The 144,179-nt window shown below is 37.9% G+C and overlaps 2 protein-coding genes across 5 annotated transcripts in view; both read right to left on the bottom strand.

Moving 5' to 3' along the window:
- Positions 1–28,791: 28,791 nt before the first annotated feature.
- On the bottom strand, positions 28,792–84,665 carry kctd8.L (potassium channel tetramerization domain containing 8 L homeolog). Its single transcript, XM_018268559.2, has 2 exons — positions 83,627–84,665; positions 28,792–29,653 (listed from the first exon to the last, which is right to left on the bottom strand). Exons 1-2 carry the CDS (start codon positions 84,423–84,425, stop codon positions 29,193–29,195), a joined length of 1,260 nt encoding a protein of 419 aa, XP_018124048.2. The 5' UTR covers positions 84,426–84,665; the 3' UTR covers positions 28,792–29,192.
- A 31,952-nt stretch (positions 84,666–116,617) lies between these two features.
- Positions 116,618–144,179, bottom strand: part of yipf7.L (Yip1 domain family member 7 L homeolog) — a 42,495-nt gene continuing 14,933 nt past the window's right edge. For all 4 annotated transcript variants that reach the window (XM_041588684.1, XM_018229542.2, XM_041588688.1 and 1 more), the window contains 4 exons: positions 137,762–137,913; positions 130,350–130,495; positions 123,417–123,598; positions 116,618–116,871 (listed from right to left, as the gene is read on the bottom strand). In XM_041588684.1, coding sequence (XP_041444618.1) covers positions 116,709–116,871; positions 123,417–123,598; positions 130,350–130,495; positions 137,762–137,913 — 643 coding nt within the window. In that variant the 3' untranslated portion in view covers positions 116,618–116,708. The remainder of the gene's footprint in view (positions 116,872–123,416; positions 123,599–130,349; positions 130,496–137,761; positions 137,914–144,179) is intronic.

A 144,179-nucleotide genomic window follows, 5' to 3' on the forward strand; every position in this document is an offset into this window, starting at 1 on the left:
TTAGAAAAGGGAGGCATTACTTCAGGTCTGAATCACCTGCAGTCAAACTGAATGAATTAAGGCGTAATGGGACTGCTGAATTAAAAAGAGGTTATTTAAGGTGAAGGCCACAGCAGGGGCATAGTAAAGCTGGGGAGAAAAGATGATGTGAATAAATAATAAACCTCCCTGTTCTCAATGTGTAAGCTAATACAGGATTCCACACGCACAAGCATGCACTGTAATATTATGGCTTTGCAAATACAGATAAGGTCCAAGGTTTCTTTAATGTGCAGTGTGCTTCATAGTTTAGGACCTCCATTCATGACATGTTAAGTCTAGCATGAATAGCATAATTCCATCAGTACAGCTATATAAAAGCTGACATGGTCACTTTTGAAGCTTATTTTTAAGAAATGGTTTTTAAAAAACCTCTTTCCTCAGCCAGTTATTGCATTGACCATGATATTGATGAAGGTCCAGCAGCCCTGGGTATTAATTCACTACATCGGAGGCCTCTCCAACCAGAAATCTTCGACATAGGTTACGCTACAAATAAAATGTGCACCCCTTCCCCAGTTACATTTGTAAAATATTTTATTTTTGATAAAACTACATTTTAAAAGCCTTTCAAATATGAGGATCGCTGCAGGGTAACGATTGGTGGTTAGCCCTCTACGTAGTAGGCATCTCCAATGAGACAAGTCCTGCATAGGTTGCTCACCATCTACTTCACTGTGCTCAAGGACACTATTCCAGCCCTTAAATCAAGGAAGGGATGGAGGGCAACCTATGCTTCTGACTGGAGATGCTTTCTGAATAGAGGACAACCACTGGTTATTGGTCCTGCAGCAATCCTCATATCAAAAAGGCATTAATTTTTTTCTTTAAAATATCACACATTAAAAAATTAAGTAATCTGTGGATGGAGTTCACCTTCTTTATATCTCATTTTTTAGAGCATTGAAATCCTCTTTATATACGGGGTGCAGTTTTCTATTTGAGGATTATTAGAAGCTGCTTTAGAGGAGTTGGCTTTGTGCTAGTATAGAAACATTTCACAAATATACCACCGCAACCACAAAAAATAAATGCAGTCATTGAGTGCATTGAGACTTTTCTTTAAAATTATTTACATCCATGAACTTCCCTAAAGTTGTGCTCAGCACCATCCTGTCTGCTGTTCTGAATTGTATGCAAGTGCACCTATTGACTCACTCAGGGGAACCCTGGTGCTACCACCACCATCAAGCTGGCAGTCATTCCAGGATTCCCACTGTGAGCTGTCTTAATAGGTACAAACTTGTGACTGAAGAGGCTGAAGAGTGCCAGAAATGACACCAGTAAATTGCATCTGATCTAGTTACATTTGTAAATAGAAAACTCATCGGTACACGAGGCTTGCTGCTGTATGGTGAACCCTTGCAACTTTTTAATGCAGAAGTGCATTTTGGGGCACTACTTCATTGTCAAGCATAGTGGATTGTGGTGGGTCAAGTGGGTTCAGCGGGCTACTGCAACAAATCTTCGAGTCGGCTTCGGGTTGAGTGCTCCTCAGCCCGCGACCTCACACTAATGGCTTCTGGCTATCAATTTATAGACTTTCACTTGCCCCGGCCCTTTCATGACTTCACCGCAGGGCGGGCGGTTGTGGGTCTATAAATAGAGGGGACAGAGAGGGCAGGCCAGGTTCTTGTTGGGAGGGGCAGGGGCGGGTCGAAGCAAAAAAAGACACTAGTGATAGGTGAATAAATTCGCCAGGAGTGAATTCGCATCTCATTGGCGGCGAATAAATTTGCAAAACTGCGGCAAAATTGGGACGCGTGCCGGAATAGTTTCTTGCATCAAAACTGTCAACGGATGCCCATTGACTTTGATGCGGGTGTCAGAATTGACGCGGGTGTCCAAATTTTTGCGAATTTCACGGGAAATTAGCAAATTCTTTGCCGAAGTGAAATAGGACAAATTCGCCCATCACTGAAAGCCACTTTTTTGCTTCATATTTATGGACTCTTGCACTTACTGGACTTCATTATGGACTTACTTCTGCAGTGTTTTAGAATATGAACTTTTTGTTCTTTTATAAGTATCTTATTTGTTTGCTCTATAAATGTATCTATGAACCACCATCCACTGTGCTTGACAAAGGGACGGTGCCCCGAAATGTGGCACTTCCACATGAAAAAGTTGCAAGGTTTCTCCCTGTAACAACAAGCCTAGTGTGCCGGTGAGTTTTCTTTTTACCTATGCAGTGAAAGTTGCCAAATCCTCTATGAATGAGCACCAACCTAAGCAAATGGTGTGAAATAAGGGTGTGTGAGTGCTACTCTATACTAGTCACAATTGTCAGACACAACTCTCCATTGTGGCTATGCTGCTGCAGTGATGCTAAAATCTAGACTTGCTCTGTCAAGTACTTTATCAGTCTTGGGCAGGTTAGATAACCTTTTAGTGACTATATTATAGATAATATTTAAAGGTAACGATAACAATTTTATTGTTTATGGTAGATAATTTCTCTTTTACAATGAATGTAAGTGGATATGTCTAAACCCAAATCGCACTTTGCTCAAGCCTCCAAGAGGACCATTATCAACTGGCAGCACATTATTGCTAATTTGCATGTAAATGAGCTAGGCACTGAAGATTTGCCTTTGCTAGGCTACACTTATACCTTGAAAGGAAGATATTCCCTCAATATTCTTTCAAGACTCTTTTTTCAAAGTAAAATGGCAATGGAAGGCTTAAAGCTTAGCAAGGCTTCAATGTGACAATTTATGTTGTTTAGTGAATTACTGTTTGTACTGTATCTGAAATTTCTTTAGCTTTGAAAAAATGCAAACGGTTAATACATCGATTAATTTTGACATACAGTAGTGTAGTTATTGCCACTTTTCTGCTTGCATGTTGTAAGGGCCTATCAAATGCTTGCTTTTAGGATGGGTCTTAAAGTCGTGAAGAAATGAAGCCCACAAGCAATTCAGCACAAGCTGAGACCCTGAGAGCAGCTAATGAGGCCAAGCTAAACAAAGTGCCAGTAGGAGAATATGGATTGTAGTCAAGAAGGTCTGAGGTCAGTGCAGACAGCATAGGTCAGGATGAAGGCAGAAGTCAGGTCAGGTAGCCTTCAGGTAGGTCACATCCAGGGTCACAACAGGCAGACAGTCAAAATTCAGCAAAATCAGAATCCTAGAGTCTCATAAAGGAGGTGGAGAAGAGCAGACTGGAAGACCACTAGGAAATACTGGTTTAAAAAGTGGTGTGTCAAAATAGGATGAAACACCATAAAAAAGGGAGCTCAAGCTCAACATAAACTAAACTAATTTGACAAAGGATTTGAAATGGATCCATGAACCAAGGAGCAAACATCCTGCCTGGGCAACTGAGTTTTCAATTAGCAATGGAAAGCCATACCTTTACTCCTACTTTGAATTCTAGATCTTTTCCTCATCTAAGATCAGCATTCACTTTGTTGTTCCCCTGACCTTTATGCATAGATTCTTGAAGAGTCTTTAAATTGTTTTCCAAAAACGTCAAACAATCCTGACCGTCAGGGGCAGACACTCCAGGAAAGTGAACAGAAAGAATGATGGGATCAAGACCATCATTTTCAAAGAATGGCCATTGCTATGTAGAAGAATGGAATGCATTATTATATGCAAATTCTAAAATGGCAATAGGTAAACTAATCCTGCAGGAAAACAAGCATTAGTTAATTAACAACCAATAATGCCTCTTTTTCTAGATAGAACTAAAGATCTATAGTTGGAAGGAAGATTAAATACATCCCCTCATGCAACTTTTCAAAGTGGGTATAAAAAATAGAAACTAAATATAAAGCAGTTTTTTTCTAACATCAAAAACATGAAACGGGATTTTCAGACGTCAATGAAATCTTTTCAGTGGATAGTGTCCTTTTTAAGACTGCAAAGTCAACTGCATCTGCAAACTTATATAATGTTACACCAGTCTCTTGCTGCTGTTCCCATTTGTATATGGCTGTGTGCAGAGCTTAAATGTAAAATAAAACTTACACACCCGCATCTAGTGCAAAGGGACAACACAACTTGAAAGTAGTCTTTTTATACATAGCTTTATGCCACAATTTAGTCCAAATGCAGTTTTACTGCTGTGCTCCAGGCTTTAACTTTCATTGTTTTTATTAATTAACATATGTAAAGCAGAGTCGGATTGGGGGGCCCAGGGCCCACCGGGACTGCTGTCCAGGGCCCCCTACCACTGACCCCCCGCCCCCCTACAGTGACGCACCGAGCGTGAAAGCATGGAGGCCGCGATTGGCACGCATACGTGAAGGCACCACACGCATGCGCAAATGGAGCTGCACGGTGCCTAAAAAATATATATTTTTTGTGAAGCGATCGGGAGAGGGGTCTGGGGCCCACCGTGTTTTTTCCCGGTGTCCCGCCGGGCCAGTCCGACCCAGATGTAAAGTGAATTTTCTGCCCAGAAAATAGTTACACCTTCTGCTTATTCTGTGGCATTAATGCTGGATTTACATACATATCTACCAGGGCAATACTATTCTAAAATCATATTCCAGGTATGAGACCTGTTATCCAGAATGCTCGGGACCTGGGGATCTTTCCATAATTTGAATCTTCATACCTAAAGTCTACTAGGAAATCATGTAAACATAAAAAAAAACCCCAATAGGCTGGTTTTGCTTCCAATAAGGATTAATTATATCTTAGTTGGGATCAAGTGCAAGGTATTATTTTTTTAAAAAGTTTTTTCATTACAGAGAAAAAGGAAATCGTTTTTAAAAATTTGGATTATTTGGATAGAATGGAGTCTATGGGAAACGGCCTTTCTGTTATTCAGAGCTTTTTGGATAACAGGTTTCCAGATAGCAGATCCCATACCTGTATTATAAAATTATAATTGTGACATTATGATGACATAGTAGGATTGATGGGTGATCAATATATAATAATGTCATAAAAATATCAATGTTTTATTCTAGAACAGAATTCTCATGTTATATTATTATTATTATCAACATGTATTTATATAGCGCCAACATTTTTTGCAACGCTGATTGTAATGATTGGGTGGTGACGACAAAATGCTATAGCTGTATGCCATTGCATGAATCAAATAAATATATCAGTACCACAACTAAACGGCTGACTCATTAGCTTTCCATATTTACTACAAAATAATAAATAATTGTATGAGATGGCAATTTTATAATATTGAGATAAGTGACAGTTGACAAGAAATAATATAATAATATTATTAGCCAAAATAGATTTTATGATCTATTTTGAAAAGTGTAAAAAAAAAACCTGGTGAATCAAATGAGATATAAAATGTAAAAAGAATAAGTATCTCATGATATATGCAAAGTAGGATGGGCAGAAATATATGTGTTATCCTCAATGAAGTTCTTGCCTATTATAAATCACAAAGAAATAACTGCCAGTCAATACACGTTCATACCTTGGTTACTAATTATTAGCAGACTTGAGAACTCTAATGACCACACGCTAGCATTTCATAAAATATTTACCAGGCCTTTATGTTATTTAGCCTAATTAATTGTACACATTTAGTGTTTATGACTTCAAGCTGCAATCTTTACAGCTATTCATGAACATAAATATTGACATTTTGTCTAACAAGAAGAGCTGCCCTTCAACTGGCCATGGGTTGTTAGAGCGTGCTGGGATTTGCACTTCAAGAATGGCTGCAGTTTGCCAAAATGTTTCTTTTTCTGTCACAAGCAGCAGGGGCACATTTACTTAGCTCGAGTGAAGGATTAGAATAAAAAAATACTTCGAATTTCGAAGTATTTTTTTGGCTACTTTGACCATCGAATTGGCTACTTCGACCTTCGACTACTACTTCGAATTGAACGATTCGAACTAAAAATCGTTCGACTATTCGACCATTCGATAGTTGAAATACTGTCTCTTTAAAAAAAACTTTGACCACCTACTTAGCCACCTAAAACCTACCGAGCACCAATGTTAGCCTATGGGGAAGGTCCCCTTAGTATTTTAGAATTTAAGTAATTTATAATTGTTAATTAACGGCACTAAGTACTTAACAGGGTAATCACTTTTTGGTGTTGAACACCATCGCGTAATAACGAATCACAAATAATAATTTTTTTTTATTCAATTCAAAATATTTATTTAATTTATTCACAATCATTGGAAGCTGAACAGTTGAATAATACAGATGTCGTCAATCAATGTGTTATTAATAATTGGTGGGTGACCAGATAGAAAGGGGTTTTAATCCTTTTCATTCTGAGTAAGTGCCCTGTGAGAATTGCCATAGTGCGTTTTCCATTAGTTTCAGTGGTAGTGCAGTTTATGCGTATTTACACCCGACTTAGCTTTTTTAAAAACGCAACGTAAAAACGCCACAACAGCCCTGTACTACATGATACATGCTGCAAATCATTTTGAGGCCTATATTAAAAACACAAATCACAAAGATTTAACTGCAGAGAAAATTATTTCTTTTTTTTTTCCTTTATGGATTTTCTTTCTCACCCCTTGTATATCCCTTTTATATATCACAGACTAGAGATTGGTAAAACGTAACAAAAATAAATAAGCTGATGTGATTTCTTTCTCAAGAGAACCTACAGATGAGAGCACGCAGATGTGCATATAACTGAACTAATTTAAGACACTAAAGCACTAGTGATGGGTGACTTTGGGGCATTTCGCCGAAAAATTTGTGAATTTCCTGCGAAATTCACGAAATGGTGGAAAATTCACGACACTGCGCCGGCGTCCATTTTTTTTGGACGCCGGCATCCGTTTTTGGCAAAATTGCGTCGGTGTCCAAAAAAACACACGCCCCCGTGAATTCAGGCCTGGCGAATAAATTCGCCCATCACAATAAAGCACTACAGTGGACTTCCAAGATATGTTATGGTCCCCATGTAACTTTGCTTTAACTCTTTTATTAAATAAACCCCAAATAATCTTATGAATTCTGGACTGAGCCTTACATCAAAGGGTGGTTCACCTTTAAGTTAACTTTTAGTATGTTATAGAATGGCCAATTCTAAGCAATATTTAATTGGTCTTCATTATTTATTTTGTATAGAATTTTTTAAATTATTTGTTTTCTTCTTCTTACTCTTTCCAGTTTCAAATGTGGGTCACTGACCCAATCTAAAAAACAAATGCTCTGTAAGGCTACAAATGTATTGTTATTGCTACTTTTTATTACTGATCTTTCTATTCAGTCCCTCTCCTATTCATATTCCAGTTGTTACTCTTGTTCAAATCAGTGCATGGTTGCTAGGGGAATTTGGATCCTAGCCACTAGATTGTTAAAAGGAGAGCTGCTGAATAAAAAGCTAAATAAATAAAAATCCACAAATAATAAAAAATGAAAACCAATTGCAAATGGTCTCAGAATATCACTTTCTACATCATACTAAAAATGAACTCAAAGATGAACAACCCCTTTAAACTCCCTTGTGTCCCTGTAAAAAAAAGTCCATTCTCTGCACAACTGTGTAGGATTATGTCTTTGCTATGTAACCTGTTATAATACACAAAAGCCATGAATATCCTGTAAATTATATCCTTATAAACGGTGAGTTCTGATGTCATCAGTTATAAACGGTGAGTTCTGATGTCATTTCTGTCACATGACTCATTGAAATTTGTGTATTATAATAAATAAAGTACCCCCAGTTGTAAAATATGAGGATATTAGAAGTTACCTCGGAGTTCCATGACCTGTATAAAAACACTCGGCCTTCGGCCTCGTGTTTTTATATGGTCATGAAACTCCTCGGTAACTTATAATATCCCTATATTTTACAAAAGGGGGTACTTTATTCACTATATCCTTAATAAAAACCTTATTTTAAAAAAAAAAGTCCATTCTCATAGTCAAATGTTTAGTCCTCTTATCAAATGGATGGTATGTACAGGTACATATGTGGATTCATTATATACGTACATTTCTCTGGCTGCTTGTTGCCCTAAATAATAATAATGCGATGGAGTGTTTGGCAGACTTTTTTTGTTGCCATGGCGATATATGAAGCTATAGCTCTTTGTTCTGTTTAAATAGCTCTCTAATTGTAGAGTTTGTATTAACAACTCATTTCATTGTATTTCTTTAAAAGATGTAAGTAAACAGCAAATATTGAAACCTGAAACCATGATATTTCAAACAAAACACACTTTTTGATTCACTTGATGCTGCTGCCGGCTATTTCTTGAGCTAATATTATCTGAACTGCAGCCATGTATTGGTGGGGCTCTGTAGAATCCCTTTAAACATCAGCCAAATTGTAGAATATTAGGACAGTTATTTGACTGGACTGGGGCTCGTTAATTATGATCAAAGACAGCTACGATGGTGTTGGGATTAATATTGAATATTGTTGACTCCGACGTAGAAGGATAGAGGATGTAATGGATTTGAAACCTGTTGACTCTGAGGTTAATGTTATTCCAAGCATTTTCTACTCTGGCACAGAAAATCTTAATGATGTCCAATACCTGGAATATGGCCCGGTATCTGGAATGGTATCAGCCTGTCAGTATGCACAGATGTAAATCTCAGTCTGAAAATGTATTTGTGTATTCTGCATTAAAGAGAAAACTCATGTCTGACATCCTTAAATATGAATCATTCTACTCTTGCATGTTCTAAAGGTTCTGTAGTCCACACATGCACTGATGAAAGTGAACAATAAAGAGTTCTGCAATGCATCAGGGACCTGCAGGGGGTCCTTGGATGGCAAGTAGAGAGTTACTGCTGGTAGAATGAGGACTGATTTTGCTCTTCTAGTCTAACTCCTGTGTATGATCGTATCTTCTTCCGCTGTTAATTATACACTTGTAGGTGACTGGTAAATAACTTCCCTTTTATTGTGCAGTCCCCTAAAGTTTGGTTATTAAAGGGTCCCTTAGATTATGAAGGAGTAATGCTCCTCACCCTGGGTCAAACCATGACCACTTCAGTTTCCAAGTTTAGCAACAAGGTGGCTGTTTAAGATATATATTGATAAGCCAAGTGGCTCTAAGGACTTTTTTGCCAGAGACTTCCCCAGGTGAAGGGATCAGGAGTTGAACCTAGAAAAGGTCAGGTCTAGTAAGTGGAAGGATACTCACTAGCTAGTCAGGGCTAGTTAGCCAAGCAGCACAGGCTCCACAGAGGAGTGTAAATGGGATTAGATTCCCGGTTGTATCATTACCCAGAAGTAGGGCCAGGGATTAGAGAGATAGGGTTCCAATTAGGATAACTAAAAGCTGCTGCATTCTCTCTCTTACCCTGTGGGGATATATACTGACCATTTGTGCTGTGAGTATATGCCTATCCATAAATATTCGATTTTTATGCCCATAATTGTGTACTAAACTGCAGTCGCACCACACCCTGCTTCCACTCCTTTGCAAGGGCTCAAATATGAGCATAAAATGTCACATCTGGAGCAAATATTGGTAAAGCTCATAGTTCTGAGTAAAGGTGCCACTCAAATTTACTATAGCCTTACACACTAATGAAATTACATCTTTGTTCCTGCAAGAACTCAAGCTTTGGGTTAAAGTTAGACTGTAGGTAAAATGGTTTTGGTACAAGTACAGTTGGTTTCATGTGTGGGTTGTAGGTAGCAGATGCGAATACACTAAAATCCGTTGAACCTAAACTATATATCACTAGAATTGGAAAATTTGTCCTAAAACTTGGGGGTGTTGAAAAGTATTTATTGGGAAATGCTTAAAATTATGAAATAATTTAAATAGTCTTAGATGATTACAAAGTGCCTTACTGCAAAGGCAGTATATGCTGCCTATAATTATTGCAGAGCAAGAATAATAAGTCACCTACTTCCAGCATATTGTTGAGAACTTTGTTTCCCATTAACCAAAAAATTTTGAAACACTAAATTTTGCTATTAACAATATTTTAAAATACTTTCATATCTTGGATATTATAGAATTCACCCCATGTTCATTTGTACTGTCTAGCTATGTAATACTCTATCCGTGTGCAGTAAATTGTGTAGGAAGGAATAAGTACATCTTTGTAACTTGCAAAATGCAAATTGAGAAGACAGGCATTTATATTATATTGACAGACCAGCAGTAACTCCCAGCAGAAGCAAATCTACTATAGAGCAGCTCTCCCTTCCAGCAATGACATGAATCGATAGCAGCAGGACTGACATTCAACATGGCTGTACTTGGAAAAGTCAAAGCCACAAATTATAAGCGAATAATTCCTTTGTTGAAATTTTAAATAAATCCTGAGCACAGTATAATGGGTGGCCTTCACTACTTCTGTCTGTGGCTACTGGCAATGGAAGTTGAATAGGTTCTATATTATTAGCACACATCCACATGGATATAACTTATTTAGCACTGGGCCTCTGGAAGAATACACCACATCCACTTCATGTATTTGACATCCCCATATCTACATTTCTTATATATACAAACTTCCTAGGCACGTGGGCTTCCTGCCATAGTAGTCTCAAAACAACAAACAGGTGCTGCAAGTGACCAATGTGGATAACTCAATGGAATTGAATCAGTGGACTCAATGGAATTGAATCAGTGGTTCAGTTGTTCCTGCCCCAGACCCTCAGCTTAGGGAGCGGAAAACCATTAATTCATGACCAAACATATGTAGGCCTTCTGGCACTTTATGAAATCCACAGGGCCACAGATATAAAATTAAAACAACTTTTTTTTTAAAGGGGAACTCCACAAAAAACATAACTTAAGCTTTTTAAAAAGTAAACATAATTTTAAGCAACTTTGCAATATACATCAATTAAAAAATATGCAGACTTTTCATGATTTTTAATGGTTTCTGACAGTTCTCTAAGCCTAGCCCCCTGCACTCCTGCTGAGTTGGCTGACTACTTTGCTGAGCTGACTGACTACTGTTACTTTGTTTCAATAGCCAGTTGTTCTTAGACTGCATCCTCCAAACCCCCCTGCACACGTGATTTCAATAAGGAACGGATCAGCACAGTGCAGTGCATTGTGGGTAATGTAGTTCCTGTATGCTGTCTGTAAGCTGTGGAGAAGTTGTTACAATTTGTAACCTCAGTGTTTAGTTCCTTCTTCCCTGCCAGGATTTCAAATAATGCAGACAGAGAAGAACTGTTAACCAGCTGGATTGCAGCATAGAAATGGCATTTATTCATACTTTTTGAAGAAACAGGTAACTGTGATGGGTATATTAGGGGCTTCTGTGTTATGTGGGCCTCTTTATCAAATTTTGGTTTGGAAGCCAGTGTTCCCCTTTAAATATAGACATATCCAGATGCTCTACACATTTTATGCTTAGCATAAAAAATTGTTTTTACATTTAAATCTGTGACCCTGTGAATTTCCTAGAGTGCCTACATTTGTTTCTTCCTGCCATAGTATCCAAGTGGACTCCCTCCAGTGGTTTCATGGGGGCTGTGCCCCATGGTTCTCATGATCTTCACTTGGCAGTACATGGAAGACATCATATTCACCTAGAACCTAAAGACTTTTCTATATCAGCCAACATATTGTAACAGCACTTTTGGAGTGACCCAGCTTTCGAACCCAATGACCACACCATATCTGGAACTAGAATCTAACCATGAACGACCATTAATATATGTTAGACTAAACTGGTTGACTGGGATTATCTTGCTATGACAGTGAACTAAACATTTCATTTTAGCAGTGTCTTTAAGGCCTTTGAAGGACCCTCCATTCCAAGGAAGTCCCATCACCAGTCATTTCATCTTCAATTAACTTTTTAATGAAGCATCACCAAATGTCATCATTTATATAAAAAAAAACAACTAACTATTCTCAATTTTTGGGCAGATGCACTGCCTTGTTCTCCTTGAGCTCACCATGTTTGTCAAAAAGTGTTAATACATTTCTGGCTCTAGAAAGTGGACATGGGATAGATAAGCAGGACTAAAAACTACATAACCAGAAATACACTGGAGAAGGATGCAGCTTGGTTTTATTTTAATCTTTAGTTACACAAACATTTGAAATCCACATCATAACAGTTTACAAACAATATACATATTAATTCTTAATTCTAACAACTTCTATTCTAGGGCTGGAGAGTGTGCAGTTCCTTCCCTGCTGCTGCTACCATGACGCTTGCCATGTCCAGAGTCTTCATTGACATCTCAAGACCTGTTCCCCTCTGGTGAGAATCTCCCCTGAACCTAACTTAATCTCTGTTAACCAATAATTGTCTCCCAAGTGTTTGACTTGCCTTTGCTACACATGAGCCCCCTGCAACCAACCAACAATCAGGTACTACCTTATGTAAAGGTGGGAAAAACAAAGAAGGACCTCATCCTTCCCTGTGTATCCTCTGCCTGCTACCATTTCATGTCTGTCAGGAGCCTAAATTATTACTCTTTTTAACAAAAGGCACAGTATGAACAGATCAAATTAAATATGTTTCTTTTGACTTGACTTATTTAAGTATTGGCGCTTCTATTCATCACTAACATATATAAACCTGGTTTTGGGAGGTCTGGGGTGGAAATTCGATATTTTCATTAAAACAAAAGTATTGATTCTGAAGGGAACAGATTATAGAATTTGTAGCTTTAATATAAACAAATGTGTAAGTATAAAGTAGTAGTAGGCCAGGACTGCCACAAATTTTTTGGTTGAATGTTAACTAAATGGAAACATTTATTTAACTTTCAAAATATTCATAAATCTATATTCAGCCATACATTGTGCCTCAAACCTTCAAATCCGATATATAATTCTCTCTGAGTAACACTTTTTTAGGTGCTTCCTATTACTATATATAATTAACCTCTCAGAGTGAAGCTTAGGAAATGAAATCTACTTTGTGGAATTAGCTCTATTTAATTATACATGATGAATATTTAAGTAGATACAGTATTGATGCACATGAGTGGTAACCAACTGTGAGCCTGACATTCTCTGACAAATAGACCAATTGCCTGCTATGCTGTGTTTCCTTTACCTTCAGTCATTAATGATACGAGGGACATTAAGCTATCCATCTTTTTTTCCCATAAACAGTTTCCATTTACACTATTGTGTTCTGCCAAGTTAAAATATATCCTCAAATAGGTTTTACCTTTGGAAATCTCAAGGCTTTGTTATGGTTGATTGCAAAACTTCTAATAATGTTTTTTTTTTGTATTTTCCCCTGTCAGAGAATGCATCCAATTACGAGATGCATGAAATATGATTGTCTTTTGCTTACGGCCAACCTTAAACAAGAAATATATAGCTCTTTGTTCTATTAAAACCTCAAAGCTTGCAATTTGCACTTGCTAATGGTGCAGTTAGAGTAAGACATTAACATCAAAATAATAAAGTTGAATCCAGAGATTCAAGGGCAGATAATACATAACATACTTCATGTCCTGTATCCTTCATTGAGAGTTCTGGCAGATGACTGACTTTTCTTACTCCACAGAACAGCAGCTGTAGTTCTGCACAAATGATTCTTTCCAAATCTGAGTGGACTAATTAAGGGTGGTGATATAGTTCTGATTGGAGAAGGCCTTGATTACACATAGGAAGTTGCCGATTGGAATTTACATAATATAAATAAAACACATTCTCTTATATACACAAAACTAATTGCATACCTGGTGATTACTGTAACACTGAATATTATATGTTTGTCCAATTAGACTTCAAAGCCCTCCATGAAAGAACAAGAAAAATGGTTAATTGCAGAAGGTGCCAATTTATTGCGAAGTGGACCCACTCTAGCGCTACTTCGCACCCTTACGCCAGGCGAAGTTGTTCTATGGCGAAGGGACGTAACTACGCTAATTCACTAACTTGCGCATTTTACTGAACGTTACCTCTTGCGCCAGACTTGCCTTCGCCACCTCAGACCAGGCGAAGTGCAATAGAGTAGATAGGGATCGCTTCAAAAAAAGTTGAATTTTTTTCTAAGTCCCAAAAAATGCTGGTGTCTTTTACTTTTTTAAGGCTGATAGGCTGAAAAAGATTGTAAATTTCCTACATTTCCTAACATATGGCACCTTAACTATACAGTGGGCTCATGTATAGGGCAAAATAACAACTCAATTTAATTCTATGAAGCTTTCCCAGGCTTGTGTAGTGTAATGTATTTGCTGCCACATATACGTCCATTGTATTGTAACTTGGCGCCGTATGCAAATTAGGCATCACTAGCGTAACTTCGCTTTTCTTGACGAATTAACGATAGCGCAACTTCGCTACCTTTCGCCTTCCTGAGCCCAAGTTTGGATTTTAGTGAATTAGCAGCCCCCATGGCTAAACTTCGCCTGGCGAAGTGCGGCGAAGGCGTCGCTAGCATATTTTCGGCGCTTAGTGAATTTGCCCCATAGTCTCTGATCTCAGACCCCTGGACACTGTTGCTTTTTTGCCGGAAAACCTTACTGCCCCAGAGTACCTAGTGATTGCTGTGCCACCATCTTTGTCTTTGTGCATCTTTTGCGGTTGGAAATGCAACATTGTGATTAAAAAAGTAGCAGATTGGCTCTAAATTTTGCACTTTTCACTTGCTTCATAAAAGAACCATATTGATTTTACTATGCACATGCATTGTTCATATTCTTATTAATAAATCAAGTTGGTTAAAAATATTATGAAGCAGTGTCCCTCTTCATCTAATATACGGCAATTAATCCATGATCTACGATATATATCCTGCTTTAATAGGAATCTTTTATACAAAGGTTTTCACCTAGACCTCATTCATAATCTTGTCATTGTCAAGACGCAAGTGTCTCTCATTTAAATGGAGGCAGCACAGTGGTCTTATGTGAGAGGGGTCTAAATAGATATTGACTGAACCCACAGAAGATAACAAGAAATACAATTGAAGGTAAGAAACAAAGGTATGGGAAGACAATTTCATGATTAGTCCTTACAGAATATTTGCTTCAAACACTAATGTTAATGTGTATCAGAGGTGTGTTGGGGGTGCCTTAATCTAGAGTCCAACACTGGGATGAACAATATAAGTTTACTGGGGGACTCTACAGGTATATCGTACAGGTATGGGATTCATTATCCAGAAACCTGTTATCCAGAAAGCTCTGAATTACGGAAAGGTCGTCTCCCATAGATGAAAAATAATTTATTTTAAAATTATTTCCTTTTTCTCTGCCATATTAAAAAAATACCTTGTATTTGATCCTTATTGGAAGCAAAACCAGCCTATTGGGTTTAAATAATGTTCACATTAGGTATGAAGCTCCAAATTACGGAAAGATACATTATCAGGAAAACCTCAGGTCCCAAGCATCTTCTATGGGCAGTTGTTTCTCCTAAACCAGCCTAACAGGATAGAGAACAGGAATGAGCTTCTATTGACTTCATGTCATGCAGGGAAGGATGGGTGAGATACTTGCTCAGCCTACTATATTTCATCAGTTCTTCAAGGTACATGCTGCTGTGATTGGATTGGTGGCAATTTCAGAACTCCCAAGTAATAAAAATCAGGAAGCAATCCTAGGTAGAAGGAGTCAGGACACTAATAACTTCATTGTCTTGGATTAATATATACTTTTACAGTTTTAGCCTCACTACGTACACAAAAAGTCTCAGCAAAGAACTGTGCCTATTAAAAAAGCTGCGTTATGTATTATGAAGTCTTAGTTGATATCAGTGAATATATTATTTATCAGATCCTCTTCCTGTGACTTATCCACCCATTGTCAAATATTTACTTGAAATATAACGGAAATGCATTGCAGTGAGTCATTTTACAAATATTTGCCATCTATTGACCTACCGATTATCAGTCCTTTGGTTACATTCCCATTATTTTTCCAGGCCTTCCAAGCTATGAGCCATTCTGAGAGCCTTTGTATTATGGTATTATCCCTTATGTGAGACAAGCTCAGATTTGTATAGTGCCTGTGTTTAAACTATAAAATTAAAGTTGAAATACGCAGTTAATTGTCAAAACAAAATGTACTTAGGCAAATATATTGCAGTTGCAGTGACTTTAGCCATTTTTATTATCAATGTACAGGAAACTGGTCCTAGAAATCAATGCTTTTATCTTCTAACTTAGATCCTCTCCTTTCCAATTCAATACTTGTTTTATCTGTGCTAATGACTATGTTGTAAGGACAGTGATCATTATAATAAAAATGTCTACTGGCATCATCCATTTGGTGACCTCCTAAGGGAAGGCAGCTTGTATTGTGCAAGGGTGCTGTATTTCACTCCAAGTACAAAGAACGATGTCCCACAGTTAAACAGGCAAAAGACAACTAGGCATCCGCAACCTACATAAACCATAGGGGTATCAGAAATTATAGTGATGTAGTGTAAATGACGATAAAGAGAGTTTTTTAAGATCAATGGTCTTCATGGAATTGTATATAGATATGCAACTGGCTATCCTAGTCTATGGCGTATACAGTAATTCAAGATAAACCAGAGACCCCAAATTAACGATCTAAGATAGAGAAACCAATTCTGCAATGATTACATACTGCTTATAGAACCATTTGCTGCAGAGCAGGTAGCAATCTTCTAACACTTGCAGTTTCAAACCGTGGAATAAAAAGCTCTGAGTTAAAGTCAGCATGCACATTAAAAACACATTTCATATGATGAATGCAAGCTGGAAATCAAGGAAAACAAGGAAAAGGTGACAGCAGAACCTCCCCTCCACCCGAAATAATCTTATATGTTGAAGTAACTTGGCGCCAGTGGTTCTTAAAAAAACACAGATACCTTTTACTGCACTCTTATCATACACGTAGATGTTACTTCAAGATGGTATATAGTATTCTAGTCCACTCTCCCTAGTACATGTTCCTCACATTTTGCTGACCTTGAGATCTGTGGTAGGTGGGTGATGCCTTGCGTCTAACCACATTTGCTCTCCTCAATGGAGCCTCTGGCTGCTCTACTAAATTCTCCAATGCTTTAGGGCTGATTTATTAATTGCAATCACAGTTGCACTAGCCCAATGTCAGGGAGCCGGTAGTCTGGATCAAGGAGGAAGTCCTCTTGAGGGAGCAAGGTTGCGGTATCCAAAGGGTTAAGCAGAATCAGTAGTAGTGGTCACAGGCAGGAGTTAACGAGGGCAGGCAGATCAGAAGCAAATATCAAGAGTTCAGGCAGGGGGTCAGAACCAAGGTAGGAGCTAGAAACAGACTGGGAGCAGGATTCAGGCTGGGAGCTGGAAACAGGCTGGAATAAGGCTGGAATCAGGAATCAGGAAACACAAACAGGAACCCAGGATTAATGGCAGCAAATCCTATTCTTGGGCGCCATCACAGTGTTTTGGGCGCCCTTTTATGATGAGATCCTGGCACCAGTGATGACATCATCATACAGCGATGCCGCAGCCATGTGTTCAGCATGGGCGCTGCCATCTTGGATCTTCACTGTGACCGCCGGGAATGTAAACAGCGCCGTCGGATACTTCTGGGTCGGGTACTTCTGGCAGTCCTGACACCCAACTCTTGACACTGCCATTGCATGGATCAGCACCATTCATTAAAGTTGTGTCTAAAGCCTCTCCTTGCACTGGCACGGCTAGTCTGTTTGGATGATGTGCATGTCGTCTTCCAACTGAAGTAGAAGAAACTTAGAGCTAGCACCACTCAAACAGAAGGAATTGTTGGGTAAAATAATGCAATTGTAGGTTAAAAACACAGCTACTTGCACCCACAATTGCACTTTTCATTCTACACGAATGCTCCTAAATGATCTCTGATGTTTTATGGAGTGCACAATTCAGTTCTCAGTTCTCCCTTTAAATGGGTCAGTCTCAAGGAAATGGTACCTCACTATTCTTTCCCATAGGTGTTTATTGTTACTAGTTCCCTGTATCAGTATAACATATTGGCTCTGTTACAGGGTTCCCCACAGCAGCCGGCATCAATTGACACATGCTTGTGCCTAAAGAATTAGACATCTAGCGTTGGAAATGACAACATTCTGATTTTTCTGCGTCCAGTTGTGCAACTGCAATATATTAACCATTGGCTGCAGTTGTGTCAGTCACCACTTCACGGCTGCTGTTAAAATTAAAATTGTGCTAAAATAAGGCATTCTGGGTAAAAAACATGACTACTTCTTGCACTCCAAATTGCACTTTGCACCCTACTCTAGAGCTCATATATGAGACCTAAGATGTTTTATGGAAGTGCACAATTTAATGCTCATTGTTTGACTTTGGAGTTTTTAAATTGGTCAGTCCCAGGGAAATGGTAACTCACAATTCTTTCCCAGAAAGAACAAGACAAGTGTATTGTCTATTTCCTCTAACTTCTGAATCAGTGTAACATATTTAATTATTTGTTTTAAATGGAGTCTATGCTAGATGGCCTTCCCGAAATTTGGATCTTTCTGGATAGTGGGTTTCAGAATAAGGGTTCCCATAACTGTATCTGAAATTTTTAAAAGTTTTAACCAAACTTTTTTTATGCTATTGAGTTTTTTTCTGTCAAATTTCTCTAAGTTAGAATCCTGCATTGGGTCAGGTTTCTGCAGAAAATAAGGGTATTGAGCAGATAGTGGGTAGGTAAATACAGACACGTGTTGGGTTTGTCGGGTAGGTTGGGTTTGGTAGAGCAATTTTATTCTGGTTTTATAAAACAGGCTACTCAGTCTTCCACCAGCCCATGGAGGACTTCTGTTCCAGGTTAATGATGCATTTCCACTCATTGGGACAGGAGGTCAGGTCCAACTGATCTCTCCACTCTTAAACATCTTGAAAATGTTATATGAAGAAAGAAGACTACATGAAAAACATTCGATGGTTCAAGTGCATGGATATATCAAGTCAATATATACAAGCATGTGTACTATAGAATCATTTCTTGACCCAATATATGCTGTTTACAATTGTAAACAAGTCTATGTTTTCAGGTTTCATTGGTCAACAGGCTCGTTGCACTTAACATTGTAACCTTTGTACTTAAACATGGTGCACCCTAAGTTATTTAGTTATTAATTAACATACATAAGGTTTAAGAAAGGAGTGTGTGCAAATTATATGGTACAAGGAAAAATACAGTATTACATAACTGGACTGTCCCTTTGGTTTACTGGCAATTGCTCTATGACTCATAAACTCACACTTTTTAACCCAATGCAGTTGGAGTGGGTTGTCATAAATGTATCCCTGTCTATTGTTTATAAAAATTAAAGAAAATTAGATTTTAAAGGGATACATTTTTTTCTATTTTCTTGTCACGATTTTGTGAAAAAAAACTTTTTTATTTTTTTCACAAAATCAATCAGATTAACCTATTGAAGACATTATTATGATGAGGAGAGAAGAATTAGGATACACAACTATAAAGAAACACCATTTTTTCTGTTTGTGCTAAACATTATATTTACATGCCTATAGAGTTCCTGAACTGTAAACATAGCCAATTCATTGTGACTCCTCCCCCTAAAAAAAATGGATTTAGCCGGCTCATCCACAAATGACCAAATTGATTTCTTAGACTGATAATACACTAGCGATGGCAAATTTGCATATGGCGTGCAGTTAAAGTACAATGGCCGTATATGCAGCAGCAAACACATTACACTACACAAGGCCAGGGAACCTTAATAAATGTGTTCTAATGCCCTAGACATGTGTCCACAGTAAAGTTTAGGTTCCATATGTTATCAAATGTAGGGGTGAAGGAGGGTACCCTTAAAAAAAACATTTCGATCTTTTTCAGCCTATCACCCTATAAAAAATAAAAGACACCAGCGTTTTTTTGGGACTTAGTAAAATTTCAACTTTTTCTGGACCAATCCCTATCTACTCTATTGCACTTCGCCTAGTCCGAGTTGGTAAAGTCTGCCGATAGAGGTAACGTTCACGAAAATCCGCAACTTAGCATAGTTACGTCCCTTCGCCAGAGCGGAACTTCCCCTGCCGTAAGGCTGCGAAGTAGCGCTAGATTAGGTCTACTTTGTTGGTGAATTTACGCCAGCACCCATTAGTAAATTGACGTCACGTTGTCAAATTTTCGCTAACGTTAACCACTTTAATAAATTTGCCACCAGGAGTCAAAGACCACCACTTTCCATGCACTACATTAAAGTGCGGCAGGAAGTGGTCATAAACTTCTTGGCCAATAACAAGGATATGTAAATTAAATAGTGAATAAAGTACCCCTCTTGTAAAATATAAGGATATTATAAGTTAACAAGGAGTTTCATGACCATATAAAAATACGAGGCCGAAGGGGTACTTTATTTATTATAATACACACATTTCAGTGAGTCATGTGACAGAAATGACATATATAACTGATGACATCAGAACTCACCGTTTATAAGGATATAATTTACAAGATATGCATAGCTTTTGTGTATTATAATTAGATACATGGCATCTGCCCAGCAACTAGAGGAACAAGGAAGTATAGGAATTTAACGCCATAGGGGCACATTAACCCTATGGGTCCCTACACATATGCGAACAGTAAGTACAAATAATGTGTTATATGTGTAATGTGTTAAGATATCATTAATCCTTATTGGAAGCAGAACCATCCTATTGGGTATATTTAATGTTTACATGATTTTCTAGTAGAGGTATGAAGATCCAAATTACAGAAAGATCAGTTATCCAGAAAGCCCCAGGTCCCATACCTGTATTCTATTTTTACTTCACATATGATTGGCAGTAGGAATCTCCATCTTCTCTTGTCTTTATTACGATGAAGAATTATGCAAAATTTGTATTATAGAGGATAACTTGACAATGACATTGGCAATGTTTGGAAAATTGATGGTCTATTCTTAATTATTGTCCTTCTCTGTGTTTTGTGTGTATTTCTGAGGCTGCCCATATCCACATATCGCTTTGCTTTACCGTATTGGACTTGAAAATCATCACAAACCTTCTTTCTATATTTTTTTTAGAGGAATGGCTATATATCAAACACCGACACTTGGCTATAAAAGTGATAAAGGATGAGTTAATGTGCTTTCATTATAATAATAAGCATTTTTGCAAAAGCCTTTTGATACACCTACATAATGATTAAAAGTACAAGAAGAACTAGCCGACCAAATATTAGCATGGGACTTGCTTATTTAATGGACCATTTTGATACATAATGGAGCTAGATAGCTATTTCAGGAAAGATGAGAAGAGATTTATCATAGTTTTCTGCACCAGTCAGTGAAATATAATCCAGAGTTTTTCCAGCATTATACAGTGGTGAAAATAACTTTTTCAGACTCAACAAATAAGTAACTGTAAAAATAACTGAATGAATACCTTTATAATGGGATTTCACAAATAAAAGAACAGAAGGGGACAGTGAATCATATTGTGCCAATTTCATAGCAGCAGTTTTAAAATCTTGTATTGGAGTATTTTAAATGGCAATTGTTTTTTTATTGAGTTTCTTTGTTTTCTATGTAACTTAGATGAAATAAAAAATCCTTATAATTTCCTATCACATGGCATTTCCCCGTAATGACTCAGTGAGGATGTTAAATAATGGACTATGGATCAGGAAATGTTTATTTGAGTTTATAGGTTACGTTATGCACAAAAATGCCAACCAACTGCTACTGGAAGAGTTCAATCCATGTGATGACTTTGTTTTTAGTTGTACAGCTATGGAACCTGTTATCCTGAATATTCAGGATCAGGGGTTTTCCAGATAAAGGATCTTTACGTAGTTCGGATCTTCATACCATAATAGGCTGATTTACTAAAATTCGATTTTTATATATTTTTCCTCTAAAATATTTTTTATTTCTCTAAAACGCAAAAAATTTGAGATTTATCAAGTGTAGAAACTAGAAAAAAATCTTATACAAAACTGTGCCAATTAAAAGTAGTTGAGGTCCCATAGAAGTCAATGGGAGCTGCGTTGATCCTATTGGATCTTTTTTTAACCATTTCGACTATTTTGGGATTTTTTTCATTAGCAATTGATCGAGATATTCATATTTTTAACTCGATCAGCATTTTTTCCGTTTGTACTTTTTATAATCAGATATTTTAATAACTTTCATAACATTCCTGCTTTAAGAGAAATAGAGTTTAATCATGGTTTCAAAATTTAATAAACAGGCCTCCATGTCTACTGAAAAAAATAATGTATGATAATGGGTTACCAGATAACAGATCCCGTACCTGTATCTTATATTGCAGTCATTCCCAGAATGCTTGTGTAAGCAAAGCCCAATTCTGAGTTACAGCCACTGATTGAATATCAAAGCAGTCGAGTTGAGCTTGTTACATGCTTTACAGAAACTAGAAGTTAGAACCAGTCCAAGTACAATATAATATATTATATATTAGACCTGTATATATTTCATTAGTATTCCCTAATGAAAACATAATAATATCAGGCAATCAGTATACAGTATATAGAAATTATAAATGCTGGAAAAAACATAAATTTTTTTTTTTCTGTCAAATTTTTAAAGAGGAAAACTTTTTTTACAGGGACAAAAAATCAAACATTTTTAGAGATTTATTATACCCCAAAGCTGCTAAACCTGAGAATACTCCATCTAAAACCTGTCGAGGTCGTGTCGAAGTCAATGGCAGATGTCCTTGAAGTTGTTTGTTGACATTGTGATCTGGGCTGGATAATCTGATAAAGTTGGGGTTTTCGGTAGGTATGCACCCAATCCACTATTTGGGAATCGGTCAAATCCCTGAATCCTTCGGCCAAATAGTGAACTGAATCGGAATACTAAATAGGAAGGGAAAAGGTGGAAAAAAAATTTTTTTTACTTCCTCGTTTTGTGACATTGAAGTTACATGATTTCCCTTCCTGCCCCTAATTTTCATATACAAATTAGGATTCAGATTCGGTTTGGCCATACACGAGGATTTGGCCAAATCAGATTCTTGTTGAAAAAGGCCAAATCCCGAACCGAATCCTGGATTCGGTGCATAGGTAGTTTATAGGCAACAAAAATTGATTTGGGCAATAATTCGTATGATTCTAATTGTCACGCGATTTTTCCCACAACAACTTTTTCAAGCTGATTTCTTGATACAGTTGTTCTTGAGGTCCATCTTTCTCCTCATGTATAAAACATTTCAGGCTCCATTAGGTCATGTATTGAATACCTGGATATTTATTTAACAAATCTGTGTCTTATTGGTTGAAGAGCATGTACTGTATAACCTTCAAGAATGGAATATTATACATGATCTGAAGTCCAACGCTTGAAAGAAGAAGAGAGATTGAGTGTTGTGAAGCATTAGTGTGTCATTGTTCAATTCAATATTGTTTCATTTTTTCTGTCCATTTTATCTTACCTGTGTCACATGACCATACATGTTAAAAATTTAAAAAAAAAATTTGTTTTCTTACATAAAAAAGTTTTCCTTTAAGAAGTAAATTATATCATTTCATTTTATTTTATCCACATTGTATTTCACTGGTGTGTTGCATTCTCAAATGACCATTACAATTCATGCTTTTGTCATTTCGTTTTAGTTGATTTTGACCTTGCTGCTATGGGAGGGAAGAGTAATAATGCTGATGAAATCAGAATATACTGTATACAGTATATAACAGCAGAAGCGGTAGCCTGTCTTTATGACAATAGTGTTGAATATAATTATAAAGTATAGCGATGTCTTTTCCCTGGGTTAATATTTTGGAGCAAATGTCACCTACTTAAAAGTATAGTATAGAAGTTGGGGATCTAAGGTGTGTTCCAGACCAATTTAAAGAGATTTCTCCTTAATGCCACATTGCCTCTATCAATTTTTACATGGGAGAAAATAAATGCAATTTTTGCTCACTTATGTACTTCACGTAAGTCTCTCCTAACAGTAAAAGTAATGCTGTAATTTGATTTCACTGTTAATAAATGGTGTGATAATGATGCAGGGCTAGTGGAAGTATCCGAATGGTCTGTAATTGGCTTTCTTTCATGTGCCCTGTAAATATAGGTGTCTTCTAGGTTGACATATGGGAATCACAGCCATTGAAATGGCACAAGGATATCCCCGTAAGTAAACCCCAGTAACTCTTGGGGGCAGATTTATCAAGGGTCGAATTTCGAAGTAAAAAATACTTTGAAATTCTACCATTGAATTGAAAGACTTCAACTTCGAATATCGAAGTCGAAGTATTTTTCATCAAATTTGGCCATCGAACGGTCGAAGTAAAATTGTTCGATCGAACGATTTTAGCGTACGATCAAAAGATTTTACTTCGATGTGTAAAGACTTAGAAAAATGGTCTAGAAGGTCCCCATAGGCTAACATAGCACTTCGGCAGGTTTAATTTGGCAAAGTATTGAAGTCGAAGTTTTTTTAAAGAGACAGTACTTCGATTATCGAATGGTCGAATATTCACACAATTTTTACTTTGAATCGAAGTCGAAGTTAATTCAAAATCGTAGTATCCTATTCGATGGTCGAAGTATCCAAAAAATTACTTAGAATTCACTTTGACCCTTGATAAATCTGCCCCTTGGTGTGTGTGTACCATAAAACATAAAGAAGTTTTACTAGAAAGGTCTAAGACCACTGATGCTGTAAAAAAAGAATATTGCTTTCCCCAATGTAAACTAAAAAACTAACATTAAAACATTGGGGAGGCCAAAGGAAAGAAGCTTCCTACTGTATTTCCTGGTTGGATTAATGCACAGGTTTTATTTGCTATGTAAGTTCAGAAGTCACCTCCTGCTTAAAGTATCTTTATGGTTCCAAGTAGGCAATCTCTGGTCAGGCATAAAGGTTTCTTGTGTTTGCATTTCATCATTTGCTGTTTAATACTGTAACGACTCAATTCTTCAGCATGCAATATGCATTACCTTCATTTTGCAGACAGCTCTTTCCTCAGTGCTTTGCGTTTTGCATTTTGGAATACTTACAGTTGATGCCTAATGATGAAAGGTTCTCAAAAGGTGCAAGCTATAATGATTTCCAATTTCATTTGGTTGCTCCCATGCATAGTGCAAGCTTTAGTTTTTATTACATACATTTCTGGCAGAAGTTGTCAAAATATGTCATGGCATAACAGAATGAATTAATATCTAATGAACGTACATCGCTAAAGGTTACTCCCCACAGAGACCTGCAGGTTGTTGATGGAATCTGAATTGACTTTATCGTTGGCTATGAAATGTTAAGCTTCCAAGTTTCTGTTCATTTGCTCCACTTGATTCATTACCATTATTTCACTCCGGCAGCTCGTTATAATTAGTGCTTTCATTTCTACACAGGAAGCTGCAAGTAAAATTGAATTATACATGTAATAGCAACAGGAACTATTAGCCAACCTGCACTAATCAAAATTAGGAAACCTGCCTAGTTTTGTGGAGAAATTTAACCCTATTAATTGTGATTTTGGGGCACCATAAGGGCTGTTACACACAGCTGTTTTTGCGTGCGCTCCCCTGCGCTGCGCTTTCTTCCATTCAGCCACAGGGGAGTGTAGGAGTCAATTATTTTGAAGGGGTTGTACTCACACAGATGCATGTATGTACCGAACGTAGGTGAAATGCAACATGCTGTGTCCCAACCTGCGTTTGGCGCTTACATGCGTCTACGTGAGTACAACCACTTTTCAAAATAATTGACTGTGCTCCCCTGTGGCTGAACAGAAGAAATCACAAACGCAGGGGAGCGCAGGCAAAAACGGCAGTGGGTAAAAGCCCTAATACATATAATAATACATATAATACAGAGCCAAGAATATCCTATCAATTATATCCTTAAGTGTGCTGAATTAATTGATGTTCACCAATTCTCTTCCCTTGTGTTGTAGTTCCAAAACTATGGGACTTAGGGTCTTGTCTGGGATGCCCAGCATAACGGCAAGTTATGGTAAGAATTAGCAGTAATACTATTTGTACCCTATATATTTCTTGAGGCTTGGGTGTATATATACATATTTGCTGCACTTGATAATTGGATGATAGTGTTATCACATATCAATGGCACAGCCAAATGTTGGACCTCAAAACATACTAGCATACTAGAAAAGTATGAACATGACTTCTCTTGTCTATCTCTCTAGGTGGTGATGCTACTTATAAGTATAACTAAGTTGGTGCAGGGTTTGTCACATTTGTCTGGTAGTCTTCCACGGTGTAGAATGAGGGTCCCCAACCTTTTTACCCGTGAGACACATTCAAATGTAAAAAGAGGCAGGGAGCAACACAAGCATTAAAATGGTTCCAGGGGGTGCAAAATAAGAGCTGTCATTGATGATTTGGAATCATCAATGCGGACTAGCATGCTACAGGAGGCTCTGTTTGGCACCAGGAATTCAGAAATAAGCACCTGCTTTGAGGCCACTAAGAGCAACATCCACGGGGTTGGGGAGCAACATGTTGTTTGTGAGTGTCTGGTTGAGGATCACTGTAATGTAGAAGATGCAGAAACTGGGAGAGAAATGTACCACAATGTCATGCTGTACCTGTACCATCAATTCATTATAAACAACAAACAGAAGCCAATGTTTTGTTATTAAACAAAGGGCAAACTCCAACATATCCATCAATCCCTGGAACAAATATACTGGTGGTACCTAGAAAGACCTACAGTATATCTCTTACCTTGCATCAAATTACAGTATGTAGTAATTCAGGGACATTGAATGTTTCCATCCTCTTCTGAACCTAACTCACAATGTGGGGTGAATAACAGTGGTGAGGTGAAACTGTACAGTAATTGCGCTAATTTGCTTTAGCATAAAACCATATTTAATGCCTATAAGTATTAGATAACTTTAAGCACAATGACTGCCATTTACAGTTCTCTGTATTCCTGCTTTGCCTTTCTCTTATGGTGCATAGGTCCTCACATTTTTTTTTTAATATAATTTTCAAACCTCTTGCAGGATAGCGGGTGGTTAGCACAATGGGTTATGTAATACAACAAAATGACTTCTATTATCTATTTTTATTCATCCCAATATCAGCATGCCAACAGACTGGATCGGAAGAGAAAGATGCATATTTGACACACTCAACCCTTCCTAATGGATTCTATTTCTGCTGCTGGATATTAACACAAGATCGTAAAGTCGCAGCTCAAGATCGTAAATTCCAAATAATTAACTGTAAAGTGCATCTCATCCTTGCAAATTATCACACTTCAGGTTTGCAGACGCTGTACATCAACAAAAACAATCTCATCCTTGAGGTCATAATAACGCACAGCTCACAGGGACCTATAAAAATACATAACTGACTGAAACCGACATAAAATTGATTTAGACAGCAGAGCGCCAGGAGTAACATAAAATGTTTTACAAGGTACAGTATCTGGATGTATAGCAATGCAGCCTGACTCCGCTACCCCCTCAGAATTATTCATCTAAATATAAAGCAACTGTACATTATTCCTAGCAAAAACACGGAGGGCGAGATGTATAAAAATGTATTATCGCATCCTCTGTCTGTATGAATAATGTTTCTGATATTGCTGTCAAAAGTGGGGCATAATATGAATAAAATATGTGCATTATGCTTTATTTAATGACATTTTCAGTCACACTTTTCATTATGGTGGAAGACATTGTGGTAAATATCTTATGCCTCGTGCTGTACCACAGTTTGGTTTTTTGCATGGTGCAGATATTTCTATATTTCTAGTTTTTATAAACTCCCATATACTCTAAATTCGACCTTTGATAAATATGCCCCTAAGTATTATGTAGATCAAACTCCCATCCACAATTTTATCTTATTTAACAATAAAACTAGTCAAAAAGTCGGGTCGGGGAAAAAACTTGCAAAAAATGAACGAAAAGCTATGTATGTAGTGGAAATAAGGTACAGGTATAGGACCTACTCAGATGGCTGCAATGAACTTTATTGGACTTCACTCATGTTGGTGTTACACCATAATTGAGGTCAGGCTGGAACACCCCCGCAGCAATGACCTCTTGGACACTGGAACCAATCACGGGGAATAAGGGTATGGTTTGTAAGCATAAATATGTGTATGGAATATCAATTGGTTATCACTTGGAAAAGAGATCAATGCTCAACATGTAGGGGCAAATTTACTTACCTTCAAAGTTGCACCTGCGTTGGCTTCGCCGCACTTCGCCAGGCGTAGATTCGACAGGGCTGCGCAAATTCATGCAGATCCAAAGTTGCGCACAAGTTAACAATCGTTTGCGAAGTTGCGCTAGCGATGTTACGATCAGCGGTTTGAAGTTACACTAGCGATAGGAAATTTGCATACGGCGTGCAGTTAAAGTACAATGGCCGTATATGCAGCTGAAAACACATTACACTACACAAGGTCAGGGAACCTTAATAAATCTTTTCTAATGCCCTACACATGTGCTCACAGTATAGCTTAGGTGCCATATGTTATCAAATGTAGGGGGGGAAGGAGGGTACCCTAAAAAAATTTGCTCTTTTTCAGCCTATCACCCTTATATAAAGTAAAAGACGCCAGCGTTTTTTGGCACTTAAAAAAAATGTCAACTCTTTTTGGAGCAATCTATATCTACTCTTTTGCACTTCGCCTGGTCTGAGGTGGCGAAGTAAAGTCTGGCGCAAGAGGTAACGTTCACGAAAATCTGCAACTTAGTGAATTAGCGTAGTTAGGTCCCTTCGCCATAGCGCAACTTCGCCTGGTGTAAGGGTGCGAAGTAGCGCTAGAGTAGGTCCACGCGCAAAATTACGTCACACTGGCGAATTTTCACTTCGCCCTTTAGTAAATTTAAATAATTTTGCAGCCGAGGTCTGAGTATACCTTTGCTCTACTATTGAAATCTGGAAAGCATTATAATGCAATCCTACAGTATGTTTAGTAGTGTACTTATTACATGTGTTATGTGTTATAATGAACACTGGGCTAAGGACAGAACATACATTTTAAATTAAACACTATTTCCATGCAAACTAGTCACTGTATTAGCTTTATTGCATTCACATTGACACTGGTTATATATTAATCATATCTACTGAATTTACACTTGCCATTTTTGTCATAAAGGTTTTCACAAAAAATTTCATATTAGCAGCTTCAAGTGAAAAGTTAGTTCAATAACCCCCCTACTTAATACAAAGGTGACAGTAAAAGTTATCAACTTGTAAAATTTAAGTCATGCAGAATACTTTCCCCGTAAAACTGCTTCCAGGCAACAACGTTATTAACTCTGAGTCTGACATCTCGAACTGTGGAACCCTAATATCCATATTGGAATCCATATTTTCTTGTACAGTTCCTTATGAAGAAAATACATTGGCTGCATCAAGATACATACAACACATACGGTATTAAGGATGCATTTGTAACTCTTCCTATAAATCATATTTTTTTAGTAATTCCATCTGCCATGGGCGTTTCTGCTCAGGAAAAAAATCTGGTATTTTAATTTTATGAAACTCTTGTATACATTTTTTCATTTCTTCTTCAATACTCGGTTTCTCACATACTTTCCTTTTATAAAGGTTTGTTTCCCGAGACCTACTAATTAAGGTTTGAAAGAGCTCACTATTCCTACGTTTTTCTGGTGGTTGCACCCACTGGACGTGGTTCTTCTTGGAAGGACGATCCAAAGTCAAGGTATTTGGTTTGTGAGTGGCAGATTGTGGAAGTGCGGGTGTATTCTCTTGGGGGGTGCTGGCTTCTGATTGGCTATCACAGCTAGATGAAGACAAATCATTACACGAAGTTCCACTTTCACTTCCTTTATCTTCTACTTTTTCTTGTTTTATTTCTTCGCAGTCCTGTTTTGTTGACACTGGTTTCTGTGGGGATCCTAAAAGAAAATCATTTTTTGTTATTAATTATTTGGAATAATTCTTGGAATTTAATAAACAGCTAAGAAGAAACATTTCTATTTCATAAACTAATATTCTTTATCAGACATTTTTCAAGACCTGCATAAAGGTGATATAATAACCTGAGTAACAGTGTTACCAAAATTCGAATTTACAATTTTTTTTTTAATAAGAATAAAACTCGAAAATATCAAACAAGTCCTTATTTTTTTTAAAAAAAACAAACAAAACTCAATCACTTAAAACAACAGGACCACAGCAAAATCACGTTCTAAACTTAATTTTAAACAAATCTGCCAGATTTAGAATCAATCTCAAAAACTCGAATTGGAGAATAGCTTATAAAATGGCTCCCATTGAAGTCTATATGAACTCACCAGCTTTTAGATGGCAAATTTTTCAGTTCTAGTTTTCAATTATTTTTGCAGTAAATAAATCTTTAAAAGAGTTTTGGAAGCTCAAACGCGAATTTCATAATTTTTTTGCAAAAAAACTCAAATTGCAGTAAAAAAAATAAAATTCAAATGTTGATAAATCAGTCCCTTTATCTTCGTTTTACAGTTAACAGCTTCCAAATAGGGGTCACTGACCCGACAGCCAAAGAACTATCGCTTTGTGAGGCTACAACGTTATTATTGTTACTTTTTAATTTCTTTCTATCCAGAGCCTCTCCTGTATATATTCCAGTTTCTTCTTTAAATGGTGAACTACCCATTAACCTATTTATATATTTTACTGATTTTGAAATGATTTTGATTATAGCATTCACATTTAAGATAGACAGTAAACAACTCTTTTTCCTACTTCCACACTAATGTACTGACTGGGTCGCAGGCAAAAATAGATATGCTTCAATGACATCAGTTAGAAACAAACAGAAACTGTCATGCGGCAACTGTGCTGCAGTTAAAAAAATGTATATTGTAAATTTGTCTAAAATGAAAGCAAAAACTAGCCCCAAACCCCTTGTATCTGCATCTACTGCTACTGAGTTTGTTGGTGGGAGTGTGAGGATTAATAAAACCTGCTATTTAGTGTTTAGGTACAGTATATTCCCCTGTCATTTATCCAATGCTGCCATTAGTTCAGAAGAATAAGTATCACTTACCCTTAGCTGAGCATTGAGACTGGATATTGGCTGTGCCCCTAACACGTGTTTAGAAATAATCCGAAACATTATTGGGATTAATACACAATCTGTGCTGTTGGCATGGCTCTTGTAGGCTTATTGTCCTTTATTCAATTAGATAACGTAAAATCAGTCTATTCCTCAGCCTCGGAAACTTGGGTTATTTAGTATTCTGTTTGTTTTCTGCTACTATTTTCCTCATCTGCTGCTGACAGTTACATCAGTGGGAGCAGGCTGTAAAATCTCCACATTCATAGGATTCTGGTGCAGAACTGATGTGAAATAGTGTGCGGATCTGCATGCCAGACTGCTAGATTGGGTCTAAATCTTTGCCTGACAATACTGAAAAGTAAATGTAGAAGTGAAAATAATAGACTTTCCTGTTAAATTATGAGCCTTATAAGGATGAAAAAATCTATAAAAATGTAGACAATTTAAACAAAAAGAAAAACAAAACTGTAAGACTATACTGATAATATATTTTATTATCAGTAAGGGCAAGTATAGATCTGATTGCTTTATTTTACTACTCATTTTAGAACTCATTTATGAGCACAAATATAGTGTGCAAAGTGCACAAACCGGCATATATTTTTTACCCACAATGCAGTTTATTTTCTACAGTGTTCAGGCACTTAGGCTGCTGATGCTTTATAGGGTGTACAATTGCATATCAATGTGGCTTGGTGGGCCCACCGTGTTCCAAACCTCTGGGGCTGCCCCCGCATGCATGCGCAAACTCTGGACCCCTGTGCGCATGTGCAAACGGCGGCGCACATGCGCAAATGCCGGTGCGCATGTGCAAATACAGCGTGTACCACCACAGTATGGTTTTTTGGGGGGCCCGGCAGATCAGGGGAGGGGGTCTGGGTCAGCAGGGCCCCATGAGGGCTTTTTCACGGTGTTATGCCAGCCCAGTCCTGTGTGCAATGCTAATGCATGGAATAAATGCACTATATATGAACAATGGACTGACTGGAGACTACAAGAAAGAGGGCCCTGCCTCAATCTATTGTTACTCAAATTATGCGTATCTATCCAAAATTTACTAAATTGTCACTATTAGGATAACTTAAAAATTATTTCAAAATACCTGTAGCTTATGTATTTAGAGCTTGTGAGGGCACAGTAGATTGTTGGGGGTTTTATTTAGATAAAATATTATTGAACACCCAACACAATCCAAGACAAAACAGGCCTTTTGCTTCAAATTCTAGGTATGTTAATAAAAATGAATATTTTTTATTGTCTGTTGTTACTGGTCCTTTAAATAACTTTTATAGTACCATAGCTGTATAGAGAGTTCAATGAAACGTTGGATGCCAACAACTGGGATGCACGTAAAAATGGCAGGGAATTTTAGCAGGCAACCAGCGTCTATGGTAAACTGCTATAATAAACATTTGGCAGAGATCTTGTATCATCTTTGAAAATGTTAGGGGCCCATTTACTTAGCTCGAGTGAAGGAATAGAGGAAAAAAACTTCGAATTTTGAATTTTTTTTGGCTACTTCGACCATCGAATGGGCTACTTTGACCTTCGACTTCGACCTTCGACTTAGATTTGAACGATTCGAACTAAAAATCGTTCAGCTATTCGACCATTCGCCACCTAAAACCTACCGAGGCCAATGTTAGCCTATGGGGAAGGTCCTCATAGGCTTCCTAACAATTTTCTGATCGAAGGATAATCCTTCGATCGATGGATTAAAATTCTTTGAATCGTTCGATCGAACTATTATTCCTTCGATCGTTTGAACGTAGGAATAGCACTAAATCCTTCGACTTCGATATTCGAAGTGAAAGGATTTCAATTCAGCAGTCAAAAATCGAGGGTTAATTAACTCTCGATATTCGACCCTAGGTAAATCTGCCCCTAAATGTTGCTTTGCATCTGAGCTCCCAATAGGGCAGAAAATGTTACTGCAATGAGACTGGACAAAATGAATGTTTTGGGCAAGCTGGTTTAGGGATGGGGTAGTAGATTTTGGGGAATGGGGAAGAAATACTATTAGTTGTTGTCTAATTGAAATACATAGAATAACCATTCATGTCAATGTATGTCGGAGAGATAGTGCTGGGAAGAGAGAGGCCCGTGTAAAAATAAAGTATGCATGTGAAAAAATGAATATCTTAGATGAATGTGCATGTTAAACGGTGTGTGAGGAAGAGGACATAAGAGTCTTGTATTGCTGAAGAAAGGTTTATAAATAGGGCACTCTACTGTCACTGTCACTATACTTCCTAAAACCAGAGATAACTGGATCTTATTTAATAAATAAGGAGAATAATGGAAGGGTCTCATCAATGATGTAACAGTGGCCTTTCATTTTCCTGTTCCAGTTTCTTAGAAGTGTGACATATCCAACATATACAGGTATGGGATCCATTACTTGGAAACCCTTTATATCCAGAAAGTTCCAAATTACGGAAGGCAATCTGCAGTGGCTCCATTTTATCCAAATAATTAAAATCTTTAAAAATGCTATGCTTTTCTCTTTAGTAATAATAATAAAACATCACCTTATACTTGATATAATAATCCTTATTGGAGGCAAAACCAGTCTATTGGATTTATTTAATGTTTACATGATTTTCTAGTAGACCAAAGATATAAACTTCAAAATTAAGGAAAGATCCCCTATACGGAAAACCCTAGGTCCCGAGCTTTCTGCATAACAGGTCCCATACCTGTACAGAAAAGATTGTTGCATTGTCATGCATTACAGTCTTTTCCTACACAAGCACTGCATACAACATCACATTACACCCAGTTTAAATCCAGAGCTAATTTCATTATATATTCTCATTTCATTATATATTTCAGAAGCTATAAAGATTCCTTAATTTATCTTTAAAAGGGACTACCTTTTTCCCCAAACACATAGGTCACAAAGGGTTTCCAAGCAAATACGATAAGAAGTATGACATTTGTGGGAGACACTTCATTCAAGTTATTGATAATTTTTTCACTTGAAGTCACCCCCGACCAGTTTCAGCAGAAGGCTGTAATAGAACCACATCCCAGTCTTAAAACTGCAGGAAAAATAAGTCATGCTAGAAAAGGATAACTTATAAAGGACGTGCCAGAAATGGAATGCTTCATATTTTAATCAGATGGAAAAAGAAATCTGCAACATTTAGGGGCAGATTTATCAAGGGTCGAATTTCCAGTAATGGGGTTTTTTATGAACTCCCATACCTTCGAAATTCAAATAAAAAAAGACCGAAAGATTGAAATTTATAAAAAAAAATTCAAAGTTTTTAACTTCGGGTGAATAGGCTGTATTTGAATTGTTCTAATTGAAGTTTAAGCGGAAAAACTTTAATTTTCAAATGACTACAAATAGCTTCTAGGAGGTCCCCCATAGGCTAAAATAGCAATTCGGCAAGTTTTTAGATGGTAAATGGTCGAAGTCGAAGTTTTGTATAGAGACATTTTGTTCAAATTCTAATCGAATTTTGGTCTATTCGAGAGTCGAAGTACACAAAAATTGCTTGAAATTCAAATTTTTTTCATTTCGAGCCCTTGATAAATCTGCCCCTTAGTTTTTCTATGTAAAAGATTGGATTTAGAATAAGAAAAGGGAGAAGCATCTGGGAGTTGTAAATTACTAAATCAAATGAAATACATAATGGGAATATTGAGTACATTTTATTAATAATGAAAAACAGATTGAAAATTCAGTAGAAGATAAGATTATGAAAATTTAGAGACAAACTCTCTGCCTTGGTTATATTTGTTATCTATTAAAATCATTATATGAATATAAATAAGGAAACGGTTCAGTTAACCTGCTCTTCCAACGAATTCAAATTAAATCACTGACTCTGAGTGACCTTGATTAAGTACCTGTGCCAACTCAATGCCACATTATCTCACTGTAGCACAGGCCAACCATTAGTAGTAGTAGTTACACAACATGTCTCCTATCTAAGCTGTGGGTTTGCAGTAATCAGCTAATTCAGCCATAAATAGAATCTCTTATCTTTAACCCCCTTTTAACAATAACCGCACACCTATAGCAATAAAAGAACATCAGTGGACTTGCTAATGCCTCCGTCTGTACATAGTAGTGGTTTCATATCTTGGTAGCAGTGGACTTCTTCCCTGTATCATTCACATTTATGAATTTAAGCTTCATGAACTGTTTGTTATCCACCATTTATTCCCTGTTTGTTATAACTAAGGTAAAGCACTGTGTATCTTGTTGGCGCTATGTAAATAAATGATATGATGATTTTATATGATAGATATTTAGCAAAATTCAGAACTGTATATCACATAGATGAGCAGTCATGAATATTGCATAGACTGCAAGACTGGTACACTTAGGCACTTGGAGTGATTTCATCTAAAATATATGGTACATTACACTTTAAATGTATTCATCTGCAGAAAATGTAGGTTGCTCATAATTAGAGTGCACATTTTTTAACACTGTTTCTTCTTAGTATAAAAAAGGCAAACGTTATAGAATCAAGTTCTAATTATCTTGTCATTACATAATAACAGTATTATATACAGCAGGGGTCCCCAACCTTTTTTACCTGTGAGCCACATTTAAATGTAAAAAGAGTTGGGGAGCAACACAAGCAATAAAAAGTCTATGAGGATGTCAAATAAGGGCTGTGATTGGCTGTTTGGTAGCTCCTAAATGGACTGCAAACCCATAGGAGGCTCTGTTTGTCAGTACACTTGTTTTCTATGCATTAAAACTTGCCTGGAAGCCTGGAATTCAAGAATAATCACCTGCTTTGAGGCCACTGGGAGCAACATCCAAGGGGTTGGGGAGCAACATGTTGCTCGCGAGCTACTGGTTGGGGATCACTGATATACAGTATATGGTATGGGTAACTTTGTAGTGGCGTGAAGGCAAAATAGCCAGTTCTAGTTATTATAATGGATGTTTCTAAACAAAATGGAGTTAATTGTCCCAAGCACCATGGCCCCTTGCTCCGACTTTGGTTCCAAAGCACATGAATGGATCCAGCTGTTATTAAAGGGGTTGTTCACCTTTGACCTAACTTTTAGTATGATGTAGAGAGTGATATTCTGAGACAATTTGAAATTGGTTTTAATTTTTAATTATTTGTGTTTTTTGAGTTATTTGGCTTTTTATTCAGCAGCTCTCCAGTTTGTATTTCAGCAATCTGGTTGCTAGGGTCCAAATTACCCTAGCAACCATGCAGTGATTTGAACAAGAGACTGGAATATGACTAGGAGAGGCCTGAATAGAAAGAGGAGTAATACAAAGTAGCAATAACAATAAATGTGTAACATTACAGAGCATTTGTTTTTTATAGGATGGGGTCAGTGACCCCCATTGGAAAGCTAGGAAGAGTCAGAAGAAGAAAGCAAATAATTAATAAACTATAACAAATAAATAATAAAGGTCATTTGAAAAGTTGCTTAGAATTGCCCATTCTATAACACGACTTGTGCTCTGATAAACCTGAGTCACACTTTAGTACTGCACTGCAAGTTGGAGTGATCTCACCCCCATTCCCCCCAGCAGCCCATCAGCAGAACAATTGGAAGGTAATCAGAAAACACCTGCATTGCCAAAACTGCTCCCATGCCCCACCTTGTGGTAGAAATAAGAACATCACTCAATAGTAAAAATCCAAGTCTGACTAACCCAAGACGTGACTCCTTCAGTTACAAATTCAGGAGAAGCAATAACTTATCTGAAAGAAGTGCCATTGTGAAGTGCTGGCTCTCTCTGAAAGCACATGACCTGAGATGGCTGTCTATGCACCAGTATTACAACACAGAAAATACATTGGTTCAAGAATAACATTTTAAATGGTAGAATTAATTATTTGCAATGTACACAGTGTAATTTTCTAATAAAAGCTACACCAAAAAAAGCATGACAGGATCATTTTAATGTTTATTTTTTGCAGAATTAAAGACAATTTAATGGGGTATGGGGATGGCATGGAGATTAGTTTTTTTTTTTTTTTTGCCACTAGCCACAAACTGGAAACATAATTCAAAGGAGTAGTATATCTGCTTAATGATATGTTATCATTTGTCGTAGTGTGTTTTTGCACTAAAATATCACTTGTTATAATGAAAATGTTCTGCGGCCTTTTCACCCAAAAAGCACAAGTGTTGTTTTTTTATTAAAGGGCTTGGAGGAAGGGGTCTGTTGGTTATTTGGTGAAGGCTGGGACAGGTACAGACGTTGCCTCTGTCATGTGATTTTATTTTCAAGAAAGAATATTGTATCCCTATGAGTTTAACAATACTAAAGCATGAAGTTGTAGTATCTTAAAGTAATCAGAAGCCCTTTGTAATCTCAATGGTTTATATTTATGCACTAAAATACTTATCTAAGTTTTAAGGTACAGACAGGTTCATTGTCTCTTCATGAAATTGTAAGCTTTGCTGGGAAAAGACCCAAGTGAAAAGCCTGAAAAGCCTTGATTAACATATTGACATTATGTAAAAAAAAAACATGATAAAATGAATTTGTGTTTTGTGTTATTTTACACTATATATACAGGTATATATATTTCTTTTCTTAAAATATATGACCTGTACATCAAATGTTAACAAATGAATAGCCAAGAAAAGAGAAAGGAGTCCCAATAGCTGTAATTCCAGACAGTGCAGCTGGTAACTTGGCTAAAGTAAATAAAGCCCTCCACCAACCACATCTGGTTAATCTATTATTCTGTAATATTCCAGAAAGTATAATCAACAGCAAATACGCATCCAGTGCACACATGCAAACTCAGTAACATTAAGTATAACTGTGACAAAATCTGTTTGCTTTGGGCACCTTAATGTTCCTTTAGGGGGGGCAGCTGTTGCGTGGAAAAGAAATAATTTATAAAAGGAACATTTATATAATTAAGACATGGTTTATTAAAAGCATTTATCTGTTCAAGTCATGGTTATAAACTACAGTGTTTTTATTTTACTGTACTTAGAGATGCTGGGTATATGGATACAGAGACAACATATTCTCTCATTAGTTAATGGTCTTAGGTCCACTAAATGTACAATACAGTTCTCTAATATACATAAAAATGCATGTTCTTTTATAAGCAAAGTGAATTGTTTATTAAAAAAAAGAGCATCAACTTGAGGGATGAAATCATAAATTTGCAGGGCAGTTTTGGGCTCCAGTCCTTAAAAAGGTTATAAATCAACTGGAAAGAGTGCAGAGACATGCAACTAAACTGGCTAATTATGAGGGTTGGAGGGTTATGAGGATGGAAGATTTTAATTATGAGGGTGGACTGTCAAGGTTGGGGTTTATTTCTCTGAAGAAAAGACATGGGGAGGGGATATGATTACTCTTTACAAGTACATTTGAGGGCATTATAGTCAGACAGATCTTTTTCTCCCATAGAAAAGAACAATTCCATATGATGTTGTGGTAGTGGGAGTTCATTATTGTATTTAAAGGGGAACTTTTGTGATAAGCTTCATCACATTGAAATAAGTTTAGCGTTTTAAATACAATCAATTAAATATTCTGCATTGTTTCTGAAATATTCAATGATCTCCACTATCCCTCTCTCAGCATATGTTTCTCTTTATTCTCTCTTCATACACAAATAACTGATTCCAGCACAAACAAAATCTAACAAAATAACTGCCTTTTGCACAAATTCTGCATGTAGAGAGACGTGGTGTCTGGTGATTTTAATAGAGTGAGCTCTAATACAAAATCTAGGCAAAAGGAGCCCCCCTATATGATATATTGGATCTAACTGTCAATGAATATCTGACACCCAATTAGCCATGTCATAAATAATTACATAATTACATTTAATTTACGTTTCCTCCCCCTCTCCTAACACAACCGTACCACCATAAACTCATACATTTCAACCATTTCAATATCATTCTAGATTTTAAGATGTCATGGGCTCTCAGAGGCTTTTTTTTTTACAACTTAGTAATAACCAGTCTATACAAAATTGAATAAAAGATGGGTGACTTACAAATTAACCATGAGAATACATTAATTAACATTACCAAAAGATATTTTTATTTTTATATTTTTTTTAGTTTTGCTTGTATATTGACTATGAAATGTCTTATTGTCTCTGTCAATAAGTTGAACTTTTTTCTCAGCGTTGTCATGGTAATATGCTAATGATAGATAAAGGAAAGTACAGTCCGCAAATGTCCTGTAATTTGATTTATTTTATTGTCTCAAAAACATTTGAATAGAAATGTAATACATGTTTCTAGTTGTTCATAAATAATGTAAACATTTTAGTAAGAAATATTATGGGGCAGATTTATCAAGGGTCGAAGTGAATTCGAGGGAATTTTCGAAGTTAAAAAATTCGAAATTCAAAGTAATTATTTGGATACTTTGACAATCGAATAGGATACTAGTACTTCAAATTTACTTTGAGTTCGATTCGAAGTAAAATAGTTCGAATATTCGAATATTTGATAATCAAAAGTACTGTCTCTTTAAAAAAACTTCGACTTCAATAGTTCGCCAAAGTTTTGAAGTCGAAATAAAAATCGTTCGATTGTAGGATAAAATCGTTCGAATTGTTCGATTCCAAGGATTTAATCGTTCGATCTTCGATTTTAATTTGATCGATCGATTGCCAAATTTGCTGAAAAAACTTTGAATTTGATTCTCGAATTCTAAGTATTTAAATTCTATGGTCGAATTTCGAAGTATTTTCAACTTCGAAATTCGACCCTTGATAAATCTGCCCCTATGTGTTTTAAATTTTTTTCCCACAATATATTAGTTACATATTTTGTAATTAACATTGATGCGTAGATTGAAGGTATTTTAAATAATGCTTGGGCCCCAAAAATGTTTCGTTTAGTTAAAAACCCTACCGACATAAACTCAATGTACAATGTTTATCTCAAGTCTGTAGCTGTGCTTTATAATATCTTTCTTACAGGCATTGTTTTATTTTTTAATTTATTTTAAACTCATTGGAAAGTGTAGGTGAATGATGATAAACAGATTTCAATTATGGGATGGTTTAATAATAATTAATAATCAGAACAAGCTAGATGAAATGAATTTTAAAAAGCAATGAGCACATTTCTCAGTAGAACTACATATTGCTTACCAAAAACTACAGTACTATCAAAGAGCAAGACAATGACTACGAAAAAGTCTGATTACTTACATCTTATTACTGTTGATCAATTTTGTTCTCTTTCTTACGATGAGATTCTAAGCTCTCAGAAAGCCAAAAATACATTGGGATGGAAATTTGGTCCTAAAAAGTAAAGCGTATGGGCTGTAAATATCAGGTAAAGAAATGGTTCAAATTTTGAAGAAACATATTTAGATTGTACTTTCAACAATGCCAATTTTAACCGCACAAAATGTACATGAACATCTACATTAATGCTCTTGCAACAAAAAGTCTCACTAACACTACTTAGATATAATTTTTTTAAATGTTTTGAATTTTTAGGGGGTATAGCATTATGGTTTTCATACATAAACCAATGTTTAGTTAAAGATCCCCAATTTGCAAAGTTGATCCACCAACACTGCCTTTAGTACAAAACCCTTACCTTCATTTGTGTTCATAGATGATAGTCTCACATCTCAACCAATTATATAGTGGATAATGTACCCCCTACTGTAATTTATAAAGATATTATGTTACCGAGGAGTTATGTGACCATATAAAAGCACGAGGCCGCAGGCCGAGTGCTTTTATACAGGTCACATAACTCCGAGGTGACTATTAATATCTTTATAAATTTTCAGTGGGGGGTACATTATTCATTATAATCTACAATTTCTTGGTTCAGTTTGTACTTTCTGATGAGTTCTTTGCTTTTTAAATTATGCCATACTTTAGTATATTTAGCTGGGTACCTTTATTTCTTCTTGCTATGGTCATGTCACATGTGTGCTGCAGCTAGGATGTAGTTCTTTCCTTTTTTTCTTCATAGGATTCCTCTCCATTTTTGCGCCCCCCCCCCTGCATTACCAAAGTCTCCTCCCCTTCGTATACACTACCTGGAGTATCTCTCACCCTCCCTTACATTATCTAAGTCTCGCTCCGCCTCCCATCCACTCTGAAGGCTAGCTCCCGCACTGTGTGACATTTTCTTTCACTGCATCACAGACGGGTGAAGGCAAGGGAAGGAGGCGGAGCGAGTCTTCAGAGAGTGGACGGGAGGTGGAGCGAGACTTTGGAAGGGTAAGGGAGGGGGGGCGAGACTTCAGATAGTTGATGCGAGGGGGAGTGAAAATGGAGAAGAGAAACGCTAGTGAGGCAGCTGCAGATAATGTTTTACTGAAGTGAGATCTGCTATGAAGGAAAGAGAAGCCGAAGGGAGAGGTGGAGCGCGTTGTGGGAGGTAAGCAAATGTAGAGCCGAAAGCTATAGTGGTGGGAAGGTCGGGTAGAGGCGATGGCAGCAGCTGCGAGTGCTGTCCCTTTAAGTTTATAAACGGCGCGTTCTGGCGTCAGAACGCGCTGTTTATAAGGATATAATTTACAGTCTGGTCCCATTGGGAAATGACCAGACTGTAGATTATAATGAAATACAGTAACTCTTTCACATACAATATAGGAGTCTTTATCCAGAAACCCTTCATTTAGAAAGCTCGAAATTACTAGAAGGCCATCTCCCATAGACTCCATTTTAACCAAATCATTCAAATTTGTAATTTTCCTATTTCTCTGTAGTAATAAAGCAGTACCTTGTACTTTATCCCAGCTAATACAGTATATAATAAATCCTTATCGAAGGCGAAACAATCCTACTGAGTTTATTTAATGTTTACATGATTCTTAGTTGACTTTAGGGGGCACATTTACTAAAGGTCGAATATCGTGGGTTAATTAATCCTCGATATTTGACCCTCAAAGTTAAATCATTCGAATATTGAAGTCGAAGGATTTAGTGCTATTCGTTCGATCGAATGATTAAATCCTTCGAATCAAACGATTGGAAGGATTTTAATCCATCGATCGAACGATTTTCCTTCGATCCCAAATTGGCTAGAAAGCATATGGGGACTTCCCCATAGGCTAACATTGGTGCTCGGTAGGTTTTAGGTGGCGAAGTAGGAGGTCGAAGTTTTTTTTAAAGAGACAGTACTTCGACAATCGAATGGTCGAATAGTTGAACGATTTTTAGTTTGAATCATTTGATTTGAAGTCGTAGTCGAAGGTCGAAATAGCCAATTCGATGGTCGACGTAGCCAAAAAAAACATTTGAAATTCGAAGTTTTTTTTATTCTAATCCTTCACTCGAACTTAGTAAATGTGCCCCTAGGTATGCTGAGCCAAATTACAGAAAGATCCCTTATCTGGAAAACCTCAGGTCCTGAGCATTCTGTATTATAGGTCCCATAACTGCACAAGGTTTGTAGAGAACTTTGCCTATATCAAGAATATAATGATATATAGTTTAATTAGGTATAATCATGAATGATATCTTTTCCAATTCTGCATGGCAGGTTTCACCCAAGGCTTATAAAGTAAAAAAAAACGAATAAAACTAATTTGGCACCAATGACAGGTATAAACAAAGAATGAGGTTGGCCATTCAAATAGCCAGAAGACACTTTCTGAATACAAGCAGCAGCCATAAACCAACTGGACATTTTCTACTGTGCCAAAAAAGCAAGGGCTTAACGAAACCTCTAAATGAATACAATGGATAATGTTCTTTCCTAGCAGATATACAGTCCCCAATCTCCATGTGACTTTCAGGGGCAGATTTATCAAAGGTCAAAGTTCGAAGTTAAAAAGACTTCGAATTTCGAATTCAAAACGACCAACCGAATGGTGGTCGAAGTTTTTTGAAGTCGAAGTCGGCCTACTTCAAATCGTACGATTCGAAGTAGCGCTACTTCTATTAAAAAAAAATATTTTTCGACCTTCGATCTCCCAAACTCCACCAATTGCCTCCATACAGGTTCTAGGAGGTCCCCCATAGGCTAAAACAGCACTTCGGCAGCTTTTAGGTGGCGAATGGTCCGAAGTCAAAGTTTTAAATAGACAGTAACTTAAAAAAATTTGAATTTCACAGTTTTTTCAACTTCTAATCGAAGTATGACTATTCCCTAGTCGTAGTACACAAAAAATAGCTCCAAATTCGAAGTTTTTCACTTCAAAACTTCACATTGATAAATCTGCCCCTTATTGTCTGATTGAAGCACAAAATGCATTAATAGATATTTTATTTTAACGGGGAAATTAGCAAATAAGTAGTGTAGAAATGCTAGACATTGGGGCTCATTTATCAACATTGGGTAAATTCGCCCCTTGGGCAGTAACCCATAGCACCCAATCTGTGATTGGCTTTCTTCAGCCAGCTGCAGGTAGAACAATAAATACAACGTTTGTTTTGGTTGCAATGGGTTACTGCCCACAGGGAAATTTGGTCAGTAATTTGGCCAGTGTTGATAAATGATTCCCGATTATGTTATGGGGTTATGTACCAGCTGAAGGAAACCATTGCCCTCCAACTTTGCCTCCAATTCCCCTCGTAGCTCCTAATCTTTTTTTGTTTGCTTCATTGCACATGATCTGTGCTGCTGTTGGTTATCTGAGTTTAGCAACTCAGAACTCATATACAGAATACAAATGTAACAATATAAGGCTGATTATAATTAATTCAGATTCTCATCGCATGGCAGCTCAGAAATCAGCGCAATCTGCATCAGAATTTAATAATCAGCCCTGTAGCATCAGTCCCTATGACCGCTGAACCTCATTGTCTGCTAGACAATTTGCGACTACCCCTAAGCTTAGCTGCCTAGCCCAGAATGAGCGTGTGCAGTGTCACTGACTCTTCTAACAAATCACGATGGTGAGATACTGTGACAATTTGATGGACTAGGATCATTGCTGTTATAAAGATGCTTAACCTGTAGGCTGGTGCAGTCGGCACAAAAATGTGACTTTTCTAGCCATATTTGTTTATAGGGTATAGTTCTCCTTGAACTGAAGTTATTTAAAAACATAATTGTTTTCGTTAACATCTGTGCAATTATGTGTACTAAATAGATTATGTATACACATAGGGGTCTATTTATAGTGATGGCTGAATTTGGGGCGTTTCGGTTCGCCGAAAAATTTGCTAATTTCCATGAAATTCGTGAAATGGCGAAAAGTTCGCGAAACTGCGCCAGCCTTTCCGTTTTTGATGCCGACGTCCGTTTTTTTCGAACGGACGCTGGCATCCAAAAAAACAGACGCTGGTGTCCAAAAAAATGGACGCCGGCGTCCATTTTTTTTTACGCCGGCGAATTTTCGCATCGGTTTTGTCCTACTATCCACTGAGACTTATAAAGAGAATACATGTCCTTTTTTCACAGATCTTTTGTTGCTTTTGTTCACATCTGTTGAAATCTAATTGCTGATTGGTTGTTCTGGGCAGCATCACTAGAAATGCTTCACTTCACTTTTTACACAGCATAATAAATAGACCCCATAGTGTGTGTGTGTATACAAAACATGTACATTACATATACACTTGTACAGTGAAATATATCCTTACTGTATATCTCATACTGAGACATATGTAAAGCTGTGCTTCTGTGTCCCTCAACACAAAAATCTCTGCTGATGAGAACTAAATGCATTTAAGACTGCAATAAGAGAGCTAAGCCAGACAAATCACATCATTATCAATATGTTAAATTATACATTTTCGTCTCTGTGCAGGAATTCTTAAAAAAATACGCTTGGCTCTTGTACTGTAATCACTTGTAAAGCTGATTTTTTTTTCCTCTAACACTCGTATAGGTGAGCATTTGGTAAATGGCTATCATGGATTTGTGGCAGAACAATTAATATAAAGGTGTTGCAGAAACCCTTGAATCCAGCGCTGCAAAAAAAAAAAATTGCCGTGCGTCAAAATTAGCGTTTCAAAATTATTCGGTCGCCCGTTGACTTTAATTGGACCAAATAGTCGCGCATATAAAAATTGTTGCTCGCGCCAAATTTCGCAAATTTTTCGCCGTTTCACGAATTTCACTGTAAATTTTTCTGTGAATCGAAATAGCACAGATTCGCCCATCACTAGTTAGCAGGGTAAAGGCATCTCTGCAGCATATGTTTCAGTTTGATTTCAACATACATGCTCCATTTCTTTGCAGCAATTTTTAATAAGGTTTTTTTTTTTTACCTAACTGAAAATTGCCTATGATTATGTGCATGAAAATCTAACCCCACACGGCTGAATTCATCTGCGTGTTATTTAAATACTTATCAACTTACACGAAAACAACACGACTTTTGTGTGACACTGAATATTACAGCTACTCGACTTGTGGCCTCCATAATCTGTTTCCGTGAACACAATTAGCTAATTGAAAGCCTTGCTAGCTTCATGTAAGGGAGGCAATATGGTACAAACTAGTCTAATAACCTGCTGAATTGTGTACACGTTGGGCCTCATTAAATAAAAGGGCAGGTTAGTGTAATAATCACTTATATTAATCATTCAAAGTTTGAGTTCCTTTATTCTCCATTTTAGTTTATACTGAATGTTAGAGAACTCTGATTATTGGGTTTAGAGGCCAGTTATTTCCATCTGAATACTAATAAACAGAGAAGGCCCTGTGCCGGTAGCTGTAGATTAATACATAAGCATGAGCTCCGTAATTAATACCCGCAGAACAGAAAATAATACCATCTTAATACCATTACAGAAGTATTTCAGTCTTGATAATGTTACTGAGAATATATGAGGATTAAGTGGTTCTGATTACAGTTTAAGTAGACTTGTCCAAGCCTCCATTAATGTCAGGTTGATTCACAGCCTGTACAAAATAATACCAAAATCCATATCAGCATACTTATTTCTTTGGAACTCAACAGAATATGTTTAGGGGTAATTTAAAGGTTTATAACCAAGCTTTAAATACAAACTTCCTATTGCAGAATTAGTATTTTCAACCTGGACCTTGTAGTGAATATGTAAATATGGCAGGAAATCTGACAAACCTATCACCACTTTTATTTTGTCTCAAGATCAATTCTACCCCCTCCCCCATTGTCTTCAAAGGGGAGCTATCTCAATAATGAGAATTTAAAATAAGCTTTGTTGTATTGAAATATAAAGCTTTCTAAATATAGAATTAAATAATCAAATCAAATAATCAAGTTTATCTTCACTATTACCGCCTCTGCATCTGTTTCACTTGGGTGTCAAATTTTGACTGACAGTTAGATCCAATGTATCTCACAGGAAGAACCTCCCTTTTTAAGCAGATGTATTAGTACTAACTCAAATAACTGACTCAAACACGATCTAACAAAACAAAATAACTGACTCCCGTACAAATCCTGCATGTAGAGAGTATTTCTGGAGAGCTCTAATACATTTTCTAGGCAAAAGAAGCCCCCCCCCACAAAGACTGTATTAAACCTGTCATTCAAAATCTGACACCCAACTCCTGCATGAACACAGAATGATAGAAACAGATGCTGAGAGGAGGATAGTAAAGAGTAACTTGATTATTTCAGAATCAGGTCAGAATTTTTAATTGATTATAATTAGAAAGCATTTTTATTTCAGTATGATGAAACTTATATTACATTTTTATTTGTGTGATACTTTACCCCTTTAAGTTTGTTGCTATTGCACAACTATTGTTTCATTTCTTGGAATACTTGGAATATTATGGGTTGTTTTTTTTGTGTACCTATCTATAGACAATTGCCCATACCATGGGGCAAATTTACTTACCTCCGAAGTTGCACCAGCGTTGGCTTCGCCGCACTTCGCCAGGGTGCCGCTAATTCACTAAAATCCGAAGTTACTCTCAGGGAGGCGAAAGGTAGCGCAGTTGCGCTAGCGTTAATTCGTCAAGCAAAGCGAAGTTACACTAGTGATGCCTAATTTGCATTTGCCAAGTTAAAGTACAATGGACGTATATGTAGCAGCAAATACATTACACTACACAAGCCTGGGAAAGCTTCATAAAATAAAATAGAGTTGTTATTTTGCCCTAAACGTGTGCCCACTGTATAATTTAAGTGCCATATGTTAGGAAATGTAGGTGGGAAGGAGGGTACCCCCAAAATAATTTGCGATCTTTTTCAGCCTATCGCTCTTAAAAAAGTAAAAGACGCCAGAGTTTTTTGGGACTTGATAAAATTTCATCTTTTTCTGAAGCAAGTCCTATCTACTCTATTGCACTTTGCCTGGTCTGAGGTGGCGAAGGCAAGTCTGGCGCAAGAGGTAACGTTCAGTAAAATGCGCAAGTTAGTGAATTAGCGGAGTTATGTCCTTTCGCCATAGAGCAACTTCGCCTGACGTAAGGGTGCAAAGTAGCGCTAGAGTAGGTCCACTTTACTAGCTAATTTACGCCAGCACCCGTTAGTAAATCTGCGAAGTAACGAAATGACGTCACGCTGGCGAATTTGCGCTAGCGTTAGCCGACTCGCGCTTTAGTGAATTTGCCCCCATGTCACTGCTGAAGATTTTCCAATATAAGCTGCAAGAACAATATCCAATGGTGTTAAAAATAGTCGCATGAGATTATAGCGGGTACTTCTTTTCTTCTTATATATTTCATATAGTAAATATATGTATTTACTAGATACTGTGGAATCTTGCAGTACAAAACTTTCTACTGCGGTGAATAAACAGTTTCCCTTTTTTTTTGCTTTTCCTAGGCATCATATATACGGCAATAAATGGAGCATGCATTAAGCATTAACATTTCCCATCGACTGAAATGGCCAAGTAATTGGATCTAAAATTGATTAAAGCATGTTTTGCAAGTTCTGTACAATTTTAGCCTGAGACAGTCGAGCCCAACACAGATCCTACAGATTTAGAGCTCAGTAATGTACAAGGAGACTCACACCATGCCAATCCAATTGTCTTGGTCCAGAATGACATTTAAGACAATAAAAGCAACAACACATATGAAGACAAGACAATAGAATTCCCATACAAAGAAAGGTTGCTGCCACTCAATAACAGCTGGAGAAAAGTAGGTCTCAATTGCCTCTAAATATATAGAAAAGGTTACATTCAAGGAGAAAAATGTATTTGGTAATTTAATTCCTGATTTCTCTATACAGGTATAAGACCTGTTATCAAGCTCGGGACTGGGTTTTTCTGGGTAATGGATCTTTCCCTAATTTTTTTTCCTCTTTGCTAAAGGGTTGAATTCTCATATAAGGATTAATTATATCTTATTTTGAAAAAAAAAAAGAAAATCTTTTTATAAATTTAGATTATTTGGATAAATGAAAGATGGTTGATTTCTAATGAGCTTTTCTCATTAAATTTAATTTAAACCATTGTCTTTAGACTGGATAATACATTGCCTCTTCCAGTTCCAAACTGTGTCTGGCCTGTTCCTTAAAGGACATTATGTTTTAGGCTTCCAGCCCAGCCCAAGGCAACCACAGCCCTTTAGCAGTAAAGATCTGTTTCTTCAAAGATGCTCCAGTAGCTCCCCATCTTCTTTTCTGCTGATTCACTGCACATGCTCTGTGCTGCGGTCACTTACTGAGCTTAGGGACCCACTCACAATATACTGTACACATAGGGGCAGATTTATCAAAGGTCGAGGTGAATTTTCAAATGAAAAAAATTTGAATTTCAAGCTATTTTTTGTGTACCTCGACTAGGGAATAATCCAAATTCGATTTGAATTAGAAAAAAAATTTGAAAATTCGAATTTCGAAAATTTATCATGTACTCCTCTTTAAAAATGCGATCTTGAAAATTCGCCATCTAAAACCTGTTTTAGCCTATGGGGGACCTCCTAGACCCTATTTGGAGTCAATTGGTGGACATTGAAAAAATTTAATTTTTTTGGAGAAAAATTTGAATCTAATTCGATCTAATGCGATAGTCATTCGATTCGAATTCGCCCTATTCGATCGAAAAAGGACCTATTCGACCAAAAAAAAAACGTAATTTTGGTTGGTCTTTTTGAATTGGAATTTCGAAGTTTTTTCAATTCTAAATCTGACCCTTGAGAAATATGCCCCATACATTACAAATGTCACAATATAAGGCTGATTAGTAATTAATACAGATAATTACTATATGGCAGCGCATAAACCATTGCAATAAGCATCATAATTTAATAATCAGCCTTGTAGCATCAGTTTATATTACTGGCCAACCTCATTTTCCATTTGATAATTTGCAACGACCCCTAAGCTTAGCTTCTCAACAGCTGCTCAGAGCCCACTGAGCATGTGAGTGTCACAGACACTTTCCAAGATGGTTACCCCCTGTGACAAGTTTGAAGCCCTGGATCATTGCTGCTATTGAGAAACTGAAACTTTAGGCTTCTGCAATAAGATCGGTTAATAAAATATGGCATTTTTAGCCACCTACATTTTTAGGGTTTAGTTGTCCTTTAATGCTGAATGGATCCAAAAAAACTATTCAAATGTTCTGGATAAGCAACTATTCTAATCCTATATGCAATAGTGTTGTATATACATTAGCATACAAGGATGCTAATATGTCTGTACTAGCAACTGATTTGTTTTGCTGGTGCTGGAGTGTCAATTTCATCTTCAAAGTAGTCCACCTACTTTTCATAGAAACTTTCATATTGCATAACAGAGATGAGGGGTTAGAAGGATCAGGCACAATAGTCCCTATAGAAGAAGACAAGAAATACGTTCAGGAATCTTGGAGAGGAAGAGGCCTGAAAATAAATAAAAGGGGGAGCAAAAACCAGAGAGGCAACATCTGAGTCATGTGACGTAACCTCCATAGGAGACCACTGCTGAAGATCTCAAGAAAATATTAGGCTAATTAAAGCTGCAGTAATGGCAAGTAGCTACTTACAGCAGGAGATGAGATGACTATACGCAGAAAAAAAATTAACGTTGTTCAACCAAAGAAATTGCTGAAAAATCTGTGAATACCTAGAAAAGCCAATTGATGGCTCCAGGCAACAGCTTATTTCTAAGAACACTTTCCATTCTTTGTACTTCTTACATGTTAATGGAGCACATAAAGAATAAATCACTTACGTTCAGATGTTTGCAGATTTGCTTTGCTATTTATGTTAGAACCAGCTGCACTAACAGAACTTCACCACAAAATGTAATCAGCAGAGCTCTCCTCCACAGTATGAATGTACAGTTTTTGTTCAGATATAAATATAATGCCGGTAATATCTTTCATATTACAAATGCACTAAAACATTCTTTTTTTTTTATTTTCAGTGAGAGTGGGTTTCTTGGAAATTGCACCTAACAAACATTTGTTTTCTTCTTTGGTTTTTTGAATTAGCGTAATTCATTTACCTACTTTTAAAGCATCACTAGAATAACGGGAACGCTAAAACAGGATGCAGGCATTTAATCTTACTCAGGGTACTCTGTGCAAAAAGGGGTATTTGTGATGCAGGAGCAAAGTGATGGGGGGCCCTTGTAGAAAGGTTGCTGGTTGGTCCAGATACCCCAGTTTAACAATAATACTGCTGCCAACACTTATTGAGTCCCATACAATTTAGTAAAAACGAGAACATATTTACACTAGGAAGCTACTTTCCAACATGATCATGAATGGAAAGGAAGAGGATATTGCCATAATTCAAGCGTAACTCTAAAGGTAGCAATAATGTAAAGATCTGCTTGTTTGTCGAGGTCAACAAATGAGCTGATATTCCCTCATATGCCCACCTCAAGGTGGCAGTCATCAGGCTGATCCAATGGTTTGGCCATTGTACCAATGATTGGATCATAATTGTGGGCAATGCAGGCCCATTGGGGAGAGGACAGCATCAACGGACTGATTGGACAGGCCTGTTGGCTGGCCCCATACATGACCAATAAGCTGCCTGCTTGATCTGGAAGAAAGCTTTTATTGGCCTGTGTATTGCCAGCTTAATTACAGAGAATAATTTTTTATGAACAACAGTTCAATGTATTTTCTGCTTTGTTAAACAGGATTCAGTGTCCTCAGAGAATAATCTGTCCTTTTAATAAAGGTGGCCATACACGGAAAGATCCGTTCGTTTGGCGATGTCTCTCCCCGATAAGCCCATCTTGAGGTGGGTGATATTGGGCTGATCTGATCGCGGGCCCTTGGGCCCAACGATCGATCATTTTGATGGGTAAACAGGCGGTCGGATCGCAGGACCGCATCAACTAACACATGCGGTCCGCGATCCAATGGGATTTTTAGTCCTGTCCAATTGACATATGCCCGACTTTCAGCCAGATATCAATCGGGGAAGCCCGTCGGAGGGCCCCATACACGGGCCAATAAGCTGCCAACTCGGTCCGTCTGCAGCTTTTATTGGCCTATGTATGGCCACCTTAAGGCATCCTGGTCACTACAGTTACCTGTGAAAATTGAGTTACCCTTTATTGGGTTTAATTTTGCAAACATTTGCAAATCAAAAATCAGCAAATTCATTCAGATATATATATATATATACATACAGGGCCGCCATTAGAAATCACGGGGCCCCGTACCACACTGACGACCAAGCTCCGCCCCATATCCCGCCCACATCGCAGTTAAAAGACCACACAGACATCAGCGCTAAAAAAGTAACCCCCCCCCCACACAGGTTGTAAAAAGCTATTGATGGTCAGGGCCCCCTTATAAAAAAAATTGGGGCCCCAAAAAAAAAAAAATTAAAATTTTTTTTTTAAAAAAACATTGGTGGCAGGGGCCCCCTGTTAAAAAAAACTTGGGGCCCCAACAAAAAAAAATGTAAAAAAAACTAAAAAATAAACAAACATTGGTGGCAGGGGCCCCCTTCTAAGTTAAAAACAAATTGGGGCCCCAAAAAAAAATTTGAAAAAAAATAAATTTTTTTTTGAAAAAAAAAAAAAACATTGGCGGCAGGGGCCCCCTTATAAGTTAAAAACAAATTGGGGCCCCAAAAAAAAAAAAACATTGGCGGCAGGGGCCCCCTTATAAGTTAAAAACAAATTGGGGCCCCAAAAAAAAAATTTGGAGAAAAAAAAAATTTTTTGAAAAAAAAAAAAAATGGTGGCAGGGGCCCCCTTACAAGTTAAAAACAAATTGGGGCCCCAAAAAAAATTTAAAAAAAAAATAATTTTTTTTTGAAAAAAAAAAAAACTGGTGGCAGGGGCCCCCTTACAAGTTAAAAAAATTTGGGGCCACCAAAAAGAAAATTAATTTTTTTTTTAAAAAAAAAAACCCAAAAAAAACAATGGTGGCAAGGGGCCCCTTACGAGTTAAAAAAAAATTGGGGCCCCAAAAACAAAAGTTTTAAAAAAAAGATTGGTGGCAGGGGCCTATAGAATATTAAAATAATACATTGGTGGCCAGGGGATTAAAAAAAAAAAAAACACAAACTGGTGTTCAGTAGAATTGAACTCATGGCTTCAGTACTTCAACTTCGCCTCCTTTCGTGACTTCGGGTCTTTTCACCGCTTCAGGACTTCGGCTTCGGCTGTTTTCGTGACTTCGGGTCTTTGCGCTGCTTCAGGACTTCGGCTTCGGCTGTTTTCGTGACTTCGGGTCTTTTCGGCGCTTCGTGACTTCGGCTTTTTCCGTGACTTCGGGTCTTTTCGTTGCATCGGCTTCGGCTTTTCGGCACTTCCGCATTCGGCACTGAAGAGGCAAGACGTACGGCTCGGGCGCTCGTAAGGGGGGCCCGGATCTTCAAAAAAATGCAGCGCTGCCGGGCCCCCCTTCATGCCCGGGCCCGGTACGCTTGTCCCCCCTGTCCCCCCCTGATGGGGCCCTGTATACATATATATATACATATATATATACAGTATTGACAAAGGTGAATATTTCCATAAGAGTTATCACATGACAACTGCACAAGGCATTTTGGGAATTTAAAAAATAATGGCAACATAAAAAAAAACCAAAACAATTGTAACCAATTAGGAGGCAGCAGATTAAAGCAAGCCATATTCCATAAAAAATGTTTCATACATTTCTTCAACTTTTTAAATATTCGAAAGAACAAGCCTGTAAATGGATTCCCTTATCAGTTTTCAATACTCTGATTCCATTAAACAAATGGTTTTAACCTACAATTGAAAAATTAAAACCCAAAAGCAAACCAAATCTTTTAAGCAGCCAAAACATTAAGGAATAATTCATCTAATACATACAGCAAGTTTCCATTATAGAGCAGCTGCAGAGCTATGATGTAGAGCTTAATGCATTTTTTATTTATTTGGGCAGAAGCTCTTTGGTAAGCAGATGTGTTGGGTCTTTTTATCATTATGTTGATTAGATGAATAATTAAAGGCCAACTAAAGATCAACAAAGAGTTAGTCTGCAAATGCTACACCTGAGGGCTGCAGTTGAGCTAAAATTGGACGGTTGTGAATATATATTCACATCCAAACATACTTGTTTTGATGCATTTGGTGTAACTGCATCAAACACAAGCTGATATTTTTGAACAAAATGCTGCAGTTTGGGTAAAAAACATTTGCACACTGCATTGCACATCTATGCCAACGTTATGTTGACCTCTCATGATCCCTAAACTGAGCTTCTCAACAGAAAAGAATTTAAAGGCAAGTTTGTGGTTGTCATTTCCTTAGCCTGGGGGCCACAAATGCAGGAGCGCACCTCTCAATGCTCACTTACATAGCACTTGTGCCCTTCAGGGTTGCTACTCTCTGCATGGGGCATTGTAAGTGAGGCCTTTTTTTGGAAGTTTACACATGGCAAGGGGCATTGTAAATCACTTTTCGTCTGGCAAAGTTGCGCAAAGTGTAGCGAAGCCTTCCCTGATGAATATTCGCCCTTCAGTGAATTTGCCCCTAGGCCTTGTATGTCTCCTTGTATGTTATCACTGAGCAAAGTCAGAAGTAATTTAATGTGTGTGTGTCACTGTCATTACAGAGTATTTGTTCTCTATATTACTACATGGTTCTTTTCTTATTATTTCCTCGTTCCATGTACAAATTTACAGCACGTCAAACTGATTTGCTTTTTTTATGTCAGCGCAATAATATGTGAATGCCAATGATGTCGAATTGATGCACGGCAAGAAAAAAAACCCATCAAGCTGATTTGCTATTTTGTAAAGTAAAAAACATCCAAATATAGATTTAAGCAGAATACAAAAATACAGTCACGCACAATGTTACATTCAGCATCCAATACACTTATGGGCATCTTTTTTTTTTCAGGCTGGAAAAAATGAAATTATTTGCCATGATTTAAATGAATTACAGAATGTAAAAATTAATGAATCTGTCCCTAATTCTAATGCCAGGTGTCGCGATTGTTGGCTTGTGAATAAACGCCACTCCTACGCTGAGTAAATAAAGTGTGAATCAGTCCCTTTCTTGCCTGAATCCAGAACCACTGCGATGGCCCAGGTACAGGCATGATTTTTCTTTTGAAACACCATAATGCATGTCTGCATAGACTTGCGCCAATACAGCAATTCTGGGTGCAGGCATGGAAAGGTTTGATTTGCAAGCTGACAATCTCCACATTTGGCATTAGCCTAAGTATTACTTTTCAAATTGTTCAGTTCATTAACATCTGTATATTTATAAACATACAATTGGTTTCTAACTTGAAACCTACAGATTTCAATGCGTTGGGCGCTTTGGAGACACAAGTACAATTGCAGGGCCCACAAAATTCCCTACAGTCAGTTGTGTAAAAAGCCCCATTCAAGAAAAGTACTTGTATCTACAAATGCTCTGTGCAGCACACGTGCCTTCCTCCTATTCCAAATTGAGTGCTGCTGCATCTATAGACGCAGGAAAATCATCGAAACCTGGTGGTAATTCCAGGGTTCCCACAGCACCCTTGGTCAATAAGTGCAGCGCAGATGTGCAATAAAATAAAATCACTTGATGATGCCAAAAGCTGGAAATGATGCCAAACAGATGTAAAGGGGTTGTTCACCTTTGAGTTAACTTTAAATATGATGTAGAGAATGCAATTGGTTTTCATTTTTTATTATTTGTGGTTTTTGAGTTATTTCGCTACCACTATGCTAATTCACTTAAATGCGACGTTGTGTCTTGGCAGCCGAAAACTCGCAAAGTTTCGCAAGCGTAAATTCATCAGCACAAGCATTTCATAGCAAACTTTGGCTAACATGTGTTTCTGCCTAGCGAAACCTCATTAGTGTATTTGTGCTTAGGTCAATTTGAATAGGATGGGTACATAAAGCTCTTATATACAGTATGTCTTTATTATAGAGATGTTGGTGCAAATGCTTGAAGTGAGATTTCTGGCGAATTTTCGATGGGCATTTCATAAATCTGCCCCTAGTGATTGACTTGCAGTGTGCAAACTTCCAAAAAAAGGCCTCACTTACAAAGCCCATACAGAGAGTAGCAACTGTGGAGGGCACAAGTGTTCTGTAAGTGAATCATTGAGAGGTGCGCTCCTGCACTTTAGTAAGTCAGTCCTTATGTGCAATGCTTTGTGGAAACTGTGGTGTTGCATGTGTACGTATATATGTGAAAGAGAGCTTTACTCATACCTGGTGCTTTTTAGAGTTCTTCCCTATTTATAGTAAAGGCTACAGTATTATCACAGTAGACTGATATGTCAGACGTGAGTTCCTGCAATATTACATATGTAAGTATATAATGCTATGTGGCTGCCAAAGAGGTACTTTATAATCAGACTATAGCATTGGCAGCATTGGCAGCCATGAAAGCAGCCATTGGTGTATCCCTCTCTCATTTACAGATTCCTGCTTCCAAGAAAAAAAAAAAAGAAAAGTCTTTGACATTATGATTCTCAGATTCTATACGATCCATTATCCGGAATCCTGTTATCCAGAAAGCACCAAATTACAGAAAAGCCATATCTCATAGACTCAATTTTTAATAAAACAGTACCTTGTACTTTATCCAAACTAATGAATCCTTATTGGAAGCAAAACCAGCCTATTAGGTTTATTTAATGTATACATACTTAAGGTAATAAGATCCAAATTACAGAAAGATCCATTATCCAGAAAATCCTGGGCCGAGCATTCTGAATAACATAACAATAAGTCCCATACCTGTACTAGCTTGCCACCTGTCCGGTTTTAACCCGGACAGCCCGGTATTTTGAAGGGCTGCCCAGGTCAAAACTTCCTGCTCGGTTTTCCAAATAAGGAAAACCAGGCAGGATTCCCCATGATTGACACACCGATTGGCCAATTGCCGATCGGCGCGTCATAGCCCCTCCCCTCTACGTCATGGCCTGCCCCTCCACCACGTCACGGCCCCGTCCCATGTCCAGTCTTTACTTGTGGAAAAGGTGGCAACCCTTGATGTAATACAGGTATGGGGTCTGTTATCCAGAATGCCAGGAACCGGATAAGGGATCTTTCTGTAATTTGGTTCTCCATACTTTAAAAGTCTACTAAAAAATCATTTAAATGTTAAATAAACACAATATGATTATTTTACTTCCATTAAGGATTTGTTATATATTTGTTAGGATCAATAACAAAGTATTGTTTTCTTATTACAGAGAAAAAGGAAATCATTTAAAAAAAATTAACTTATTTGATAAAAATGTAGTTTTCTGTAATTTGGAGCTTTCTGAATAACGGGTTTCTGGATAAGGGACCCCATACCTCAGTGAATATTTATATATAGCAGCAAGAATGAACAGTATACCTGTGGCACTTCAGATTAGTGTGAATTTGATTAAAACATGGTACAACAATTTGGTTATTAGTTAAGGACCTTTATTGTCCCGTTTAGTTGCAAATCTGCCTGATACTGTATATGTGAGTGACATTTTGACTCGAATATACAGTGATTCTGTACCACTGGGGTCATTAAATAAACATTACATAGTTCATACCATCATGTTCCTTTTCAATCAAAATGTATCTTCAGTGCATCCTGCTACCACTATAGTTTGCAGTATCAGCTAAAACAGCACCTATGGGTGGCCAGCCTTAGCGGGGAAATATATTTCAATTATTAACTGTGCCTGCCGTTTTTACATTAAAATCCCATTTACTGTATCACTGAAGGAGATTGCACAGGGATGTAAAACACCTAATCTTGATGAAATTAGGAAAACCTGCAATTTGTCATGGATTACGGCACTTCCAGCTGCACATGACTTTAGGGGACTTATTTATCAAAGGTTGAGTTGTTTTTTGGTCACAAAAAACGTTTTTTCGGGTAATAAAAAATTCCAAGTTTTCAAGTTTTTAAAAAAACTTTCAAGATTTAATATACCCTTCCCCTGGAACTACCTAGAATCCGAAAATGCACCATCTAAAACCTGTCAAGGTCATGTAGGAGTCAGTGACACGGGTCCCTTGAACCATTTGAAGATGTTTGTATCCTTCAAGATGTTCGAGTTTCTTTCGGTGGGTTTCGCTCTATCAATTTGAGCTATTCCAGTTTTTTTCTGCCAAAACCTTGATCAATTCAAGTTTTCGGATTTCTCAACTCTAATTCACTGACTCGAGTTTTATTACATCCAAGTTTTTTCTTAAGTTAGAAAACATTTGAGTTGTGAGTTGATTCGAGGTTTAAAAAAGCTCACATACATCTAAAACTCGACCATTGATAAATAACCCCAGATTTAGGGGCACATTTACTTAGCTTGAGTGAAGGAATAGAATAAAAAATACTTTGAATTTCGAAGTATTTTTTTGGCTACTTCAACCATTGAATTGGCTACTTCGATGTTCGACTACGACTTCGACTTCAAATCGAACTATTCGAACTAAAAATCGTTCGACTATTCGACCATTCGATAGTCGGAGTACTGGTACTTCGACCACCTACTTCGCCACCTAAAACCTACCGAACCTCAATGTTAGCCTATGGGGAAGGTCCCCATAGGCTTTCTAGCCAATTTCTGATCGAAGGAAAATCGTTCGATCGATGGATTAAAATCCTTCGAATCGTTCGATTCGAAGGATTTAATCGTTCGATCGAACGATTATTCCTTCGAACGTTAATTAACCCTCGATATTCGACCCTAAGTAAATGTGCACCTTAAAGTATGGAGATCCAAATTACAGAAAGTTTTCTTATCTAGAAAAAGCAAGGTTGCAAGCCTTTTGGATAATATACCCTATATCTGAATACACATTGTACAGGTATGGGATAAATTATCTGGTAACCCATTATAAACTCCATTTAAATAAAATAATTCTAATTTTAAATGATTACCTTTTTCTCCGTAATAATAAAACAGTACCTTGTACTTGATCACAGCTAAGATATAATTAATCTTTATTGGAGGCAAGACAATCGTATTTGGTTTAATTCATGTTCAAATGATTTTTTAGTAGAATAAATGGATGTATATCCATGTTATGGAAAGATCCCTTATCTGGTTTCAATCATTATTGATAACAGGTGCTATATCTGCATTTCTATGAAGATGGCTGTGCAACGGTTAGTGAATGAGATCTCCCGAGCAATGCCATTTTTATTAAACAAGTGAACCACTTAGGGAAAATATAGGGGTGACTAACATATTTGCATCACACAGAGTATTCCTTTTTCTTTGGATTTTACATTATGGTTTGGGTTTACATACTATAGATAAAATAAAATTGGAGCTTTACCTCCAATCATGCCACTGTCCATTGACTTTGCTGCCTACCCGGTGTTTTGTCCATTGAAACCCCCTGTATCAATATAATATTCCATGAAACAGGGTCATCACATTTTACAGGTAATGGGCATGTTATCCAGAATGCTCGGGACCTGGGGTTTTCTGGATAATTGATCTGTAATCTGGATCTTCATACCTTAAATCTACTAGAAGGTCATGCAAACATTAAATAAACCCAATAGGCTGGTTTTGCTTCCAATAAGGATTAATTGTATCTTGTTCTGGATCAAGTACAAGGTAATGTTTTATTATTACAGAAAAAAAGGAAATCATTTTGAAAAAATTCGAGTATTTCCATAATTTGGAGCTTTCTGGATAACCAGTTTCCAGATAACGGATCCCATACCTGTACTTGCAATAAACGTATACAATTATCTCCACTAACAATGCCATTCGATTTCGTTTCATTTCGTTATACCACATCTGGGCTCTAGAAATCTTGAAACTCGGGGACTTCTTGCTCTGATAATTTCACTCTCTCACATAATTTCATATGACTTTCACTGTTATCACTACACTTCATCCCTTGTATCCTGAATTTGTTCTAATTTTCATCAGCTGTTTATGTAAGCAGCCGAGACGCTGGAGAGTTGAAACGGAGCCATATTTTCAATGCCATCTAGATCAATAACGTACAGTACACTGAGTTCTCTGAAGCAATGGGGTGTTTGCAGGTTATTGAAAACTTGCTGATGTCAGTTGTCTGTTCATACACATAGTTTATTCCCCCCGACTTGACGTGGCACTTTTATTTTTTTTGTAAACTGAAGAAAGATTAATGTTGATTACAGTTTACAGAAGAGACAGCTGCATACTTAAACCGCTTTTTCCAAAATTGGATTTTTTATCATCATTCCAAATTTAGGTAATTCAAGGCTACAAAAACAGACAGGCCTAATATAAAACTGTATTTGATTTCTTTATAAATGCGCAGTGTTCTAGTAACCTGTTTTATAAAGCACCTGCATTACATTTCACTATTGTTATTTGTCTCAGATACATAACCCGGCCACATTCACATCTGCAAGTGCAGTATAAAAGGTGATTGTCGAGCTCAATCAACATGTTTTTTCCCACAATGCAGCGTTTTTCTTCTGAATTCTAGTGTAATTGTGGGTGCATCGAGGTTGATTCGCCTGCCACTAGTGATGGGCGAATTTCTCCCGTTTTGCCTCGGCGAAAAAATGAGTGAAATTTGCAAAACGATGAAAAATTCACAAAAAATTTTGGAACTTGAAAATGGATTCCCGCATTAATTTTGGACACACCCCAAAAGTTGCTTGTGTCAATTTTGGCCCCGGCGTTAATGTCAACGGGCGTCTGAATAGTGCTGACACACATGGGATCCCTGTTTTGCTTAAAGGGTAAGGCATTTTTCAGTAGCAGTATGCACAAAATGTCTCTGTCTTAAATATATTGATAATGGGTTGAGTGCAGAGGACTCTTGTATTTGTCTATATGTATTTTGTGGTCACAGCCTCATTGCACCCCCGCCTAATGGTTTTAAAAATTAGTGGTGAGCACAACTTTCCCTTGTTTGTTACTTAAAAGTCCCCCAAAGTTATGAATTAAGTTATACAGAAATGGACTAACCCACAACTGCCTGCAGCTTTGTCTTCCCTCTCTCTAGTCTTCTTCATTGTGTTGAGTTGACTGAGCAGAGAGGCTTTATACTGAACAATGCAACTACAGATTTTTGGGCTTCCAAAGAAGTTATGTATTTGTTTTGTGTGTGGAGAATGTGTTACAACAACCCCAACACCATTATAGACAATCCAGTCAAGGATATATTGAATATTATGATTCCCTCACACTTAAAAGTTGGGTGAAGTTTTCTAACACTAGAAGAGCCCTTATACTCTTGGCTTATTAAAGGAGAAGGAAAGGCTAAAATTAAGTAAGCTTTATCAGAAAGGTCTATATAAATACACCAGTAACCCCTCAAAGTAGTGCTGCTCTGAGTCCTTTGTCAAAAGAAACACAGCATTTCTTTCCTTCTATTGTGTATACATGGACTTCTGTATCAGACTTCCTGTTTTCATCTAGAAACCTCCAGGGCTAGGTCTTGAGCATGCTCAGTTTGCTCCTCCCTCCCTCTCTCCACCCCTCCCTGCTGTAATCTGAGGCCAGAGCTATGACTGAGCAGGGAAACTCAGGCCGGATGTGATGTCACACCAAGTGAATATGGCAGCTCCTATCCTAAACAAACAGAGAGAGCTTCTATAGCTGTTTACTCAGGTATGGTAAAGCATTCTGCAGAATACATACAGTGTTATAATTTGCACTATTGTGGCTAATCTATGGGCAATAAACTGCTTTGGTTCCTTCTTTTCTTTTAAGGTATTTATTGTTATTGTAAATTGAGCAAAACCCTGCCCCACCAACAAAAAAAAATACTATTAAAAATCAATTGTCAAACATTTTCAATATAGAAGGACAGCAGAATTGGCTTAATGTTTCAAACATCTCTTTTTCTGGGATTGTAATTTTGCTTTAATTATTGTAAATACCCTATAAATCTAATATCCCGGGTTACAGAAAAGACAGCTGGGGAACTATTACTACTGCTACTACTTTCAGTATATTTGTGGCTTAGTTGTCTAAGTTAATATGAAAGATATCTACAAGAAGTAGAAGAAGAAGAAGGCTAAAGAACGCTCTAAGTAAAGAGTATATGTAAAAGTCCTGATTTGAGCTTATGAAAATATAAGATCCTCAACAGGAATACAGTGTAACTTCTATATTTGATATACTATAGGTAATGCATTGAGTGGAAGCACCATAATATTAAACATAGAACACAATGGTATTGTCCCTTTCTTTTCCCTGTCAGCAACTATTTTGGCCCTCCAGCATTCCAACATGACAACTGGACTATAATGTTACAAACCTATTACCCACACCCCCAAACAAAGGTTGTAAAGGAGTAGAGGCTCAGTGGACCTGTCAATTTAAAAAATGGGGTTGCTGGACTGCTGAACCTATTGTTTAATATTGCAACCCTTTGTTTTTTGAGACACATTCATTAGGCAGCTAAGTGATGGCAGAATTTGTGGGGGAGGAACAATTACAAACATTTCCAGTAGGCCAAAAATGGAAGATCAAAATACAATGGGTTCCCATGTCTATTTGATCCTTGTGTGTACAGTAGAAAAAAAACACAACTGTAATGACTAGAAGCCTGAGGAATGAGCAGCTGGTACTTGTCCTACCTAACAGTCTTCACTGACAACCTTTGGGCCTTTTTGTTGCAATATAAACATTAATAAAATGAGAAAAAATATAGTATTTATAAATAGACAATTTAAGTATTTTTATTTATTACAGATCTACAAAAAAAGTGGAACATGGTTTGTTCTTCATTGTGTCTATTTTTACTTTATAATGTAATCAGGTCAGACACATAGGAGTGCCCCGCAGAATGTTTGCTATTTTCCATACGAGAGCCCATTTAGTAGGTCGCATAAAGACATGTTTTTAAAAATATTAAATAAAAAAAAAAGCTAGTTGAACAACAATAGATCATTTGTGGGTTATTTGCTTTATTTGTGCTGCTTAAGTTCTCTTAAGGGATCATATCACAGAGAGCTAATAAACTGACCCAGTTACCCAATGAGCTGTGGATTGTTTATACAGCAAGTGTTCTTGCAAGTGAAGTTATTAGTACATTGAGATTTTGCAGCTAGTCTGATCATCAATGCAAATTATTCACTCAATCCGAAGAAAGATGCAGCAGTTGATTATATATGGAAAATAAGTTAATGCTTGATTACATTGATTTAAATGGAACAGATGTTTCCAGAGAATTTTCGAAGTGCTTCAGAGGTACCAAAGCAAGGCTTGCGTAAATTAAGAGTTCTCTAAAAACCTATTGAAATGGGAGCTTAGGAACAACGAAATGCGGAAGATATCAGTTTGTTGTTTATTTCTTACATCTATAGGAAGAATCTGTTTATCAATTTTATTAATGGAAGGTATACTATTGCACTAAACCAAAAAAAAAGCAACAAACTGCTTGCTTGTAAACAGATTATATGATGAGAATGATGATGAGAATGATGATAATAATGACATCTTTGGAGTCTTTTTCACAACCATTTAACTGTTTTGTCCAGCAAACCTGAATGTACAGTCCAGGTGTGTCTCATGAAACTGTTCAAAACCATGCAACTCAAAGTCTTCTACCATTTATACTGCTATACCAGATGAGAGATAGATTATATATAAATAGTTTGTTTCACAAAGGCCTTTGGTAATGCATTTTTTTTATTGTGTAAGGTAGCATCATCCATCTGTAGATTGTAAGCTCTTGTGAGTAGGGTGCTCCTCTCCTCTGTTTTACTCTGTAACCTCTGTTTGTTAAATTACCCCTGCTCCATTATAAATTAATGTAAAGTGCTGTGTAACTTGCTGGAACTATATAATTAAATCATCTTAGGCAGGGTCTGGCTAAGAGGCACCATGGATTATATCACCAGAGTTTGTGCATCACTAAGTGGTGTCAAATTTATATCTTAAAAGGTTTGACCTGTTCCTGGTTTTGACCATTGTCTCTTTGGCCTTATGTGCTCACTGCCTGCCCTGACCATCTGCCTGACTCTAAGCTCTTGCTATGCCTTGCCTTGGACTTACTTTACCATTTATCTATCTGCTTACCCAATGTGTGTCACCTTTTACATTGCCTTCCTTGTTAACCTGTCTGTGGTTCAGAAAAGTGTTTTTATTTGCCAGGTATCTGTCCTGCATATTTCTCAGTCATCTTGGTCCTCACTACACCCTTAAAGGAGACAAGGTCCATATTGGCCAGAAGCTCCCCGACAATATTATACACACTAGGGGTCATTTACAACCTGTTTGTACAATTGCAGCCAGGTGACAGTTGCTAAAAGTGCCATTCATTAATGTACTAATGTCTAAAGCCACCCCTTCAACTGCCATGCACAGTAGTTGTGCTTAACATCTATTAATTTGTTATGAAAACGGGTGCTATTGATGCAAGGGAACCCTCAAGCTACCTTCCACCTATTGATGCACAATTCTGAGTCTATTCACATGTCTCCCCCTCACAATGATTTAAACACACAGTGACATTTTTTAATTGGGTCCTACTTTAATTTATGTCAGTTAGGTGAAATAAAGGTCAATGATAATTGATATCTAAATGAATGTTGACACTAACCACTTTAACGGCATGAACCGTGCTCAGCCTATATTCATTTCTCTTAATTATGTAATTACACAATCAACATTGTTTTTTTATAGGGCTGAAATGATTCTTACTACTCAGGACTTTCGGTTGTTTAAGAAATGGGCACACATTATATTAATTTCTTTTTGTTAAAACCACGTAATAAATATAAAAACTGGCATTCACACATAGCATTAGTCACTCATATTTATACATCAACCTAGCTGAAAGATTAGCACAGATGCAAAACACCCACTTATCCTGTACAGTAGTATACACATCTTTAGAGTCAATAACATCTCCAGATATGAGGTTTAAACTAGATTTTTTTAAAAAAAAAATAGTGATAAAAACACATAGAACTAGAAGACCAACTGAATTTGCCTTTCTATACCTTTTCACAATTAATTAAGTTGTCTGTAATTTGCACCTTTATTATTACTCTCCCTATTCTTGTGAGTACTGGTATGTATTATTTAAAGTCACAACACAGAAGGGAGGGATACATAAGACTGAATTTTACTTTAATTGAAAAATCCCCTTGCTTGGTTAGGCCACTAAACAATCAAACAGTTGTCAGACTTTGTCACCCTGATGGTGGGTTACTATAATCATTTGACTCCAGGCCCAATTCTAGGATCATATCAGATATCTATCACACCTACTGGGAAAGAACTACATGAATGGCCAGTTACCAATGTACGAAAAAAGGCATTTGGCATCAGATTCAATCATTTACTATTGACATGGCAGATGGGGTTATGTAATAAAAGGTTTGCTATAAGTCTAATCATCTATAGCAACCAATTAGCAGGCAGTAGTTACTGGCCCCCTGTTTAATAGCAAACATCTAATTGGTTCCTGGGATTGGTCAAATGTTGTGCCTTTTATTACAAATGGGGGTTGGAGTTTGTAACTTAAAAAGGGCAAGCAACCTCCACAAAAAAATGTGTATTAAAATAACAATACGTTCATTGTCTTACATCTGGATCTACGGGAAAATCTGGAATCGAGTTAGGAGATAAGCTTTGCTCATCAAATTGAATCTGGCCCAGAATGAGACCTTCATTTCTGTGTTTAGTGCAAAAAAAAACCCCCAAAAAAGAGCAGTGTAAACACCCAGGGAAAATAATTAGTTGTTAAAGAATTAATTGTCAATACTCAATTACTCAATATATATATATATATATATATATATATATATATATATATATAATATATATATATATATATATATATATATATATATATATATATATATATATATACCTATATATATATATAGATATATATAAATATGAAAACTGGCTTGAAGCCGGCACAGCACGTCTATGCGTTTGATGTGCCTGGGTGCAATATGCAAACAATGCAAAGATAACTGTCCCAAATAAGGCATGCACTCACAGGTCTTTTCCAAGGTGAAAAACTGAGTTTATTCAGCAAAAAACTGATAACTTTTCAGCTAGCAGTCTAGCCTTTCTAGCCGAAACTTTAGCAGTTTTTCCACCTTGGAAAAGACCTGTGAGTGCATGCCTTATTTGGGACAGATATATATATATATATATATATATATATATATATATATATATATATATATATATACTGTCAAATCTGCCGTCACTCATGTGTATGAGAATGTAAGATGCCTGTTCAGTCCAATGTAGTAGTAACAGATACAATAAGCCAAGAAGGTCTGCACTTGCTGGTCATATATAGAAAGAATTATTTCATTTTATTAGTGGTGACTGACTTTTCAGCTACAACAATAGCCTTTCTCAAATAAATATATATATTTATATATATATATATAGTTACATAGTTTGGTTATGTAACTATTTGGTAATTCTGCTGCACTGTGAGTCTCCAAATTGTGTGGAACCCTGGGCAGTGGACGCTATAAATACAGTTGCAGATACAATGAGGGTGAGCCATGTTTGGCTTTTAAGTAATCCAAATACTAAATAACAACTTGTTTATTCATTTATAATACACAAAAGCCATGAATATCTTGTAAATGATATCCTTATAAACGGTGAGTTCTGATGTCATCAGTTATAAACGGCGAGTTTTGATGTCATTTCTGTCACATGACTCACTGAAACGTGTGTATTATAATAAATAAAGTACCCCAGTTGCAAAATATGAGGATATTAGAAGTTACCTCGGAGTTCTATGACCTGTATAAAAGCACTCGGCCTTCGGCCTCGTGTTTTTATATGGTCATGAAACTCCTTGGCAACTTATAATATCCTTATATTTTACAAGAGGGGGTACTTTATTCACTATATAAATATTCATGTGCACCCCTCATTTATTAAGGTGACAAAAACAGTGATTCTTAATAAAAAATTCCTTGCATTTAGTTGCCTCTACCTCACAAATATATATACTGTAAAATACTGCTGTTGTGTTCCATACGTCGATACCAAGATTACTGCAGTAGCTTTTGGGTGCAGTCCAGGTACTGTTGTTTCTTCTGTATTTAATTCTTTGGAAACGCATGTCTAAAAATTCTCTGTGAATCCTTGAGACAGTGATATGGCACAATGGGATTTGGTTAGTTTTAAAAGGTGCTGCATATTTAAGACATCTGAGCAATGCTTCTTTCGTGTTTTTTCCTCTTATTATACCTTTCTAGGAATGAGAGGAAAGAGAAAGCTGGAACAACATAAAATGGGGAGAACAAAAGTGGAATAATCCTACTGTATCATTTACTTTTACATTCACTAACACTCACTATAAAGACTCACTCCCTACTATAGAAAACAGTGTATTTATTAATTCTTCTGTTTTTTAAAGAATAAAAGACTACAATCAATGTTAATTCAGCCTGCACCCTACTCATACTTGAACAGTACTTGTCTAGTTTTGCAGTTGCAAGTACTGTTTCAGATGGCATAATGCACCATTAAAGGGGTTGGTCAGCTTTAAACTGTTAGTGATGGGCAAATTTATTCGCTAGGCATGGATGGCGCACATATAAAAATTGTGGCGCGTCAGTATGATGTAGTGAGTAATATTCCAAGACAATTTCCAATAGGTTTTCATTTTTTTTATTTTTTGTGGTTTTTGAGTTATTTATCTTTTTATTCAGCAGCTCTCCAGTTTAAAATTTCAGTAATATGGTTGCTTTGTACAGATTACCCTCGAATTCATGCACTGATTCGAATAAGAGACTGGAATATGAATAGGAGAGGCCTGAATAGAGATGAGTTGTGTAATAAAAAGTAGCAATAACAATAAATGTGTAGCCTTACAAAGCATTTGTCTTTTAGATGGGGTCAGTGACCCCCATTTGAAAGCTGGAAAGAGTCAGAAGAAGAAGGAAAATAATTAAAAAAGAAAAATAAAGAAAAAATGAAGGTCAATTGAAAAGTTGCTTAGCCATTCTATGCTATACTAAAAGTTAACTGAAAGGGGAAGCACCCCTTTAAAGTCTACGCCATATGGGTATTTATAGGAGTCATTGCCTCTAATTATTTTTAAAGAGACTTAAATATAGGACTAAGATAAAATATAGACCTAAAGCGCAAGCCACCATATGTAATAAAAGGCAGTAAGTTTGCACAGGAGCAGTAACTCATAGCAACCAATCAGCAGGCAGCATATACTGGTCACCTGTTTAAAAGCAAACATCTTATTGATTGCCATGGGTTACTGCTCCTGGGCAAACGTAGTGCCTTTTATTACATAACCCCCATTATCTATTAGTAACAATTTAATTCTCAAGTAATTCTGGTTAGCAAGTGGCGTAATGATGGTTCCACTAGAAGGTCCCCCTCCTCCCTTCAGCCGCCGCAGCTGGCAGCTCTTATATTGTGATTGACACTGGAAGATGTCAATATATCTGCTGTGTCTGAAGACAGGGAGCTGCTCACCAATGTTCATTAGCTCTCTATTTTATGATAGACATGCATTCCTGACATTTAAGGAAAGTGTGTGTCAGATTCACATTATTTCCCGAGAATCTCTTATTAGTTTGTACAGATAATATGTCATTAACTTTTCTCCATGCCAGGAAAGCAAACAGTGCAGAACATTTGCTTTTTTTTTAAATGTAGAACTTTCATACAATTTATCAGCACTCAACAAAGTGGTTATTAGTAGGATATTGTGATCAACAACTACCCCCCATCATAACGTGACCATAACCCACCTATTTACAACCCCCCCCACCAGACCAACAGTGAAAGCTGATGCCACCACTGCCATCATTGAAGTTGGGTCTTAGAGGTACAAATAGCTTCTATACTATGATCTCTTTCACAGTCTGTCCACTATCACCCTCACTCAATCCATGGGTAAACCAAAATGGTCTACCTCTTCACTACTGGTGGTTTTTTTAGCCATTATGTTTTATTTAATGGATTATTCTTAAAATGTTACTTTAAGTTTTGCTTCCAGTACTTCCTCTCCAATTGGCTCAACCACCAATAATACTCAACACATACTAGTGCAATCTTTATGAGTGGAGATCAATGTGCTCAACTGCAACAAAACACCTGTATATAATGGTAACAGCTGCCCATTATACTGAAAATTACCAAGTGTCTATATGAACAGCATCTTTTGTATAGGAGCCATTTTAAATAAACTGTTAAATTATTTAAATGTATATTTGGTGTTCTTCAAGTAAATAAGCCACAAAGCAAGAGTGCCAGAAGCATGTGGTTAGATTATTACGGTTGCATGGTCTGCATCTCTTGCTCAACAACCTTTTACTGAGCTACAGGAAAAATAATCCACTGTTAAAAGGCTTTGGCTCATCTATTAAGACAGTATTGACCTTTCTGCAGAATATGCTACTAAACAAAGTACATGCCTCCCAACATTCCTGATAAGAAAAGCAGGGCAGGATTTAGACCACACCAGTCATGGCTGGAAACCTTCCTGAAACACCCAAAAATTAACCACCCTTCAGGTATGCTTGTCCTTTTTTAGGTCTACAAGTCAGGACTGTCCCACCTAAAAGGAGACCATCTGGAAGGTTAACCAACAAAAAAGCAACAGTCAATGCAATAATATTTTAACTTCAATACAACATGAAGTGTCTCTGAAATGACAGATGCATCTTTTCTAATGAACAGAAGACCCTAAAGTACATGAGTTTTCAGAACTACATACCCATTGTCCATGTACCATGGAAATCGGTTGGGTCATCTTGGGTAGGTTTGTATGTGTCATCTGCTGTTATTGACGATTATTTGGATTGTCCAAATGGAACCATAGACAGGTACCTACATTGTACATGGCCTCTTTGTATGGTATCAGTCCATTTTGTCCACGGACCAGGTGGTTGAATACCATAAAATCTATGGCTGCCCTTAAGACAAGGCAGAATGATACAATTACAACATGCTGGTAAAGGGCACTAGGTGTTGATGGCTAATCTGAACGTAATGTACTACAATCATGGAGTTCAAATTTAAATGTTGACCATTCTTTATAAGAAGTTCGGATCTTTCATTTAGGAAAACATGAGGAAATACTAATAAAGGTATAGGATCCATTATCCAGAAAGCTCTGAATTACAGGAAGGTCATCTCCCATAGGTTCTTTTTTAATCAAATAATTAAAATTTTTGACAGTAGCATTTTAGTAGACTTAAGGTATGAAGATCCAAATTTGGAAAAACCCTTTGCTTACAACTGGCGCTTGCTGATTTGACTGTAAACTCCTAGTGGTTCTCTCCTACCAATGAACTGATTAGCAGACATTTTGTCTTGCTGTGCTGGTTACTCCCTGCCAGACAAACAGATGCTCAGCATCTTCCCATGCCAGCAATCTTTCACTCACAATAACAGCAATAGTCAGAAGTTAACAATTCTCTGGCAAGTTCTGCTTTGCTAAGAAAAATAAAAGTGTAGCGGCACTGTCTGGCCCAGTCCAAGAATTATTTTTAACCAATGCTTAACCGATGCTTGTTTTCTTTATTCTAGCTGCACTTGCAAGACCGGGAAAATGCGTTACCATTTAAATACAAATACTTATTTCTCAGTAGATGCTGTATCTTTAGTTATCTTTTTATCTTTGTAGGTGAGTTCAAGCAGGTCCATTCCTCAGTTTACACAGCAGATTCACCGAAGGTTTTTTTTTTTTAAAAAAATACTGTACATAGTATACCTGCAACACTAACATACTTTCACACTGTAAAATCAGAATTATGCAGAACTTGATGTATTTGGCATTTTACATTTTCTAATGAACACAGAGGTTCCTAGAAACTAGTCATTGGTTCTAATTATGGCCAGTGCTTCATGCAGCCAGACAAGCAATAAGGGAGCCTTTCCAAGACGCCATCAGTGCCATTCCAAAAAATTGATTCTGGCTTAATCCATGCCCACAAATCATGTTTGACTTACCAGTGTCTTCCTATACTCTGGTTCAAACAAACACCCTAATATCACTAAGCACGATATCATTGCTCTGAACAATGCTCACATTGATGTGCAAAATGCTCGTTTGCTATGGATCGCATAAAATAACCCTTTCCTCTAGATTTTGACACTGCACCATAGTTTCCCCTGCTCCTGCCCTTTTTGGCATCTTTTGTGGATCTTGTTGTATCTTGTTGCCTGTCCACAACTACAACTTTGTCTCACCCCAGTCTGTAGCTCGTCAGTTGCTAGTCTGAAGTGAGTGGGCTCCCTGTTGGTACCACCACAGAAAGTCCCTGGCATTAGTGAGGACCAATGCTAGCAGGGGTTACCTTGCTCAACGGAAGAATAAGACAAGTGCCAGTTCTCCACTCCAAGTTATACCCTTACAAAACGTTACACAGAGTGGGTTGTATCCAAAAACTTGGATTAGCACTGCTTTCTTGAGAACTGAGGTCCTGATTTATATTCTGCCATGGGCAATATCGGTAAGGAATATGTATGTTTTCTCTATGTCTGTGCAGGTTCCTCCCACTCTCCAAAAACATGCAGGCAGGTTAATGCTCCTGTTGAAATTAATCTGTGTGTGTGTGTAATAGCCATTGGACCAGAGACTGGTGTGAATAATGAAAAATACCTGTAAAGCAGTTCATAAACATGTTGCTGCACTAAAATAAAATCAGATACTTCAAGAATATTTACTAAAACTTGTTGACAATAATACACTAAATAGATTTCTCTTTGCTATATAAAAATATACATATATATATATATATCTGGACGAGCAGGAACGCACGACCATGAATGCTGCAAGGGCCGGGTGCCAGACTGTAAACACATACAAAATCCCTCCAATGTCGGCACTCCAGAATCAGTCACGCTTGAGTCAGAAGATCAATATCATAAAGGTTTATTAGGATAGACCAACGTTTCGATACCACACAGGTATCTTCGTCAGGGTCTGACGAAGATACCTGTGTGGTATCGAAACGTTGGTCTATCCTAATAAACCTTTATGATATTGATCTTCTGACTCAAGCGTGACTGATTCTGGAGTGCCGACATTGGAGGGATTATATATATATATATATATATATATATATATATATATATATATATATATATATATATATATATATATATATATATATATATATATATATATATATATATATTTGCTATATAAATATATAGGGAGTATGAAACATTTACCAATGCATGTGTGTCAATAAACAGAGTTTATTTTATATAGTTATTTTCAAAACAGCATTATGAGTACATTGTCAAAATGTGCTTTGAAAATGTAGATAAAAATTGTCACCAAAAAAAATCAAATCTGCGAGCATTGTCAAATATCTGGATGTAACAAACTGGAGCCATAATTATATTGCCAATTATGTATTTTGCTACTGAAAGGCAGAAAAAGCTTTCAATCATTCATAATTGCTTTGATGAATATGGGAACATTTATCAGAGGTATGAATTATGTCAACGCACTTATCGAGGTGGTAAAATGTGACAAGCACTTCAGGAAGAACACGTAGGAACGGATGGAACCTGAAGAATAAACTAGCGCTAAATGAAAGCACATTATAATCACAATAGACCTGAATGAGCAGAGGAACGCAACTATAAATATATGTTGTAATTAATAAATCCTGTTTGAAATGAAGTCAATAAAATGTATGGAATAGAGCTAAAAAGCTAGTAGATTCTACTGCTGTAGACTGCACCAGATACCGACAGAATTGTCCATTATAGAGGAGGCCACCACCTAAAAACCCATTACCTTTTTGAGTGATCTTTGTTCCACAAGAAATTTTGGATTTCCATTATCCAGTATCTATATAGGATGGGCGTGAACACACAACCAATTGTTATTAACTGAATCCTTTTGTGCTGGGTTTGGTGCCAATACATGGAAGCAATTTCAGGTGGTGCTAGTCTTGTTCCATGGGTGTTCTCCCTTTTCTAAGATATATGCCAATTACCTAGCTGACATGGCATATATCACCAGTGGGCAGATGCTTCCGAGAGATGGACTAACTAGTGGCTTTGGTCTTCAATGACCCAATCATAATTAAGCTTTATTCGAATGCAGTGATTATGTGAGGTAAACTCACCCTGGTGGTCTAGTGGGCCGCTGCTCTGCTTCTTCCTAATGCTGGCTTCCCATGGCGCGCGCGGCGCATACTTCCTCTTCTTAAAGACGCAGTGACGCTGGCATGTGATGTCAGAACGCAATGGCGCCAAATTCAAACTGTATTTAAAGGGACTTTAATACTGTGTTCATTGCCTGTTCTTAGGTTCATCTCTGAGAGTTCCTGGGTGCTAATCCTGTTTGTTTTCTGTATCTGATTCCTGTTTTGACCCCTGCCTGCCTGACTAATCTGACTTCTCTGATTCTGACCCCTGCCTGGTAAACCGACAATTCTGAAATCCGTATTCCGACCTGTGGCTGTCTGACTCTTATGACTGATATCCTGGTTTTGACCCTAGCCTGTCTGATTTCGTCTGAATTCTGCCTGCACTGACCTGGCCTGGTTTGACTACATTTTCTGTCTGCTTCTTGAGCTGTGACCTTCTGCCCAAAAGACTTTGCTAACGATCGTGCCCCTCTGCTCATCCAGAACCCTTAGTTTGGCTCCTCTTTTAATAAGACCTGGCGGCATCCAATTAGCCGAGGGCTCCTCCCGAGTTGAAAGTCGGAAGCAAGAGCCGAGACCAGGGAGCCTAGCATTGGTTCTGGATTCTGGGTAGGGATGTAGCGAACTGCCGAGTATGTGTTCGCGAACGCCGTTCGCGAACACCGGCAAAAAATGCGAACAGTTCGCGAACAGTTCGCGAACTTCGAACATCCGAAAATCGTTCGATTCGAACGTTCGAAGGATTTTAATCGAACGATCGAAGCCATTCGATCGAATGATTTCATTCAATCCAATGGCTTCGAACGAAAATCGTTCGATTTTAGCGATCGAATGGTCGAACGATTTTGACGCGAACGCCTATTGGCGAACGTCGCGCGACGTTCGCGAACTTGCGGCGGACGCAAACAGTCGAAGTTCGCGCAAACTAGTTCGCCGGCGAACAGTTCGCTACATCCCTAATTCTGGGTGCCAATCGTGACAGATTACTTGACTGATGCCAAAGAATAAGTATTAGACATGCACTAATTGGTATCTGCTGAATGCCTTCCTGACTATTAGCAACATTTTCCTGACAGTAAAGAACGTTGAAATCATGGGAATTTTATAGTCCCATGACATTAATTTTGTTTTGGCTGAACATTAAAGGGGTCATTTACAGAGACTATGGATTCAAATGCAGTAGCACTAGGGGGTGCAGAGTGCGACAGACCTCACATTCTTTTAGAATGACCACTCAAATGCTTGCTAAGTGGGTCAGACTATGGTTCCAGTGCTGCCAAACTGGGCTGCCAAATCAGTGGTCCTCACACTCCCTCAGGGACCCCCAGGCATTACTTGATGCCACAACTCTCCTCCTCCTCCCTCCCTGCACATACATTTAATTTCAGTCCTTTATGGCCATAATTGGGGGAGGTCAGGGGAGTAAGGCAAGAGCACACAGTCTGTAGCAGGGTGTGGTTCTGGGTCTGCAGGGCCCACAGGTTTTTTTCTGGTATCATGCTGGCCCAGTCCTACCCTGGTTTGGGGTTTCTGTATAAGAACCCTTTAGTTTATAGCTAAAACAGAATTGAAGCCTTCATATCATGTGAAAATGAGTTCAGTGTTTACCAAGTTATTAACACATTCTTGACTGACAGGAAAATGTTGCTGATAGTATTTATTCAATTAACACATTTAATCAGAGCATTTACCCCTTTGATCATTGAGCTCAGCGGTTCTAACAGTCTACTGAAACTTTAATCCCCAAAGTTTCAGCCTTACCATACAACAGTTAATATGTCCTTACAGCAAGACCAGCATCTCTAATAATCATAAATCAGCACATGTTTTTAGCCGTCAGCAATTTGACAGGTTCCATTCATGCTGTAAGTATTATTGCAGAGATATAATTACCTGCTCCCACAAAAAAAAAATAATCTTTTTTCTTTTATCCTTTAGCTTTGTCTACTCTAAAACTTTTTCCCCTACTCTTTGAAAGTTCAGACAATTTTCTGTTCCTGTTCCGTTTAGGCAGTATGAAAGTGATTTCTCAAACTCCACCCATTGCCATTAGACAACAATATACCTTGCGTGACTAATACACTACTATTATCAATACACAGTTGGGTTCCAAGTATCGCTCTGAGTTAACAGATATTCCAACCTGCACAACAATGAGGCTCTGCAAAGAGATCTTTATAGCGATAAAGGAACATGTTCAAAATAAAACAAGGTGTTGAAAGCAATTACAATAGTCTTTTCATTTCAGATAATCGTTCCTTGCATATATTCAGGATATCCTTTTCTTTGCTTAGTAGCGGCATTTTGATGTATGCAAAAATCACACTGGAATGCCAGTTAGGGTATTCCTTGCATATTTCAATATACAGTATGTTACAACCTCATGTTGTGGTATGAAGAAGTGTTGTTAGTTTTGCATTATGATCATGACATTGGGATAAAGGTTGTCAGCTCTTAGTTTCAGTGTACAGGTCCAAGCTGCAGAAATTCATGGGGTTTCCTCCCAAGCACTTGCATTTGAATTTAAAAATGAGCCTAGAAATCCACCCTCAACTTCTTGTTCTATCAAGTTTCAGATGTGCTTTACATGTCAGGTTTTCCATGTACCCATCTTCCAATTGAATCCTACAAATAGCCAGGGAGCAGTCTAAAAGTACACCAGCATCATGTGGTTTAAATATTAGGGGTAATGATGAGTGAATCTGTCCCATTTTGCCCAAAAAAACTGCAAAGCAGCAAAAACTTGCGAAACGCATTGATGTTGCAGCATTTTTTTCACACAATATGCATTGAAATCAATGTCTTTTTATTGCTGTATTTTTACTAGTTCTTCTAGTTTCTACTAGTTTGCTGCCTGTACCAACCTTTGCCTGTTACTGACCATTCTCTCGGATCCTGACTTTGTACTTTGTTACTGGTTTTGACCCTGGCCTATCTCTCAACTACTCTTCCTCTTTCCTCTTCCTTCCTGTCATACGTTGCAGTTCCCTTGTCCGCCTAGAGCTCTCACCTTGGTTCTTTCACTTTAAGACCTGGTGGCATCCCAAAGTAAAAGGCAGCTGTTATAGGCAGAAGTTTTTTCTGGGTTTTGGGATATCAAATGTGACATGCAGCTTCTGTATATTATTATGAAAATGGTTTATTTACATGAAGCAGGATTTTACATATGAGCTGTTTTATGCAATATCTTTTTATAGAGACCTACATTGTTTGGGGCGTATAGTTTTCCTTTAAGGACATGGTTTGTGCCCCCTTTTGTTCTTGTACTTGAATCCAAGGAACTTGTAAATTACCCCTAATATGTAAAAGCACAATATTTATTGATATATACATGCCACTTTGACAAGATTCTATGTTTGGTTGCTTATTATTAAATGATTTGTTGGCTGAGTTTTAAATGTTAGCCGAGTTGGTATCAGCACATTTAGTTCTTCTTTTAAAGATGGTAGGTGTGTTCCTTTCTAAAAAAAAAGTTGGAGTAAGAATATTGGAGGGAAGAACAAATTCATTTAAGACAAAGTTTACAATTATACAACAAAAACATTAAGGGGCAGATTTATCAAGGGTCGAAGTGAATTCGAGGGAATTTTTGAAGTAAAAAAATTCAAAATTCAAAGTAATTTTTTTGGATACTTCGACCATCGAATAGGATACTACAACTTCGAATTCGATTAGAAGTAAAATTGTTTGAATATTCAACCATTCGATAACCGAAGTACTGTCTCTTTAAAAAAACTTTGACTTCAATACTTCGCCAAATTAATTTTGAAGTCGAAGAAAAATCGTTCGAACGATTTTACTTCGACCGCAAATGGCCAAATTTGATGTAAAAAAACTTCGACTTCGATATTCAAAGTTGAAGTATTCCAATTCGATGGTCGAATTTTGAAGCTTTTTCTACTTCGAAATTCGACCCTTGATAAATCTGCCCCCAAAACCTGTGCACCTATATTGTAAATGTAATAGTTATTAACATTAATTTAAAATAAAAAACACAATCATTCTTAGCATGCCATGGTCAAGGATATTATTTATAATTCTATATGTAAACATTTTACATTGAGGGTAAACCTAAAAAAGCAGCCACTTTTACACACATAATCCCAGAGTTAATTAATACCTATGCCCATACACTGTATTCCCTTTTTAAAGGAGAGCTATTACGAACGTGAAAATTTAATACAAGCCTCCCCACACTGAAATAAGACATTTTCTAAATATAATTAAAGGGGAACTCCACAAAAACATAACTTAAGCTTTTTAAAAAGTAAACATAATTTCAAGCAACTTTGAAATATAAATCAATTCAAAAATATGCAGACTTTTCATGATTTGTAATGGTTTCTGACAGGTCCTTAAGCCTAGCCCCCTGCTCTTCTGCTGATCTTTCTGACTACTTTGCTGAGCTGGATGACTACTGTTACTGTGTATCAGCAGCCAGCTGTCCAAATCCCACTATTTCAATAAGGAACAGAACATCACAGTGCAATGCATTGTGGGCTATGTAATTTCTGTATGTTGTAAGTTGTTACAATTTGTTTTAGTCCCTCATTCCCTGCCAGGATTTCAAATGATGCAGAAAGAGAAGAACTGTTAAACAGCTGGATTTCAGCATAGAAAATGGCATTTATTGACACTTTTTGAAGAAACTGGAAACTGTGATAGGTATATTAGGGGTAGGGGCGATTCTTGCTATTATGCCGCCTGAGGCGGCCTTCTTTTGCCGCCCCCACCCCTCCCCATGGCACTAACCTTTACAGCGCCAGAGAGGGCAGGGGCGGTCCGCGACGCTTAGTGCAGAGAGCGCAATAGCGCTCTCTGCTCTAGAAGAGCCGAATTTCCGGTTTGAAAACTGGAAATTTGGCTCTTAGTTACCAGGAGCGGCATTTTTGCCTCCCCTGGCAACCAGGGGGGTGCTGCCACCTGAGGCGAGTGTCTCAACTCGCCTCATTGGAGGAGCGCCCCTAATTAGGGGTTTCTGTGTTATGTGGGCCTCTTTATCAAATTTTGGTTGTCAGATTTCATTGATAGGTCAAATATAGCCTTTGGGGGGACTTCATTGCCTAGAATATGTATTATATATTAAACGATATATTGATTACAGTATATAGTTGGTGCCAATTGGTGCCAATAGTTTCCCATTTCAGTGTGTTAAATCTTATATTACATGTTCATTTTCATGATAGCTTCCCTTTAAGGAAAACTCGTTTACCTTTTACATTTAAAGTGGCCAGCAATGAACGTAAATAAGATAATGACTACAGAAAATACATAAATGTGTACTATTATATAAATAAGCGGTGTGTATGTTTTAAAAAAAAAAAAATATATATATACTCTGATGAAGATTCTGGATGCTTGTTTGTTCTAGGAACTGAGAGAATACAAGATCACTTGCACTTATACATGATTCCACTGGAATACTGAGGTCAGGAAGTTTTTCTATTTCTTGTTCTTCTCTGGTATAAATAGATTTCTTCAGATTTTTTTTTCCCACTAAAAGTGTTAGATAAATTATATATGAATGAAAGGTTGAACTTGATGGACTTATTCACTTAGGCTTAATGGCCATGTTACTTTAATAACGGTACTGCGTTACCGCTTCACCATGGCAACATGCTACATGCAAAGGAAAATAATGAATATTTTATCATTATTACTAGTATAGTATAGACCTGGTTAATATGTAAAGCATGCTATATGAAATTAAATATTGCTTATGTTATTATTTGTACCAACAGCCCAGTTACTTCCCAAACAATAGATAGTAGAAAAAAAATATCAGGGCAAAATGCTGAATTGCTTTTTAGCATCATTTATGCAACCTAAGTGCTGATTTATTGTAAGAGTAAACCATGAAAGCTGCTGATATATGAAGAAAATATACAGGTATGAGGCAAAAGCTTCTTTTTATTTTCCAGAGTTATTTGCAGGTCTTAAATGTGGCAGTTAACTATTTCATTCTCCATAATTACAGCTGTTGTCTGGGGTATTGCCAACCACCCCGTCCAACGTCTTTCATGGAGTTCAGTCTTCCAAGCCAAGTTCCAAGATCTGGCCCAGAGCATACAGTAATTCATGCTGCTGTTGTCAATGCGATGAAGCTCACAGAATCCTTTGTGTATAATCATATTGCTCAATAGTGTCCTCTTTTTTAATGGGTCTCTTGCTCCTCTACCTTTTAGTATTAGCCTTCAGTGCAACATAATTGAAATTAAGAGTAGGATAGTCAGACGAATAAGTGAATGGGTTTGTCAAGCTGTTATTTATGGGAGATGTTTTGTGAACAGCATAAACGAACCAGAGTTATTAGAAATGTACCTGTCCTTCTGTTGCAATAGGAAGACTATACTACAGTGCCACAAGGTTCTAAATGCCCCTGTTATTATGCCATGGGATTCCATTGGCACACAGGGTGGGCGAATGGACACAAATGTTATTCTAGGGCATGCAGGCCCAGATTTATGGCAAGATCCCAAAAGCCCGGGCCTAAGGAGGCACATTTTTAGGGGCATCATGCCACCCAACCACATCTGTATTTCCTGGTTCCTACAGGACACCCAGAGCACTGGAACTTGAGTGAGATGCAGGGGAAGCAGAGGAACCAACCAGAATGGGTGAGAGCATAACATGCGCATGCGTGTGTTGGGGGGAGAGGACGCATGAGGCCTAGAGGCAAATCATTTGGAAATCTGACGCCGGGGGGCATTGTTCTATACGAGCGCTGAAAAACATCCCTGCCACCCTGCAAAACTGGTGAGACTGCAAGGTCAAGTGACAAAGCTGTCCATTCTATATTGTAACCACAATCACTTTTGAATCATGGACCTCCCATAATTGGTAAATTGCAGGCTTGAATAAGATGGATTTGTTACACATCCTATATGACTAGAGAAATACTTTCCCTTCTGACTATCAGGTAAGTTTCCCAAGCCTTTAGTTTTTCCAAAAATGTTCTATAACTGTCTACCTTCTTGACTTTCCTTACCTTTCTTGACTAACAGCTCAAATACATTTGTTTTCACACCATTATCATAGAGTATTGTAGTCGTACATTTTACACTTCCTTTTACTGTTCTTTATAGTACTCTCTTCAATTTGTCCTTAATGGATCATTTTAGGTACAAACTGTGTTTTCTCTGTAAATCTTCTTTTCCCTTATATATCTTCCTGCATCACAAACAGACATTCATTAGGTGTCATCTAAAACTACACATTCTCTAGAACCGTTCTATATTTCTATTTTTATTATATATAAAATGTTTCTTTGACATCCAATAGAGAGCACAGATGACCATTCCATTGGGCTCTGTGCTACAGCATATTATTACCCGTGCTTTCTCCTCTTTTTCAATGTAGAATGAGAACAGTGTGAAACTACCTGCTGCCTTCTCCCCAGATGACCACATAACGGACACAGCAAATCATGTTGTTTTGTGGCATATAACTGATTTCTAAGATGTTGAGAATTATATGAGTGATGATGGAAAGTGATGTGATGATGGAAAGTTTGGATTCAAGCCTTTCATCAAAAAAAGTACTTTACAAAAAGAAGAAAGAAGTCTTTGTTTCTTATACACCATCTTTATCAAAAATAAAGGTTCCATAGAACTCTTTTTAACTAAATGCCTGTGGGCTTTCCAGTAATTATTTCACAGCAGTTTACAGAGATTATACATCATTCATCAGTGCCTTTGACAAAGCCCGACCACTACGGGCGAAACGCACTTCAGGCGCATTTTAGCAAACGGTTAGGCAGGGAGGTGCACACAGACCTTTTCATAGGTACAGCTTACGCCACTGAACTGGCAGGGTTGCTATGCGAGAGAAGGGGTTGGTGATTGACAGCGATTGAATGGGTAGACCAGATAACGGGCTCTTATAACCGACTGATTGCACCTTGATACAGGAGCGCTTTACAGCTTTTGGGCAAATTTTCAGCGCATATCCTTCTGGCGCTTAGTCACCTAGTCCCTTACACGCAACCAGGAGGGGTGCAATGTGGGTAAAGGGGTGGTCGACCGACTGCGCTCTAAAGGGATATCCCTAGGCTATTACAGCACTGGGTTTATATATCGCTTGGACTGGTGTAAACCTACAAGGTGGGTCTGACACCATTCTGAAAAAGGAGGTGACTAATCACACTTTAATGGTTACTGTTTGTACTAGTGTAAACCTATTAGGTGGGTCTAAGACCCATTCTGAAAAAGAACTATTCACACTTTAATGCCGATATCCTTAGGCTAACTCAGCAGCCATTCTGTGTACTGTGTGTACTGATGTAAACCTATTAGACAGTCTGAGACCCATTCTTAACATCATAGATATAGATCACTAACCCCTTATCTATGGTCCTTCCATCTCCCTGTTCTTCCCCTCATTTTAATGCTTTTTCTAGATTTGTATGCTTATTTAGTGAAAGTTATGTTTTAAGTTCTACTGAGTGATGTGATTGTGAAATTATGAGGTCATACCCACATGGTATAACATGTGCCAGAAGCAAAATGATGTGTGGATGTGCCATTATCATATCATGGAGATTCCATTGGAACACAGGGTGGTTTTCCGTGAATTACTGCCCTCCATCAATGGAACACTGTAATCACCTAGGTATTAGCTCAATACCCACCTATTGATGGGTCACATTACAGGGTAGAGGCAAAATATCCCCCTCCAGTCCAGTATATTACTTTTAATGCACTGTAAAAAGTGACAAAGACATACAATTTTCTAGCCCAATTCTTATACAATACCTGCATTACAAGCAGGGAAGAAGCAATGTGTGAAAAACAGTGTAGGAACTGGCACGAGTATTGTAAAGCTACCACAACTATAGAAGATATTAACCAGTAGGCAGCAGCAAGATTTTATAGGATGTTATTCCTACTAAATCCATTGCAGTGTACGGTTTAAATCCAGTAACTCATGAATAAATACTGATATATTTTGCTCTTCCAGAACCATTACATAAGCAATAAAACCCCAAGGAAACTTTGGTGCAGAAACAAACCCTAATAAATAGGCATTTCATTTTACATCAAGTTTTACACTTTTTTTAGTAACATTATATACAGGTATGGGACCTGTTATCTAGAATGCTCTGGACCTGGGGCTTTCCGGATAAGGGATCTTTCCCTAATTTGGATCTCCAAATTACACTTTTTTTTTTGTAACATTATATACAGGTATGGGACCTGTTATCCAGAATGCTCTGGACCTGGGGCTTTCCGGATAAGGAATCTTTCCCTAATTTGGATCTCCATACCATAAGTCTACTAAAAGATAGTTTATACATGAGTTAACCCCAGTAAGATGGTTTTGCATCCAATAAGGATTAATTATATCTTAGTTTGGACCACGTACAAGGTACTGTTTTATTCTTACAGAGAAAAAAAAATAATTTTTAAAATAATCCTATGCTTAAATGGAATCTATTGGAGATGGCCATTCTGTAATTCAGAGGTTTCTGGATAATGGGTTTCAGGATAACCGATCCCATACCTGTACACACATTTCAATATGCATTTAAGTGTACATGCCATTATTATTTCAAGTATATATATACATGAGCGATTGAAAGGGGGCATTGCCTCAAGTATTACTCCACACCAAATTAACTTCAAACTTATTTTTGACAAATATGCCCCATATACAAAATAATTCAGACAAGCAGCAATATGCAAATCATTCTTATATAGACTTATTTCACTTATGTGTAAACAGGAACGAGTGCAGCAACGATGTTGATGCTTTGGGAGCTGTCCTCATCTGTAGTGCTGAAAGAAATCCTTTTAAAGCCAGATAAATATGATTGCTATGAGCTGTATCTTGTTTGACTTGCTCCCAATTACACCACTTTTATTTCCAAATACCGAACTCAGGAATTTTCATTTCAGCGATATGCATTAGTTACAAAGGAAGGGTTATTATCTCAACCCCCCAGTACTCTTTTACAGAAACTATGCACAGAGAAAAAGCACAGCTCTGGCACACCACAAACACAATTATTCTAGTCAAAGCCGTCATGGTAAGCTTGGAATGACATTAGAATGTTTAAGCTGACTATAGACACAGACAGAAAATTCTTCTAAAGACTCTCCTGTTTCTCTCCCAGCTGAGCTACCATTAAATGCAATTATCCCAGGGCCATTTTCCTACATTACACATTTACTGAAATTTCAAAAGGTTTGTATTTCCATCAGATGTTGCCTTCAGTTATAGCACAGCACCAATATGCCATGTGGAAAAGAACCTGGAAGACTTCAAATACGTAATGTGGACATCCAGTTCAATGAATATTAATAGGAACTCTTTTTTTTTGTAAATGAACACTATAATAGTATTTGGTTTGGTAGTGATTTCTAAGCATAAAATGAAACTGGGGCCAGAAGACGGATGTCAACCCTTATCAAACCGGCAGGATATACTGTACATAATTCAGGGAGCTATTTTCAGTCCCTAAATGGGATGATGGGAGTTGCAGACGACGACCTGCAGGTTCAATGGAAATATCTGATAATTGTTACACCTTATCATTTGCCTTTGTACCTTTATCTATGTTGGCCCCAAGTTCCCCTGTGGAGCTTAGGTCCAGGAATAATGTCCAGTCTTCCATAACCGTAAGGGTAAGGACACACGCTGCTATTTCGGGCCCAGCGACTTCTTCTTCGGGCAACTAATCTCCCCAAACTGCCTCCCTGCCGGCTAGGAAATAAATCGCCAGCGGGATGGCACTCAGAGAACTTCGTTTGCCGAAGTCACCTCACGAGGAAAATTCAGGTAACTTCGGAAAGCCGAAGCGATCCGACTGCCATCTCACAGGCGATTTCGATTCTAGCCAATGGGAAGGCAGTTCGGGGAGATTAGTCGCCCGAAGAAGAAAATATTTGTAGCTGGGCAACTAATCTCCCAAAATAGCAGTGAGTGCCCTGGCCCTAAACCATTCCTGTTCCAGGATTATTTTTAAAGCCATAACTTTTTCTCCTCAGTTAAAGATTCTGGTAGGAAAGACAAAGGGTGCCTGGGAATGCTTAATGTTTCATTGCAGGTTAAGATCAAATGGAATGTAGATGTCTTCAAAGCAAATGTATGACTATATGAACGAGTGCATGGCACTGTATGTGCTGAGGGATCAGTTAATTGGTGCATGAAGACAGATAAGCTCTTAAGGGACAAGTAAGAGAAACTGGTTAAATCAAACTGATGGATGAGTTATGCTGCCTTTCTGTATGCATTGTTATATGAATATACAACAAGCCGCAAGAAGGATGGTAGATGAAGCTGACTACGTTTAGTAAAGGTGTGCAGATGCCCATGGCCACACAAAGTAATATTTAAAGAGCACTGGGCATGTAACTCCATTATTTCTTACAATTAAGAGATTTGCAGCCGGAGCAAATTTCATGAATTTTAAGGCTAAGGAATGCCTTGTAGGCTTTTCTGCTACGCAGCGTGTGCATAAACTTATAATACAATTATTTAACTGGACCTGTGAAACAATCCATTAAGGAATATAGCAAGTTAAGTACCCTGAGGCTACCAAAGTCTCAATTTGCATTGATAGCTGTGCAGTGTTATAGAATAAAATAATCAGAGGCAACTTACTGTAGAAGATGTATTCTGTGTAGCTGCTCCAGATTTTGTCATCCCTGTACTGGTTAACGAACGCTGCTGTTCCCGTAGAGTTACAGGCTACCATGTGAAATCCAGCTTCTGAAAGCCTGTCAAAGGCTTGCTCTAGGTAGGTAAATTTCAGATAAAACCTAGAAGTGTACTTCTCCGGGGGGCGGTCAGGATCCCTACTTTCATTCAAAGTATCTCCGAAAACTTCTTTGGCTAAAGCTATCCTTCCACAAACCATAATCCTGGCGACCCTCCTGAATTTGGCATCGGCTTGATTATCTCTGACCATCGTATAGGAACCTCTGTAACCTATCGTGATAAAGCCTGACTTCTTGTCTAGTGCTGCTGTCCTCACCAGATCACTACTCTGGGAACTGTCCTCTATATCACTCTGGCAGCCTTCATCATTCAGAGAGCTTTGCTTGGTAACCTTGGGCATGAGTAACTTCACCAGGTCTCCAAGCTGAAAGTACTCTGCCTCTCTTAGAAGTCGTTCTTTCTCCGGGAAGTGATCAGGCAAAGAGAGTTGCTTGTCTCTCAGAAAGTCCAAGATATACCTGAAGAGGAACCCATCACGGTCAATGAAGAAGCGTGCTCTGTTGTCCCTTGGCAATTCTTTTACATTGTTCCTATGAAACATGCTGTACAAGGTGCTATCTGGTACACTCGTCAGTGTGGTGTGCTTAGTGACATAAACTTGTCCACCCACATTCAGTTCGATGACATCTGGAAAGGGATACGACATCTCGCTGATGGGTAGTATTGTCTCTTTCACAGCCATCTTTCCAGTTAAAAACAAAAGAGATTTTTTTGGTAGAAAGTAGAGAAAGCGGAGCTACTGTTTCAGTAGAAATATTAACTAAGAGGGAGAATTAGGTGCTACATCCATACATTATTTCTATAGTGGATCAGAGACTTTAAAGCAAAGGCAGAAGTGAGCAATGATGAGCTGCAGGACTAGGGGTAGAAGTAGCAGCAGCAGCAGCTGCAGAGTGGTGCTGAAGTACAGTATGTAACCTGAAGAGATCTATAGCAGGACAGCCTCTGAAGGAGGGGGCTTGCTGATGTGTAGGAGCTCTGCTGGGTCCTGATGCACAGCAGCTGTGAAGCTTCTCCATGTGCTCAGACGGAATACTTTGTGATGCCTCACTAGATATATACCCACTTAAAGTACATGTCATATTATTCCCTCCAGTGTCACATCCTCAAATGTCACGTATGTCATCTCATTGGAGTCATTTCAATCACCGGGTAGTATGTCTTCTTCTACTGCTCGCTCGCAGTTTTCAGAGTTAACGCTTCCAGCTCCCGAATAAAGTTTGACATGGCCTAATTTATAATTGGGAGACCTGTCTGAAAGAGTCAACAAACAGGACAGTTATAAGGTTAAATAGCTAGTAAGGTTGGACATTGGGGAACAGGCAAAATTGTATGGTTTTTCATTAAATGATCTTAAATGAATGAATAAAATTATTTTTTGATGAATTAATGAAATAATTTTTTTTTGTTTAAAGGAGAATTCAACCTTTTAGCGAAAAAAACCCTACCCCCCGCGCTGAACTCCAATGCTTGAATGTGGGCAGAAGGGTGGTAAAAAGTTAGGGGCATTTCCTCGGGAAGGCAGTTAGGCTGGGGGGAGGAGGGTCTATGTGGGGTAGGGGGGTAGGGGGGTAGGGGTTTTTTTTGCTAAAGGGTTGAATTCTCCTTTAAAGGCAACAGTAACAACAAAAAATTATAGTGTTTTGTATGCTTTAAAGATGTAGTGTTGCCCTCCACTGGTAAAACTGGTTTGTTTGCAGAAACACTACTATAGTTTATATAAATAAGGTACTGTGTTGCCATGGGGGCAGCCATTTAAGATGAAAAGTATGCACAGTAGATAACAGATACACAGTCAGGTGTGTTAATAAAAATGAAACAGACCCTGCAGTTGCTATAGGGGTCCCCATGAGGCCCAAATAAAGAGAAATTTCAACATATATTGGTAAAACAGGACATATATTGGGGGGGCCTAAAATGAATTTGCTGTGGGGCCCAGTAATGGCACTGTACACAGTGTAAAATACAAGAGGGGATATTTAAAGTGCTGTTATAGTCGCACAAATTTGCCTAGAGTCATGGCATGAAAACATCCCATTGTGTCAAAAAGCTCTTCTTGCACTTCATAGGTGACACTATCTCCAGAATAACCACAGCCGCCTGCATCAATAGACCCAACACTCTTACACCTAAAGAATTGGGGCAGGCATGTCACTTTGATGGCGAAGGCACAAAGTGATGGCGACCATCAGCACATTGGTGTCTAATATGAATTTAAATGCAAGCGCGACTGCACAAGTTTTTGATGCATTGGCTGCCATGGTATCACATGCCACATCCCCTGGCGTCATGATGGGGAGAGATATGGTGATTGCATCCAAAATTGAACTCTGCATACTGCAGTTGCAGGTAGAAAATGACCCTTATAGGGTTTAGTTATTCTTGCATACAATTTGCACAAAAACAAAATTGCAATATAGTATTCTTTGTTACATTTATTGGATTGAAAATGTTAATTGTGCACTTGGCATAGCACACTTTTAAAGGGGTGGTTCACCTTTAAGTTAACTTGTTGTATGTTATAGAATGGCCAGTTCTAAGCAACTTTACAATTGGTCTCCATTATTTTTATTTTTTTTTATGGTTTTTGGGTTATTTGCTTTTTTCTTTCCAGCTTTCAAATAGGGGTCACTGACCCCATCTAAAAAAACAAATGCTCTGTAAGGCTACACGTTTATTGTTATTGCTACTTTTTACTTCTCATCTTTCTAATCAGGCCCTCTTCTATACATATTCCAGTCTCTTATGCAAATAAATGCATGGTTGCTAGGGTAAATGGTACCCTAACAACTAGATTGAAGCTGAAGCTAAATAATGCAAAACCCACAAATAACAGACAATGAAAACCAATTACAAATTGTCTCAGAATACTACATCATACTAAAAGTGTTAATCACCCCTTCGAGGCTTGCTTGAAGATGGTGTAAATTGGCAGAAATGGTCGCTTTCTGGGTTTGCACAAAGACATAATTCTATACAAAGTCGGGAGTCCATATTATTATCAAACCAAGCCCACGGGACTCGCCCCAGTTCAAAAGGGCCATCAACTATAGAAAAATTTATATCAAAAAATGATATAAGTCCCAAAGCTTTCTTCAAGTAAAAAATATTAATTTATTGAAGTACATTTTAAAAGAATTATAGCTGGTACATACTACCCCCCATATCCCACGGGATATGGGGGGTAGTATGTACCAGCTATAATTCTTTTAAATGTACTTCAATAAATTAATATTTTTTACTTGAAGAAAGCTTTGGGACTTATATCATTTTTTGATATAAATTTTTCTATATTTGCACAAAGACATACATTTTTGCATTACAAATATTTTATGTTAATGACTTCCCTGTAAATGTACAAATTATAACATTTACACTTTTGACATTATTACTGTTTTTTTTAATATATTTAATTAAATACAACTGACCTTGACCTGGGCCCCAATTCTTGTCAAAACTCCCAATTCCCCAGGCTCCTGAATCTCACCCCCTCCATTAACCCATATCCTTCGAGACCTGCACATGGATTTGTACTTTGGTTGTGTAACAGTCAATTTATTTTCATTTAAACTGTAAGAGATCTAATTCTTTGTGCCACTGATCTCCTCAGGTCCCTGGGCCCCAGTGCAATTCATTGTAGCTGGTGGTCACTTATATATAAAATCAAGTGTGCCATTTTGTTATTTAGCAAGAATTGCCCATTTCACACTGAGCACTACAAATTTATTTGCATTTTCCCATCAATAGATATGTACACCTATTCAGTGCTTACTAGTTATAAATAAATAGTTAAAGATGTTTATTTTAAGGGTTAATATAATAAAATCAGTTGGTTACTATAAGTTACTAGACCTGTTAGAAATATTCCTTCACCCCAAGCTAGCTGTGATAGACTTAGTGCAGAAATGGAAAATGCACATAAAACCAAAGGCCTTAACTATTTGCTGGGCTGGAGGGTCAAAAGGGAGTGATCACTGTCAGTAACATTCTAATCACCCTGTGCCTCAGGTACCAAATGTAGTGATCACTATTTTGCAAGGACACACTGTGCTTCAATCCCTCGGCCTACAGCACTGCATAAGCAAACAGTGGCAATATTACATTTCACATAATATATGTGCCTGAGGCATAAATTGGGACGCATCTATATTTGGGTTGACACACTTGCACTGCAAACAAACAATATTATTAATAATATATATGACATTATATCAACTGAATATGAGTTAAATTACATTCTGCAGTTTTAAGTGAATTTGCGGTGTTTTTCAGTTTTGTCTGTCAGTAACTAGTATTATCAGTATCGGAAAAAAGAAATTAAACCGCAATGAAATAAAGGTTTTCTATCAATCATAGGCACACCATTATAAAATATGTAAAAGATTTTCCACCCCCCCCCAAAAAAAGTGTAAATGGATTAAATCAGTGTATTTACCGTATAAAGCTATGTTGCTGTCGTTATGTAAGAATTTTTTAAAAATAGTTGTAAATAAAGTACAGGTATGGGATTCGTTATCTGGAAACCTATTATCCAGGAAGTTCAGAATTACAGAAAGGCCATCTCCTACAGACTTAATTTTAATTAAATTAGGGATGCACCGAATCCAGAATTCGGTTCGCGATTCGGCACGGATTCGGCCTATTTCAGCAGGATTCATATTCGGCCGAAACCTTCTGCCCAGCCCAACCAAATCCGAATCCTAATTTGCATATGCAAATTAGGGCGGGAGGAAAAACGTTTGACTTTTTGTCAGAAAACAAGGTAGTAAAGAATGTTTTCACCTTCCAACCCCTAATTTGCATATGCAGGTTCCTTTCGGTTCGGTATTCGGCCGAATCTTTCACAAAGGATTCGGGGGTTCGGCCGAATCCAAAATAGTGGATTCGGTGCATCCCTAAACTAAATAATCCAAATTTTAAAAATTGATTTCCTTTTTCTCTGTAATAATAAAACAATCCCAACTTAGATTCATAATGAATCCTCGCTGGAGGCAAAACAATGCTATTGTGTTTAATTGACGTTTAAATTATTTTTTTAGTTGATTTAGGGGGATATTTATCAAAGTCCGAATTTATCTCATTGACCTTTTAAAGGGGTAAAACACCATTTTTTTTTACGTGAAAAAAAAAACTAAATTTTTTTGGGATTTGTTAAACCCCAAGGGTATAAAAAGTCTGAAAAAAAAAGTACTCCAACTCAGACCTGCCAAGTTCATGTAGAAGTCAATGGGAGAAGTCCCGAATATATCCTGATCTGAGCTGTGTTTCGTGCAATAATCCAAAGATTTGGATTATCTTGGATACTATGGTTTCTAAGGGTCCTCTACTCCCACTACCACCCTGCGCAGGGGTATTAGAATAGGGCATAAAACATAACAAAATGCTGGAGTCAATAATGACCCAACCCCCTTATTAAGAAGGAAGTGGGGAAGAGTAAGTGGTGTGGGGAACTCATGCATTCACTGTTGGACTCAATCCCCTCACTGCTGCCCCATTAGAAGGGAAATAACTAGTACTAACCCCATGGAGCTTATGAAGGGTACAAATCCCCCTTATATAAAAAGATTCCATGCTGTTGGTTACAAACGCATATGAGCTGCAGCCAGGACCTTTCCTGTAATTGTTTCGCCTACACAATCTTGTGTATATAGGCATCGACATGTCACAACAAATGTGCCTTCTTATACCTCTTAAACTTACAACATGATTGATGATGGTAAATATTGGCTTTGGTTCTTGTTTACATTGCATTTCACTATCATTATATGGATATGCATTAATCATGCCAGGCACGTGCCCTTAGCAGAGGCATTTCAAAAGGCCCCAGTGGGAGATGTCTATATCCACACACACATAAGGTTTAGTGGGTCTCCAAGTATCTGTGTTAAAGAACTATGTTTTCTTTACACCCGTAAACCCATAATTGTAAGTGCAAAATCCAATACAGCATGCATTAAAGCTTTAAATTAGTCATCTGAGTTCAGTAGAACATATAAGTCTTTGTTGGGTTCCCTCAGAATTAGCTGTATAGTTGAGCCCAAAATTGTGACAATATTAGTACAGCGGGTGCCTCTATTAAAAACCTAACACAGGAAAACTATTTTCCCAGCCTGCTCTCAGCAGGTACAGTATATTAGTTAGACCAGGGTCATTTATCAAAGCTATAGTTGATTTAAAGGGACAGGATATTTTGTCCCCTTGGGAACCTTCCAAATTCCAGCATTAGGCCTTTTCCAGTTCTAACAATATAGAGAACAATGTAAATTGAGTCTCTGTAGCTCTTGGATATTCCTGAGTGCTGGGTACCTTGTTAAAGAAATGTGATCAATGAAGGTTCAGAAAGAGACATTTGTTATAAGATGTAGAACAAAGTTGTAAACTATTCTAGACTAGGATAGGACCAAGCTCTTAGGTTATCCTAGCCAGCTGCCTCTAAATGAAAGAGTGCAACACAACTTACATTGGACATAAAGTACATGTATTCAGGAAGCTGATGGCTGATGAGTTTTTCATTTAATAGTTGCTGAGCAGGATAACCAATGATATATATGAGAAAAGGCACACAGGGCAATTGTCTCATTTGTCTCTCAAGTGATTTTCAGTTTAGTGGGTAGTGGGAACTGAACCACTCCCCATCCTTTTTAATGGCAGATGCTTTGATTTGCAGGTGCAATAACTAGTCATTCAGAAACACGGCAGTCAGCATTTCAAATTGACTATCTTCTGACAAATGAGGGCACCCACTGAGGTGAAAATTGCAAAAGTGATAAGATGCCTAGAATAACCCTATGTGCTTTTTTTGGAAAATGCAAACACATGAACCACTGCAGTTTAGGTCCACCAAGTTAAAAAAAAAGCTGTTCACCTCGTTCTGTTAATATAAACACACTTGACTTTAATCCTCCAGATGTAACAACTAAAGGAGTCATTTACAATCACAAATGCAGTGAGCAAAGTGCAATTTTGAGCATAATCGCCATGTTTTTCCCATAATGCAGAGCTTTTTTTCCTACAATCTGTTCTGATGCAACTGAGGTCAAAGTATCAATATCAATTCTATTGTGCTCACACTTTGCCATAAATTGTAGATAATAGTGAATAAAGTTTTCCAACTCCAGCTGAAGTTATTTCTGGTGTTTGGCATGAGAGTGATGAGTTTGCCCCATTCTTGTGTCTTCTGACAGATGTTGACACCATTGTGCTGAAAGTCTGGTTGACATCATTTTCAGGGGGTTATTTATTAAACCTAGAATTTATCTGGTCTGTCTTTTTGGGGCAAAAAAACCCTAAAATGTTTCAAGATCTATTATACCACAACGCTGCAAAAAAAAAAAGTGAGGTTTTTACCTGATTTTGATCGAGTTTTTCTGCAATCCGATTAATTTGGGTTATTTTATTAATAAATCAGGTCAAATCGAGCATGGGAGTTTGGTTGTGTTTTTTTTAAATAAAATATGAGATCAATTCGGATTCTAGTAAATAACCCCTAGTGATGGGCGAATTTATTCGCCAGGCGCAAATTTGTGGCGAATTTACGCAATAAACTGGCAGCTAATACATTTGCGAAATGCCCGTGAAAATTCGCCGTCGGAAAATTTTTTCACCGGGTAGAAAAAAACAGAAGCCAGAGTCAAAAACGCCTGCCGGCGTCAAAAAAACGGGCACCAGCGTCAAAAACGCTGGGGAAATTTCGCTGGAAATTTGCAAATTTTTTGGCGAAACGACGCAAATTCGCCCATCACTAATAACCCCCAAAACAATGAACGCTTTCATCGATTGATAGATACACCTCTGAACAATCCCATAGAAAAGAATAGAGAGTGGTTGAATTTTATTGTGGCGAGCTCCTCAATAGCTTTTAAGAGATTTGAGTTTTCAGCAAATTGAATGTTAATTAAAATGGTATTTTTAAATTTCAAGCTTTTTTCAATTTGAATTTTTCAGAACAAATATGCTTTGACAGACTCATTGAATATAAAGAGTAGAATGTGATTTCACTGCATTTGAGTCCGTTTTGAGAAATAAGCTCACATTCAAGATGTTTGAGTGTTTTTTTTAAAAACAAAAATACTTGAAAAATTTTAAATTAAAATTTTGCTAAATCTGCATCACTGAAGGGAGGGTGATTGAATTTGGCATTATAATGATACCATAAATAACAGATATTAGTAACATAAGACTATAGAACACAGTAAAAATTCAAGATAACATACCTGTAATTCGTTTATTTTTAATTATTGCCTTTTTCCCTGTTATAAGAAGACAGTACCTTGCACTTGATCCAAACTAAGATATAATTAATCCTTACTGCAGGCAACAGCGTTTATTAAGGGAGTTCTTTACTCCGAATGCAAAAATCATGAAAAATCACAAATTTTTTGGAATTTATTAAGCCCTGAGGATGGAAAATTCCGAATCTGAAAATCCGCTGTCGAGGTTATAAATAAGTCAATGGGGTAAAAATTGGATAAGAAAATCAGAAAAAAATGTGAAATCAGTTTTTTTCCCAAAAAGCTAATTTTCAGTAAAATGTGATAATAAATAAGTGAGCCCGAGCGGATTTGATCAGAGTTTGTAGAAGAAAATATTGAGATAAATTTCGGACTTTGATAAATAACCCCCTATATGTTTAAATAATTATGTAGTAGATCTAAGGTATGGAGATCCAAATTACAGAAGGATGCCCCAGATCCTGAGCATTCTGGATAACAGGTCCCATACCTGTATTTAGAAGTGAGTTTGTTTGTGTTGTATAGATGAGTGTAAGTGTTATTCAACACTAGCATTTGCATAAAAAATTGTGCTGAATTCAAGTTTTTAAAAGAGAAGAAATGGTTAAATCACAGGGGTGGCAAATGCTAAGCACTGCACAGTCACTTATACCCCAGGCCATTGTTCCTGTTATCAAAAAACTGCTCCAGTCCTGGATACACAGACAGAGCGATCATCTTTTTCTTCTTATTTGTTCTTCAATGACCCTGGGCCGCCACATGTGTAATGGACTGAAAAAGCTGGCTTTTTGCTTAAAGGCGTTGTTTGCTTTTTAATTAACTTTTAGTATGATGTAGAGAGTGATATTCCTTGCCAATATCTTTTCATTTTATATTATTTGTGGTTTCTGAGTTTTTTAGCTTTTTATTCAGCAGTAGGGTTGCCACCTTTTCTGGAAAAAAAATACCGGCCTTCCTATATTTTTATATTTTTTCCTTAGTAATTGGGATCAACCATCATTTGTACCGGCCAGGTGGCAACCCTATTCAGCAGCTCTCCAGTTTGCAAAGTCAGCAGTCTGGTTGCAAGGGTGTAATTGGACATGCATTGATTTGAATAAGAGACTGAAATATGAATAGGAGAGGCCAGAAAGATGAGTAAAAAAAAGAAGCAATGACAATAAATGTGTAGCCTTGCAGATCATTTATTTTTTTGCTGGTGTCACTGTATAATAAAAAATAAACTATAAGAAAAATAAAAAATGAAGACTCATTTAAAAGGTACTTAGAATTTGCCATTCTATATAATAACAATATATACGTACTAAAATTTAACTCTGCGGTGCTTGTTCAGAAGTGCAGTCCTCTGCACCAGCCCAGGTTATCAGGTAAGTGATTGTTAATCACTACGGGGAACGTAATCCTTTCGACACCCCTTTGTCGGTGTTACACTCCACGTGTGGCGCTTACCTGATGACACGGGACAAACCTGAGCCACTCTACAGTGGTAATGGGAGAGACTGGGTTCCTGGTACTTATGCAGCGCAGTGCCTCCACCTAGTGGGATCCGGGAATGCACCTACGGGTGGCTCCACTAAGATCAAAATAATAAAGCCCACACAGTATTGGTTAAACTGAATAACTCTTTATCTAAGATAAATGGTCAACTAATACATGCAGCACTCCTAACCGGTGGCAATAGGGCCTCACTTACTAACTTGCTAGCGCACTCTGTCTAGCTAACTAACAAGGCAAAGTCCTTTAATGTCCTTTCAATAAACAGTGTCTGTATCTTCAAACGCTGCCCCCAAGTCGCTCAGTATTTAACGTTTTTTTCAGGTTTCTGTCCATCGCGCGAGTTGCTCCGCCCCTTTTACGGCACTGTACATGGCTCCTCCCCTTTTACATCACGGCCCACCCCTTTTTGTTCCCGCCCCCCTCGAACCCTAGTTGCTAGGTAACAGCAATCCCCAGGCCCAAGTATTCTGGATCCCATACCTGTATTTGATTAAAACAAAGTCTATGGTAAATGGCCTTCCCGTAATTTCTGGATAACAGGTTTCCAGATATTGGATCCTATACCTAGATCTTATCACCAGGCTTCTAAATGCCCTCCACAGCAGTGTGTTTAAGAGACTAAGCTGCGTTTAAAATTAATTTGCATGTAATAATGTGACCTAGAAGATGTGCAATTAGAGGAATAGCTATTCTAATGCATAGTTACATAGTTAGTTACATAGTTACATAGTTAAATTGGGTTGAAGAAAGACAAAGTCCATCAAGTTCAACCCTTCCAAATGAAAACCCAGCATCCATACATACACCCCTCCCTACTTTTAATTAAATTCTATATACCCATACCTATACTAACTATAGAGTTTAGTATCACAATAGCCTTTGATATTATGTCTGTCCAAGAAATCATCCAAGCCATTCTTAAAGGCATTAACAGAATCAGCATCACAACATCACCCGGCAGTGCATTCCACAACCTCACTGTCTTGACTGTGAAGAACCCCCTGAGTTGCTTCACATAAAAGTTCTTTTCTTCTAGTCTGAAGGGGTGGCCTCTGGTACGGTGATCCACTTTATGGGTAAAAAGGTCCCCTGCTATTTGTCTATAATGTCCTCTAATGTACTTGTAAAGTGTAATCATGTCCCCTCCCAAGCGCCTTTTTTCCAGAGAAAACAACCCCAACCTTGACAGTCTACCCTCATAATTTAAGTCTTTCACACCTCTAACCAGTTTAGTTGCACTTAGGGGCCAATTCACCAAGCTCGAGTGAAGGGTTCGAAGTAAAAGACTTTGAATTACGAAGTGTTTTTTGGGCTACTTCGACCATCGAATGGGCTACTTCGACCTTCGACTTTGACTATGACTTCGAATCTAAGGATTCGAACTAAAAGTCGTTCGACTATTCGATAGTCGAAGTACTGTCTCTTTAAGAAAAAACTTCGAACCCCCTAGTTCGCCACCTAAAAGCTACCGAACCCAATGTTAGCCTATGGGGAAGGTCCCCATAGGCTCGGCTAAGTTTTTTTGGTCGAAGGATAATCCTTTGATCGTTGGATTAAAATCCTTCGAATCGTTCGAATGATTATTCCTTCGATCGTTTGATCGAACCATTTGCGCAAAAATCCTACAACTTCGATATTCGAAGTCGAAGGATTTTAATTCCCAGTCGAATATCAAAGGGTTAATTAACCCTCGATATTCGACCCTTGATGAATTTGCCCCTTAGTCTCTGCACTCTCTCCAGCTTATTTATATCCCTCTTAAGGACTGGAGTCCAAAACTGCACTGCATACTCCAGATGAGGCCTTACCAGGGACCTATAAAGAGGCATAATTATGTTTTCATCCCTTGAGTTAATGCAGAGTGTGTTCAGCTGTCAGCAACAAGTGCACAGTCACGTGTAGTATATAATAACAACTGAGAGCACTGGCCGAGGAAACTAAAAAGCCACAGCATTTTTCTTTTTCACTTCCATGTTCAGTGTATGGAAATGATTGTGCTGGCTGGTAATGTAAAAGCCTCTTGTGAATATTACTTGTGTGTAACTAATTACATAGGAGTGTCAAGTGCATGAGAATAAGAATACTTATCATACATATCTATTATGCAGATGTACTGTACCATGCAAGAAATAATGCTTTAGGAGGTAATAACTGGTTATTCATACAGCTGAACACAAAAAGCAAACTCAGCTCCTACAGAAATATTCACAGAATTGACACATTCTTATAACAATATTCTGCAGATGTTTGGTTCAAAAGCTATTGCACGACCATGTCAACAAATTATTGGTTGCAGTATCAGTATTTAATCAGATATCAATTAGGAATGCTACAGAAGCCCATAGTTGCTATTTGACCATTCACTAATAGGTCCACATATGCACACCATGTTACTGGATCTTGATTATTTACACACACCAATAAACGTACAAGCAACCTCATGCACCCAGTATGTAAGTATTTAATCATTGATGTATTAGATCTGTTCTTGTTTCCCATCCCACCCATAGTTGCAATCCATTGAACTAATCCTTTTGTCAGTTATCTGAATTAAATTCCAATATTCAATGTGTATTTTGCCACTTCAAATGGCCAAAACCTGAGATTTAACAGAAAGGGCCAGATTCAATTTGATGAGGAAAGTTTATCTCTTAATTGAATTCCAGATTCTCTCATAGATCCAGATGCAATCCAATGAGGAAAAACATTTCACTGCTTATCACATGAAAACTCTATTGAATTCTATGGGAAAAAGCTGGAACTGAATTAGGAGAAAAGTTTTTTCTTTTTAAACTGAACCATAGATGTGATAAACCATAAAATAATTTTTTTTCAACTTGCAAGTTTATTGTGCATAATTTTAGCATACAAACAGTCACATCACGAATTACAGTATTGCATATATGAAGAATCATTATATAAAGTCATATATAAGTACGCAATGCAGTAAAAGTTGAGATGCACAAATATAGTATAGGCTTTTATATAGAAAAAGGGTTAAGAAAGAGGAGAAAAGAAACTTGTACATGGAGTTCTCATTAATACCTGGCAGGCAAAGGATTGCCCACTGCGCAAACAAATACTGATTAGGTATTGAAGTCAGATAAGTGGTGGGGCAGATTTCTGGGACGGGGTGCCATGGATCATAAATTTGGGCACACTTGAGTAGGGCGTCTGGTGTCATTGCTGCCATCCTCTCCATACTCTCTCTTGTGCTAAGTTGATTAATCAGGTGTTGTATGTCCGGGGTTATAGGTTGTTTCCAGGTTCGGGAAATCATATTGGGAGCTGAGTTGAAGATATGAAATAAAAGTCTCTTATTGAGGCCAACACTTTTTTCAGGGTAGAGTTGGAGAAGGGCTATTTGCGGTTGACAAGGTAGTGAGCATCCCAGACATTGCTGGATCAAATTGAAAATGTCATTTCAGAAAGGGCGTATTATGGGACAGGACCACCACATATGAAAAAAAGAACCAATTTGGCTGCATTGCCTCCAACATTGCGGAGAGTATTGAGAATTTATCTACGCTATATGTCTTGGAGTAAGATACAATCTATATGTGATTTTGATATGTGTTTATAGATGGTTCGTGCAGCTGGTGGCTCCTTTAAGTGCCGATAGAATTTTTTGCCATTGATTTGGAGAGATCTGGAATTGGAGGTCCTCTTCCCATTTCCACATATATCGAAATTTGAAATCGTCCGCGAGTTGGAGTTGTTGTTTGTAACAGTCTGAAATAATGGCTTTGCCATTCCATGCTTTGCCGCATAAGCGTTCTAGCGTGGTATTGGAGGGTGCTGTCATATTTTTTGTAGCCGTAGTTCTTAAGAGGTGGGTAATTTGGAGATAAGTATAGTATTGAGAGCGGGGCAGTTAAAATTTTTCAACTAGAGCCTCAAATCCTCGCAATGTTTGCTAAGTATAGCTGACCAATGTTATTAACCCCCTTATTGGACCATTCATGGAGATTTATGTTTGGAATTAGGTATTTTTTTACGCTGCAAGAGGAGTCAAGGATGATGGAAAAGTTTTCACATTGAGCCTTTTTACCAAAATGGCACATAAATGTAATAAAGTTTGTGTTGTTGGTAGCAAAGTCATAGATTGGGGTCTACTAGATTTGGGGAGCCAAAACATCTGGATCAGATTTCTATCTTTTGCAAAATCTGTTTCAAGGTCCACCCAGTTCCTCACAACAAGAGGAGAATTTAGACAGACCACTGTCTCGAGTATTGTTGCATAGTAATACATTTTTACATTTGGAATTCCCAGTCCACCACAGCTTCTGGGATATTAGGAGCAACTAAATGCTATCCGGGGAGGTTTGTTTGCCCAGATGAATTTATTAAAAATCCTTTGTAGCAACGGGAAGTGTGATGGGAGCGTTATATGGAGTGTCCTTAAAAGATATGGTAATTTAGGCAAAATATTCATTATTAACGAAACAATTCTACCTAACAAGATATAGAGTCAAATTTCCACCTGGCACATTCTGACTCGATCAATTTCAATAATGGCTGGTAGTTAAACCCGTAAATGCTGGCCGGGTCTTTGGGTAATTTTAGGCCTAGATAAGTTATATGGGTCTCCCTCCAATCAAAATTGTACGCAAGTTTGTAACCTTGTAAAACTGGATGGGGAATATTGATCGGGAGAGCTTGTGTCTTGGAGTGGTTTATTTCAAACCATGATACCTCTTGAAATTCTGCTTAACTTTCCTTAAATAAGTTAGGGAGGGATATCGCTACATTTCTGAGGGTCAAAAAAATATCGTCTGCAAACAGTCCTATCTTATGTTGGTCTGAAGGGGTGGATATTCCCATTATATCTGGGTTGTTCCTGATTTTGAGAGCTAAGGGTTCTACCATCAATGCAAATATGAGAGGCGAGAGTGGGCATCCCTGTCTTGTACCATTTAGGATATGAAAGGCATTCGATAGGGCCCCTGCGGAATGGACCTTCGCAGTGGGTTTAGTAAATAAAAGGCGGACAGCTTTGAGAAAGGTAGGACCTAGTTGGTAGTGCTTAAGTGTTTACTCCATAAATTCCCAGTTAGCCCTATCAAATGCCTTTTCTGCATTCAGAGATAGCAAGAGTGCTGGGATTTGGTGTGCTTTGAGAATATGTGTGATATTATGGATTCTTCTTGTACTATTGGAGCCTTGCCTGTTAAGAATGCATCCAACTTGGTTTGGATTAATTAAGGTAGGCAGGATCTGGTTGAGTCTCTGAGCTAAAAGCTTGGCATAGATCTTAAGGTCCCTGTTTAACAAGGCTATTGGCGATAACTTTGGCATTGATCTTGGGGCTTCCCAGGCTTAGGAATTGTTACTATATGGGCCTGAAGATATTCTTGGTTGATAGTCCCTGTTTCCATAATAGTTTGAAACTCCTTAAGTAAGTGAGGTAGGAGTGGTTTGTACCTACCTTGTAGAAAACCCGTCAGGGCCTGGTGTTTTGTGTGGTTTTAAATTTTTGCACGATCTCTTCACCCGATATTGGAGCATTTAACATTCCAGTTTGCGATTGGGATGGCTGTGGGAGATATAATTTACTGATGTAAGCCTTAATGGTTTCTAGGGAGGGTGATTTTAGCGAACCATCAGATTGTAAATGATATAATTTAGAGTAATAATTGGCAAACTCTTCTGCGATTGCATTGGGATCTGTAATTTTGCCCCATGTAGATTGCAGATGGCTAATTCTATTTTGGGCTTGTTGTTTTTTTAACTGGGCTGCAAGTACTTTGTCCGCTTTATTTCCCTTTATAGTATAATTTATTTGAGCAGCTTCAGCCTGTAACTGTTTTTGCTGTTACGATTTCATTCAGTATCTGTCGCAATTCGGTGACCACTTGTAGAGGTGGGGAAGTGTTTTGTTGGAATGCTTGTTGTTCTAAAGTTCTGAGTTTTGTTTCCAATTGTAATTGTGTTTCTTCTCTATGTTTTCTAAGGTTTTTTGCTATGGATATGAGTTCACCTCTCAGTACTGCTTTATGAGCCAACCACACCATCTGTGGGTTGACTTCTCCATTAGCGTTTTAATTAAAGTATTGGCTGATGGTTTGATCTAGTTGAAGACAAATGTCTTCCTTAAGTAGCAGGCTGTCATTCAATCTCCATGGCAGTTTATCTTGCAAAGAGTTGAAATTCGGGATTTCTATACCTATTGAGCCATGGTCTGACCATGTTCTTAACCCGATCAAAGCTTGTGTGGTTTGGGGGTCGGTCAAAAATGTATCAATACTGGTGTGGGTGTGGAATCGGGGAGAAAAATACGTAAAATCTTTAGCTAAAGGATTCTTGGCCCACCATACGTCTATCAACCCGTGGGCATGAAGTAGGTCCCTAAATTTTTTGGCTTGATTACATTGTGTCTGTGAGATAGATCCCTCTCTGCCTTTCAGTGTATCATAGCTGGGGTCAGAGATCATGTTGAAGTCACCTGCTATAACACATTTCCCAACTCTAAATTGGAGCAATTTTACTAAAACATTTTTAAGAAAAGCATACTTGTTTTCATTTGGAGCATATATGTTAATCAAGGAGTACGTAACAGAACCAAGCTCGCATATTAGCATCAAATATCTGCCAGCAGGATGCATACCCTTACAGTGAAACGGCACATTGGATGAGATAAGGATTGAGACTCCTTTAGACTTAAGGTGGGCAATATCGGGCTGATCCGATCGTGGGCCCTAGGGCCCAACGATCGGATCCTAGCGTTCGCCAAACGGGCGGTCGGATCGCGGGACCGCATCAACGAACAGATGCGGCCGCGATCCGACGGGATTTTTAACCCCATCCGATCGAGATCTGGCCGACTTTCGGCCAGATCTCGATCGGGGAAGCCCGTCGGGGGCCCCCATACACGGGCCAATAAGCTGCCGACTTGGTCTGTCGGCAGCTTTTATCGGCCCGTGTATGGCCACCTTTATTCTGGGCGCAGACGTGATGGTTGTGCGGGAATCGTTTGTTAAAGAATTTAGGAGGATTTGTTTTGCAAAAGTGGGTTTCCTGACAAAACAGAATGTCTGTGTTGGACTTAAAAGCATCATGAAGAATTTGGTTACGCTTATGGGGGGAGTTTAAACCCCTACAGTTTAGTGAATAAAACCGTACCATTTTGACTTCAAGAAAGCACGCCAGCCCCTGCTTTTACATATACATTGTAGCAGGAAATAGAGATGAGAACTCCATGTACTGAGAAGTTTAAAACATTCAAAAACTTTAACTTGAAAAAAATATAGAGAAAATATATAACCCATACAATTGGTACCGGAGCAATCCGGTGAATGTGGCGAACTATAGTATACCACTAGTCGACTCCACGTGTTTTGGGAGGGAGTCCGTGGGGTAGAGAAAAGAATCTCAACTTGTGTTGTCAAAGGAGATGAGACAAGGAATGTGGCCCTATATACAGTAGATTGGGGGAGAACTAAGAGGAGCGTGACACTTTCTACCATTCTTTTAGCAGTTTCCTCAGTGTTTGTGGGGATGATTGGCGTACAGAGTGTGCATCTTGGGTGGTGGCAACAGGTAGGTCCCATCTGGCGAGAGCTTTTTTGGCTTCACTCACTGAGGATAGGGTGGTAGGTGTCCCATTATGCTGAATAATTAGCTTAAGTGGATAGCCCCAGCGGTATGGGATGTTGTGTTGACGTAGTATTTTAGTTATCTCAGCGAAGGCCTTGCGTTTCAGCAGAGTTGTAGGCGATAAGTCCATATAGACTTCAATTTGCTGGTGTTGTTGCGGCCAGCCTTCTTTTTTCCGGGCAAAAGATAGAAGCTTGTCCCGTGTTTGGTAAATTACAAATTTGGCCAGCACGTCACCAGGAACATTGTCTGGGGCCGCTCTAGGTTTAGGCACCCTATGGATGCGGTCAATTGCCATTTCCAGGGCATGTAGATCCGGGAGTACCGCTTTATGTTGCTCCAGGTCTTTCGGGAGTATGGCCTCTGGGATGCCCCTAAAGCGTAGGTTGTTCCTACTGGACCTATCGTCTAAAGGTGGCCATACATGGAGAGATCCGCTCGTTTGGCGATGACGCCAAACGAGCGGATCTCCCTCCGATACGCCCACCTTGAGGTGGGCAATATTGGGCTGATCCGATCGTGGCTTATCTGAGAGGCGCTGCACTTCTGTCTGGGTTGCGCTTTGTGCCTCCGTAAGCTCATTATGGGCATCAGCAAACTCACCCAGTTTGTCCTCGAGATGCGATGTGTGGTCGCCCAGGTCCCTGATGTCTTTTTTGAGATCATCCGTGAGCTGCTTAATGTCGTTTCTAAGGGTATGCTTCATATCCTGGAGCATTTCCTAAATTTGAGCTGCAGTCGCCGGGGCCTGTTCCGCGGCCTTGTCCACCATACGGTGATGCGGGATGAAAGAAAGCAGTGAGCGATTTTTGTTGTTTTTTCTGCGCCTTCTTTGTCCCTCTCATTTACACGATGCAGGGCTTCGATATTGTACGTTTTGGGGGAGATGAACTTTTAGTTCTCCCTCGTATCTTTCTCCTTGTTGGAGCTCTCATCTTAAGCGTCCATCTTGGATGTTGGCAAACTCCGCCCCCATAAAATAATTTTAAGGAGAAGGAGTCAGAAAGTTAAGACAAAGTGAAAAAATCATTTAGGGGATTAAGTCCTAATGTCAAATGCCAAAATCCCCAAAAATTTGTGTTTTTTTACTATAAAATATACATTTTTAGTGGAATTAAACTCTCAATTTTTTCTTGATATATTATACCCTGAGGTTGGAAAAAGTCTGAATCAGAAAATCCAGCATCTCAGAACTGCGAGGTTGCATAATCAATGGGAGAAGTTCGTACGATCTGAATTTTTCACAAATTTTTCGAGTTTTTTTCCCCCACAGGAAATTGTCAGGGAAAATTTATTGATAAATAAGGGGAAAAAACCTGTGTGGATTTGGTAGGAGTCATTTTCAGAAAAAAATGAGATAAATTCGGACTTTCATAAATGGGCCTCCCCGTGAATTATTAAGGACTATGGCACACAAAGCCATCTTGCAATAGATTTCAGCACTTAAATTCTGTAAATACATTTTACTAGGGATGGGCAAATTTGACCCGTTTCATTTCACCAAAAATTCACCCGCGGTGAAATGTCGTGACGCCCATCAAAGTCTATGGGCGTCCAAAAATTTTTGTCGTGCGGCGGAATTTTTTTTGACGCGCGTCTTTTTATTTTGATGCACGACGCCATACAAGTCTATGGGCGTAATTTTTTTGGTGAAACAAGGCGAAAAAATTCGCCCATCCCTACATTTAACAAAAAAGTTGTTAGTACAGGTATGGGTTCCGTTATCCAGAAAGCTCTGAATTATGGAAAGGCAGTCTCTCATAGACTCCATTTTATCTAAATATTACACATTTTTAAAAATAATTTTCTTTATCATATTTTCTTTATAATATTTTCTTTATAATAATTTTCTTTATAATAATTAATCAGTACCTTGCACCTGATGAAAACTAATAAATAACTGATACTTATTGGAAGCAACTCCAGCCTATTGGGTTTATTTAACGCTCTCAGATTCAGGGAGATTTAGTCGCCTGGCGATAAATCACCTTTTCTTTGGGGTGACTAATTTCCCCAAACTGTATCCCACCGGGTAGAATGTAAATCGCAGGCGGGATGGCACTTGGTGTGCTTCGTATTCCAAAGTCGCCGAAATTGCATCACCAGGAAACGTCAGGCGACAAGTTAAGTTATTAAAAGGGTTTAAATTCAGAAATAACGTCAAGCTTCTGGGAAACAGAATTGAAACCGATGGGTAAAATGAAGAATGAATATCCTATTACGAGCAGGGAAAAATATGATTTTTCAATCAAGAGCTGAAATGCGAAGTAATGTAAAATTGTAAATAGAACAGAGAATCAAAGGAATCAGGCTGAATGAAATTGATATCAGATGATAAAGAACTAAAAGAAGGTCTTTTCATTGGCAACGTTTGCACATTGCACAAAACCCCTGAAGGAAAGGCATTAAATACAATTTCATAGGCATTTCTTCACAATGGTATTTCATAGAGTTCATTCTTGGTTGTACGAGTCTTAAAAGTGAAAAAATGATACGCAGGCTGTGAAGATCTTTTGTAAGATTGACATAGATGATTTTAATGGTGAAATATTCATGCTGCGATTATAAAATCTTACAGGATAACTGACATTTAATAGTTTTTTCCAGGTGCTAGCATAATGTACTGTATATATAACATTAGTTAGGGTAGTACACTACAGCTCAGAGTTTAAAGTAAATGCATATGTTGTATCAATCAACTAAGAATATTTATCAGAATGTGTCCCCACAACCGCCCCCTAACGTTCTTGTGATTAATAGATGGAAATAATTTGGGTTTAAGTCAGGTTGGTGTGATGATCAATAAGCTTATACAGTAGCATGTTTTAAAAAAGAGAGGTATCAAGGCCTTTATTAGTTAGTACCAGCTTGATCAGTGGTGTTACTATAGAGGAAGCAGATCTTGGGGTCTGGGTCTGTTCCCTGAGCTAGAGTCCTGCAGCGGATCGGGTACCCGCGGGTACCCACAAAAAAAGCAGGCACCCTGTAAAATGAGGGTAAGATTTTCAGGTGCGGGTATAGATGCGGGTCGCGGGTCTCAGGTAAATATCTTATGTTATGTATACTATTGTCTATATTTTACTCTATTACTTGTTTCTGTCCCTGCCCACTTTTGATGATGTCACTTCTGGTTTGCAGGAACATCACTTCCTGTTTGATGGTGGTCGCGGGGTTGCCGGTTGTGTTGCGAATAAGGCAGTTGCGTGTCTGGGTTGGTTAGTGGATCAAAGTGGGTAAATATGCAGGTTGCGGTTCAAATTGAGGGCTGCGGGTTGCGGGTTTGGGTCGGGTCTGGGTCTTAGAAATTGGCTCCGCGCAGGACTCTACCGTGAGCCTCCCCCTGTGACTGTGGGGTCTGCTTGCTCTACAGTTACACCACTGATTCAAGCTGGATAAAGGTCAGAAACACCACTATATCAGTTATATGAGAGTGTTTACATAGATTGCTGGGCAGTTATTATTTTTTATATACATATTATATGGTTGGCTTCCTCTATAGTATGTGCTGTCCAACTGTGGTACCGAGGGCTGGAATTTTTCTAACATACGTTGTTGAGGGCTGATTATTATTACTGACTAGTGAGGAGCGACTTTGTCCAAGGAATTCGTGAATTTCCCACCAAATTCGCAAAATGGGTGGAAAATTTGCAAACGTTCTTTTGACGCCGGCGATGGTTTTGATGCGTCAACAATTTTTGCACAAATTCAAGAATTTGCACCTCCCGAATAAATTTGTCCATCACTATTACTGACCACAGAAGGAGCAACAGCCCTGGCAAAAATGTAATGTAAAGGTATGGAGCCTGTTATCCAGAATGCTCGGGACCTGGGGTTTTTCTGGATAATGGTTCTTTCTGTAATTTGGGTCTTTGTAAGGGAAGGATGGGTCCCATCCTCCCAACCCCTCCCTGCTTCCCAGCAGGGAGGGAAAGCCAGGCACGGTCCGGCCGGAGGATCTGCTTTGATCCTCCAAGCCGGCGGCGTCGAACAGACGCGCGCATTCGCGGTGACGTCATATCACCGCGACAGCCCACGTGTTAGAGTGGTGCGTGCCGGAGAAGGGGCGTGTGTGCACGCTGCTGGGCGGACTGAGCAGGGTTTAAAAGGGCCGGCGCAGCTGCACTCTCCCTCTTCTTCTTGTGTGGAGCGCCCGGAGAACATCACCCCCCTGGACAACGAGCATTTAAACCTGGCTGAGTATATCAACCCCTACTATCCGACCAACGAATCCCATTAACCCCTACTGCTCAAACCCCTTCTATCCCACCAACGTATCCCATTCAAACCCCTACTATCCCACCAACGAATCCCATTAACCCCTACTGCTCAAACCCCTTCTATCCCACCAACGTATCCCATTCAAACCCCTACTGCTCAAACCCCTGCTATCCCACCAACGATCCCACCAACCCCTAATCACACCCCTATTATCCCACCAACGAAAACCCTTACTGATATCACCAATTCCCTATCCCCTGTACTCCAACTCCTTTTTGTTGGTTCACGGAAAGTTTAGCACAGGAAGGGTGGGCAATTATAACGTGTGTGATTGTGTATGTGTAGTTAGATTGTGGGTGAATTTTGGGGATTGTTAGTGTAAATGAGGATTGTTTTATTTAGTTGTTTTATGTTGTGTAATTGGTATATCTGCATTAGAGGTAGTTGCTGTTTCTATTGTTGAGTGTCGTATTAAATATATATTGTGTTATTTGTAACTTCTGTGTTGTGTTTGTTATTATGTAATTAGAGTAGCAAGCGCACGCAGATAGTTAGTACAGTACAATATATAGCGTACATAGTGAAAGGTTAATTAAGAGTAGTTCTTTAAGGAATAAATAGGCGGAGTTATCAACCAATGATATTGCCTATGGATGAATACTAAGTATCAAACATCTGCATAAACAGCGATAACGAATACACCCCCTTAACAGTCTTCATGATTTAAGTCTACTAGAAATTCATTTAAACATGAAATACACCCAATAGGCTGGTTTTGCTTTAAATAAGGATTAATTATATCTTAGTTGGGATCAAGTATAAGCTAGTGTTTTGTTATTACAGAGAAAAAGGAAATAGTTTTTAAAAATTTTGATTATTTGGATAAAATGGAGTCTATGGGAGACTGCCATTCTGTAATTCGGAGCTTTCTGGATATCAGGTTTCCGGATAAGGGATCCTATACCTGTATATTCATTTACTATTTACTGTAATTCACGGGGGGGGGGGTAGCCTAGCATTTTGGCATCCCCCCAATGAATTAGCCTTTCTTTGTCCTTTAATATTTACCTTGTGTACCTTGGAATGCCAAGGTTTTCTGACTTTTATGTTTATTAAATAGAAAATATGGTCATCATTTTTACTCAAAATAACATATCCAGCTGGGAGTGCAGCTGCTAAACGATAATGAAGGGCTCTAGATTCTGGGCCTCAAGGAGCGTCTAATTAGAAAAAGTGTGCAGCTTTGCTGTCATAAAAGCTATAAAAATAAACTAAAGCAGACTTCAGAGACCAGACACTATTATGTGAATATCACATCCCTGCATGGTAAAAGTTATTGCACAGGACTGTCAAATACAATTGCAAAGATTTGTAAAGCCAATGCATATATGCTTTTAGATTTCAATCTGCCCAGCTACTCTGTATTAAATAAAATACATATTTCTATCAAGACGGACTGTCTTGGCTAAGCTTCCATTGCTTCACAGAATGCCAAAATCAGCTGCCCTCTTAGTCCTCCTATTGTCCTATTCAAATACGTTATTTTTGCTGCAAGAAAACTTGCAGTAAAATTCAAATGCTGATAACTTAATTGCAAGATTATCCTGATTATCCATCTTATTTAGTAAAATGTGCACTTGTATCAAATGAGCAAATTTGCACTGGTAGCAATGTATTGTCTTAAATAGCTAATTATTCTTACACAATAGTATTTGTTGAGTGATAACACACTCAGCTATGTTCTCAAATGCTTCAGGATTATTGCAGTCATTGATTTAATCCATGTTGGGGAAAAAATGTGAATTTTGAATATTTTATATGCCAAAAAATGTGTCTGAAGTCTAGCATTATTTAAATGAATTTAGACTTTTTTTTACTACTAGTGGATGAATGTATTTGTGGCTTTTATGTAGATACTTTACTGAAACGCCATGAATATTGATGTTAGTGCTTATCGCTTCAGCCAGAGGTTTGATGACTGGGGTGAATAAAATGTGAAAGGGAACAGATTTCTGTAATCACCTTTGCTATGGCGAATTTTAATGACAATTCTACCACTATCAGTACATTCCCACAGTGCACATTGAACAGTATCTTCAAGACATATGGAAACCTACCATATATTTTTAGGTATTTATATATATATACTACAAAACAACTGTACTTCAGTGACTTCAAAGGGTGACTAAATCCCTTAGATAAAAATTCACACATAGGTTTAATCACTGCCATAGGCCTGCAATACAAGTAGAAAGCCATAGGACTTAAGAGATATGGTAGATTTTATTGGCATCAAATTTAAGCTACACTAACTCTTTAATATATTTATTTGCTAATACTTTACTGATATTTCTCCTTTTTTTCTCTTTTTTTATGGATAACTAAAAGAAAAAAAAAGTATTTGTTATAAAAATTCCAATTTACACTTACCAAACTTGAATGTGTGTTTATAAATAAAAAAAGTATTCGAACCAAACTTGAATGTGTGCTTAATTATTAAACTTTGAATATATATATATATATATATATATATATATATATATATATATATATATATATATATATATATATATAAATATATAACACAAGAGTCATGAATATCCTGTAAATTATATCTTTATAATCAGAGCTTATTTAATTTCTGTCACATGACTCACTGAAACTTGTGTATTATAATAAATAAAGTACCCCTGTTGCAAAATATGAGGATATTAGAAGTCACCTCGCCGTTCCACGACCTGTATAAAAACACTTGGCCTTTGGTCTCATGTTTTTATATGGTCATGGAACTCTTCGGTAACTTAAACTATCCTTATATTTTACAAGAGGGGGGTAGTTTATTCACTATATATATATAATACACAAAAGCCATGAATATCCTGTAAATTATATCCTTATAAACGGTGAGTTCTGATGTCATTTCTGTCACATGACTCACTGAAATTTGTGTATTATAATAAATAAAGTACCCCCGGTTGTAAAATATGAGGATATTAGAAGTTACCTCGGAGTTCCATGACCTGCCTTTGGCCTCGTGTTTTTATATGGTCATGAAACTCCTCGGTAACTTATAATATCCTTATATTTTACAAGAGGGGGTACTTTATTCACTAGATGTAATCAAATAAAAATTTGAAATTTGTGTTTTTAAAACTCTAATTCAAATATAAGTTGTAGCACAAAAAAAAAAAAAACCTGGAATTGTGGTAAAAAGGTGCACAGTCAGAACCCAGGTGCAAGTCCTTTTAACAAATTGAGCACCTAAGTGGCATGCTCCTGAGCCTTTGGGGCATACAGGTACTAAGTAATTCACCTTTTATGAACCTGTGGCCCACTTTACATCCAAAACCACTTGTTTAAGAACATAGACACCTCACATTCAAGTCATATATCCACACTTGAAATGGCTTACTAAGTGTATAACAATATGCAGCATGAACCAAATCTGATAATCCTTCAGCATGGATGTTTTTGTAAGAATTCCTCTCAAAATAGATGAAGATGAAAGTAGTTTTCAGAAGCGACCCTAATTAATACAGTTCAAGTTGTGGCATAAAACATAATGTTGTATGAATTAGCCTCCTGGAGGGCACCAAAAGGGGCGATAGTGAAGGTGCCAGGGACTGGGAGGAGGGTTGGCCAGATGCGGGCTTGGATTTTTGGGAAGGGTAATCCGGAATGGGATTGGTGGGCGACTGAAGGGAAGGGCTGTTATAAATACATGAAGTGCCTTACCCTCTTCCTCTTCCATCCGGATCCTGGAGCGCTGGTGGAGCTCTGCCAGTGGCTGGTAACCACATTCAACAGACAGTGAGCATGTGCATGGCCTCAGGGGCACAAAAATAAAAAAGAGCCCCAGGGCAACATGGTTCTTCTACTGCACCCCTGGCCTGGCACAGTGAGGCTCATCCAGTTCTGTACAAATGGTTTGTCTGTATTTTAATATGCCTCACGTGTTTACTGAGTAATGTATTAAGTGTCATACATAAATGTGCAGTTACAATAGTTAATGAGAGATCAGAGACCTGGTTTTGAGTTAATGGAATTAGTTATGCATATCAAGCACCTTCATGCAACAGATTTATATCTATAAATGACTGGAAACTCCAGATGTTTCACACCAGCCTGTCGTTACTGAAGGTTGTCCTTCTCAGTCTCGTAGAAATCCTCTAGAAGATCCATTTTCAAGACGAATGCACATTTTGCATATAAATCACCACATTGGGTGGCTAACATTTCCTGTTAGCCATCACACTGTATTTTTTTTGCCCTACCTTAAAATGATGTGTTTAACCCTTCATACTATAACAGTGTTTTGAAGAATTTTTTATTTTGAAACTTATTTTTTGTAAAGCGTCAGCATCATTATTATGATAATTATTTTAATTTATGTCATTTTAGCTTTTAAGCAATACATTTTTCCAACAATAAATACAAAAAACTTATTAGTGGTCATTCCCTGGGGGTGCAACTGCAAGAGCACTAAGGGGCGCTCTTTTCCTAAGCACTAGCTGCCTTTTGCACAAAGTGCCACATCAAAAATGCAAAGAGCGGCATTAGTAGGGGTACCCCAGTCCTATCCTTACTGCCAAACTTAGAGGGGCATAATGACAAGCCCCCAATGCAGCCTGTCTGTTGTATGTTCTTTACCCTCGGCCTTAAAATGAGCATTGCCTAGCAAACAGGATTATTAAACTCAAACTTTCCTTTAAAGGAGAACTAAAACCCCCATTGTGATAAGTCCCCATTGGCCCCTCTCCCTGCCTCCCCCTGTCGTATCCCTGAATTCTTTCCCCTCTAGAAATAGCAACAGCAAATGCAGAGTGAGCGCTACGGAGTTCACAGGTGCCATATTCTTCTCTTTGGTAATCTTTGTGAATGGACTGGCGTATTGGCGCATGCGACGAAAGAGAGATGGAAATTGCAGAAGCGGAGAAAGAAGACACGAAGAGAAGAAGATGGTGCCCGTGAGTTCCACTGCGCTCACTATACATTTGCGGTCGCTATTTCTAGAGGGGAAAGAGTTCAGGGGTAAGACTGTGCTGGGGGGTAAGCAGGGACTTATCACGATAGGGGGTTTAGTTCTCCTTTAAGGACCCAACAGCAGCTTGAATTTAATCACAATTACTAAACAAATTAGTGACTGTCAGAAAAATATTCCTAATAGTCAGGGAAATGTTTGACAATTGAAGCAAAACATTGTATCAATCAGTCAGAAAATGTTTCTCTTACAAATGCCATTTTGTTCTATGGGGTGTTAGAGGTCAGAAGCAGAAGCTTTGCTTTAACAACCCACTGAATGATTAAATAATCTAATGCAAGTCAATGGTTAAAGATTCTTAAAATCTATTTTCCTATTCTTTCTTATTATTAAAATCTCTTTTCCTATTCCTTCCTACCCAGAAAAGAGTTTGGTAAATGTGACACGATCGGTATAAATAGATAAGCCCCTTATTGTTTTGTGTTAGGAATGAAAACTAATTTATGCTTTGGCATAAGGAGATATTTCTTTTGCTTTGCAAGCTGAAGTTGACTGGCTTATCTGGGTCACGTCCTTAGGTTTTTATGATCCTAAATTATTCACTACCAATGTTTTCGTTCATTCTTAATGTGATTTTGATGTTCCTATGTGGTTAAAGATGTATTGGTAAATTATGTAAGTCTTGCTATTTAATTTGCAAAGTTTTTAACTCCACAGACCTATGGCTTAGAGAATATACTTTGCTACTGAACAATGTGGTTTATACACAATCCCCATAAACTTTATTTGAAACCACCCTAAAATATACTTATACCAATTATACGAATGAATGCGTTTTAAAGAAATTGCACATGCAAAGATTTTTTACAAGTATGCTGTCGGAAGCATTAAAAAGTCACTACTACTACCATTTTACTGGAGAATTATTGTAAAGTTGCACACTTACCCATAATATATCTATGGTTGCCAAAATTTTAAATTCCCATAATTTTTTCATCCTCCTTGTCTAGCTTCCACTCCAACTTCCATTTCAATACCTTTTGGCTATATCCTGGCTCCACCCCAACCACCCACTGGATGGGCCCAATCACAGACCCACCCCATATCACAACCAGAGGCAGAACTACGGGTAGGCAGAAAAGGCACGTTCCTATGGTGCAAAGGTCAATGGGCTCATTTCCCGGCTGCTACTAGTTTCTCAAGAGAAAATCTTTTGCACTTCTACCTCCCTAACCCGCCACATGTGCTCTGCCTTGTGAGTGCCAATAACTTGGCCTACCCTGGTCACAACTATTCATCTTTGATAATGGCTGGTGAGAAACTCCAGTAAAAGTGGCAACCAGTGGCTAACTAAAGCTGATACAAACCTATCTTATCAGTTATGTATGGATCACTTGGGACTGCCTGTCCAACCAATATCAGGGTAGATATCAGTCAAGCAGGTTTGAAAATCCCATTGGGATCCCATTGCCGTTATGTGGCCCTCACCCTATTGTGTTGGTGCATTGATTTGGCCCTTACCCTATGGGTCCGATACTCCTGCAGTTTGACGCAATCATTGGCACCCAAGTCAGAGTTCAGATCTGCTCAATTTTTCACAGGGGGCAGGGGCCAAATTGGGCAGAGATCGACTCATTTGGCATCCTAGTAAAACAAGTGAATCTCCATATATGGTCAGCTGTAAAATGTTGATTTTACTGCAGTTATGATTGTAGTTCCTGTTTATGCTGGCTATGCTGTCAGTAGTGTTAGAGTATAGTTCTAGTCACTAGATCATTTCCCATATTAGTTAGAATAATACACCCCTATTTTTATGGAGTTTTATGGAAAATGTATGGAGCTTATAAGTCACCAATGCATTCCATGACTATATAAATCTAGAAGGCCGAAAGCAGAATGCTTTTTATACAGGCCATGGAACTCCGATGTGACTTTTAGGGGCAGATTTATCAAGGGTAGAAGTGAATTCGAGGGAATTTTCGAAGTAAAAAAAATGTGAAATTCGAAGTAATTTTTTGGTTACTTGGACCATCGAATAGGATACTACGACTTCGAATTTACTTCGAGTTTGATTCGAAGTAAAATAGTTTGAATATTCGACCATTCGATAAACTGAAGTACTGTCTCTTTAAAAAAACTTCGACTTCAATACCTCGCCAAATTAAACCTGCCGAAGTTCTATGTTAGCCTATGGGGACCTTCTACAGCATTTTTCTAAGTTTTTTGAAGTCAAAGTAAAATGGTTCAATCGTACGATAAAATCCTTCGAACCATTCGTTTCGATCGAACTATTTTATTTCGACCGCAGAATACCCAAATTCGATGAAAAAAGTTCGAATTCGAATTTGAAGTATTTTTTACATCGAAATTCGACCCTTGATAAATCTGCCCCTATATATCATATTTTTCAAAGGGGAGTACATTATTATTTTTTTAATAAAATACCTGTTTCAGTAGGCCATGTGACACAAATGACATCACTATGCAAAATAAAGAGGGAAAAAAAGCAGGTCTATTTTTACAATTCAGTACAGGTGTGGTGATCTTTTCTCCAAAGCTGAGTTGTGCCAAAATGTAAATTCTAAACTGTAGAGATTCAGGCTTTTTAGAGGGATAACTTGATTGGCTGTTTGTTTCACTTGCTCTACTTGGAATATCGAGAGATACACAAGTATCTGAAACTCTAATTATTCAAATGGGTAGAGGAATGACACAAATCAGAAAAGAAAAATTAATTTCAAGAAAATTATTTTAAAATTCCTTTATTCCTTGTGTCGGGTAATACAATTGGGTCAAGCTGTGAGTATAGCCAAATAAACCAAAGTAGATGTTATCAATGAACACAGGAAAACAATGAAAAATTAGTTTTGAGTAATAATATTGAGGGCCTTTGCTGAACTGTTTCTGTTTTTAGAAGAAACTAAGAAAGCAAATGCTGACACAATGGGCATGGAGGTTGTTCTTTTACTATCATAATTTTTATTTTCATTTGTCATTCACCAGACCAGTTCATTTCTTATGGATGCTAAAATATTCATCACTGACCTTCTTTCTTGAGTAAAAGCTGCTCCATTAAATTATCTTCCCTTCATTGTTAACTATTCCAGGAACATTGGCCTTTCAATATATAGGTTGTTTCAGTTGCCTCTCCCTCGTTCTCAAGTTCGGATATATTAATACAACAAAGCTTTATGATTGCCATATTCATTGATAGGCAATTCAAGCCTGTTCTTCGCTATACATCTTCAGACTTACTGATTTCCTTATAGATATCAGAAACCAATGTGCTCTAACTCTGTACGTAAGCCATTGCAGTAATGTTTATCCTGTTGTAAAATGTAAGAAGTTAATATAGTGATGCATAATAAATAATGATGACAAAGAGAGATTGAACTCACTTATTGAGGAAATAAATTGTAAGAGGTCGCTTAAAAAAGCCAAGTCATATTGTGATTTGTTAATGTGGTTTAAAACTGCAAATTAAGGAACTACATCAAACCTTTTAAAGCACTAAGCAATGTAGCTGGCATTTCAACTCAGTCTGAGATGGCTTTCTGTTTTCATTAAAGGAAAACTATACCCCCCAAACAATGTAGGTCTCTATTAAAAGATACTGAGTAAAACAGCTCATGTGTTAAACCCTGCTTCATGTAAATGAACCATTATCATAATAATATACTTTTTTAGTAGTTTGTGCCATTGGGTAATCATAAATAGAAAATTGCCATTTTAAAAAATAAGGGCCTGGAATGAACTCACAACTTGAATGGTTTTTAATTTAAGACAAAACTCGAATGGAAAAAACTCAAATCAGCGAGTTCAGGGTTAACAACCCGAAAACTGACTGACGCAAATTGATCGAGTTTTCGGAGGGAGAAAACTTGTATCACTCAAATTAAGTTTTTGTAAAATCCTGGAACATCATGAAGGCTAACATGTTCAAATCATTCCAGGGTTGTGTTATAATAAATCTCAAAAAAACATAATTCAAACATTAATAAATGACCTCCTATATTATAAAACCGGAAACAAGGGAATGTGCATTGATCAATTCCCTCTCTTTTGTTTGCTTGTAGCTAATTTGGCCAGATCAGTTGCACTTCGATTGTATTTATATATTTTTACTTAGTCTTGGAGTGCTCCCTCAACCCTCTTTTTGTATTTTTGAATATCGAAGTCGAAGGATTTAGCGCAAATCCTACGATCGAACGATCGAAGGATTATTCCTTCGATCGAACGATTAAATCCTTCGAATCGAACGATTCGAAGGATTTTAATCCAACGATCGAAGGAATATCCTTCGATCAAAAAAACTAAGGCAAGCCTATGGGGACCTTCCCCATAGGCTAACATTGACTTCGGTAGCTTTTAGCTGCCGAAGTAGGGGGTCGAAGTTTTTTTTAAAGAGGCAGTACTTCGACTATTGAATGGTTGAATAGCCGAACGATTTTTAGTTCGAATCCTTCGATTCGAAGTCGTAGTCGACGGTCGAAGTAGCCCATTCGATGGTCGAAGTAGCCCAAAAAAGACGTCGAAATTCGAAGTTTTTTTAATTCGAATCCTTCACTCGAGCTTCATGAATCGGCCCCTAAATGTATGAAGATCCAAATTACAGAAAGATCCCTTATCCAGAAACCCCCAGGTCCTGAGTATTCTGGATAACAGGTCACATACCTGTACAAGCAATGTATAAGTATCTGGCTGCAAGATATGCATCATTTATGTAAAAGGTCAGGCTTCATTTGGTCAAGGATTCTATTTGTTTTCCTTTCTGTCAATATTTTTAAAAGCCTAGTCACCATGAACATTCATATAGGAAAATACTTTTAAGTTTGTGCTTCATAAGTGCAGATATTTGTCTTTTATAAGATAATTTGCTATTACTCTCATTCTCCTGATAAAGTACTAGTGAGGCATGAAAAATGTTGAGGTGCTGGGAGTTGCATTTTGTATGTGACACTTTACTGATTCCTCAGGTGTTTGTAAGGGCATGATGATCATTTATTTAAAGAATTGCTTTATTGGATAAAGAACAAGGAGTGTTCCTTTTGTTTTGTTTTATACTTCTGAAGGCAAATAATTCATTTTTCTGCAGAAGTAGGAGGAGCAGCAACCCCCAAAGTGGAGAACAAAGTCTCCCTACACATTAAAAGCATTTGGGGATCATAATTTGGTATTTTGTTTATATGAATCTATGCAAAATGCTATAATGATAGCACACTACATTTTCGACAACACAGAATTAGACTCCTGCACCAAAATTGTGTTTTCGCACATGACCACATTATTATGTATCAGATCTGTCTTAAAGCTGGCCATAGACGCAAAGATTCGATCGTACGAATCAACGTACGATCGGACTTTCCCATCTCCCGACCCTCCACTAACCATTCAGATCAAAGTCTTACCATTCCAATCAAATAAAGTAGTTAAAGAACAGATCAGCCAATGTTCTGCCCCTGACAGCAATCGTACGATACTTATGTCTGACAAAGCTGGTGACAGTCCCCCACTGAAAATCAGACGATCATCCATACACACAGAGATATTATCGGCAGGCGACAGAAATTTTCTAACCTGTCAGATCGACCAAACGACCGATCTCCGCCGGTCGAAAAATGTCGGGACTCTCCACACACGGTCCGAAAATCGTACGAATCCACGATTCATACGATCGGATCGTTGCGTCTAAGGCCAGCTTAAGTCATAAGGGCTGATTTACTAAAACTTGAATTTATCTCATTCGTTTTCTGAAAACAAAGTCAACCTAGCTCCTGTCAACAAATTGAACTCATTTCTCAAAAAAAAAACTTGAAAAAATTGGAGCAACAAAACATCATGACAAAATCATCAGTCAGTTTGTATCGTACGATTGCCATTTTCACTGCGAAAACTTGACTTTTACGGATTATCACTTGAAAACCCAAAATTTTTCAGATTATCCAGCGCAGATCATGATGTCAAGAAGCAACTTCAGGGATATCTGCCATTGACTTTGACAGGTTTGAGATGGAGTATTTTCAGATTTTTAGCAGGTTTGGGGTATAATAAATCTCTATAAATTCCAATTTTTATCCACAAAAAAACTCGACCTGGAAAAATCAGGGTTTAATAAATAGGCCCCATAATATTTGGCATATAAAAATTAAAATGTAATATTTCACAAGTATTCCCTTGTTTTATTTTTAGGTTTGTTTTGGTTTTAAACTCTGAGCATTGGTTTGATCACACAAGAAAGTGGAAAGATATCAGTTTCCTAATTATTAATCCCAGTTACAAAAGAGTATGAAAAAAAGGAAAAGAAACACAAATAGAAGCAATCACTATATACTGCACAACTAGCTACCTTGCTTTATGCTTGTGCTGGTTCAGGAGTTCCCCAGAACTGCACATCACGCACCTTGCTTTATTAAGACACCAAGGAATTAATGGATCAAACAAATCAAAAAACAGTCAAAAGAGCAAAAAGTCCGTAGAGAAGAGCACAGGGGTATGCAACCAGAAGCTGCTGTCCGTCCATTGCCAAAGTGGAGATAAACATTTTTGACGCTGAGAAACTGCACCATCCAATTACGGCTGCTGCCAGGACTGTACCAATGGTTCCCCTGAAAATCAACAGAAAAAAAGATATTAAGGGAAAACCAAAGCACATTATTATACTATAGCATGACCTAGTCAAGGCACACATGAAACTGGAACAGTTTTATTAATGTATCAGTATGGATGGAAATGTTAATACCATTACAATATCTTGAAAATAATATTGTTGTTATCTCACAGTTGTGTCACAGGGTCAAAATAACACCTGTTGACTTTACTATCAACTCTATTCTTGTCAGCTGTCAGTTTTGCAGTACATAAATGACATAATAGTGATTTGCACTTTCTTAAGCCAGAGCCTCTCATTTTTGGTTTTAAGGCAGTGCTATGTGTGTAGCATGAGGATTGTGAATACTTTCTATTGTAAGAAGGCTTTTGGTGCTTGTCTTGTATTTGAGAAGGACTCTTTGGTTCTTTTAAAGGAGAAGGAAAGGCTTGCAGCACTTCGGGTGCCAAATGTTAGGTACCCCCAAGTGATTGTATTGACTTACCTGAACCCCTGGGTCAGTGCTCCTATCAGCCTAAAACTGCACCGACCCAGGGTTATACCAGTGAGCACCATGGAGCAATCCACTTCCATCAAATTTCCCTGGGCAAACGCATGCGCAGTTGAACAAAATAGCTGACTATTTAGTTCGGCTTTTTCGAAGAAGGAGGAAGATGGAAGAAGATCACTTTGTGGTGCTCACTGGAATAACCCCGGCCCAGTGCAGTTTTCTGCTGATAGGAGCACCGGCCCAGGATTTCAGGTAAATCAATACAATCACTTGGGGGTGACTAACATTTGGCACCCCCAAGTACACCAAACCTTTCCTTCTCCGTTAAGCCATATGGTTGGTTTACTTTGCTGCTTTTTAACTTCTTCCCCTCCAAAGGTATGTTCCATAATCTTGGACTGATAAGATCTAAGGGGATTGAAACAGGCTGTCTGCAAGTTTGGATTTATTGTTTCTAAATTCTTAGCCTGTGTCTCTGTTATTAAATCAGCCACTCGGGTTGTGTTGTTGGTCACAGGGTTATTAAGTAGTTAGTAGTTAATATCTCAACCTATAATTCCTAAAAGGTGAAATATTGTGAAAATTACCATAAAATATAAGCTTTTTTTATATTGATATATTCATTTTATTTATATGTCAATGAAATATTCTGTACCATTTCTGACATAATGATGTTACTCTTCAGTATGTCCCCTCTAGGCAATCTGAGTCACTTCATTCTCTTTTTCGTGCAGGAGTCGGAGTCAGATTTTGACAGTTTGGTCTAATACATCCTTTGGGGAGTGCTCTATTTGCCTAGAAGATGTATTAAAGCTCACTCTTTCAAAATAACCAACTCTGTCATAAATACTGTCTCTCTACAAGCCGGATTTGTGACGGAGTTAGTTATTTTCTTATATTTTGTTAGAGAAAATTCCCCTTTGGTGAAGATTAAAGCTTCTCATTTTTGGTTTTACTTCAGTACTATTAGTATAGTATGGGATATGTAAATACCTTCCATTTTAAGAAGGCTCTTGGTGTATGTCTTGCATTTGAAAAGGGCTGTTTTATTCTTTTTAGATATTCTCACCCCAACCAAAATGATGTGCACCCACCCCCCCCACCGAAAATCTCCCCCTGCCCTGCTAGTCACAATAAAACTTATCAAAGCTCCGGTGGGCCCCAAGAGCTGTGGGTCCGGGTGCTATCACCCCATGTATACCCCGTAGTTATGCCACTGCAAGCTCCTATCATGGGAGAGAGGGGTACTCAGATCCTCCTTATTTACATCATTTTTTTTACATAGGCACCTGACAGCTACTCCCCTAAATCTCCCACATGGGTAAAGTCCCTTGGGTGCCTTTAACAAAATTAAATCTCTGCTCATACCACTGTGTTGCAGTCATAAATACTACTACTAATAAACATTTTATTTAAGCAATAATTCATTTTCTTTTGGTTTCAATATTTGATCTATTCAATTCAATACAGAACAATAATATATATTTCTATATTATTTTCTGCCTAAGATTTATCAGGATTTGATTTTGCACAAACAGGAATGGGTGTATCGAAAATTCAATAAGTCATTCACATTTCGAAAAAATGCATTAGCTTCACTCCCAGAAATAATTACAAAATACATTAAAGAATATGCTTTAGAAAATATCAGTGTCAAAAGGGAGAAGCATATGTGACATGCTTATATGGTCTGGTGATAGCAGCAAAATGGCTTAATGTTTTTTCTAATCTGTGTGGTCTGATATAAATAACATTTAATCCCTCTGCTATCAGAAAACCCTGGATCTGTAACCACAGTTTGCTGACATGAAATCTTATTACATAATCTCCTTTTGGTCTATTTCTTTATCTACAGCAAAAAAAAAAGTAATTCATTAAAAGATACAGATCTTTAGCTGAAACCTCAAGAAAATAGATAAAGTACCTACACAAATAACGTATGTTAAAAGTCTACCTACAAGAAATGAACCATTGCCAGATGTAATGGTTTATTTCCAATCACGGAAGAATTGCCTTGACTTACAGAAAAGTCAGGAAATATCACTGTATATATCGTCAGATAAACACAACAATTCAATTGAAAAAAATCTTATATATTTAAATATAATATTTCTAATATAATAAATATAAAAATTGATAAACTAATGTTAATTCTTAGTTTTATCACCAAATGACACGGTTACATTATAATCTTTATGCTATGGACCTGCTTCTAAACCAATGACACTCTGTTTTTATTGATAGATAGTGATGGACGAATAAATTCGCCTGGCACAAATTCACGGCAAATGTCCGCGATCACCGTCGGCATCAATTTCCTATTTTCACAATTTTTCTGTGAAAACGTTCAAATTGTTAAATTTTTTCATGAAAACGTTCGAATTGCTCAATTTTTCCGTGAAAACGTTCGAACTGCTCGATTTTTTTGTGAAAACGTTTGAATTGCTAAATTTTAGTGAAAACTTTCGAATTGCTCAATTTTTCAGTGAAAACGTTCGAATTGCTCGCATTTTAAGTGAAAACGTTCGAATTGCTCGTTTTTTAGTTCTCGTTTTAGTTCTCGTTTTTAAGTGAAAACTTTTGAATTGCACGATTTTTTAATAAAAACTTTCGAATTTCCCGATTTTTTCGTGAAAACGTTTCAAAATTTTTTTTCGTGAACTTTCCGATTTCGCCAGGAGAAATTCGTCCATCACTATTGATAGACACTCTTTTTGCAGGGCAGAAACATGAAGAGGAAAAAAGAGACTGTGCAGCTTAAGAATTTGCTGAGAAAAGATTCTCCCTTCTTGAAAATCTAAAACTTAAATAGAGTGCTGTGCAAGTGTAAAGAAGAAAGCCCCAAAAGATAGAAGCAGTTCATCTAGGGTTGCCACCTATCGGGTTTTCACCTGGACAGCCCGGTTTTTGTGAAGGACTGCCCTGGTGACAGTTTAGAGATTTTTTTTATGTCGGGGGCAGGGGTGTGTGACGTCAGGAGGGGGGCGAAAGATGTTTTGGGTGGATCTACTGTATCAGGGGATGGGGTTATGTCATAGTATTCAGCGGATATCCTAATTTGAAAATTTAAATCATCTGTATATGTAAATTTCTAAAATTATAAATAAGATATACTAAATATGACGCCCCTGGCGTTACACTGCCCGCCCCCAATGTAAAAAAAAACGGAAAACCCAGTTTTCAGAAGGGATTTCCTTCCCGAAAAACAGGCTGCCCTGGTGAAAACTGGACCAGACATCCCTGATGTCATGACCCCTCCCCTGATGTCATCCGCCCCCTGTCTAGAGTTCCCCACCGATAAGGTGGCAACCCTAAGTTTACCAGCGGAAATGTTGGATCCCAGTGTCAAGCACCAAAACATCAACTAGGGGGGAGGGGATTTTCTTATGGAGAATTTGGGCAGAAAGACCATTTCTAACTATAAAGCAAGTCCTTTATCGGAATGCAATTTTTTTGAGAAGGGGGGGTTTATTCTGCAGTCCATATTAGGCAGCAGAGTAACAGGGACTTGCCCCAGTTCCCAAAGCATCCTTAAATAATCATTGAACAAAATATATGTCCCATATCCCGTAATTCTTAAAAAATCCAAAATTTATTCAATTAGCAAAATGACAAATTAAAAGTTAATACAGGAATGGGACCTGTTATCCAAAATGCTTGGGACCTGAGGTTTTCCGGATGGCAGATCTTTCCGTAATTTGGATTTTTATACCCTTAGTCCACTAGAAAAATCATGTAAACATTAACTAAACCCAATAGGCTGGGTTTGCTTCCAATAAGGATCATTATCTTAGTTTGGATCAAGTAAGGTAATGTTTTATTATTACTGAGAAAAAGGAAACAATTTTTAAAAATGTCTATGGGAGATGGCCTTCCCATAATTCTGAACTTTCTGGATAATGGTTTTCCGGATAAGGGATCCTATACCTGTACATACTGACTCCATATGATGCCCCTTCTGCATTTCGTACCCTCTGGTACTAAATCATAGGTGTACCTATAAATACCTATGATTAAGTACTATTCAATAATGCGCCTATACAGTTAAAATAATATTAAAATCTTACAGCGAATTCAATGTTTTTTAGGTACATTTGCATGTTCGTTGAATGCCAAAAATGATCAATATACAGTACAATATTTTGGTATGAAAACTCAATAGAAATCTATGGAGAAATCTAAAATTTAATTAGGATATCTCATCATTAAATTGATTTCTCATAAAATCTCCATCAAATTGAACCTGGCTAAGAATTGTATAAATATAAATATAGTTTATAGTTTGCGGTTGTAACGGATGATTCTCACTGTTCCTTGACATAGTTCCTTTACATATGACTATAGTAACCCCAGCTTTAGGTATATAATAGATAATATCATGGGTAACTAGCAGATAAATTTTACCACCCAATTATGCTTATCCTGAAAAGTTCAAAGCAGTATATTACATCACTGCCCAATGTTCAAACTATAAAGAGAATACAATAAACACATAATAATAATTGTTGTTTTGGCACCACATTTGAAATGTATGTATATATATATATATATATATATATATATATATATATATATATATATGGCTAGCTATAATTTTTGACTATTATATGTTCATGATCATTATTATTTCTACAGAAATTAAAACTAGCATTTTTTCTCTAAGTGCAAGCAAAATAAATAAATAAATAAACATGGTGGCAATATTATTTTTACCCTTGATATTGTATGTCAGTCTTGTTTATCTGTGCACATAAGATGTGTATCTCCAGATGCTTCTAAAGAAATTAATGCAGAATACGCCGCATGAACAGCTGTCACAAAAATGGAAATGGATTTGCACAAATCTATATTTTAACTCCGATATACTGTGTTAAACTCTGCTTTGTTTTTAGCATCTTATATGAGAAATACCATGCATATGTGCAGCAGAATTAGAGTCATAACTGCAATGAAAGGATTACTGGTTCCACTTCAGGCACTCTGTAAACCTATCACATCAAATTGCTTTCTAGAGCACATTATTACTATGCTTTTACATTATACAAAATAATTAGAGACATACTGGATGAAAATAGTTTTAGTGCCTAGGCAGGAGAGGATCAGAATTCTCTGCTCTCCTAGATGATCCATGGTATTTCCCCCCCCCCCGCAGCTTAGTACTTTATAGCAATTTATGCTTACCAGTGGGAAATTACTTCTTTTCTACATAATATATTTGCACATTATATGGAAAACACTGTACAAAAAGAATAAAGGGACCAATTCAATAAAATTCAGCAAGGCTAGGGAAGTTACTAAATCGGCCTTACTAGGATAGGTGCTAACTACACCAATGCAATTACCCATAACAACCAATTAGCACTTTGATTTGTCCACTCAAAGTTACAAAATAAATACATTACTCAGATAGCAATATTGTACTATACTACCAATATAATATTGAATCGAGTTCTGAGTTCAAGTGTTTATGATTATGCCCTTTATGGGGAAAAACTCCTTAAAAGCAAATGTTTGGATAACATTGGCATCAATAAGAAGACTATACGTTCCTCCTCTCTATTGTGTAAATGCAGCTGATCAGAAAGAAGGGCAGAGGGCATACTATGCTCAACTTTAACCCTTGGGTGTCAGCATTATAAGTGTGTCGTCCCACTGGCCAGGCATATAGGGTCAATGGGGTAATTACATAACCCCAGGCTACTGACACCCATATGCATTAGAATGGGATGGTTAGAATCAGAATGGTTTAGTAGCCAGAGGGCTACTGAACCCACTGACCCTCAAACTAAAGGTCGCTGGGATAGAATGAATAACAATAAGTAATGCACACATGCCTACATTTGGCCCCACCCTTATATTTCTCAATGGTGCGGAACAGTAAGATTAAAATGAACCATCAGCTTATCCTCAGGCTGTACCATTTCCTTCATTTAATTTTGCCCAATGATGGCTCAGCCCTTTCATTCCAACAGGGCTAGAGGTCAGAACCAGAAACTTGACCGTATGACTCAAGATGTATCTCCTATGAATGAGAGCAGGTCTAAAATACTTACTGTAATGAAAATAGGACTGCGCAGGAGGAAAGGATAACCATGGGCAGGAGACAGTATCCTAAGACACTAGCAACACATCCATATGAGACCCCTGTAATACTCATCAGGTTTAATAAAGCATGGATTCCCAGGCACCCGAGGATACTCATTGTGTATACGTAGCCAAAATGAATCTTGCCTGCCTGCAAGAAAAAAACAACAGAGCAAGCATTATGGGTGCTTCTTTAGTAAGCTGCACAACTTGCTTTACATAGGCATCTCCATCATTACACAAACTAAGATCATACAGTTAGGGGGTTATTTATCAAAGTCCGATTTTATCTCAACATTTTCTGCTACAAACTCTGATCAAATCTGCTTGGGTTTACATTTTCCCAAAAATTTGCTTTGCAGGAAAAAAAATCGAATTTTCACAATTTTTTCGGATTTTTAATTCGAAAACTTCTTATGCTTTTTTGCCTAAAAACTGCGGGGTATTGCACGAAACCCAACTCACATCAAAAAATCATTGGGACTTCTCCCATTGACTTATATGCAACCTCAACAGGTCTGAGATGCTGGATTTTCTGATTCGGACTTTTTCATGCTCGGGGTTTAATAAATTCAGAAAAATTTGCGATTTAAAAAAAACAAAAAAAAACCTGGATTTTTACATTCAGGGTTTAGTAAATAACCCCCTTAGTGAAAATAACCTTCTAAAAAAAAAAAAGCTGTATAGAATATTAGAGTAGGAGCTTTATCCTCTGGAAACAACCCAGGAACTAAACGATTGGTTATTAAAAGGATTTAAAAAAGTGTAAGTGTCTCTTTATACAGAACAAATCCTTATGGGACCAAATAAAAGGAGAACATTATCACAATCTCTTTATACTTATAATGTCTGTATTTGTTTATTTTTTATATACAGTACTAATTTTAATAGGCATATTTTAAGGGTCGAAAGGGAAAATTAGAATTTCAAATTCGTTTTTTGAATTTTCAAATTTTTTAGTTTTTTTTATGGACAAAACTGTCAAATTCGACTAGGGAATTGTTAAAATTCAACTCGAGTTTTTTTAAAAAATTAAATTTATCATATTTATGTATCATAAATTAAACTTTTATAATGAATTTCGATTGGTCGAATTTCGAGTTCATGGGAGTTTATGGGAGTTTACCCTTGATAAATCTGCCCCTTGTCAACGAGCACTTTACTACTTGATATAGGCATATACAGTATATATGCAATCAGAGAAATAAGATTTGTCAGAGGATCACACCGGTCTGTTTTACAATGAAAATGTTGTTCCTTATGTAGTATATCATATAAAAGAGCACCCACATTGAGAGATGGGAGGGCTAAGGTTGAGGTGGCACAAAATGATGGTCAAACCTTGGACCTTTCTGGGTAAACATAAAAACTGGATTTCTCAGTTTAATTCCTGTGTAAAATGTCGACATGGGAGACAAGGCGCTGTGTTCCAGACAATTATGGAAAGACAGGCTGACCTACAGTATAGGGCCATTATACAGTACCTTATATTTGTGGGCTTTTGGATATAGGGGAGGCAGTTCAGAAGGTAAAGAACTGTGTAAATCCTCCACTAAAAGGAATAGTTCTGCAATTGAAAATGAATAACATAATGTGTCATGTCCCCATATATTGATTTTAAAAATAATAGTTATGTGCAAGGGGCATGGGCCGCCGGCCGCATACAGTACATGCCCTGTTACTAATTATCCATTCGTTAGGCACTACGAAGAAGGCCTGTGAATGCAAAACACAACTGAAGCTGTTTTTACCTGTCTGCAAAGGTGTTGAGTACAGAACCCAGGAAGAACGCTGTGTTTTGCACCAAATACATAGCAAAGGAATAACTGGCACAAGGGGACAGAATGAAGATTCTTTGCACACTGACCAAGTACAAACACTGTCAATTGCACACTAATGGGCACTAAATTTTGCACTCATGTGTATGCATCCTGCTTGACTCCTGCATTAATAAATAACCCCTTAAGGCTTAATACTATTCTCTGTATTGTTCCAAGATCAAAATTCGGCCAGATCGTTAGTGTGAAGTAGGGATGTAGCGAACGGCGGAAAAAATGTTCGCGAACATATTCGCGAACTTGCGTCCAAAAATGCGAACGGTTCGCGAACGTCGCGAACCCCATAGACTTCAATGGGAAGGCGAATTTTAAAAGCTAGAAAAGACATTTCTGGCCAGAAAAATGATTTTAAAGTTGTTTAAAGGGTGCAACGACCTGGACAGTGGCATGCCAGAGGGGGATCAAGGGCAAAAATTTATCTGAAAAATACATTGTTGACACAGCGCTGCGTTTTGTGCTGTAAAGGGCAGAAATCACACTACGTCACTCAGGTGATGTTTCTGGACACGGAATGTGAAAAAGCTCACACAGCTAGGTGGCACTTGGTTAAAGACTGGGCAAACAATGCCTGCAAGGGCAACGTATACAGTAGTGGATACGGAATATATTATTGCTGCTGTAAAAACATCACTCAGGTGATGTTTACGGACACGGAATTATTATTGTTATTTAGACAGAATGTGAAAAAGCTCACACAGCTAGGTGGCACTTGCATACCTCCCAACTGTCCCTCTTTTGACCACTCAACCCCCTGTCCCTCTTTTGTACTGGAAAGTCCCTCTTTTCTCTGCACTGAACAGCCAGAAAAAAAACCAGTTTCTAACTTAATTGGCTTTTGGCAGAGAGCTCAGAACAGCTAACAGGTGCAAATAAGATACTTTGTAACAATTTTGACTCTGGTTGGTGCTGGTAGTGGTGAACTACTAGGAGGAGCAGCACACCAGTCCCTCTTTTCTCTGAACTGAACAGCCAGAAAAAAAACAGTTTCTAACTTAATTAGCTTTTGGCAGAGAGCTCAGAACAGCTAACAGGTGCAAATAAGATACTTTGTAACAATTTTGACTCTGGTTGGTGCTGGTAGTGGTGAACTACTAGGAGGAGCAGCACACCAGTCCCACTCCCCAACACAGCTAGACTAATAGCACTGGGCTCTTACAGTAGCAAAGTAAAAAAAACAAAAAAGAAAATAAAAGCAGTCCTTACAAGGACTATTGGGTTACAGGCAGCAGTCAGCAGATGAGAGATCAGCAGCAGGACAGCTGCCCACAGCAGCTACATACAGAGCACTGCAGTAGAAGGTAGATTACTAGTCAGCAAAGCTACCTAACCTAAACTCACTGTCCCTCAAATCCCTGCAGAGTTCTGTCCCTACAATACAGAGCAGTATCAAGTAGATTACTAGCCAGCAAAGTTACTATCAACTGTCCCTCAAATCACTCAACAGCTCTCTCCCTACACTAGCTCTTCCAAGCACACACAGGCAGAATGAAAAAACGCTGCAGGGCTTCAGTTTATATATGGAAGGGGAGTGGTCCAGGGGGTGTGGGGGTGGTCCAGGAGGGAGAGCTTCCTGATTGGCTGCCATGTATCTGTTGGTCTGGGGTGAGAGGTCAAAAATAAGCGCCAGCTAAGGCGAACCCAAATTGGCGAACGTCGCGCGACGTTCTCGAACATTCGGCGGACGCGAACAGCCGATGTTCGCGCAAATTAGTTCGCGGGCGAACAGTCCTCGACATCCCTAGTGTGAAGGCAAACCGAATCAGAAACCATAATGTTACATGACATTAAAGCACTGGTCAACTGAAGGTGACAGATGATGCTCATCCTTGTACGATATTACTGCATAAAATGCAAAAATATGGCCCTAGAGAGTAAATCAGTCTATGAATACAGAACTGGCTGAAGGGCAGGAAGCTAAAAGTTGCAAATGAATAATTTCAGAGAAAAAAATTTGAGCTGTACACATAAGAACTCAGAAATGGGCTATGTATGTTTTGTAATTGCTATAGAAAATACTCTTTGTTTATGGCTCTCTTTTCTTTCCATCTAGTGTATTAATTAAAACCAAAATCATGCTTTTAACTTTATCATTTGCCAGTCCTGGCTTCCAACATTGCCTTATGGCACAAATGTCTGAATTGTGAAGATTTGGTGTGAAGCAAATCCTGCCATAAAGTTTTCTATAGATTGGAGCTATCATCTCTACTTATAAGAAGTACACAAAAGAGTATTTTAAATAAAGGAAAAAGTGGCCATGCTGAGCGATTAGCCAATAATACCCTGGCATTTTGCATCTGAAACAGCATCGCTCTGTTTTAATAATTCGGTTACTTCTTCAATAATGATGCTTTTTTTTCAGGTATCTCCCCGTTTTATTTGGGCATATTAAAGTGCAGCCTTCGGGGACAGGCCTTTAAATAGCACTATGTACTACACAGCTCAATAAACATTGAAGTATTCTAAAAACACACACTCATTCCAAGAGAGCATTTCACCCTAGAATCAGATTTTAGACACACTAGCTGTGATGATGGCAATTTCCCTGCATACATATTGGCTCTGTACAGTTACAATTCTGGAAATCAGTTACTATCAACAGCATCAGCACAGTGTGGAACTGACTGAACCTGGACTGGATTTGCTCAACAATACAATCTGACAAAAGACTCAGAGCAGTGCTTAATTAGGGTGAATACCGTATATACTCGCGTATAAGCCGAGTTTTTCAGCACCCAAAATGTGCTGAAAAACTCAACCTCGGCTTATACGCGGGTCATACCGTAGATACGCTCCTTCCGCGGCCCCAGCAGGACTGTCTGTGACTGACTGTCACGATCGCCGCCCGGAGCAGGTCCAGGAGCTCCGGGCGGCGCGTCCTTCCCTGCCGGCGTTCGCTCCCAAAATGGCGGCGCCCATGGAGCATATAGCCGAGAAGGAATAAGAGGGAACATTAGGTGGGCCCCCAGGGCCTCGTCAGCCCAGATCCACTCCTGCGGCTGGCAGAGCTGCTTCTTGCCTTCACTCCTTCCTGACCTCCCCCACTCAATAGCAGCTGTAATACACATGAAGAAGGTAAGCACTGGGGGAGAAGGGGGGACAGAGGGGAATTTGTGGCTGGGGGCCCCGTGCGGGTGGTGGGGAGGTAGTGTGCAGCCTCTGATTCCATAGTTTTCTGTTCCATAGTTTTTGCTACTCCTTTTTCTCAAAATTGTCTACAAACTTCTCAATATGATTTTATCTGTTAAATCATTTCTTTTAAATGTAAAAATGAGCTGACTTTTATGTCTCGATATTCACATTTTGAAATCTGACATGGGGCCCCTAGGCTTATACACGAGTCAATACATTTTTCCAGTTTTCTTAGGTAAATTAGGTACCTCGGCTTATACACGGGTCGGCTTATACACGAGTATATTGACTATCTTTGATACTTTGAACTGAATTGCTGTTTATTTTATATGTCTGTAACCTGGGTATGAGCTAAGGGAGTACTGACCCAAATGTTGAACCTCCAAGGGGCGCTTGAAGGAAAAATCCCAAAAGAGAATGGAGTAACAAAGGAAAACCCAAGTCCTGTGTCCAAAAATTAACTAGTTCCTGATAAAATGTACTTTAGTGTGTATGTATAGGGATCTTAGATTGCAACCTCCACTGGGCAGTGGCTGATATGAATGATGTTTAATGTCTGTAAAAGTGCTGCAGAATATGCCAGTGCTATATTATTATAATATAAAAATATTAGTGGGGGGCGAATAAATTCCCCAGGCGCAAGTTTGCGCCGAATTTCTGCGTTTCACTGCCGGCGAATAAATTTGCAAAACTGTTGTGAAAATTTGGCACGCGAAAATCCTCTGACGTCAAAAAAATTTAGACGCACTTTGGAATACTCGATCACGTCAAAACCATCGCTTGTCAACATTATTCGAACACCCATTGACTTTAACGCCAGTGTCAAAATCGGCAAGAATTGACACAGGCATCAAAATTGTTGTTTCGCAAATTTTTCGTCGTTCCGCGAATTTCACGTGAAATTTGTGCATTTTTTGGCGAGGCAAAACGGGACACATTTGCCCATCACTGATAATTATATAATTAAACCACTTGGGGGCCGATTCATCAAGGGTGGAATATCGAGGGTTAATTAACCCTCGATATTCGACTAGGAATTGAAATCCTTCGACTTCGAATATCGAAGTCGAATGATTTAGCGCAAATTCTGCGATCGTACGATCGAAGGATTATTCCTTCGATCGAACGATTAAATCCTTCGAAACGAACGATTCGAAGGATTTGAATCCAACGATCGAAGGAATATCCTTCGATCAAAAAAACTTAGGCAAGCCTATGGGGACCTTCCCCATAGGCTAACATTGACTTCGGTAGCTTTTATCTGCCGAACTAGGGGGTCGAAGTTTTTTTTAAAGAGACAGTACTTCGACTATCGAATGGTCGAATAGTTGAACGATTTTTACTTCGAATCCTTCGATTCGAAGTCGTTGTCGAAGGTCGAACTAGCCCATTCGATGGTCGAAGTAGCCCAAAAAACACTTCGAAATTCGAAGTTTTTTTACTTCGAATCCTTCACTCGAAGTTAATGAATCGGCCCCTAAAAGTCCAGGTGCACAGCCAGTAACTCTCAGAGTATATGCAAGGTGTAAGGACCACCACTCCTTAATAAAGTTTCTTTATTCCACCGTGTAACATGGTGGAATAAAGAAACTTTATACATTTTTCAATTAGGAGTACTGGTCCATATATATATCTATATATATATATATATATATATATATATATATATATATATATATATATATATACTGTATATATATACTTTTTTATTTATAAATGAACATCCAATGTTTTGGCCCAACTTGGGGCCTTTAGGACCCTGCACCCACCATTAAGGAAAACTGGTTTGAGTGTAAATTTATATTAAAGAATATAATATTAAAGAATAATAACTATAATAAAAGTGGATTATCACTGACAAGTGTGAGTACATTGATTTTTATGCTTTCAATAAATATAATATATATATATACTGTTAAAAATGCGGGACAGTACCAGTAAGAGCATTGACCCCAGTGCAAAACAAAAAATCAAAGGTCCCGTCAGGTCAGTTTCATTAAGAATGCTGCCATCTGCTGGTTTCCATGGATTCAGAACAGTTAAAGTCTTTTGCCAGATGTGATCAAAATTTATGCCCAGTTCTGCAATGGAAACAAGAATATATTTAAAAATAAATCTCTGAAAAAAAATACGAAAATTGATATGTATAAAATAATTCAATGCATAGGAGATAATGTGAACCTTTCAGATGCAAAAACAAATGGCCTGTGTTTAAAAAGGATTTAAAATGGGATTGAGGAAATAAAAGTCACAAACATTGCACTGGCCTAGTAACCCATAGCCATCAGTAAATAATTATTTACTAGTCACCTATATGAAAGCAAACATCTAATTGGTTGCTATAAGTTACAAGACATGGTATAGTAGTATGATATTAGAATGAGCAAAAAAAATAGATAATGAAATCAGGCACAGGATACGTATGATGGCCCATTAAAACTAATCATAAGAACATTAAAACTTAAGTGGCTTCAATTTTCTTGACACTGCTAATGAGTTCCCTACCCACCTCTTTCTACTCTTAATGACTGTGTTTACTGTACTGCTGTGAACTTCTAACTTAAACTTAGGGCTACATTTATTATGCTGTGTAAAAGGAATCTCGCTGGCAAAAAAAAAAAAAAATGTGTAAATAGCTGTGTATAAATGTCAAAGGTATTAAGGTTTTTCCACCATCCAAATGATGGATTTGATGCCATTATTCTATGTTGCTTCAGACCTCACATAATTCATTGACATCACTCTAGAAAAAAACATGTAAGAATCCGCAATAGATAAATGCCACATTTTCTCATCGTTTTTTTATGGGGTAGTTTTTATTTCTAAATTACACTGTTTACATTACAAATAATTAACGCTACCATATAAAATTTTATTCCAACAAATGTATTTTTTTTAGTTGTAATATTTGTAAGCAGGTCATTGTACCTGATCCTGTACTTTCAGATAGAATCCCTTTTGTTACGTCCTATGATACTAATTCTTAGGGGCAGATTTACAAAGCTCGAGTGAAGGATTCGAATTAAAAAAACTTCGAATTTCGAAGTGTTTTTTGGGCTACTTCGACCATCGAATGGGCTACTTCGACCTTCGACTACTACTTCGACTTCGAATCGAACGATTCGAACTAAAAATCGTTCGACTATTCGACCATTCGATAGTCTAAGTACTGTCTCTTTAAGAAAAACTTCGACCCCCTACTTCGGCAGCTAAAAGCTACCGAAGTCAATGTTAGCCTATGGGGAAGGTCCTCATAGGCTTGCCTGTGTTTTTTTGATCGAAGGATATTCCTTCGATCGTTGGATTAAAATCCTTCGAATCGTTCGATTCGAAGGATTTAATCGTTCGATCGAACGAATAATCCTTCGATCGTACGATCGCAGGATTTGCGCAAAATCGTTCGACTTCGATATTCGAAGTCGAACGATTTTAGTTCCTAGTCGAAGGATATTCGACCCTTAGTAAATCTGCCCCTAAGTACTACCGTAATGTAATTTTAAAACACTGGAATATTTTGAGTACTGATACTAAACATGGCCATTTGTTCAAAGCACCTCCAATTTTTTCGTATAGAAGAGGGAAGAACGTTGGTGAACTGATAAAGCGGAAGACTACTTCACAAAAAGGGATACGTAATACTGTATATTAGGCACACAAAGCATGGGAACTTTTCCCTGTAGAAACTGTAGTCACTGTAGTGCCATTATCCCCGGTAGTTGTGTGACTCACCCACAGACAGGACAGAAACATAAACTTTTTAACCTGTGATACATATGATGTTGTGTACTGTATTAAGTGCCCATGTGGGTTGTTATATATTGGACAAACAAGTAGAGCGATTAAAATCAGGCTCAATGAACATAAATCAAATATTAGGACTTATTGTCCTGATTTGCCTACAACACTATTGCATGGTAAAAAGCCAGTGGATAAGATAAATAAATCTAAAACAGAATCTTTATTGGCCAAACACTTTTTTGAACATGGACACCGAGTATCACAACTGCGAAGGCAGGTGTTAGAGAAAGTGAGCTTGGGCATGGATAAAAAGAAAAATATCTTGCAACGTGAATGCTATTGGATTTGGCTATTACAGACACGCCACCCAAAAGGGTTAAACGAAGATTTCAATATGGCCTGTTATTTTTAAAACTTTTCTGTAAAGCATTACGATATTTAATATCCTGTTCTTCTTTTGTAGATAATAATTACAGCTGGATTTTTGCCAGGGACAGCTTCCTTCTCCCATGTAGGGTAAGCTAGTAACTTTGTTTCCTTAATTGTTAAGAAATAGATAAAAAATAGTTAAAAAATTGATACATTTTTGCTTATCGCTTTGCCTCTCCTTTCTAGATTAACTGGATACTATGTTTTTAACTTTTGTATATTTTGTAATACATTCATGTTTTATGACTTTTGAATAACTGGTTTTTAATCAATGTTTTGAAATAATGTCTGTAATCTTTTTTCTATTTTTTAGCGATTTTTCCTAATGAACTTTTGGATTTTGATTAATTGGACACTTTACTACACAAATTGTTTTTGGGTGTTTATTATTATCTTGCTATTTTCTCTTTGGAAAGTTTTTTCGTTTTTTCTCAATTTTCGTTAATTTGTGATGGTTAATTCATTATGTTAATTATATGCACACATATGTAATTGCTACATCACTGACCTACTGTATGCTTTAAATTGCTTCGTGCATTCTGTTTCAGTATGCTTGATAAAGGTGTTGTTCCCGAAACGTTGCATGTCGCACTAATAAATTTTAAAGCAAGGGTTTTTCACCCTGCCAGCAGTACCTGTGTGCCGGTGAATCTTTTCTTCTTTCAGATAGAGCCAGCACTTTGTGATGGAGCTGCTTTCAGACAGGCTATTGTTTATTATTGAGTGCTATTCTCATATTTACACCTACCAATGCGGTTGTCAGGGAGCTATCAGGTTACCTTCACATTGATCTGCTGAAGGACAGCAAGGGAGGGGGTAATATCATTCCAACTTGCAGTACAGCAGAAAAGACTGACTGAAGTTTATCAGAGCACATGTCATGAATTAGGTCAACTAGGAAACTAACAACATGGCTGACCCCAGATTTCAAAATTAAACATAAAAAAAATCTGTTTGCTTCTGAAAAATTAGCAGCAGCACTATTAACTGATGTGTTCATTTGGAGCGGTTGAACTTGATGGACTTTGTCTTTTTTCAACCCAATTTAACTATGTAACTATGTGTTTTGAAAAAAACATGTTTTCCCTTAAAGGGGTTGTTCACCTTTGAGATAACTGTTAGTATTATGTAGAGAGTGATATTTTGAGACAATTTGCAATTGTTTTTCATTTTTTATTATTTGGACGTGGAGAGGGAGTTGGAATTCTCTCCTCTTGCTGTCGGTTCAAACCTATTCCTATAGCCTTCTCATTTAACTCTTTTGAGGTGCATGCCATTCACATTTTCCACCCTCTCTCTTTGCATGTAGCTGTCATTTACAGACCCCCATCAGCCTCCTCCTCCTCTGCTGCCTTCCTTTCTGACTTTGACACCTGGCTTTCTTTCTTCCTCTGCACTGACAGCCCTGCAGTCATTCTTGGGGATTTTAACTTCCACATTGATGATGCTTCACAACCCTGGCCCTCTCGTTTTCTCCGCGTAAGCTCCTCCTTTGAGCTCCAGCAGTGGACAAACACCCCTACTCATAAGGATGGCAACTTTCTGGATCTAGTGTTTACTAAAAAACTCTCTCTCTCTGGTTTTAATAGTGAACCCTTCCCCCTTTCCGATCAAATTTTTTACATTTTTCCATCTCTCACTCTCTGTGCCCACCTGCTTCTTCCCCCACTGTCATAGTTTGGGATACACGTGACATTGACCTTCCAGCCTTAGCTCAGTCTTTCAGGTCCAGTCTTATTTCTCTTAAGGAAATGTCTGATCCTGATACCCTGGTAAGTGAGTATAATCACATACTATCCTCAACCATTGGCTCATTTGCCCCTTTACAGGCTAAGCGTACACGTGCTCTGAACCCACGACCCTGGCTGAATTCACAAACCAGATTCTTACGCTCCTGTATGAGATCTGCTGAATGTATGTGGAGGAAATCCCGTATGCAAGCAGACTTTATTCACTATAAATTTCTACTGTCTCAATTCTGCCTTGTCAAAAGCCAAGCAAGAGAACTACAGTACCCTTATAAACAATCACAAATCCAACCCACGACGCCTGTTTTCTCTATTCAATACTCTTCTCCATCCCTCATCAACAGTATCAGTCAACCAGACACACTCCCCTCAGGACTTTGCTGATTTCTTTAAAGACAAATTAGAATCCATCCGCAATCAAATCCCTACCTCTACTAATGTAAACCAGCTCCTCCTTCCTCCTTCTGCATTTCTTAATTCCTTCCCTCCGGTAACAAAGTCTGTGGTCTCCAAGCTTCTCTTGTCCTTCCCACTCACAACTTGCCCCCTTGACCCTATGCCCTCTTCTCTGCTCAAACACTGTGTTGCAGAGCTTACCCCACTACTCACATCTTCAATTCTTCTCTAGCTTCTGGAACCTTCCCTTCTCCTTTCAAACAGGCCTGTGTAAAGCCTATTCTTAAAAAGGCCACACTTGACCCATCCTGTCTATCAAATTACCGTCCTGTCTCCCTTCTACCACTTGCCTCTAAACTCCGAGAGCGTATTGTGTTCTCCCGTATTACTAACTTTCTACACACCCATGATCTATTGGACCCTCTGCAATCTGGTTTCCGGCCTGGTCACTCTACTGAGACTGCTTTGTGCAGAGTTACAAATGATCTTCAGGTAGCCAAAGCCAAAGGTCACTTTTCCATCCTTCTCCTCCTTGACCTATCATCTGAACTTATCATCTTTCCACCTAAGCCTGGTCCTACTCCCCTATTTACCATCTCTATTGATGGCATGCTCATTAATCAACTCAGCACACTGTCTGGGGGTAATCTTTGACTCCTCTCTCTGCTTCTCTGATCATATTAACACCACTGTCACAAAACCTGTCACTTTTTCTTACGCAATATTGCCAAAATCCCTCCCTTCCTTTCACCTGATACATCCAAGACACTCATGCATGCTCTCATCCTATCCAGACTAGATTAGTGTAACCTTCTACTAACTGGCCTCCTTAACTCCCATCTCTCCCCTCTACAGTCTGTATTAAACACTGCTGCCAGAATTATCCTCCTCTCATCCAAAAGGGTACAGGCCCCTCCACTGCTGAAGTCCTTATCATGGCTTCCTACAAAACAAAGAATAACTTATAAACTCCTCCTCATAACCTTCAAAGCCCTTCATCTCGTCTTTTGTTTCTCTATATGTTCCTGCCCGAAACCTCACCTCCTCTCAGAGCAACCACTTGGTTGTACCCCCCACTACTACTGCTGTTTCCCTTATCAAACCCTTCTCTCTTGCGACTCCTTACATTTGGAATGCCATTCCTGAATCTCTCAGGAGCGAATCCTCCTTCAATGTTTTTAAAACAAAACTCAAAGACTACCTCTGGGAGCACCTGGATAACACCTGAACTGGCACTTATATAACAGTGTAACTAACTGTAACGCACAGCACCTTAATACCCCTCTGAATTGTGTCTGTATGTTACCCTCCCATTTAGACTGTAAGCCCTACGGGGTAGGGTCCTCTAGCCTTTTGTTTCCTTGACACTGAGCACTTAATCTGTATTGTAATTATATTTTATATTTATGTGAATTGTATTTCTAATAATGCACTTATTGTTACTTTTTATTCAAATGACCCCTTGTTTGTTACTACTAATTTATTGTTTTGCTGTACAGTGCTTTGCCCTCGAGGAGCGATTTACAAATAAAAATATACATATATACATACATTATTTAAGGTTTTTGAGTTATTTAGCTTTTTATTCAGTAGCTCATCAATTTACATTTTAGGCAATCTGGAAGCTAGTATCCAAATTACCCTAGCAACCATGCATTGATTGGAATAATTGATTGGAAGAGACTGGAGTATGAATAAGAGAAAGATGATTAATAAACATTAGCAATAACAATACATTTGTAGCCTTAGAGAGCATTTGTTTTTTAGATGGGGTCAGCAACGCCCATTTGAAAGCTGCAAAGAATCAGAAGAAAAAGGCAAATAACTATAAAACTATTAAAAATAAATAATAAAATCCAATTGAAAATTGCTTAGAATTGGCCATTCTATAACATACTAAAAGTTACTTTAAACGTGAACCACCCCTTTAATAGAATTCCTTAAATCTCTCTCCTAACAATTATATCCTGAATGCCTGCTCCCATCTATTTGCAATGTCACATAAACACACACACAAGGCATAAACCAAAACATGTTTGAGAGAAGTTTCATTTTAAGAATGATGGGTCACACAAGCAGGAGAGTGCACAATACAGCTCTGCAAGTACTACATAGAGACTGAAATGCATTTGACAGTCATCCATAAATTTAAATAGCAGGAAACTACATTTAAAGGGTAGATGAGTTTGCCCTAAAATATGCAGTCACTTAATGAACTCAGTCCCATCTTAGTAACTCCCCCCCTCCAAAAGCATTTTTAAAAAAAATACCATTAAGGAATTTATGTCCAAAAACACTCCTGCACTTACACACGGTTGCCAATGCATCCATCATGCCTCTTCTGATGAATGGTTTGCACCTGCAGCTATTGATGCTGGAGGACCCTTGTACTACCACCTCCCTAGCACCAGAGTTTCCACAGTGGGTTGTGCCAATAGGTGTACCAGATGACTCAGATTTAAATGTCAGACTGGGAACGATGCAACTGCCACTCTGAAAATCCTAGATGCAACTTGCACCCAATTTAAATCAAAATGCAATCATGATTGTAGCAATTTTGACATTTTGGGCTCAACTGCAAAGAAGGAAACCGAGACAGGGCCTGCAGTTATTCTAGAATTAAAGGCAAAATGTTGCAGTATAGGAAACATGACATATTGCTTCTGATGTCACAGTCTACACATTCATTTGTGACCTCTTATCACACTAATTTACACTTCATGTCCTTAACTGTCACATTATCGGTAAATAAGGGGTTTGTAATGGAACCACAGCTGAAGTCTGTCCTAACTTGATTTAAAAGCTATTCTGTACATGACAGGCTTAAACTGCAGTCAGACTGGAAATTACTGAACTACAGCCCCCAGAATGAGACAGATGAAGTCACACACAAGATTTTTTGATCATATATCATAATGAATATTGTGACCCTAGTTATGGATAATGATGTAGGGCAGGAATATCTAATATGAAATCCATCAGCTATTAGAGGGCCAAATGCTATGGAAATGTGACAGAATATTTCTTACATATCACCTTCTAAAAGAGGAGGCTCATCTTCAAAGCTTTCATTATGTTGATCATGCTGAGGATGAAATGATGGGCTGTAGGCAGGTTCATAAAGGACTCCGGTGTGATGCATCGTGGCTGATAAAATGTCAGCTTGGGAAAAGTCATTTTTACGTTGCCTAAATGTGTAAGGAAAATTGTGCTGTCAGTAAAAATAACATTAATAATAATAAATATATGAATATCAGTAATCTACATTTGTTTTAAAAATGTCAGCCAAGGAGAGTTCCTAACAGAAAAGCCAAAAAGTACAAAAGTCATTTCAGTATCAATCGACAATCCATGTACACAAATACACTGTAGTGTAGATGTTCCTTACTGAATAAACATGCAGAAAGTTGCTACTAACACAACAAAACAGAGCATACATTCTCCAACCTTCCTCTGAAAGTTACAGCAAATTGCTGGAAATTTCTGCCAGTCCATGCTTATAAATTGAGGTATGGAACCTGTTAACCAGAATGCTCGGGACTTGAGGTTTTCCGGATAAGGGATATTTCCCTAATTTGGATCTTCATACCTTAAGTCTACTAGAAAATCACATAAACATTAAATAAACCCAATAGGCTGGATTTGCTTCTGATAAGGATTAATTATATCTTAGTTTGGATCCAGTACAAGATACTGTTTTATTATTATAGAGAAAAGGGAAATCATATTTTAAAATTTAGAATATTTGGATACAATGGAGTCTATGGGAAATGGCCTTTCCGTAATTATAGGTTTCTGGATAAGGGATCCCATACCTGTACAGGTAAACTGTGCCTAGGGATGTCGCGGACTGTTCATCGGCTGTTCGCGTCCGCCGCAAGTTTGCGAACGTCGCGCGACGTTCGCCAATAGGCGTTCGCGTCAAAATCGTTCGACCATTCGACCATTCGATCGCTAAAATCGAAGGATTTTCGTTCGAATCGAACGATCGAAGCCATTGGATTGAATGAAATCATTCGATCGAATGGCTTTGATCGTTCGATTCGAACGAAAATCGTTCGATCGAACGATTAAAATCCTTCGATCGTTCGAATCGAACGATTTTCGGATGTTCGAAGTTCGCAAACTGTTCGCGAACTGTTCGCGAACTGTTCGCATTTTTTGCCGGTGTTCGCGAACGGCGTTCGCGAACACATTATCGGCGGTTCGCTACATCCCTAACTGTGCCTCCTAATATTTTTTAAGGGGTGTTCACCTTAAAATACAGTTGTAGTATGACAAAGACAATTATATCCTGCAGTTACTCTTTCCATTTTATGCTTTGTAGTTATTCAGCTTTTGCTATTGCCCCACTTACCCTAGCAACCTGAAGATTGGAAGATGAATGGGAAAGGACCTAAAAAACTATAAGTAATATCAAGTATAATGTATTCTGCTTTTTAGTTACTGGGCATTGATTATGCTAGAAAATAGATATATAATTTCAGGTTAGAGAGAGGCAAATTATGAGATTGATCTGTTGTTAAAAATGAGATTGATCTATTATACAAGGCTGATTATTAAATTCTGGTGCTACTTGCACTGGTTTCTATGTAGCAATGTAGTAATTATCTGTATTAATTACTAATCATCCTTATATTGTGCCATTTATATTCTATGAGTGTTGTATATTGTGAGTGGGCCCCTAAACTCAGTAAGTGACAGAAGCATAGAGCATGTGCAGTGAATCAGCAGAAAAGAAGATGGGGAGGTACTGGGGCATCTTTGTAGGCACTTATCTTCCCTGCTAACGGACTGTGGTTCCCTTGGGCTGGTACAGAAGGCCAAAACATAATGTACAACATTTCTATACTATTTCATTGTAACATAGTAACATAGTAAGTTAGGTTTTAAAAAGACACACGTCCATCAAATTCAACCTTTTGACTTTTTTTTTTTTTTTAACTGCCAGTTGATCCAGAGGAAGGCAAAAAAAAAAAACCATCTGAAGCCTCTCCAATTTGCCTCAAAGGGGGAAAAATTCCTTCCTGACTCCAAAATGGCAATCGGACTAGTCCCTGGATCAACTTGTACTATGAACTATCTTCCATAACTCTGTATTCCCTCACTTGCTAAAAAGCCATCCGACCCCTTCTTAAAGCTATCTAATGTATCAGCCTGTACCACTGATTCAGGAAGAGAATTCCACATCTTCACATCTCTCACTGTAAAAAACCCCTTACAAATAATTAGGCGGAACCTCTTTTCTTCTAATCGGAATGGGTGACCTTGTGTCAGCTGGAAAGACCTACTGGTAAATAAAGCATTAGAGAGATTATTATATGACCCTTTCTACATCCCCAATTTGGCCAGTCTTTCCTCATAGCTAAGATTTTCCATACCTTTTACCAGCTTAGTTGCCCTTCTCTGGACCTTCTCTAATACAATAATGTCCTGTTTGAGTGATGGAGACCAAAACTGTACAGCATATTCTAGATGGGGCCTTACCAGTGCTCTATAAAGTGAAAGAATGACTGCTTCCTGCCGTGAATCAATGCCTCTTTTAATACAGCTCAAGACCTTATTTGCCCTTGATATTGCTGACTGGCATTGCTTGCTACAGCCAAGTTTATCATCTACAAGGACTCCAATGTCCTTTTCCATAATGGATTTGCCTAGTGCAGTCCCATTAAGGGTATAAGTGGCTTGGATATTTTTACATCCCAGGTGCATGACTTTACATTTATCAACATTGAATCTCATTTCCCACTTAGCTGCCCAGATTGCCAGTTTGTCAAGATCGTGTTGCAAGGATGCCACATCCTGGATGGAATTAATTGGGCTGGATAGTTTTGTGCAAACACGAATACATTAATTACAATACCCTCCCCATAGTCATTAATAAACAAGTTAAATAAAAGTAGACCCAATACCGAGCCCTGAGGGACACCACTAAGAACCTTACTCCAGGTAGAGAATGTACCATTAACAACCACCCTCTGTACCCGAGGGTACATCCATGTGCAAACGACTTCATTAAGCCTAACAGACCTTAGTTTAGAAAGCAGTCGTTTGTGGGGCACGGTATCAAACGCTTGGCAAAATCCAAATAGATCACATCTACTGCCCCCCCCCACTGTCGAGTATCTTACTTCCCCCATCATAAAAAGCAATTAAATTAGTCTGACATGACCTATCCTTCATAAAGCCATGCTGATTGCTGCTCATAATGTCATGATCCCTTAACAAGCCTTCAAATAATTTGCCCACCATAGATTTACTGGCCTATAATTGCCAGGCTGAGACTGTAATCCCTTTTTAAATATTGGAATGACATTAGCTTTTCTCCAATCCATAGGTACTATACCAGATGAAAGTGAATCTGAGAAAATCAGAAATAGGGGCTGGTCTAAAACTGAACTAAGCTCTCCTAGAACCCGGGGATGTATGCCATCAGGCCCTGGAGCCTTGTTTACATTAATTTTTATTTAAGCTTCATGGATCATATCCTGAGTCAGCCACTGACTAGATTGAGCTAAATCATCAGTGCAGCTATGAATTGAGCTTGGGAACTCAGACTCCTCTATTGTATACACTGAAGAAAAGAACTGATTTAGCACATTTGCCTTTTCTGAATTTGTTACAACCATACTGGTTCCATTATTTAATGGAGCAACACTCTCAACCTGTGTCTTTTTACTATTAATATATTTAAAAAACTTTTTGGGATTAGTCTTAGCCTCCACAGCAATGCACTCTTTATTTCCTTTCTTTGCTTTCCGGATTGCTAATTTATAATATTTATATTCATTAAATGCAGCTTCTGCCCCAACAGACTTGTAGTTTTTAAATGCCTTTCTCTTCTTTCCAATTAACTTCTTTACTTCTATATTAATAATATAAATAGGTTGATTCTTAGAGCTTTTACATTTACTCCTTAAGGGAATAAATTGAGAACAGTAATGATTTAATATCATTTTAAATGACAACCATTTCTTTTCTGTGTTTTTATCTGAAAACTTAATGCCCTATTCAATGCTCTGTAGGGCAGCCCTCAAGGCACTAAAATTACCTTTTCTAAAATTCATGGTTTTTGTGGCCCCAGTATATATTTGTTTTTTGCACCAGACATTAAATGATATAACATTATGGTCACTATTACCCAGGGGTTCAATGACTTGCACATTTGCTATAAGTTCTGGGTCATTTGAGATCACTAGATCCAGAATAGCATTTTTTCTGGTTGGCTTCTCAACAACTTGTGCCATAAAATTTCTCATGCAACAAGTTTATAAACTTTTTCCCATTAACTGATCTGGCAGGACTGTTGCTCCAGTCAATATCTGGGTAATTAAAATTCCCCATTATCATTAATTTTCCCAAACTAGCAGCCTTTTCTATTTGCATCAGGAGCTTTGCCTCCTCCTCCTCACTTACATTAGGGAATCTATAGCATACTCCTACAATTAATCTGCTGGACTCTTTACAATTGGTGAAGAACTCCACCCATAAGACTTCTGCCCCCTTATTTTCTAACATAATCTCCTCCTTTATATGAGCTTTTAAATCCTGTCTAACAAACAGACATACCCCTCCTCCTTTTCTATCGCCTCTGCCCCGAAACAAAGTATAGCCACTGCTATTAACTGCCCAGTCATGCGACTCATTCAGCCATGTTTCGGCCACACCAATCACATCATATTTTCCTTCCATTACCAGCACCTCCAGCTCTCCCATTTTACCAGTCAGACTTCTTGCATTTGCAAACATACATTTAATACTGGTACCATATTGAACAAATGACATGTGGTCCTCCCTATCCTTAACAGTACCCCCAACCAAATCTCCTAAACTAATTTTCCCTTCCTTTGCCCACTCTCTCATCTAGCCTGTATCCACTGAATCTTTTACTGAACCCTCCCCCCACGCCTACCTTAAATCTCCTTCAACCGTCTAGCCATCTTCTCCCCCAAAACAGCTGCACCATCATCGAGGTGCAGCCCATCCCTAGCAAAGAGCCTGTAGCTGACTGAGAAATCACCCCAGTTTTTTAGTTAAGCTTTAGTTCTCCTTTTAGCCATATTATATTTTTGCCCCCACCTTTGTTTATAGTTTTCCTTTGCAGATTTGAGACACATTAAGGACCTTAACCCCAGAACTCAGGAGGTCTGTATCCCAGCTTTGACCCACTCAAATAAAGGGTGAAGGATCATAGAATATTGAGGCCAGTATTTATTTACAGCAAATGCAATAAAAATAAGTGGTTATGCAAAATGGAATAGGAGGGATACAGAGCCACTAGATAATTAATTAATTGAACATAGTTTTGGGGAAGGTACTCCTGTTTACAATCCACTTGTTTAGCCACTGATCCCTACTATATAAGTGGTGTTGAGGCCAGCACTCATTCACTAAAAATGGGGCTAGGGATCCACTGTACAGGATATGAAAGGAAGTCATGACATTTATATATATGCCAGACACAGTTAAAGGTTATTTATCAAAGTTCAAGTTTTTTTTCCACTAAAATTTCGAGTTTTTCAGTCAAAACTTGAATTTTCAGGTAAAAAAATTTGTTTTTTTTAATTAAAAACTTGGATTTTCCGGGATTTATTATACCCCAAAGCTTGAAATAGTTTGAATCCAAAAATACACCATCTAAAACCTGTGGAGGTCCTGTAGAAGTCAATGGCAGATGTCCCTTGAACCATTTGAAGATGTTTGTAGCCTTCATGATGTTCGAGTTATTTTTCAGTGGGTTTCATTTTTTTCAGTGGGTTTGGATTCAAGTTTTTTTCTGCCAAAAGCTTGATCAATTTGAGTATTCATGTTTTTCACCCCGATTACACTGATTAGAGTTTTTTACAATCAAGTTTTTTTTTTTTTTAAATTAGAAACCATTCGAGTTCATTTGAGGTCTAAAAAAGTTTAAAAAGCTCTAAAATTCAACCTTTTCTAAATAACCCCGTTAAAGTGTACTGCTGTGTCCCTGCACCTTTGCTTTGTTTGATTGTAATTCAATATGACTTTGATGATGTGCATTATAGATGGTTTATACAGTAAATAGTAATGGATTTCACCTGCCAAACTAAGTAGAAATTGGTTGTTCCCAAGGAGTTCAAAGCCCATCTGCTTCATTTAGCCCATGATTTACATTTAGCCAAGCATATGTAATTTACCCAGACATAATACTATCTGCTGCAGAATTAAAACTGGCATGGGTTATCTCAGCAGGCAGCTCAATAATGTCTCTATTCTTTAATCTTTATGCATTAATCTCATATTTGTTGCAGGTCATAAAATATTATAAGACATTTAAGCCAGGATAATTGTCTCCTGATGAAGCCGATCCTAGTGTGCTGTAGTGGGAATGTGATAATGAAGAGAGGATTAGAAGAGATTTGTAAGGGACCACACAGGTAAACTCTACTGGGACAGGGATTAAAGTTATTTATCAACAATCTTCACAAAGTGG

Source organism: Xenopus laevis, chromosome 1L, assembly GCF_017654675.1.
Source record: "Xenopus laevis strain J_2021 chromosome 1L, Xenopus_laevis_v10.1, whole genome shotgun sequence".
Classification (NCBI taxonomy): domain Eukaryota; kingdom Metazoa; phylum Chordata; class Amphibia; order Anura; family Pipidae; genus Xenopus; species Xenopus laevis.

What these genes read in the sequence shown, in the direction of transcription:
- kctd8.L (XM_018268559.2), bottom strand. Translation starts at nt 84,425, where the DNA reads ATGGCTGTGAAAGAGACAATACTACCCATCAGCGAGATGTCGTATCCC. An exon ending in CACAGAATACATCTTCTACA is followed by an intron (nt 29,654 to 83,626) that starts GTAAGTTGCCTC and finishes ATTTTCTTTTAG; the next exon opens with GATCCCCACAGAAACCAGTG.